The 101409-nt window shown below is 39.2% G+C and overlaps 1 protein-coding gene across 1 annotated transcript; it reads left to right on the forward strand.

The window, feature by feature from the left end:
• The first annotated feature begins 1121 nt into the window (after positions 1-1121).
• On the forward strand, positions 1122-82774 carry DNAI3 (dynein axonemal intermediate chain 3). Its single transcript, XM_059899816.1, has 21 exons — positions 1122-1133; positions 13065-13246; positions 13843-13947; positions 16509-16658; positions 17712-17911; positions 23007-23123; positions 31509-31699; positions 32456-32580; positions 34989-35078; positions 36948-37034; positions 37911-38039; positions 40501-40574; positions 45457-45601; positions 46973-47060; positions 54470-54600; positions 63118-63181; positions 70691-70821; positions 72503-72707; positions 74202-74293; positions 75531-75653; positions 82631-82774. Exons 1-21 carry the CDS (start codon positions 1130-1132, stop codon positions 82772-82774), a joined length of 2577 nt encoding a protein of 858 aa, XP_059755799.1. The 5' UTR covers positions 1122-1129.
• The last annotated feature ends 18635 nt before the right edge of the window (positions 82775-101409 follow it).

The raw sequence follows: 101409 nt of genomic DNA on the forward strand, positions 1-101409 counted from the left end.
GACAAGGATTTAGTGTCACAGCAGTGATCTTGGCCATACTATGTCCTGTCAGAATTGATGAGTAATTCCATAGCAAACCTTTGGAGGTATTCTCTGACAGTGCAAATAAGGACACAGTGGTTACATGTACATATGCTAGGACAAAAGTACTATTTAAATTATGTTATTTAAAAATTATGTATATGTGCACATTGTGAGTCTGTGTCTGCCCATGGACTTTAAGCCTGTGTTTTTAGCTGGGGCACCTGCCAGGGAGCTGGGCACAGGGCAGCGCAAAACAGCTCCCTGGAATGGAAACAGGAGCAGGAGGCAAGGGATCCAGTGTCCTCTCTTGTGGTTCCATGGCAGGGCCTGTGGCGGAAACCTTGAAGTGTTGGCAGGTCACCTCCTTGTGCTTCAGTTGAATGGCTCTGCTGGAATGGCAAGATCTCATTAGGAAGACTGTTGTTGCAATAAACCGGTGGTCACAGAACACCCATTCTGTGAAGATACATGTTGATTTAGCTGAGGGCAAAACTTAGAAAACATATTCTTATGTTTACTAAATGATAATGCTTACTATTTGAAACTGTAAACCAGAATTTACTAATGATTTTCTCTCTTTATGCAGCCTAAGTTAGCGCCATGGCTCCAAAACGTCAAAAACAAAAGAGCTCAAAACGTGGCAAAACTAAAATAACATTACCTGGTAGGATTGTTTTTTCATTAATGAGACTTTTATGGATTTAGTATTCGTACATATATTAGCAGCCAAAACGATCACGGTTTTATGTCTCAAATAAATGTTTTTGCTGTCATAAAGTCAAACACAAGTGGAATTCAAAACACGGGGATTTATTATTATTTTTATTCATTTCATTACAATATCAATTAAATGTCATATAATAAATGTCATAGCAAATATATCACTATGAAATAATTCTGTAAGAAAGACAATTATTCAGTTTCTATTTAATTATTCATAAAATAGCTTAAGTCCTCACTGTGTATTTGCCTTATGTTTTGTGTTTTAAGCCTTGGTAGAAGATAGTAGTAAACTAAGATACATATTTGACTCAAAAATGTAAATTTGACATCATTTTATTATATTCTAGTTAGTGAAGAAGCAGAACCTGTGAATATGGAGAGCATGGGTAAGTGGAAATACAATTTAAAATTTACGTCCCCAGTTCTACAACAATTTAACATGCAATAAGCAAGTGAGAATATTACAGATTGAAATGATTGATCAAAATGTGCATGGACTAAAGTTACATCATGTCATTTGGAATATAAAATAAAATTTTTAAAGAAAAAATAAAAAGTAAGAGTGGAAGAGAGAATTTCAAACTGAGAAATAGACTTGGACCAAGAAGTCCCTTAAAAATCCAACACTGTATGATTATTGAGAGACCTTTTATAACTGTAAAGTGTGTTGTCTGCAAGTCATTACTTTTATTATAATAGTATTTTTCAAACTCTGATCATGGGCAATATTTATCTGTACGCTACGGTGGGGTTCCGCTATTTCAAGGAAAGAGGCTGATTTTTAAGCAAATAAACTAGAACTTAAACAACCGAACTAATATGGTTCCTACTTTTAGAGGCTAAATAATCTTATTCCAACAACTTCTATTTTTGTTGTTGTTGTTGAAACGTTTTCTCAGAGTTGCATTAGATGATGCACTTCATGTTTAGAAACAGAGGGGAAACAGTGAAGGTGGGGAGGAGGAATCTCTAAAAGCCTTGCTGGTCATTGTAAAGATTTTGGCTTTTAGGATGGGGAGCTGTTGGCGGTATTTAAGCAGAGAGGTAACATGATCTGACTTTTTTTTTTTTTTCTTAACATCTTTCTTGGAGTATAATTGCTTTACAATGGTGTGTTAGTTTCTGCTTTATAACAAAGTGAATCAGTTATACATATACATATATCCCCATATCCCCTCCCTCTTGCGTCTCCCTCCCTCCCACCCTCCCTATCCCACCCCTCTAGGTGGTCACAAAGCACCGAGCTGAACTCCCTGTGCTATGCGGCTGCTTCCCACTAGCTATCTATTTTACGTTTGGTAGTGTATATATGTCTATGCCACTCTCTCACTTTGTCCCAGCGTACCCTTCCCCCTCCCCGTATCCTCAAGTCCATTCTCTAGTAGGCCTGTGTCTTTATTCCTGTCTTGCCCCTAGGTTCTTCATGACCTTTTTTTTTTTAGATTCCATATATATGTGTTAGCATATAGTATTTGTTTTTCTCTTTCTGACTTACTTAACTCTGTATGACTGACTCTAGGTCCATCCACCTCACTAAAAATAACTCAATTTCGTTTCTTTTTATGGCTGAGTAATATTTCATTATATATATGTGCCACATCTTCTTTATCCATTCATCTGTCAATGGACACTTAGGTTACTTCCATGTCCTGGCTATTGCAAATAGAGCTGCAATGAATATTGTGGTACATGAATCTTTTTGAATTATGGTTTTCTCAGGGTATATGCCCAGTAGTGGGATTGCTGGGTCGTATGGTAGTTCTATTTTTAGTTTTTTAAGGAACCTCCATACTGTTCTCCATAGTGGCTGTATCAATTTACATTCCCACCAACAGTGCAAGAGGGTTCTCTTTCCTCCACACCCTCTCCAGTGTTTATTGTTTCTGGATTTTTTGATGATGGCCATTCTGATTGGTGTGAGGTGATACCTCATTGCAGTTTTGATTTGCATTTCTCTAATGATCAGTGATGTTGAGCATGCTTTCACCTGTTTGTTGGCAATCTGTATATCTTCTTTGGAGAAATGTCTACTTAGGTCTTCTGCCCATTTTTGGATTGGGTTGTTTGTTTTTTTGATGTTGCATGAGCTGCATGAGCTGCCTGTAAATTTTGGAGATTAATACTTTGTCAGTTGCTTCATTTGCAAATATTTTCTCCCATTCTGAGGGCTGTCTTTTCGTCTTATTTATGGTTTCCTTTGCTGTGAAAAAGCTTTTAAGTTTCATTAGGTCCCATTTGTTTATTTTTGTTTTTATTTCCATTTCTCTAGGAGGTGGGTCAAAAAGGATCTTGCTGTGATTTATGTCATAAAGTGTTCTGCCTGTGTTTTCCTCTAAGAGTTTTATAGTGTCTGGCTTTACATTTAGGTCTTTAATCCATTTTGAGTTTATTTTTGTGTATGGTGTTAGGGAGTGTTCTAATTTCATTCTTTTACATGTAGCTGTCCAGTTTTCCCAGCACCACTTATTGAAGAGGCTGTCTTTTCTCCACTGTATATATTCCTGCCTCCTTTATCAAAGATAAGGTGACCATAAATGCATGGGTTTATCTCTGGGCTTTCTATCCTGTTCCATTGATCTATATTTGTTTCTGTGCCAGTACCATACTGTCTTGATTGCTGTAGCTTTGTAGTATAGTCCGAAGTCAGGGAGCCTGATTCCTCCAGCTCCGTTTTTCTTTCTCAAGTTTGCTTTGGCTATTCGGGATCCTTTGTGTTTCCATACAAACTGTGAATTTTTTTGTTCTAGTTCTGTGAAAAATGCCAGTGGTAGTTTGAAAGGGATTGCATTGAATCTGTAGATTGCTTTGGGTAGTATAGTCATTTGCACAATGTTGATTCTTCCAATCCAAGAACATGGTATATCTCTCCATCTATTTGTATCGTCTTTAATTTCTTTCAAGGATCTCATTCAGATTTGACAGAGAAATTAAAACCTTTACAGACAAGCAAAAGCTAAGAGAATTCAGCACCACCAAACCAGCTTTACAACAAATGCTAAAGGAACTTCTCTAGGCAAGAAACAAAAGAGAAGGAAAAGACCTACAATAACAAACCCAAAACAACTAAGAAAATGGTAATAGAAACATACATATCGATAATTACCTTAAATGTAAATGGATTAAACGCTCCAACCAAAAGACGTAGACTGGCTGAATGGATACATAAACAAGACCCATATATATGCTGTCTACAAGAGACCCACTTCAGACCTAGGGACACACACAGACTGAAACTGAGGGGATGGAAAAAGATACTCCATGCAAATGGAAATCAAAAGAAAGCTGGAGTAGCAATTCTCATGTCAGACAAAATAGACTTTAAAACAAAGACTATTGCTAGAGACAAAGAAGGACACTAGATAATGATCAAGGGATCAATCCAAGAAGAAGATATAACAATTGTAAATATTTATGCACCCAACATAGGAGCACCTCAATACATAAGGCAAATACTAACAGCTGTAAAAGGGGAAATCGACAGTAACACAATCATAGTAGGGGACTTTAACACCCCACTTTCACCAATGGACAGATCATCCAAAAGGAAAATAAATAAGGAAACACAAGCTTTACATGATACATTAAACAAGATGGACTTAATTGATATTTATAGGACATTCCATCCAAAAACAACTGACTTATGTTTTTAAAGGGCCACCCTGGCTACTCTTTTGGGAATTGCAGGGGCAAAGACAGAGGCAGAGACTAGTTAGGAAGCTACTGCAACGATCTAGGAAAGAGATGATGGTGGCCAGGCCAAGGGAGCAAAGGGGTTGCAGGTGTGGAGTGTGAAGGCAGGGAGGTGGTGGGAGGATGTTAGCTCACAGTGAATGGCATTGGAGCCGGGTGTGCTGCCCAACAAATGTTTACTGAATTAATGAATGCACCACCCAGAATCTTGGGAGTTATCTTTGACTCCTTTCTCCCCGTCAACACCTCCTCACTTGCATCTAAACCATACCAAGTCCTGTCAATTCCACATCTAAAACATATCTCAAACCCATTCAATTCACATAATCTCCACATCTGCAACCTTAACCTCCACATCCCTCATTTAGATTAGATCCTTAACCCCTAACTGGTATCCCTGCTTCCACTCAGCCTCCTTCAATGCATTCTGCACACAGAAACCCTTCTGACTTGGCTCTTTCCTGCTTAAACTCTCCCATGGCTTTTCTTTGTCCTTATAGTGGTCCTGGCTCCACCTTCCTTTCTGACCTTGTCTCTCTGTCCTTCACCTCCATCTACAGCTCATCAGCCTTACTTAGCACAAAACATACTGAATTTGTTCCTGCCTCTGGACCTTTGCTCTTGCTGTTCCCAATGCCTGGATAAGCCTCCCATGCAACTACCTCCTTCTCATCATTCAGATCCAGACTCCAATCTAATCTCTGCAAGAGGCCTTTCTTGAAGGCCTCTCTTTCACCTAGTACCCTATTTTATTGCCTTTATAGCACTTATCATAATTCTGAAGTTAAAGTACAGTCAATTCTCATTATTCATGGAAGTTCTATACAGTTGCTGCAAACGCTGAATTAGCAGATACTGAACCATTGCTCCTAGGGAAAATACAGGATTAGGTTCCTCCAAGCCTCTGGTCACAACATTTCATTAACCAATTAATACATAACCTTGTTTTATGTGTGTTTCTCTTTAAAGATGACTTATTTAATATATATTGCTGATTCATTGACATTGAACTCATAGCCAACAGCACTATAATTCATGCCTGACTGATGCTTATCTAATACACATGTTTTCTTGTAAAACATATCAGAGCTTTCTTGCACTTAGGAACACTAGACAGTACTTTACCAGTAAGCTTGGGGACCATTTTAAATAGGCAAATCACCAATACAAAGCACAAAAATGTGAAAAATGTGGTACTACATAGACAGTGGAAGGACACTGTTTGCAGTATGAGAGCACATGGAAGATGGTAGAGCGTCATCTTGTTTGACCTTACCTGGCAATGTGCACATCAGGCAATTCACATTTTTTGTCACTTTAAGCATGCCCACTAATGAACGTGAAAGTGCCACAATTATTGATCTTGGGATTACAAATGCATTTTAGCAAGTGAATTTGCAAATATAAAATTTATGAATGAGGATGAAGCATATTTATTTGTTTATGCATTTATAACACCTACCTATTTATATACATACCCACCCATGCTGGCCCTCCCTTGTGTGCGCTCTCTCTCTCTCTTTCTCTCTCTCTTTCTTTCACACACACAAGCTTCAGGAGAACAGAAACTCTTTCACCCCTCTACCCCAATGCCTATCTTGATACAGAATAAGCATTCAATAAATATTTGTTGATTGATTGATTGAATAAATTGCTTTCCCTGTTCTTCCTGTTTAGACAGACAACCAACACTACCACCCTCCTTAGTTCTATGTTCTATCTCTCACCCTGTTTTCTCCTAGATAGCACTTGTCACCATTTGTCCTTATGTATTTCTGAGTGTATTTATCTATGTAATGTCCGTCTCCCCCTCTAGATTGAATACCCTGCCACTAGCACCATGCTTTTCACGTAGTAGCTGCGTAGTAAATATTTCCTGACTAAATAATTAACTGGTAAGCAAATCCATGGACCTGAGAATGGGGCATGGTGGAGAGGTTTCAGCTGAAAGTAAATGGACTGAAAAATAGATATGAGTATGTTTCTTTAAGGAGAAAAAAAAAGAAAAAGAACTCTCAGCACTTTGTAGTGAGACTTGAGGGTAGGTTTTGACTTAGCATCCCCTTATTTTACAGCCTCTCTCTCTACCCTCAGACTCCCCTCAGGCAACACCAGGACCCTCTGACTTCCTTGCTGTGGGGTCCTGACATTGTCAGCTGTCACTCAGGACTCGTGGCTGTCATGCTGCAGGGGACTAGGTTTCCTTTTCCTACCAAGGAACCAAGGGAGCAATAGACTAGCTAAAAGCTGTCTGCTAATTAAGGCAACGTCTGGAGGGTTCTAGAGAAGAGGTACGATTTTTACATGTAGTTAACATTTATGGAGCAACAGCTTTCTGCCAGGCCTACCCCTCTCATCCCTTTAGCTCTAGGAAGTAACATTACTGTGGCCATTACAAGATGGAGGTGCTGTGACTCCCAAAAGTTAAATAATTTACCCAAATTATAAGTCACACTTTAATACAGGTGAGAGTATCTGTGGTGTGTATTAATGGTCTATTGCTGCTATAACAAATTACCACAAATTTATTATCATACAATTTTAGAAATCAGGAGTCTGAAATTACTTTCACTGGGGTAAAGTCAAGGTGTTGGCAGTGCTGGTTCCTTCTGGAGGCTCTGAAGGGATAATCTGTTTTTTTACCTTTTTCACCTAATGGCTCCCTGTGTTCATTGACTCTTGGCCCCTTCCTCTGTCTTCAAAGCCAGCAGCATAGCATCTTCTAATCTTTCTCTGGCGTAGACCTCTGCCTCCCTCTCACATGTCCTTCCTTTGCATTGACCCTCCTGCCTTCCTCTTATAAGGACCCTTGTGATTACATTGGACCCACCTCAGGAGCCCAGTAATCTTTCCATCTCAAGATCCTGAACTTAATCACACCTGCAAGTCCCTTTTGGCATGTAAGGCAACATATTCACAGGTTTCAGAAATTAGGACATGGATATCTCTGGGGGGACATTATTCTGTTTACCACAAGTGATTAATAGCACAGTTTTTGGAATTAAACAGATGTGGTTTGAATCATAATTCTGCCACTTAATGACTGTGTGGCCACAAACAGCTTCACCTCTCTGGGCCTCTGCTTCCTCATCTGAAGAATGAGGTAGTGATACCTACCTCATGAGCTTGTTGCAGAAGTTAAATTAGGTAGTACATGCACATTTCCTTACAGAGGACTGTCTCAAAGAAGGTTTGCATTTTACTGTTGTTACTATAAAAACAAAATACTATAAAGATAGAGAAATAGGGAATTCCCTGGCGGTCCAGTGGTTAGGACTCTGCACTTTCACTGCCAAGGGCCCTTGTTCATTCCCTGGTCAGGGAACTAAGATCCCACAAGCTGCACGGCGCGGCCAAAAAAAAAGAGAAATAGATCAGTGAATGAGCATAAGGAGTCCAAAACTATAATCACATATATATATGGTCGATTGATTTTCAACAAAAGTAAGTACAAAGGCAGTTCAGTGGAGAAGAGATAGTCTTTTCAACAAATGATGCTGGAACAGTTGGATATTTACATGCAAAAAAGTGAACCTCAGTCCATATTGCACATCGTATACAAAAATTGTCTCAAAATGGATCATAGACCTAAATATAAAACCAAATATTATAAAACTTCTAGAAGAAAACATAGGAGAAAAATCTTTGTGACCTTGGATTAGCAAAGATTTCCAATATACAACACCCCAAACTGTAACTCTTAAGAAATCTTTGCCTAATTGATTTTTCTTTTATGAAGTACTAGTCAGAAATATAAAGGAATGAGCTACTGCTACGTGCAGCAACATGAGTGAGTCTCAAAATAATTGTGCTGAGCAAAAGAAGACAAACAAACAAAAAGTATATGTTGTGCAATTTTTAAGGAAATGTGCATGGACTGCCTAATTTAACTTCTGCAACAAGCTCATGAGGTAGGTATCACTACCTCATTCCTCAGATGAGGAAGCAGACGCCCAGAGAGGTGAGTTTTATAACTATTCTATAAAAAACAAACTACTAATCTATAGTAATAGAAAGCAGAGCAGTGGTTGCCTGGGAGTGAGGAGAGGTGCTGGGAGAAGTGGCAGGAGGAAACTTTTGGGGATTATGGATGTGTTCTTTATCTCCATTGTGATGATGGTTTCATGGGTAAATGCATATGTTTATCAAATTGTACACTTTAAATATATACAGTTTATTATTTATCAATTATATCTCAATAAAACTGTGTTTTTTTTTAAGTAAACAACAACCAAAATGCTAAAAAAAAGATATGGATGAAATGCATGGGGCTTATTTACATACTCTGTTTCAATATGCAGGACAACTGATGTGTGACCTATGATTTGTATTGCACCGGCCTCTTCCTTGGGCACACAGCAAGATTCCGAGCTAGTTAGTTGTGTGGAGCTTGAGTCTGTCTTTGGCTCCTGCTCTACCAGGCTACTAGGTGAATAACTGCCATTCACTACATCCTATACAGTGTATCTCTCTTACCTCCCTGACTATCTGTGAAGGAGGAGGAGGACCATCTCCCGTGCTCTGCTGTGTTCACACTTTTGAGAGAAAGTATGGCCTGCTAGTTACAATGCAGGGACCTTGGTTTGGATCCTAGCTCCCCTATTTCTAACTCCCAGCCCCCAACCTTGGATACCTTACTTGGACTCTGTTTTCTCAGCTAAAAAATGGAGACAATTATAGGAGCGGCCTCTGAATGTTGTTATGAAGAGTAAATGAATTAATAATCCATGTAATGTGCTTAGAATAGTGTCTGGCAGTAGGTGCTTCACAGAAGCTACTATAATTAACATGCTGTTATTTACTCACGCGGTTATTCACTCACTGCACTGGCCTGGCCCCCTATCCAGTGGGTCTTGCCCTCATGGCAGGCACTCCTGACCTTTGTAAGCAGGAGGCCCTGCAGCCCTTCTCCTCTGCTCCAACATCTTTCTCACCCTCCTGGACCACTCTGCTGGAGGCACAACTGAGCCCAGAGCCCATCTCATCGCTAATCACCAGAGCCTCATTGTTATATACCTACAGTGCTGTCTTCAGTGCAGGCCTCAAAGCCTAAATGACAACAATTCTTACACTGAATTTAGCCAGAGACCCTTGGGGTGGCCAGTAGCGTCAGGCCTTGCTCTGTTTAGTTTGGCCATTGTTCAGGTAGGGCACGGAGGTACTGGACTCTAGGAGTTCTGTGTAGTCTATTGTCTACTAGTTGCCTGCAGTTATTACTGATTCCCGACCCCAGCCAGAAACAGGCTACTACTACTGCTAACTTCTAGATAAAGGAATGTTAGATCCTCTATTAAAGTTGCCTTGAAAAAGCCCAATTAGTGTAAAAGGATTATTTTTATGACAGATATCCAGCCAGTAGGATTTGCAGTATGTTTAGCGGGAGTGGGTGACATAGAACACCGTCTTTGTCAGTGTCCTTCCAGTTCCTTGGCGGGTAGGAAGCTTCCTGGTCTCTGTGAGCACGTCTGTTTATGAAGGGCAGCCGCCTCCGTTTCGGCTCCAGCTCCGTGTGGGTCTCACAGTTCCACCTAGTGGTTTTCCAAGACAAAACGCCAAGGGCTCTTATGCATCGGACACTCTACAAATTACGGCTGGCAGTATGATTTTAAAGGATAACTTGCATGTGAATCAAGTCAGCAGTTGTTTTGGGGCAGACCCCGAGGCTGTGGCTGCCCTGTGTCACCTCCGCCTCACCACCAACCAGGATCTGGGCCCTGAGGTCCCCCCCGAGGGCGTGCTGGGGGCCCTGCTCTGCGTGAGGCTCTGGAGACCCCCCCCCCCCCGCATCCCAGGCGCCAGAACACTGCTTACTGTCATAAGCACCCCGGGATCCTGCGTGCCCTCTGGCCCTGGACCGTCCCGTCCCTGACACCCGGACAGCTCCCGCAGGCGCGTGGAGAGCGGCTCATCCTGCCAGCCACACTTGCTGCCGCCCTCTAACCCCAAGATCCCCACCCCTAACCCCCCAATAAATATGATCTGAAGCAAACAAACAAACAACAAAAAAAAAACCAGTTGCCTTTGAGCATCCCCTACATGCAGGTGTTAGGGTTAGTATTTTAAGGGGAGATAAAAATGGGCAATTTGTCCCTAATTTACGAACCACTTGTATTCCAAATGTTTGTTTATTATGCCAACTGATTGCAATTTGGAATATATTTCCATATATAATCAGTGTTTATGCATAGAGTCACTAATAATCACCTGAATAATCGTATCATAGAGCTTCCAGGGCGAGGGGTCAATGTTTCTGTGGGAAAATAAGCTCAAAATTCCTACTTGAGAGGCTGCATGCACTTTTCCCCTCGATGACGCACCTGTTGAGCAGTGGGAGGGAGGATGTTGGGACATCCAGGTGTGGGGGGCCTGCAGAGGATGGGAGTGGGTTCTGGGGCCCCCGGAGCATAGAGTTGGGGGAGGGAGTCTGGGGATAAATGCAGAACTGAACCTGCGGTGGTAGAAGCTGATGGTGATAAAAAGGATAAGAAAAGTGAGAAGTAGGATTGAGAGAGAAGATTGAGGCAAAAACGATACCTTGTCTTCTTCCATCCGCTGTCCCAGGGCTTGCTGCTGCTGCCCAGGACTGACCTGGGGTGAGGGGCAAAGGGACAGGAAGAACAGGAGTGGAAGCCTGTTGAACCTCCCCTCCCTCCTATTTTGAGGGCAATTCTGGGACTGGGGAGCCAGAGGAGGGAAGAGGGATTCCCTACCTCACCTTCCTCCCCAGTTCCAGCTTTACTAATACAGCCTAATTGGAAAGTCAGTAGCTTTAAAGTGTGAAGAACTAGGGCTTCCCTGGTGGCGCAGTGGTTAAGAATCCGCCTGACAATGCAGGGGACACGGGTTCGAGCCCTGGTCCAGAATGATCCCACGTGCCGCGGAGCAACTAAGCTCGTGCACCACAACTACTGAAGCCCGCTCGCCTAGAGCCCATGCTCCGCAGCAAGAGAAGCCACCACAATGAGAAGTCCACGCACCACAACGAAGAGTAGCCCCCGCTCGCCGCAACTACAGAAAGCCTGTACGCAGCAACGAAGACCCAACGCAGGCAAAAATAAAATAAATTTACTTTTTAAAAAAAGTATGAAGAACTGAATGACAAGTTTGACTGAAAAAGAGCCCTAGGGAGCAGAGGTTCCTATCTAGGGTCAAGGGAAGGTTTCTTTAAAATGGGAGACCATTGAGCAAATCAGCATGCTGAGGGCAAACAGCACAGAGGTAGGAAAGGTTGATGGGAGAGGAAGAGTTGATGGGCTGAGAAGGGTGGAGAGGGGCAGGCAGGTCTTCGAACTGGAGGGAAAGGCAGAAAGGCGCGGCCTGTGCTGATGAGCTGGTGGGCAGGGCTGCGGGACATCACAGGATTCTTTGCTGTACAGACACAGAATTTTCTCTGTGAGAGGAAGCAGGGTCACCTGGTGAGAGAGAGCAACAGGTGAAGGGGTGAGGGAGGAGGTGTTTTAGGAGAGCAGTACAGGTTTGATAGAGCCTAAAATGGTGATAATATCTTTGAACCAATAATTTCACTTTTAAAACCTATCCTGGGAAAATAATTTGAAAAAGAACAGTTACAGGTATATGTATAACTGAAAAAAAAATATGAACTGCTATTTTCAACTGTGATTCAGGCCATTTCTGTACATTCTCATCATATATAACTGTCTTCATTAGATCTTAAGTATTAGTTTTGAGAATTTGACCTTTGTCTTCTTTCAGATTTAAAATATAATGTTAAACCACACACAAAATATATTTTTTTAAAACCTATCCTAAGAAAATAATTTGAAATGTGATAAAAGTTTATAAACTATATATTTGTTTGTAGAGTTATTTATAATCACTAGAAACAAATGAGAAAAAATATAATGCTTACCAACAATAGAATGGTTAAAAATTATGCTATAGAATTACATTAATTTAAAATGATGCGTTAGAAAAATTATATAATGTCATAGTAAAATTCTAGTGACATAATGGTAAGTATGAAAGGCAGGATTTAGAATTTCATTTAAGATACTATATATGGAGTGACTGGAAGGAAATAGAGCAAACGATTAATAGAGGTTCTCTCTTGAGAGATACAATTATGGGTAATTGTTATTTTCATCTTTTTATCTTTTTGACATTTAAAAAAATTTTTTTATTTTATATTGGAGTATAATTGATTTACAATGCTGTGTTAGTTTCAGGTGTACAGCAAAGTGATTCAGTTATACATATACATACATCTATTCTTTTTCAGATTTTTTTCCCATTGAGGTTATTATAGAATATTGAATACAGTTCCCTGTGCTATGCAGTAGGTCCTTGTTGGTTATCTATTTTAAGTATAGTAGTGTATATATGTTAATTCCAAATTCCCAGTTTATCCCTCCCTGCCGCCACATTTCCCCTTTTGTAACCATAAGTTTGTTTTCTAAGTCTGTGAGTCTGTTTCTGTTTTGTAAATAAGTTCATTTGTTGACATTTTTTATAATGGATAAACTTACTTTAAAAATATGAACAATGATTTTAAAATCTTTTAAAATTTTAACCAAGGCAATTATTTAAAGCAAACAATTGCATGTTGCCTAGTGTTAATATTTTAAATGGTTATATTTAATGTCCAAATTCCACTTTGCCTTTCCCAGGTCATCCAGAAATTTATCCTTTAGTGTTAACTAACAAGACGCAGGAGATATTTAACTGCAGAATAGATGAAGATGTCACAGATGAACAGCCTTATAAACTTATCAAAAAAGAAGATATTTTTGCGGACTTTGAAAACAGAGCTGCAGTATCTGATTTCTACCCAGTCAAAAAAACTATTCAGGTAAGTACAGTATCCCTCTTTATTTTTCAGTCCTACCTCAAGAGGTTCCTGATACATAATCACAAAAGTTGGAGAGATTTCTGAGTTCAAATCTGGCATTTCCCATTACTTTGGGCAAATGCTAGCTTGCCCATGCCTCCTTGGGAATCCTTCTTGATGACCCTTTGTGAAAAGCAAACTCCTATCTGTGACATTTTGTCTTATTCCACACCCAGAAAAGCTCATCCTTGCCCAATTTTAACTAGAAAGGGAACCTACACTTATTTTCCCATACTGCTTTAATTATTTAATTCACAATTTTAGTCCTGATTTGTCTGCAAACATGCTACAGAGCACAATACCAAATAAAAGGAATGCTTCCTTTTTTTCCTGTTAGAAATAAAATTGCATGGTAAATTTCCCTGGACGCATTGTGTTTTAAGAGCTTTTGTAAGTTAATAAAATAACTTTGCAATTTGGGGTTATTAACCATAGGTTAGCACTGTGGTTATCTTCTATGATTGATTGATTAAAGAAATATTAATTTTGTGTCGGTATCTGTATAAACTGAATGACTACTGAACATTAACCTTCTTTTTTTTATTATATTTTTGTAGGAATATCCTGGAGATGAGCTTCTCCTTGTTTATGACAAAGACTTCAAATATGGACTTAACTTTTATCTTATTGGAACTGAAGAGGGCAAGGAAAACTATTTAAATGTAAGCACACCCTAAGCAATCTGTTGATTGTCAGAAGGAAGCGGTACCTCTGGGGGAACCCCAGACATGGTCATGATTATTCTTGTTCAGCTCTGATTCCCTGGGGCCTAGAGTAGGTGGGCTAAGGGTGAGCTAACTCAGACATCTCAGGGTAGCAGATACTCTACTTATTTGCCCTTCATTTACCCAGTGGGACTGGAAACAACAAATCTGGAGTACCACTGCTCTCGGCCATCCCTTGGCCCATATTCCTGCTTCTCCTCTTGCCATCACCATGACTTTGGGTAAGCTACTTAACCTCTCATCTGCAAAACGGTGGCACCAGTAGGGCTGTTGTGAGGATTAAATGGGCCGACGCAGGTAAAGCCCTTTGTATAGTGCCTGGCACAAAGCTAAGTGCTCCATAAATTTTTGCTATGATTATTTAAAAGCAAAATTTTTAAAGGACAACTTGGTCATTGGGCAATTGAGGGGAACAGGGTGTCAAAGATAAGCAGAAAATAAAAGAATGGTAGTTTCCAAGGAAAGGAAGTCAGTTCACCTTCAGGGTGTTGCGTTCAAAGTGGTCATGAAAGGCAACAGGTTTCTGACACTTGCCTTCCGGTCTGGCATCCTCATGGGGAGGTTTGGTCAAACTGAGGGAGACAGAGGGGTTTGTATGGTTGTCCAATAAGCAAGAAAAATAAAGGAAAGCCATAGAATTTTAAAATATCTAACACTTTTTACATTTGAAATAATTTCTCAGTTAGCCTTAACATTTTCAGTTTTATTTTTATGATTGCTTTTTTCTGTGTTTTAATTTTTTTATTATGGTGAAATATTTCAAGTGTATAGAAAAGCACAGATGATAAAACAAATATCTCTACTGTCACCACTCAGAATTAACAAATGTTAATATTTTATCATATTTACTTCAAATTCTTTTGAAAGGAAATAAAATATAAGAGATAATGTTTCACTCCCTCTTATATCCTCCTTAATTCAATTTTTCTAACTCCTCTCTATAAGGAACTATTATTCTAAGGTTGTCATATAGTCTTCTGTCCATGGTTTCATACTGTTACCATGCATGTATGCTCCACAAATAATACATTTTATTGTTTTATTCATTTAAAATTTACATAAAATTATATTATACAACTTGTTTTGCAACTTTGTTTTCCACCAAATTGTAAAATTCTAGGATCTGTTCATGTTAATACATTTAGAATCATATACATGTAGATTGAGTTTGTTCATTGCAACTGTTTTATGAGATTTTATCTTCTGACTATACCACAATGTATCAACCCTTTTCCCTATTGATATTCATTTGGTTGCCCATTTTTTCACTATTATGAATCAAGTAGCAGTGAACATCTATATATCTTTATCTGTATCTGTATCTATATCTTCATCTGTCTGTATATCTTCTTGTAGACATCTTGGTTTAAAAAACATTTGGTCTTTATAATTTAATGGATATCATATTTATTCATACATATAATCGTCTCATCAGAAAAACATTTCATTAAATCAGAGAAAATTAGCTTTGTATTTTATCAAGCTTTAGCATTCCATATTCTTAAAGGCATACAGTAAATGCTTTTTGCTTATCACACATCTTTTCCTTTTTTTCCTCTCCCCTCTTGATTCTTTCATCTTCTTTCTATATCCTTGATCTCTTTCTTTTTTGTCATTCTTCCTTTTTTTTTTGCATAGTTTCCTTCTCATAGTTGAAAAGCATGAACCAACAAAGAAGAAAAATAATAAGGAAGAGCTTAATGAATTTATATAAAAGCAAAGTTTATTGCAAAATATACATGTGTAATTATAACCTAAGTTTGGTAATATGTTTATATATTTTGCTGAATTTAGCTCTTTTTTTTTAATTGAAATATGGTTGATTTACAGTGCTGTGTTAGTTTCAGGTGTACAGCAACGTGATTCAGTTTTATATACATATGTGTATATATATATATATATATTCTTTTTCAGATTCTTTTCACTTATAGGTTATTACAAAATACTGAGTAGAGTTCCCTGTGCTGTACAGTAGGTCCTTGTTGGTTATCTATTTTATATACATTAGTGTGTATATGTTAATCCCACCTCCTAATTTATTCCTCCCCCCCTTTCCCTTTGGTAACCATAGGTGTTTTTTCTGGTAATATATTTTATTTTATTTTATTTTTTAATATATTATTTTTTAAAATTTTATTATTATTTATTTTATTTATTTATTTTTGGCTGCGTTGGGTCTTTATTGCTGCACGCAGGCTTTCTCTAGTTGCGATGAGCAAGGGCTACTCTTCGTTGCGGCGCGCGGGCTTCTCATTGCGGTGGCTTCTCTTGTTGCAGAGCATGGGCTCTAGGCGTGCGGGCTTCAGTTGTGGCTCACAGGCTCTAGAGCGCAGGCTCAGTAGTTGTGGCGCACAGGCTTAGTTGCTCCACGGCATGTGAGATCTTCCCAGCCCAGGGCTCGAACCTGTGTCCCCTGCATTGGCAGGCGGATTCTTCACCACTGCGCCACCAGGGAAGCCCTGGTAATATATTTTAGAATCCTATTTATTTTACTGCAGCCTCCAGAAGTTCCAGAAGAACAAGAAGAATATAAAGAGCATATTCCTGAAGATATATATATTTATAAGCCACCTATCTGTAAACCATGGGTTTCTTTGGGCAGTGAAAAAGAAATTGAGGAAGAATCGGTTAAAGAATCCACAAAAGAGGTCAGCAGCTTGAATATGATGTCTAACCGTCACCTCCCTATAGCTGAGCAACACGTATCCCCGAGGGATCAGTGTGGTTTGCTGGGTTTGCTGCGGGGATATGGCTTTTTTTGATAGAAGAATGGTCACTGTCTTGGGGGTGTTATGGGCTGGACTGTGTCTCCCTCCAAAAGATAAGCTGAAGTCCTAAACCCCAGTACCTCAGAAAGGAAATAAGGGGAGTTTTATCCAATACGGCAGGCGTCATTATAAGAAGACGCTCTTGTGAAAACATAGAGACACAGGGAGAACACCATGGAAGACGGAGGCAGAAATTGGAGTGATGTATCACAAGCCAAGCAACACCTAGGATTGCTGGCCGTCACATCAGAAGCTGGGAGCAGGCAGGGAACAGATTCCGCCTCAGAAGGAACCAAACCTCCAACACCTTAGTTCAGACTTCCAGCCTCCACAACCAAGAGAGAATAAATTCCTGTTGTTTTAAGCTAACCTAGTCTGTGGTATGTGGGTACAGCAGCCCTAGGAAACTAACCAAGTGGCATTCCCAGACCACCCCCTGAGAGGAGCAATCGTGTACAAGTGATTTGTTATGAAAGGGCCCCATAAGAGAATAGGAAAGCAGCAGGACCGAGACAGAAGCCCTGCAAGGGTGCACTCTCAGACAAAATTCTGGCAGAGTGAAGGCTTCAGCCTCTGTGCTCTAGCCTATGAGCTAGGTAAATTATACCTCAGAGCTGTCCCAAACAGAAGCAAAAGAGATGGGCTTACATATGTCTCCCACCAGTCCATTGCTGGCCTGGATATAAACTGCCAGTCACTTCCTGTTCTTTGTACCTTCAGGCAAAGTGGTCCTGGTAGCTCTAGAGCATCCTCCACAGAATAGCTGTAGGTAGCTGGTGGCTGTGGGAACAGAGAGCAAAGGGACCTGGAAAGGTGCACAGAAAGTACACAAAGGGGTCCAAGAGGATGTGGGCAGAGCACCAGTGTTGTCGGCCACACATCATTTTTCTCCAAAGACTCGATTGTTTCCTGTACTGCTTACATGTGTTGCAGATTACATATATGATTTCTCGAAAACGAAGTGAATTTGGTGCCCCAGTTAAGTTCAGTGACCAGAATGCTTCCAGTGTAAAACATGCCTATATTGAATGTAGAGCCTACCCAGATAAAAATTTTACCCTTAAGCAACTTGAGAGAGATGTTGGCATGCAAGTAGTCCCCAAAATCAAGGACACAAGTACTCAGACAAGATGGTAAGTATGCGATGAATTTATATGTATTTTCAAAGGCAGTTATGGTAAAATCCAGCAACATCCATGATTACTTTGAGAGATCTGTATAATAGAAACGCATTGACAGTGATGCCAGATCTCCACAGAGTAATTCAGCTCAAGAAGATCTAATTATAAGCAACAATGCCTTTTAACAATCTTACTAGGAAAATGAAATACAAGTATATAAGACTGTAAAGATTATGAAGTGGGAAAATGAGCAATGCTGTTAATAACTATAGTACTGCTCTCAGAGAAGGGGACCTGGTCATCTCATCTGAAATATTACCGTCACCTTCTAACTTGTCTATTCTACTGCCTAAGTGATCATTCTTACGAACCAAATCAGATTGTTTTACTTCATTACTGCCCAAATCTCTTCCATGTCTCCCCAACTCATCCAGAGCCGTTAGGATGACATATAAGGTCCCCCTTCCTTCATGACAAGGCACTGTCTGCCTGTCCAGCCCTGTTCCCAAACAAGCCCTCTGTGCTCTAGCCTATGAGCTACTTCCAGCTCCCAGAATACCTGCTCTTGCAACGTTTTCCTGCCTTTGCCCTTGCTATTCCTCTGCATAAAATGCGCTTCATTACCTTATCCACCCCTCCTCATCCTTTAAGTTCCAGTTCAGTACCCCCTCCTCTGTGACTTCCTGGAAACTCCAGGTAGGGCTGATCACTCTCTCCTCTGGGTTCCCACTAGAGCTTAGAGGTATCTTTATTGTAGCACTGATGACCCATATTGTATTCATCTGCTCACCTGTCTGCCTTAGATCCCGAGCACTTTGAGGCTACAAATGATTAATTAAATTTGTAATTTAATTGAAATTGATCCAGTGAATGAATTGATGTAAAATTGATTGCTGAGGGAATGCTTTGGGGACTTGAGCTCGGCTTTGAATGTTGTATAAATCTGAAGACATATTTAGCTAATCTATGCATATTTTTTAGGATTAAAAAAAGTTATTTTGAAATAATTTTAGATCTATAAAAGATAGCTACAAATGTTGAATATGATTTGGAGACATAGAGAAAGGGAAAACATCCCAGATTTTTTTAAATGACCTGAACATCTAGGGGGTGGGATGAACAGGGTCTGCATGGGACCACAAGGAGACCAGCCTGGGTAGCGTGGAGGGAGCAGCAGAGACAAGCAGACTCTCTGTGGCAGACGATAGGGAATTTTGGCAAGGTTTGAAGCAAGGGAGAGGCAAGATTAAAGCTATTAAAGTAAGATGAGCCAGGCAGTATGTATTGGAATGCAGAGGGAAAAAAAAACCCTGGAGTTGAGGACATTGGCCAAATGGGAATCTACTGTAATTAAACCAGATAAAGTAAGGTGGTGTCAGCAAACCAAGAAGAGAGGGTGGAGAGGAGACATGTATAAATACAAAATGCTGTAACTCCCATCATTAAAGCCAACAAACAAAAAACTGTTTCAACCTTTCTGGCTATTAGCTACTTTCTCTGCTTTTTTTTCCTTTTTCTTTTTTTTTTTTAACAACAAAACTCCTCACAGCAGTTTTCCACATTCTCTAGTTGCACCTTCTCTTCCATTCTGCCCACTCTAGTCTTAACAAGGTCACCAAAGACCTGCAGTGGTCTGATTGCCTAATCCCATTTTCAGACACTCTCTTTCTCCACTTCTCAGCAGTATTTAACATGGTTGACTATCTCTCCTTCTTGGCTTATGGACAATAGTCAGTGTACCTCTCCTAACTCACTGGCAGCTCCTTCTCAGTCTCTTTTACTGGATCCTTCTCCTTCCAATTTCTAAATATTAAAGGACCCCAAAGCTAACTCCTTTTGATGTTTTCTCTAACTGTGCGTAATCCCTGGGTGAATTTATTCATTCCTGTGGTGTTACCTATTATCTGTTTGCTGGTGGCTCCCGAATCTATACCTTCAACCTCAATCTCTCCCCTGAACCCTACACTCATTTATTCATCTGCTTCCTTAAGTATCTAATAGGTGTCTCAAAGTTAACATGCCCCACAACAAACTTTTGATTTTCTATTTTCAAACCTGAAACTCCCTGAATCTTCCTCATCTCAGTAAATGGCACTGATCTTCTTGTAACTACTCAGACCCCAAACCTTGAATTTTCTTGGGTCTATCTTCAAAACATATTCACTGCTATCACCTTGGATCAAGCCATGATCATCTCTTGCCTGGATTACTGGAATGCACCCTAACTGGGCTTTCTCCATCCATCCTTTCCCTCCTACATTCTGTTCTTCATAGAAGAGCCAGACTAATCCTGTTAAAATGCAAGTCATATCATGTCCCTGACAAAAACCCTCCTATGGCTTCCCATCCTGAAGGAACCTACAAGGCTTCATGTGATCTAAATTCCATCTGCCCCTCTACCCTCATTTCCCACAACTCCCCTGGTTCATCCATTCCAGCCCCACTGGCTTCCTTGTTCCTTGAATTCACCAAGCATTGTCTCTCTTCTCTCACCTTCGCCTCACCACCACTTAGAACTGAAGCTCCATGAGATTGGAACTTTGTCTATTTTGTTTACTTCTATATCCCCAACTCCTAGGACAGTTCCTGGCACATACTTACTGAATGGAGGGGGAAAAAGAACCAAGGAAGGGAAGGAGGAGGAGAAGGATCAAGTGAAGGAAGAATGTGCAAAGTCACTGACTTGAGTTCAATGTTCAGAGAAGAGCCATGAAATATACAGCGAGAGAGGCTGTGACCAGGAGAATCGTGGGTCCTCAGTGTGGACCATAGTACAAAACATGCTTTTCAGATCTCTGTGAACCAAAGGATCAGGAACCATGAAAATGTAATGTTAAAGTTAGAGCACATGTACATAGGTACAAGGGGTCAGGACAAGACATGGGTCAGAAACCAGGGAGGCAGATAGACAGGCCAAACCAAAAGAGATGAAGAGAAAGACAAGGATTGGTGGTCAAGTCTCAGCAGAGAATTAGGACATCATTGATCATTAAACACCAAGAAGTGAGGGTAAGACAGGAAAGAGAGAGGTGATTCATTAGTACAAAAGAAACTTAGATTTTGAGAAAAATTTCTTAGTCAAGACAACTAGAGATTTCTATTTTTCTACCAGAGTGCAGAAAAGTGAAAAGAATGAGTCAGCCAGGGTAGACTCAGGAGGTAGACTCAGAATGGGAGAGTGAACTTCTAACAACAGGGACCCTAACCACAGGACTTTAGATTTATTAGGCTCTCAAATGAATGTTGACTGATAATGATGAACAGTTGTTTCTATGTAGACGGAGGGAATAGATGAGAAATAGCGGCAGGTCTTGACCCACAAAGTGGGGTGGTGGGGGGAGTAAATCAAAGGGTATTCAAATGGTTCAAATCCAGGTGACTTGGGAGAATGCTGGTACCACTTACTAAGATCAGAAATTAGGTGGAAAAGATGGGATATATGATTGTGATGGAAGAAGTAAAAAAACAAAATCAAAGACGAGGTTCAAAGAGTAATGACAATGAAAGCAAATGTTTACAGTGTCCTTACCACATACCAGGCATTCTTCTAAGTATCAATACTTTGCACACATCAACTCAATTAATCCTCACAACTGCCCTCTGAGGTAGGCACCATCTCCATTTTACAAACAAAGAAACTAAGACAAAAAGAGGTTAAAAATGAAAGCTCAATGTTTAGAACATAATTTAAATTTAAAGCAATAATGACTAGATCTGCTGAGAAACAACAAAGCAAATCACATTTTAAAAAATAAGTGACTCAGTCATATTGCTACTTTGATGAAACCACCAGGCACCATATAATTTCTTACTTAATCCTACCTGGAGGGTACTAGTGTGGGATAGAAAATAAAAGGTGACGCTAAGATCTGAACCCAAGTCTCTGGTTCCAGCACCAACATTCTTTCTTTCCATCACTCTGTCTTCTGCTATGGATACTGATCTAGGCAGGGAAAAAAAGAATGAATTGTTCAATTAAATATAAACAAAACTCTGTTTACCACTCTGTTTGATTACTCTCCATTAATATACTTGCCTCTCAGAGACATTTTCCTGACATTTGTTCAACAACACAGGTTAAATACAACCTAATTTTTTTGAGCACTTAAAATGTCCTAGGCACTGTTTTAAAAGCTTTGCATCTATTAACACATTCAATCCTTACAATGACACTGTGAGCTAAGGACTTTCAGAATTTCTTTTAGGGATGAAAAAACAGGCACAGAGAGGTTAAATAATTAGCTCAGGGTCACATAGATAGTAAGTGATAGAACCAGGCTTCAAAGCCAGGCAGCCTGTCACCAGAGTGCACTCTCTTAAGGACTTGCCATATGATCTTTCTACAGCCCCACACCCTAAGATCAAGGGGCTCACTCAGTCTAGTGGGTGAGACTGACAAAGCCCAGAGGTACAATACAATGTGTTGTGTTCAAGGGTGGAGGTGAACACTGAGAGCAGACTGGATGGAATAAACTTTCTCCCAGAGATGGTGCTGCCATTACTGCCAAAATGTAACTTGTTCCAGGTTTTGTATATTTAGAGCAGAGTTTCTCAACCTCAACACTACCGGCTGGATAATTCTCTGTTGTGGGAGAGCTGCCTTATGCACTCTAGCATCCCTGGGCTCTACCCTCTAGATGCCAGGAGCTCTTCCCAGTTGTGACAGCCAACATTGTTTACAGACATTACCAAATATTCCTGGATTGAGAAGATGGAACAGGATCGCACTGGTTGAGAAACACTGATTTAATGAAATGAAGAAAGAATGATACACAAATGTGACAAAATGTTAATAATTAATGAATCTGGGTAAAGAATGTATGGGAATTTCTTATACCCTTCTTACAACTTTTCTGTACATTTAAAATGATAACTAAATATTTTTTTTACAATAAAGAGCTTGTTGATTATGTCGAAGAGAAATTCACAAATACTTCGAATGGCAGCCAACATCAATTGTCTAGGATAAAGAAAAAATTCAATATGTAGAATTTAAGTATAAACTAATATCCTAATATTGTCACAGAGAAAAATCTTTGCCCTGTTATGACCATATTTGCTTGTCTTTGATCTAACTTTTGGTATTCGATTTCTTTCAATATATTAGGACATATCCCAAAAATGCTACTACGCAATATTATCCAAGAGAACTTTCGGAAGAAGAAAAAGAGGCACTGGGACAATCAAAGACTTTGACTGAGTTTCTTAACAATGTGTCTATAAGGTAAAAATTGTATATTAAATTTAAAAAAACATAAAATGTATATGTTTACTTATAATAATAGGTCTTAAAAAACAACTCTATACCTGGTGTACAGATAGAAAGTATGAAGACAGTTATCAGATACTCATGAGCATGTGACACATTCTACAGATTCTCAGTCTTTTCTTTCCCTTCTATTGCTAAGCAACATGCTAGACCTTCTAAGCTAGGGCCATACCAAACAGTGTCAGCCTGGAAGGTGTATATAGTTGAACATGTGAGGATGTTTTCCTAACGGCAAATTAACATTTATTTACCATGGTTTCCTCTAAGTCTTTTTTTTCACCCCTCAGTCCCCTTCTTAGCTTCATTGATTTTTACAGGATTACAAAGGTGAGGATGTTGTGGATGTTGAGGATGGTCATTACCATGATGATAGGAATTTACAAAAATACCTTTTAAATGAGAATCTGAAGTCAGTTCAGATGTAATTTTTGGATATGTCACCCTTATCTCTAATTCCTGTGTTGCTGCCACTCTTACTGGCTCTGAAAGAGAGGTGTCTTTAAAATGCCCCCTACACTCATATTCAGGCCCTAGGCAGACCCTGGGGACTTCTAAACCAGAGTAAGAGTTTGAAGGTCTCATCAAGTTGATATCAGGGTTCAGATAAGTGGAGCCAATGGTGGACATGTCTACCAGTTGTACCAATAGGTTGGTTACCATTTCCTCCCAAAATTAAAGATTTGGTAGACAAGTTCATATATAGCCCAAGTTAAGCTCTTTTATTTTTATTTTTAAGAAAACATTTTAAGATTAAATGTCTTGAAAATTCCTTGTGATGACCTAGAGGGGTGGGATGGGGAGGATGGGAGGAAGGCCCAAGAGGGAGGGGGATATAGGTATACATATAGCTGATTCACTTTGTTGTACAGCAGAAACTAACACAACATTGTAGAGCAATTATAATCTAATAAAGATGTTAATAAAAAAAGAAAAGAAAATTCCAACAACTCTCAGAAGTTGTTACCTAAGCCTAGAGAGAATCTGGTTCAAAAATTCACTAATTATTCAAAGAGAGCTTATTAACTATTTGCCACTCACTTACAGCAAGTGTGCTATAGTTTTTCCTATGTAGACAATTAGAAAGAAACCAGAAAACCTGAGGTTTCTTTTCCTCATATCAAAATTAAGTAATTATTAAAATTTTTCCTAAGGACATTAAAAATGAGAAGTCTGTCTATGTACAATCAATTTCAGGGGAATAAATGGTCTATAGCCAATTCTCAATTATCTACATTGTGTATTATCTTTTTTTTTTAATATTTATTTATTTGGCTTCATTGAGTCTTAGTTGTGGCAAGCCGGATCTTTGTTGCAGCACGCGGGCATGCGGGATCCTTAGTTGCAGCATGCATGTGGGATCTAGTTCCCTGACCAGGGATCCAACCCAGACCCCCTGCATTGGGAGCATGGACTGATAGCCAATGGACCACCAGGGAAGTCCCTGTATTATCTTTAGACGTGGGCTTTTATTCTTCCCTTTCAGTTGCCAAGCTTATAAGGAGAGGGATGGTGAACAGCTTCATAATTCCCTCCTTGAGATGTGGGAGGGAGGAGCCAGAACTATAAGAAGAAAGAGGAAAATTGGTACAGGAATTTTAACAGCATTGGCCAAGAATAAATAAGAAACCACATTTACATCACAGCCATGCTTCCCACTCTAGAACTGTTTAAGGTTTACTTAATTTTTTAAGATTAAAATAAGCCTTGTTTTGTTCTGGAAGAGAGCTCTTTTAGAAATGAGTTCTTTCCTTCTCATAGAATTTTGTCCAGAACAAACCTAAGGCAAGCATTATTTGCAAAAGAAGAAAATGATCTGAGAGGAGAGAGAGAAACTTCAAGGGGATTCTCAAAGCAACTAAGAAACGTTCGTTTTGGGGTTAAAAAAACAGCGATACCCATGGGCTTTCACTCAGACAACAAGCTTTGCCAGCCTCCAGTTCATCACTTTCAGGAACCACATGGTAGAGTACACCAAAATCAAGAAACAGGAAACCAGAGAAAAGGTGCTGTCTTCACTTCTCCTTTGTGAATTACTCCCTTGTGAAGACAGTTGAGGCTGAAACAGAAAGAAATGATTTTGAAAATGCTAACAAATGCTTCTGCTTGAAACTGGGCTTAAACCTTGAAGCTCCGGGTTGTTCATAGGGTTGTTCATATGGTTGTTCAAACACAGAGTTGTTCAAACTTTAATGTGTATATGGACCACCTGGGCATCTTGTTAAAATGCAGGTTCTGACTAAGTAGGTCTGGGGTGGAGCCTGCCGCTTTGCATTTCTAACAGCTCCAGGTCATGCTGATGCTGCCGTCCTAGGAAATGCATCCAGTTTGAAAGATGAAGTACGAGAAGAATTTAGCCCGAAGAGTATTCAATTACACAGTGAATGGTAGTGTAATGATTAATGACACAGGTATTAAATGGTACCCTTATTTAATATGTTAGGAATATCTATTAGGATACTTACTGCTTATATTTAATTATCTAAATAAAGGGTTTTTTTCTTATTTTAGGAAATTCATAATTGAAAACCACTTTCAACTTACTACATTTATTAAAAAAAAACAACTTGTTTGGACTTTCAGTCATTAGGGTGAAACCTTGGGTGGCATTCTAATTTTGGGAAAGCTCCTAGAGGCCTTGGGAGGAGGCTGAGCTTTCAAGCCTAAACATATAAAGGGACAATAAACATTATAGTAACTTGTAAAACAGGAACCTGTCAAGCCAAGTTCCCTGGACTAAGAAGAGCACCAAGACTGTTTTTTAAAGGAGCAACGTTAGTATTTTTAGCAGGATAATTCTTCATTTTAGGGACTGTCTTATGCATTGTGGGAGGTTTAGTAACAGAATTAAACACATTAGCACCTCCCAGACACTCTGACAGCTAAAACCACCCCCCCCACCACACACACACACACACACACACACACACACACACTTCTAAATTCCAAATCTCCCCTTGAGAATATCTTATTTGTTGTTTTAAATTGTATATAGTATAATTATTATATATATTAATATAATAATTATATATATGTAAATACAATAATTAGTATACATGATCATTTGGTACTGAATATGGCTAAGAAAAATTGCCTTTTCTATCAGTTTGGAGTTTTCAAAAAGCAAATGAGATCAAGTTCAAAGTAGAAGTTTACTGAGAAGTTCACTGTAAAAAATAAAGGGAAGGGAAGCAGGATTGAACAGGCAGAGCTTCAGACAAACTCTCAGCCAACCCAACAGGAAGCTGCAGAGGAAGACAACCTGTTGGAGGTGTCCTGCCAGGCACAGAACTGGCAGGCCCTTGTGCCCACAGCTGCCATGCTCAGTCTTTTTTTTTTTTTAAGTTTTTTTTTTTAACATCTTCCTTGGAGTATAATTGCTTTACAATGTTATGTTAATTTCTGCTTTATAACAAAGTGAATCAGCTATACATATACATACATCCCCATATCTCCTCCCTCTTGTGTCTCCCTCCCACCCTCCCTATCCCACCCCTCTAGGTGGACACAAAGCACTGAGCTGATCCCCCTGAGCTATGCGGCTGCTTCCCACTAGCTATCTATTTTACATTTGGTAGTGTGTATATGTCAATACCACTCTCTCACTTCGTCCCAGCTTACCCTTCCCCCTCCCCACATCCTGAAGTCCATTCTCTACATCTGCATCTTTATTCCTGTCCTGCCACTAGGTTCTTCAGAACCATTTTTTTTTTTTAGATTCCATATATATGGGTTAGCATACAGTATTTGTTTATCTCTTTCTGACCTACTTCACTCTGTATGACCAACTCTAGGTCCATACACCTCACTACAAATAACTCAATTTTGTTTCTTTTTATGGCTGAGTAATACTCCATTGTATATATGTGCCACATCTTCTTTATCCATTCATCTGTCAATGGACACTTGGGTTGCTTCCAAGTCCTGGCTATTGCAAATAGTGCTGCAATGAACATTGCGGTACATGTATCTTTTTGAATTATGTCTTTCTCAGGGTATATGCCCAGTAGTGGGATTGCTGGGTAATATGGTAGTTCTATTTTTAGGTTTTGAAGGAACCTCCATACTGTTCTCCATAGGGGCTGTTATCAATTTACATTCCCACCAACACTGCAAGAGGTTTCCCTTTTCTCCACACCCTCTCCAGCATTTATTGTTTGTAGATTTCTTGATGATGGCCATTCTGACTGGTGTGAGGTGAGACCTCATTGTAGTTTTGATTTGCATTTCTCCAATGGTTAGTGATGTTGAGCGTCCTTTCTTGTGTTTGTTAGCAATCTGTATATCTTCTTTGGAGAAATGTCGATTTAGGTCTTCTGTCCATTTTTGGATTGGGTTGTTTGTTTTTTCGATATTGAGCTGCATGAGCTGCTTGTATATTTTGGAGATTAATCCTTTTTCAGTTGCTTTCTTTGCAAATACATTCTCCCATTCTGAGGGTTGTCTTTTCATCTAGTTTATGGTTTCCTTTGCTGTGCAAAAGCTTTTAAGTTTCATTAGGTCCCATTTGTTTATTTTTGGTTTTATTTCCATTTCTCTAGGAGGTGGGTCAAAAAGGATCTTGCTGTGATTTATGTCATAGAGTGTTCTGCCTATGTTTTCCTCTAAGGGTTTTATAGTGTCTGGCCTTACATTTAGGTCTCTAATCCATTTAGAGATTATTTTTGTGTATAGTGTTAGGGAGTGTTCTAATTTCATTCTTTTACATGTAGCTGTCCAGTTTTCCCAGCACCAGTTATTGAAGAGGCTGTCTTTTCTACATTGTATATCCTTGCCTCCTTTGTCATAGATTAGTTGACCCTAGGTGCATGGGTTTTTCTCTGGGCTTTCTATCCTGTTCCATTGGTCTATATTTCTTTTCCTGTGCCAGTACCATACTGTCTTGATTACTTGTAGCTTTGTAGTATAGTCTGAAGTCAGGGAGCCTGATTCCTCCAGCTCTGTTTTTCTTTTTCAAGATTGCTTTGGCTATTCAGGGTCTTTTGTGTTTCCACACAAATTGTGAAATTTTTTGTTCTAGTTCTGTGAAAAATGCCATTGGTAGTTTGATAGGGATTGCACTGAATCTGTAGATTGCTTTGGGTAGTATAGTCATTTTCACAATGTTGATTCTTCCAATCCAAGAACATGGTATATCTCTCCATCTGTTTGTATCACCTTTAATTTCTTTCATCAGTGTCTTATAGTTTTCTGCATACAGGTCTTTTGTCTCCTTAAGTACGTTTCTTCCTAGGTATTTATTCATTTTGTTGCAGTGGTAAATGGGGTGTTTCCTTAATTTCTCTTTCAGATTTTTCATCATTAGTGTATAGGAATGCAAGAGATTTCTATGCATTAATTTTGTATCTTGCTACTTTACCAAATTCATTGATTAGCTCTAGTAGTTTTCTGGTAGCATCTTTAGGATTCTCTGTGTATAGTATCATGTCATCTGCAAACAGTGACAGCTTAACTTCTTCTTTTCCAATTTGGATTCCTTTTATTTCTTTTTCTTCTCTGATTGCTGAGACTAAAACTTCCAAAGCTATGTTGAATAACAGTGGTGAGAGTGGGCAGCCTTGTCTTGTTCCTGATCTTAGTGGAAATGGTTTCAGCTTTTCACCATTGAGAACGATGTTGGCTGTGGATTTATCATGTATGGCCTTTATTATGTTGAGGTAAGTTCCCTCTATGCCTACTTTCTGGAGGGTCTTTATCATAAATCGGAATTGAATTCTGTCAAAAGCTTTTTCTGCATCTATTGAGATGATCATATGGTTTTTCTCCTTCAATTTGTTAATATGGTGTATCACATTGATTGATTTGCATATATTGAAGAATTCTTGTATTCCTGGGATAAACCCCACTTGATCATGGTGTATGATCCTTTTAATGTGCTGTTGGATTCTGTTTACTAGTATTTTGTTGAGGATTTTTGCATCTATGTTCATCAGTGATATTGGCCTGTAGTTTTCTTTTTTTGGGACATCTTTGTCTGGTTTTGGCATCAGGGTGATGGTGGCCTCATAGAATGAGTTTGGGAGTGTTCCTCCCTCTGCTATATTTTGGAAGAGTTTGAGAAGGATCGGTGTTAGCTCTTCTCTAAATGTTTGATAGAATTCACCTGTGAAGCCATCTGGTCCTGGGCTTTTGTTTGTTGGAAGATTTTTAATCACAGTTTCAATTTCAGTGCTTGTGATTGGTCTGTTTATATTTTCTATTTCTTCCTGGTTCAGTCTCGGGAGGTTGTGCTTTTCTAAGAATTTGTCCATTTCTTCCAGGTTGTCCATTTTATTGGCATATAGTTGCTTATAGTAATCTCTCATGATCCTTTGTTTTTTCTGCAGTGTCAGTTGTTACTTCTTCTTTTTCATTTCTAATTCTGTTGATTTGAGTCTTCTCCCTTTTTTTCTTGATGAGTCTGGCTAATGTTTTATCAATTTTGTTTATCTTCTCAAAGATGTTCCTATTACCATTTTCTTAATTGTTTTGGGTTTGTTATTGCAGATCTTTTCCTTCTCTTGTGTTTCCTGCCTAGAGAAGTTCCTTTAGCATTTATTGTAAAGTTGGTTTGGTGGTGCTGAATTCTCTTAGCTTTTGCTTGTCTGTAAAGGTTTTAATTTCTCAGTTGAATCTGAATGAGATTCTTGCTGGGTAGAGTAATCTTGGTTGTAGATTTTTCCCTTTCATCACTTTATATATGTCCTGCCACACCCTTCTTATGGGGATTCCCTTGTATGTTATTTGTTGCTTTTCCCTTGCTGCTTTTAATATTTTTTCTTTGTATTTAATTTTTGATACTTTGATTAATATGTGTCTTGGCATGTTTCTCCTTGGATTTATCCTGTATGGGATTCTCTGTGCTTCCTGGACTTGATTGACTATTTCCTTTCCCATATTAGGGAAGTTTTCAACTATAATCTCTTCAAATATTTTCTCAGTCCCTTTCTTTTTCTCTTCTTCTTCTGAGACTCGTATAATTCGAATGTTGATGCGTTTAATGTTGTTCCAGAGGTCTCTGAGAGTGTCCTCAATTCTTTTCATTCTTTTTTCTTTATTGTGCTGTGCAGTAGTTATTTCCACTATTTTATCTTCCAGGTCACGTATCCGTTCTTCTGCCTCAATTATTCTGCTATTGATTCCTTCTAGAGAATTTTTAATTTCATTCATTGTGTTGTTCATCATTGTTTGTTTGCTCTTTAATTCTTCTAGGTCCTTGTTAAACGTTTCTTGTATTTTCTCCATTCGATTTCCAAGATTTTGGATCATCTTTACTATCATTACTCTGAATTCTTTTTCAGGTAGACTGCCTATTTCCTCTTCGTTTGTTTGGTCTGGTGGGTTTTTACCTTGCCCCTTCATCTGCTGCGTATTTCTCTGTCTTCTCATTTTGCTTAACTTACTGTGTTTGGGGTCTCCTTTTAGCAGGCTGCTTGTTCGTAGTTCCCATTGTTTTTGGTGTCTGTCCCCAGTGGGTGAGGTTGGTTCAGTGGGTTGTGTAGGCTTCCTGGTGGAGGGGACTGGTGCCTGTGTTCTGGTGGGTGAGACTGGATCTTCTCTTTCTGGTGGGCAGGACCACGTCTGGTGGTGTGTTTTGGGGTGTCTGTGAACTTAGTATTATTTTAGGCAGCCTCTCAGCTAATGGATGGGGTTGTGTTCCTGTCTTGCTAGTTGTTTGACATGGGGTGTCCAACACTGGAGCTTGCTGGTTGTTGAGTGGAGCTGGGTCTTAGCATTGAGACGGAGATCTCTAGGAGAGCTCTTGCTGATTGATATTATGTGGGGCTGGGAGGTCTCTGGTGCACCAATGTCCTGAACTTGGCTCTCCCATCTCAGAGGCTCAGGCCTGACACCCAGCCAGAGCACCAAGACGCTGTTGGCCACACGGCCAGGTACATCGTGGGGAGCTTCTAGCCTTTTGGGAAGTCTGAGGTCTTCTGCCGGCATTCAGTAGGTGTTCTGTAGGAGTTGTTCCACATTTAAATGTATTTTTGATGTATTTGTGGTGAGGAAGGTGATCTCCACGACTTACTCCTCCGCCATTTTGAAGGTACCCCCACCATGCTCAGTCATTGACTGGGAGAAAGCATGACCTTGGCTGGGAAACTGAGGCGAGTTGTGATGATGCTAGAGGCTGTCAACTAACAGCTTCCTGGCACTAGAAGCAGTTCTGAGTAGCACACTATCTTGAATTATTTTTCTCTTAAGTCATTTATTTCACACAGGATTACTCATTAGTTACCAAATACAATTGAGAATACTTTTTCTTTCAGTATAAATGAAGCAGGAGGAGCTGCTGAAAGACGTATCACTGAATACTAAAATCCAACATCTTGATTCCTTTTTTTTTCTTTTACAAAATAGTGTTGAAATAGCCCTGCAGCAAAATGAAATCATGAATACATTTATTAATGACTGGAAAAGCCTGGCAGAAGAAGAAGGTACCTTTGGGGACAAGACTGATACCCACCTGAAAGAGTACCAGTCCTTTACTGACCTGCATAACCTAATGGAGAAGATGATCACCTGTGTCTCCTGGCATCCGATCATCTATGGTGAGGCAGAATCATGACTGGGATTCCCTTCTGGGATGACATTAAAATAATCTGTTACTTTTATATGTAGAATTGCAAACTAGCTCACTTTCCATGAGACAACTTCCATTCCTGAGTGCAGGCACCTGCCAAGCACTTTCTTCACCTTCTCTCCATCATGTGTCCTCCCAGCTACCTTGTGGGACCACATTGTGGTCTCTACTTTATAAGGAGAGGACCAGAGCTCTCAGGAAAGTGACTGGCTCAGGTCACCCAGCTGGTGCAATGCCAAATCTGGAACTTCATTCCCCCTGACTCTCAGCTTACTGGGCAGGATAGGAGATACACCTCCTTTAAAGAGCTCAGCAGCCAAGGGGATAGGAATGTGTGAGGGTGGAACCATGGACAGAGCCATCTGTGCCCTCTTTCTTCCTCCTTTCCTGCCCAACATTGGCCCTCTCCTCACAAAAAAGAACAAAAAAAGAAACACAACACATCTTTTTTTCTTACTAAGTCTTCAAAGTTCACTGTTTATTTTGTGAACATCTCAATTTGGTCCAGCCAGAGTTCAAGTGCTAAATAAGTGACACATGGCTACTGGCAACCAATGTATTAGACAGTAGAGCTCTAAAAACACTCTTGGTCTCCTGTAGAATATTTTTACACAAGTTTCATCAAAATGGAAATGAACAGTGACTGTGTAGGAAAACAAAACCTAAAAACACTTCTCCATGCACAGTTGCTGCAGATTTTAATTTCTAGTTGTGTTTCTATCAGGGCTAATAGCTGTGTCGGTGGCTGTACGACTCTCCTTTGAAGAGAGGGTCCACTTTTCTGGTAAACTATTGCTGCAACCATCACTGATTCTTTTCTGGAGTTTCTCCGATCCCATACATCCTCAGGTAATGAAGGAGAGTCATCCACATGTTCTAAAAATTTTAACTACTACTTTCACATATCTTTAGCAGTTTTTTTTTTTTTTTTTTTTGTAATTGACGTTTGTTGGTGTTAATGTCTATATTCGTAGTTGACCACAATATAACATGTAATACAAAATTACATAAATATAAAGGACTGATTATTAACTGAATTTATTTAACAACATGGTCACTAAACACTAATATGAAAACTATGTCTGTGGCTCACGTATTCATACTCCTTACATTATCAGAAAGGTTTTTGTGATAATCCATTCCACTATCTGATAAATTTTGTAAATGGCCATATCTGTTTGTTTATCTATATCTCCCTATCTATCTATCACCTATATCTGTCTTTAGCAGTTTTAATTGCAAAATACTTTATAATCACTTAATGTTGTAAACCCCTATAAAGCTAGGCTTTCTTCAATTCAGAATTTGTCATCATTCAATTTGAGCAAAATTTAAGTTTACACTTAGTTTATTGAAAAGATATATTGAACAAATCAACATGTTATTTTAAAAAAAAAACATTGTAAGAGGAATGTTCAATTGATTTTAAAGAGCAAACTGTTTTATGGACTTTATTTAGGTACTAATTGTTCAAATGCAAAGAGATTTTAGTTTCACATGGATTTCCTTAATTCCAAGGATCACCAGTAGGAGATGGTAATGAGTAAAGATGACTGTGTGGGAGACAGTGGGGAATGGTGGGGACTGTGGCCCTAGAGGGTACCCAGCCCATCCATGGGAACAGCTACTCTTCTGCTTTCCTTGCCAGGTGGTCCCACTTGTCAAGAGAATCCAGCAATTTTGTGTGTGATCTCCCAATGTTTAAACAGCTCAACTAAAACCAAACCAAAACACACAGCAGTCCAAATAAAATAAGGCTAAAGGCTGGGTTTGCCCCCGCAGTGTTCAATTTCCAGTACCTGCTCAAGATGAGTTCTGCTTAGGGGGAAGGTGCTTTATAGTGTTAGATTAAGTTTTTTCAACATACTTAAATATAATATTTTGTTTTTATAAAGCATTATATAATTAAGGCTTTCCCTAATAAACCCTAGTGTCCCCTTATTCCTTCTTCCCTAATTCATCTGAATTAAGGCAGTTTTACTGTTATAGGATCTAGATGCTTTTTCATAGATACAGAGATCAAAATGACAGATCTGTCATTCTTCCTTGTCAGCCTACTTACCACAAGTATGGTGCCATTCTCTCACTGGTGTTTTCTATCATTTTCCAGCAGTGTAGAACTACTCTTCACTCCATGCCATGGAAGTGTGGCTGAACCTCCAGGCAAATAGGAAGAGGAAAGAAAGACTCTCCTTTCCTCTATTTTTTTTTAATAGAAATGTTATTTATATATTTTAGTTTCTTAAGGAAATCAGTAATCAGTTTATTAAGATAGAAATTCCATATAAAATTTATAGTTTTGTTAAATATACTTATAAAGTTAATTATATTCTATTTATTTATTTTTATTAAAAATTTTTTTAACCTTTCCTCTATTTTGAAGAATAGCTTTAAAAAGACACGCAAATAATTTCTTAAAGATATGATGCAAATGATTAATTTTGTCTTTGTTCTAATCAAAACTATAGGAAAGTATTAAAAGATTTCATTTTCAAAAGTAGAGGTTTCTCTAGAATCCACAAAGTACCTAATAAACCAACATAATTCACCTCAATTCCAATTTGAAATCTTTAGCTCAGTGGTGGCAAACCAGTGGCCTCTGGGGCCTGTATTTTTGGCTGTTATGTTTAAAGAACGGTAACCATGCAAGTGTTTAGCTTGGTGGTAACACAGTAGCTCAGGTGCTAACTATGGTTAGTATATCTATTTCCTCACACTGGTGTATTCCTTGCAGGACTTCCTCCCTACCCTCCAGGCACTTGGCTTTGTTTACCTTATGGGTTCTGCATTATTTTAAAATTTGTAATATTATCACTGGCAACGCCACCGTCTTCTCTTTTTCAATGCATTTTATTTTTGAGTGCTCACCTCTGTGCCAGGCTAGGTATATACAGCAGGGAAAAAAATCATCCAAATATCCTGGCCCCCAGAGTTTGCTCTCCACACTTTTCAGAAACACTGATTTCATAGTCTTTTTATTAATAAAAAATTATAACATGCCCCAGCAATGATGCACAGAGGGGAGGGGAGGGGAGATTGGGTCCCCTTGAGAAACTACCTGCTCTCATATGCATGATCAATGTCCAGAATAAAATTCAGCAAAAGCAGCTTCCAATCCAGAGGTAGAATTCTGGGAATGGAATTAATGTGCATGTTTCTTATAAATAGCTATAAAATTAGACTTTTGACTTTATTATTTCTAGCCATGATCTTAATAGATTTTCTCATTCTCTCTTGAATTTGGGGGTTTACCTTAGTTAATGCTGGAAAGCCCAGATGACATCTTCTGCTTCCAGTTCTGTCCAAGCGACCCTAATATCATTGCTGGAGGGTGCATAAACGGGCAGGTACATATGGCTTTTTTTTTCAGTTCTTTATTAATTTAGACAGCATTCTGTAACACATTTTGACTGGTAGTTTTTTTAACTTAAGGGTTCAACTCAGCAGAGGGAAGGCATGTCAATTGTATACCAGTCACCATGCCAGGAACTGGGGTATGAAGATGTGTTAGACATGGTATCTGGGCTCAAGATGTCCACAGGGTAACCCAGTTATGATCTGACCCTGGAAGAAAACCGGGTCAGATCTATTTGTGTTGCTGGGATAGAACCACGCATTGTACAAGATTCCAGGGAAGAACAAAAACCATAAGCATAATACCTCTTGGTCAAGAGCCCTCTTCTGAAATTTCCCTAGAGGTAGGAGTTAGGGAATGATCCAGAATTTAAACAGAATTCTCTGGAAAACATACCTATATCACTGAATTTATGTGTGTATAATTTGATATCCTATTTGATTTTTTCTTTTTTCTCTTTTAAGTTATCTAATTTATATAAAATTTAGATTCTATCTTCCAATTGCCTGTTTCTCCAAGAGAGCAAAACAAAAATCTTATAGCTATTATATGATCAAAGTTTAAATTCATTGTGATACAGTGAGTTTGACCATTACAAGGATATAATGATTTTTTATCGTGTGGCTAGGAAAACTTTTAGGTAGTTGAAATGTAAATGTCTGCATCATCCATGCCCATTTATCCAGAACCAAAAACATCTAAGAAAACTAATTTTTTTCCTCGGTTTTATTCAACAATAACTGGTGATCTAGTGAGGACCCAGAACACATCCTCCAAGCCCTGCAAATATTGCCGTTTTTACTCATTGAGAAGGTGACACAACTTTGTTTTAGAATATTTTAGAAAAGCAAATGCTGAAAATAAAACTATTCACAATTCTGTGATCCTGACATTTTGTTTACATTTTAGTGTACTGAAAATTATTAGTCATTGAAAATTATTCTAATTTTAGTCATTGAAAATTATTCTAATTTAGTGTTGCATATTCTGCTTTGTTCTGATTTTTCAAAAAATGACCATCTGTGTATATGCAAATTCAGAGTTGGCCATAATATTCAATTAAATAGAAATCATCATTTCCTAGCCTTTTGAACAATTTTGGGTGTTTGTACTTAATTCTGGAGAACAGACTGCTTTCTCCTGCGTCTAAAGCAGCTGTCCCCACATTCCCTAAAACAGAGGAAGAACTCTTCCCAAATCAGAGAGAATTGCATTATGCCTATCTTGGATTTAATAAAACAAAACAAAAAAAAACCCCACTAGCATTTATTAACACAGCACAAAAATCAAAGTGCTGAAAATTCTTTTAAAGAGAAGAAAACATTATTAAGAAGAAGGGGAAAATCCTGAATAACAGGATGGAGAAGTAGGAAAAAATTAAGAGTAACAAAATTAATAAAGGTATGTGTAGCGCAAAATAAATAAAAAATATATAAAGCCAAAAAAATAAATAAAGAGAAGAAAACATTTTTTATATAAGCTTTAAATTTGCTGACTCACAGGGAGATCAGCTCGGTGCTTTGTGACCACCTAGAGCGGTGGGATAGGGAGGGTGGAAGGGAGGGAGATGCAAGAGGGAAGAGATATGGGGTATATGTATATGTATAGCTGATTCACTTTGTTATAAAGCAGAAACTAACACACCATTGTGAAGCAATTATACTCCAATAAAGTTGTTAAAATAAATAAATAAAGATAAAAAATAAGAGTTGCTGACTTACGATGTAGGCTAAATTTGATTATCCTCCCAAGGTGGTTGATTTATCAGAGTGCATGCACTACCAATAGGTTTTTAAAATGTTCAAGATGCAATTTGCTGGTTCCTGAAAGTATGTTGTAATAACATTTATTTCTGTTTTAGATTGTCATGTGGGATATTACCGCACATGCAGATCGAATAGAAAACATCAAGGCAGATGGTAGTAGAAGTAAAAACGTCACACTCAAGGTTAGCTTTTTATAACTTTTCACTTGCAAATTTTTTCCGTTCAGGAGTTTATCAAAAAGTACACAACAGGGTTGCCAAGCTAAACAGAGACTCACTAGAAAAAAAAAAAAAGTGTTATTTCCTAAGTCTTCACAACTGCTGTGGATGTGTTTTGAATCACTTTTATGTAGGCCCTTGATTAAAAACACCACTAAATAGGTTGTACTGTCTGTCCCAGGGGTTCTTTTTTGTTGTTACTGTTGTTAAATAAAATGAAGGGACCAAGGGACTGCCTAAAGTGATGTAGTTGAAAGAGCACTGGATAGAAGGTCCATGCATCCAGCCTTTAGATCACAGTCTTGTGAGTTTGGATATGTCCCCCACCCCCTCAGCAAGCATCAGTTTTCTCGTGTATAAAACGAAGGGGTTACAAGCCTTCCGGGTAATAATGCGCCATGATTTGTGAAGCTGTGGATTCTGCCAAGACGTCTGGGAAGAGATTCCTCAGCTCCCAACTCACTACTCACCCACCATTTGCACATTTTCACCCCCAGTCCTTCAACCTAAGCATCACAGGTCTCTGACCAAGAAACCATGGGATGTGCTTTTCTGTGCACTCACAGAAATACTCCTTCAAAAATGGGATCTCATTGGTTCTTTAGGGAATGGGTCAGTCATTCTTGTTAAAAGTTTAGAGATAAAATCTTAGACTAAACTGAAGTAGAAAGAAGATAATCTTATTATCTAACTATATAATACATAGAAACACTAATTTGTGTTTTTCCTTGATCTGGTATTTCTCCAAATTATTGATTTTAATTGGAATGATAAGTAAAGTATGAGTTGCTTCATCAGCTCTCTGAAATTAGCACATAACTTTCTCGTAACATTTTACAGCCTATGTTTCTCCTTGAACCAGAGAGTAATAAAGAAGCAATGTATATCAGACACTGTGCAGTCTCCTCAATAGAAAATGGACATAGGAAAGTTATTACAGATATACATTGGCTGCCTGACACATTTGAGGTGAGTCTTGATGGCTTCATACTTTTCTCCTTCTGGCTTGTAAGTTTTTCGAAAATTTTATTCAAAGAGGATGTTTCAAGTCAACAATTCATTTGTATTTTAATTGTGAAATAACCAGAAACCACACATCACACAGTTGTGTCACTGTTGACAGACCAAGATCAGACTTAGGGATGAGAATAAGGCCAATGTGTCAACTTCAGTGCTTTATAAAAATAAAAAATGTAGGTGGTATTAACACTGATATAATACAACAGTGGAGAAAATGAAGGTTGTAAAAATAGAGTGCAAATATTTTACACCCTTAGCCTTTGCAAATTTAAAGTTTATGATTTCAACTATTTAGAGCATACAACCTTGAAGATCTGCGACATGTAGTAATGCGTCATTTTGCAAGGCAGTCTTGAATTGAGTGCGTCATGAGGCTGGTAGGTGAAAACTATTTGTGCAGTGAGTGAGCCCAGCTGACTGCCTACCGTCTGCGCTGCAGTATGGCTTTGTGGTTCTTTACTTGACCCACAACGGCTGGTGTTTGTGAATTTGAAAACTAGTAAGCTTCCCAAATGTTTCCCTCAAGGAACTAAGAGTCTACTATGTACTTTGAAAAATTAAAAGGTCAGAATATCAAAGAATATTCTGAAAACTTAGAGTTATGAAGGGTGATTAGCCCTTCAAGGTATTCAAATGGATTATGCAAAAGCACAATTACTTTTCAAAGTTATAATGGACCAAAATAAATACAACATATCAAAATAGAATATCGTATTTCTGGATTCTATAGTTTTCTAAGCTAATTAATACTGAAAGAAATTCAAAACATACACATGTAAATTTTTAAATTAAAAAATAAAGAGCAAGTAGCAAAATGAAGAAAAATATTTGCCTCAAATATGGTGAATACAAATTTTCCAGTAAATAAGCTAAGGACATATACTGAAAAACAATTAGTAGATAAACAGGAAAATTATTCAGACTTTCTAATATCAAAGAAATTAATAATAAAGGAACAATAATGTACTATTTTGGACCTATTTGATTTTTTTCTTTTCCATTGGACCTATTTAATTTTTAAATGAAATTTTCTAGTAATTTTCCATGTTAGAAAGGATGAAATGGTGAAATCAATAAACTCCAACATTACTGGTTCCAACATAAAAGTTTTAGAATACAATTTAGTCAATGTGGTTCTTAAATCATCCAAATTTTCAAAGTTTTTGACCAGTAATTCAAATTTGGGAGATTTATGCAAAGAAATAATCCAATTTGTGTCCTAAGACATACAATCACATGCATACCTTGACAAATCATGTCAAAGTGTATCCATGAAAAAGATTGGAAAAGAATGTAAGGTAGAATTATATTTGATTTTAAAACCTTCTATTTTCCGAACTCTATAATATGATTGTAGGTTTTTTTTAAATCATTAAAACATAAAACTCCAGAGCAAGCGCAACTCTGGAGTCTTGAACTTGCTACAACAGGGAAGCCTTATTAGAGGGAGAGGAAAGATGGGTTCTGGATTGTTGATCAATCACAGTGGAAGCTGGCAGCTGTTAAGTGATCCTGACTGGGCTCAGGCCACAGCAGTGTCAGACAGGTTTCTAGGATCCTAGCTCCCGTGATGCCAACAGGCCTTGCCAACAGGCCTTACCACTGCTGCGCCTGTATTCTTCCTTCCACTCCTACTTTTACTGTTTATCTGCTGCTGGAACCCCCACCTTTGTTTGACCTTTTGCTCATCAATTCTACCAAGTAGGGAGGGTATGGGGGAAAGTCATGTTTCCCTATTGATTTGAGAGTAGCACCTTCATAGGTCGCCACAAAACCTTCCACCTCCTTTGAGAGCTAGCTGGTTGGAATCTTGGACCTTCTAGGACTCTAAGGAGCCACTAACCCTCCTTGGACTCCTCTGTGTGCTAGCAGAGTTGTGCCACTAATTACTAAAAGAATGCAGGCACCCCAGCATTCACTGCATGCTGTAGGTATCTAATTTAACACCAAGTCTCTTTTCTATTGATCTTACCTGCTTAACAATCTCATGAAAGCTCCCATGTTCAGCTCCACAATTCATAGTGAAAAACAAAGTGCCTACATTTCTAATAATAATGGTAATGAAATTATGATACATCATCTATATATTAAAAAACAGAATGATTTATGACTACATAGGTAAATGTTCAAACTATATTAACTGAAAGATCTTAGGATGGAAATTTATATGCATACTAACTAAAACTAATTTTAAAGTGTAAAAATGTTTCTGTGAAAAAAAGGCTGGAAAATATGTATAGCAGAATTATATTTGATTTTGAAACTTTCCAGTTTCCTAATTCTGTTTGTGTTGTTCTTTTAATAAAAATTAAAGCAAAGGAGAAAAAAATTTTTAGCGTAAAAAGCTTTGAGAAAAAAGTCATTACTATCCTAGGTACACAGAACTTACTTCCAGCATTTTTAAAAATAGATTAACAGATTGGGATCTGTCTTTGAAAATCGAAGTGGAATATCCTGTCAACTTGTCACTTGTTCGGCAGACTGGTATGTCTTATTTTAATCATTACCGAATATGTTTTCAAACAATATATTGTTTTTTTAGATGCTTATAAAATCATTGTCCTCTTCTGTTCCTTAAATAATCTTTGTTGTAGCAATTAAACCTAATATAACTAAAGGACAGAATGTTAGAGTGCTGCTGGTTTTAAAAAAATCTTTTTGTGGATACGAATATGTTGTAAAAAGAAGAATTAACTACGTTTCATGGTTGGTAATGTCATATAACATTATCTATAGTTATTCTGTTTCTTCATATTCACATATTTGTAAATTTGTAATATGTGTTGTTTACATTCAATTTTATCTCACAATTACGAAGATGACAACGTTTAATTGGGAAAGTTTCTTTTAAAAAGTGGAAGAGTTTTACATTTTTTATTGCATATTTATTACAAGTATTTTTATAAGTAATTCAGTAACTATGTTGAAGAATGTTTATTTTTAAAAATTGTATCCCCCAATTTATAGAACTGAAAATTCAGAGTGAAGTAGGACATAAGAAGGGCAATACTATTATCTAGCATCCAAATACTGGCAAAACTTTACCACTCCAAGTAGCTTTGACCCCAATAGATATCATGACACTGTAAGTTTTAGACACTGATTGCAGCAGAAGCAGCTGTGAAGTGGCAGGTGAAGGCATAAGTAACATTAGCAGCAGCCATGGGCAGGGGGTTGGGGAGACATGATTAATCCTGTGGGCACGTATTAGGTAAGGTTCTGTGAGTGCAAGCAACAGAAATTAACTATAGTTAACTTAAGGGGATAAAATAAATTTATTGGAAGTTTATGCCAATACTGTACTACGTACTATAGCAGGTTAACTATTTTTATATTCTCAACCCTGAAAAATACGTATGGATAGAGCAAATGAGGCTTTGAAGGCAAATACATTGTCACCTGTGGCTCACTGTATACCTAGTGAATGGCCAGAATGAATGGCCAGCCCCTTCCATCTGAATGGATCGGTTCCAACCATTGTGTCACTGTTCAAGATTCAGAGTGACAGAAGAGAATCTGACTGGCTTCTGTTACATCATGTCCTTTGGCCAGGGAAGGAATGGCAGAGCACCTTGAATGACAGTTCCAACCTGACTGCATGCAACAGGGAAGGGGCAGTTCTCAAAAAACCAATTAGAAGGCTCTTGCTAAAAAAGGAGGGGGGAATTGCTGCCCAGGCAAAAACAACACATAGCACCTACACAGTCATATGAAATATTATGCAACAATTAAGATTGTATTATTATTTCATGGAAAGATGCTTATGATATAGTGTTGACTATAAACAACAGAATGGAAAGCTATACTATTCTTCAGTGGCCTTGGAGAACATTTAGAAGCTCTGAACAGACTTAAAATATTACATGTTATATGTTGAAGATACAGGTCCTTGATTGTTGTTTATAATGATGGCCCTTGAATTTGGAAATATTCTGGAAATAGTTCCTTCAAAAGTTGTTAAAGTAAAAAGAAAAAGTTTATGCATTTAGAAAGCCCAATTTTTAGCTATCCAGAAAATTCATCAGTTCTAGTCTTTATACTTTAGCCATACTAAGGGTCTTATAATACAGAATAAGATAAAATAGGATTCTGCTAATTAAGGATGTGTGATTGATTGATGCAGAAAATTCAACTGAAGCTATCTGTATTTAGCAAAATCATTTTACAAATAATGCAAATTAATGCTGTAAATGAGATTCAAGAAGAGCTATGTAATTTGGAAAAACAGGTTTAAACCAACTATAATTATATTTTAAAACATATTTTATTATGTCATCTGTGTTATTCTACCAAGGGTTTATGTTTTGACCATTAATATGATTAATATTTTTATTAATTTTAATTATTTATCCATTATTAAATGAATAAATAATATTAACTAATTCACATAAATGAATAAAAGTTTTGTTAGTCTCGAGTTACCATCTGTTTATCTAAATACTTTAACTTACACATCTAAATTCTTTAATAATATCTTAAATTTATTAATCTGTTTACTCATAACCTAAGTGATAGAAATTATGGAGCTAATGTGGCATATTCTTTGCTGTTCTTATTATGTTTTCACATAATTACTACAAAGACATTATATACTGAAGTACTGAACAAGTATCATTATAAATTTTTACCAAGTTTATTGCGTTAAAAATAACACTCTAGATATACATTATCTCATTTGATTTTCATAATCAACCTGTGAGGAAGGAGAAATAAGAGGAGAAATGACACTTACTGTATGCCTACTATGTACAAAACACATTAAATCCAACTCTGTGTATGTGTTTTTTATATATATATATATATATATATATATATATATATATATACATATAAAACATGTATATAGACTATTGTATGACACTAAAACAAGCAATAAAAGAAAAAAAGATAAATTGAACTTCATCAAAATTCAAAAGTTGATAGTGCCTTTGAAGCACTATCAAGAAATTTAAAAGACAGCCCATACAATGGGAGAAAATATTTGCAAATCATATATCTGATAGGAGATTTTTATTAAGAATATATAGGGCTTCCCTGGTGGCGCAGTGGTTGAGAATCTGCCTGCCAATGCAGGGGACACGGGTTTGAGCCCTGGTCTGGGAAGATCCCACATGCCGCGGAGTAACTAGGCCCGTGAGCCACAATTACTGAGCCTGCGCGTCTGAAGCCTGTGCTCCGCAACAAGAGAGGCCGTGATAATGAGAGGCCCGCGCACCGCGATGAAGAGTGGCCCCCACTTGCCACAACTAGAGAAAGCCCTCGCACAGAAATGAAGACCCAACACACAGCCATAAATAAATAAATAAATAAAATAAATAAACCCAAAAAGTTAAAAAAAAAAAAAGGATATATAAAGAACTCTTACAACTCAACAATAAAAAGACAAATAATCTAATTTAAAAATGAGCAAAGATTATCAATAGACATTTCTTCAAAAAACATAGACAAATGTCCAATAAGCACAAGAAAAGATGTTCAAAATCATTAGCTGTCAACTCAAAACCACAATGACACAAAATAAGCAAAAGTCTTGACAGAAAAGAACAAAGTTGGAAGACTCACACTTCTTAATCTCTAAACTTTCTGCACAGTTACAGTTGTGAGACAGATGTACTGAGAATGGCTTAAGGATAGACATATAGATCAATGGAATAGAATTGAGAGTCCAGAAATAAACCCATATATCTGTGGTCAACTGATTTTCAACAGGGGTACCAAGACAATTTAATGGAGAAAGAATAGTCTTTTCAACGAATGGTGCTAGGACAAATGGGTATTCACCTGCAAAATAATTACCTCACACTCTATACAAAAATTAATTGAAAATGAAATAAAGACCTAAATATAAGAGCTAAAACTGTAAAACTCTTAGAAGAAAACATAGGCAAACATGAATGTAAATGTTTATGACCTTGGATTAGGTACTGATTTCCTAGATATTACCCCAAAAGCACAAGGAAATGCAAATCAGAATCACTTTTTTTTTTTTAATAAATTTATTTATTTTTATTTATGTATTTTTGGCTGCATTGGGTCTTCGTTTCTGTGCGAGGGCTTTCTCTAGTTGTGGCGAGCGGGGGCCACTCTTCATTGCGGTGCGCGGGCCTCTCACTGTCGCGGCCTCTCTTGTTGAGGAGCACAGGCTCCAGACGCGCAGGCTCAGTAGTTGTGGCTCACGGGCCCAGTTGCTCCGCGGCACGTGGGATCCTCCCAGACCAGGGCCCTAACCTGCGTCCCCTGCATTGGCAGGCAGACCCTCAACCACTGCGCCACCAGGGAAGCCCCAGAATCACTTTTGATGAGATACCACTTCACACCCACTAGGATAGCTAAAGTTTAAAAAAGACAAAAAATAGTAAATGTTGGTGAGAATGTAGAGAAATTGGAATCCTCAAGACAAAAAAAAATAATACATTTGGTGAGGGTGTAGAGAAATTGGAATCCTCAAAAATGATCCAGTTGCTTTGGAAAACAATCTAGCAGTTCCTCAAAAGATTAAACATAGGTGTTACCATATAACCCAGCAATTCCACTCCTAAATATATATCCAAGAGAAATGAAAACCTACATCCACACAAAACTTACCAACAAATGTTCATAACAGCATTATTCATAATAGCAAAAAAGGGAAATAACCCAAATTTATTCATTCGTCAGTCCATCAAATGATGAATGGATAAATAAAGTGTAGTATAGTCCATACAATGGAATATTATTTGGCAATAAAAAGGAATGATGTACTGATATATACTACATCATGAATGACCTTTGAAAACATGCTAAATGAAAGAAGCCAGTCACAAAAGACCACATACTATATGATTCCATTTATATGAAATGTCCAGAATAGACAAATCTGTAGAGACAGGAAGTAGGTTAGTGGTTGCCCAGGGCTAGTCGGAGGGATTGAGGGAAATGGGGACTGACTGGTAATATGTACACGTTTTCTTCTGGGAGGTGATGAAAATCTTCTAAAATCAATTGTGGTAATGCCTTGCACAACTCAGTGAATGTATTAAAAACCACTGAATTGAGTACTTTAAATGGGTGAATTTTGTGATATATGGGTTATATTTCAATAAAACTGTTATGTTTTAAAAAAAGATTGTGTCAATCTCCAAACTCAGCTCTCATGTATGATAATATTAGTCTCAGTACTAGCAAAGTCATTAAATAACCCTATAAACGGTATAATTCCCCAAAATATTCAATGCAAAACAGTCCTATTTCATAAAAATCTTAAATTCAGAGATATTAAATATAGCCAAGATCACATTGGTAATGTGTAGCAGCAAGAATGGTAGTCCTGAGGTTACACCTTTTCTTTGTACTTAGTTAAAAAATAAACTGTAAACTTTTTTTAAAGCACAATATGTTTTTGGGATATCAGACCACAGAAAGCCTTAACCCCTCAACCACCAACAGAGAAAAAGAAAGAAAGTATTGAAGTTCCTTTTGATGTACCAGCCACTTTTTTGCATCTAAATCTCTCCTGGAAACCTCTTTCTAAGGTAAGTAACATGGGATTTAGTCCATTTTATTTGCTTATATACACTATATGGCTTATACGCATAGACATACATACATATACACACACTATAAAAGTAGAGTAGCTCAGATTAACACAGGACATTACAATCCATGTATTCATTCAACCAATCAGTTCTTCGTTAAGAGTTAAGATAAGGTCTGCCTAGGTCAAGGCAGAAATCACAGTTATTGTGAACTCAAGATTGATATTTGTTCATGTATAAGCAAGCCACAACTTACCAATGGCTTGTGTAATAATTATTCATTTGCATAGCAGTTGCTTAAAAATTGGTAGGCTCTTAGGTTAGCCTGGGAAAGCTAATTTTACCCCTCCTGTAGCCAAAATTCTATGTATTTTGCATATCAATAGTAGAATTGTATTGTAATACCTATGAACAAATAAAACTGAAAGTAATTGAAAGAGAAATTATTTGTAGTTATCTTCAGTGACAGAGCTTGAAGAAAAGTAGTTTTAATTTAAGAAAGATAAGGCTGTGGATGGGAAGTATGTGAAAAGTATGAATGAACTTCTGACATTGATGGCTCTTTTTCTTTGGAATGTTTAATTCTAATTCCAAACTTAATATTTTTCTTTTCCTCTGATTTACAAGTATCACTAGAATTACATTATCATGTATTTGCTCCCGGTGGAAGAGAGAGCACAGAGGGGTGAGAATATTCCTGAAGTAACTAGGATTAGAAATTAAATAGAGAGGATTAGAAATTTTCTAGGGTAGGATTTACTGAGCTGTAGATAGTTTTAAAAGAAACAAGCAAACAAAAATTCACCTGAGAATAATTGTATAGCATGTGGACAAACATCCTGTTGGAGAAAAGTGGGGAGGGAGACATGAGGGGAAAATGTAAAGTGTGACAGTTTCCCATTCTGGAGCAGACTCAGGGCCATCCTGGAACTCAGGGGCATGTGTGTCCCTGAAGGGACTTGACAGTTCCAGGGGAATGCAAGGTCCCTGCACAACAGTTTGGAGCTTTGTTTAACTAAAAGATTTAGGGAACAGGGGAATAGGCCATTATTTTATATTAAAACCAACAATGAGATTTTATGGAAGAGAAGACAAAACATTTTCAGAAGCTTAACAACACATGAGACTTTGGGATTTGGAAATGAGCCCCCAGACAAGCTCCCCTCAGTAGCCTGGTTTTAGAAACTGTGGTTTAGGTGCCTGCCATTGGGGAAAAGTAACCAGAATCTGAGGGAGAATGAAGAAGGGAGAAGGAGAGGGAAGTAGGGACATAGAGATCTGGGGGCAGAAGGGAGAAGCAAGAATAAACCAGCCATGGATAATTTAAGGATATATGGAAATAATCTTTCTTGTATGTTCTCTCAAAAGATAAGGCTGTCTAAAGGTGAAACAACTTTAGACCACTGCCCAACCAAGTTAAGCCTGAGTGAAGACAGTCTTCTTTACAAAGCAGAAGGTAACTGCCTTTGCTTATTAAAAAGGCATTTAATGAAGTTCGGGTGTTAGTAGTTCCTTATGTCTAAGGTGAGTACTTGCTAGGATAGTCTAATTAAAAAAAAAAAAAAATACAGAAAAGCAAACCCTCCAATATGGAACTTTACAAAGGCTGTAATCGCTATAGCCAACACACTAAAACTGCCTATACACACCAAAAGACTTGACAGAACTCAATTCAATTCAGTTTCACAGTTATTGAGCACATTCATATATTTTTGAAAATTCATTACACTAAAAAATTTAACTAACGAAGCTCACTTAATGAATATGTATGTGGTCAAGAATAATTCTACAGAATGGAATGCATCTCAAATCTAGCAAACTAAGTTATGAAGTGCTCAGAAACAAATTACCATTCTCAATCAGAATAGAATAGAAAAATTAATATTTGTACAGCACCATGAGAAAACTGAGGAAAGAAAGAACAATTGACTTTTTTTTTTTTTGGCTGTGTTGGGTCTTCGTTGCTGCACGCGGGCTTTCTTTAGTTGCAACGAGCAGGGGCTACTCAGGGGCTACTCTTCGTTGCAGTGCGCGGGCTTCTCATTGCCATGGCTTCTCTTGTTGTGGAGCACAGGCTCTAAGAGCACAGGCTTCAGTAGTTGCGGCTCGCGGGCTCTAAAGCAGAGGCTCAGTAGTTGTGGCACACGGGCTTAGCTGCTCCGCGGCATGTGGGATCTTCCTGGACCAGGGCTCAAACCCATGTCCCCTGCATTGGCAGGCGGATTCTTAACCACTGCGCCACCAGGGAAGCCCCTTGACTTTTAAATATATCTCAACCTATACACCTTTGTTGAAGTAATTGAAGGGTATGCATATGAGCTGTCAAAATTGTTCGAATAAAAAAAAAAGAATAAAAAAAAAAAAATTGTTCGAATAAAGTTGTGGATTAATATCCCACCTGGAGAGCAATGCATAATGAAAATGTACAAGAATCACTAGCAACTGAAGTATTTTCCAAACATTTGCCTTATCAAAAGGATTTACATTTATAAATTGTTCAATGTTCAGTTAAATAATAGGACATCTAAGAAAAACATATTATATAACTAATACCCAGCTTGGGCAAAATTCACTTTGAAGCTGTGTGTTTCATAGATACAACCCAAGACCTCATGCTAAAAAAATGGAATCACTGAATTTTTATAGACATTTTCAAAGCAATATTAAAACATTCCATGTGTTTTATGTATTCGGGCCCCCTTCATTCTAGAGAGTGAGTAAGGAGAGTTTCCTCCTTCTCCTACTCCTCCTCTTGTATTCGATTATTGGTTACCATGTATTGAATTCCAACCAAGGGTCAAGTAGTGCTCTAATATTGCACATGCTTTTATTCATTTAACAAATATTTATGAAGTGTTTATTTTATGCTAGGCACTGGGGGTGCAATGGTGAGTAAAATAGACGTTGGTAATCAGAACAGTCCTGCAAGCTGGGAATTTTCATTATCAATTTATAATCTAGGAAATCAAGACTGTAACTTGTAAAAAGTTATCAATGTCCTTTTTTAACCTAATGAAAAAAGGTGATCATGAGGGTGTCAGTGCTTTTATCCAATTTATAGTAAGGATACCATTAAATCTTTTAAAGTGTGGGGTTTTTTCCTTACTTTTAACAACTTTATTGAGGTGTAATCGACATACCATAAAATGCACATGTTAAAATGTTCAATTTGATAAGTTCTTACATATTAAAAACCCATGAAACCATCACTATAATCAAGATAATGAACATAGCCATCACTCCCAAAAGTTAACTCTTATAGGGATTCCCTTTGCAGTCCCTTCCTCCAGGACCTCCCCTACCTCCACCCTCAAGCCAACACTGATTCTGTCACTATATAACAGTTTGCATTTGCTAGAATTTTATGTAAATCACACAGTTACACTTTTTTGTCTGTCTTTCTTTCAATCAACTAATTATTTTGGGATTCATCCATGTTGTTGTGTGTATCAATAGTTTATTCCTTTTTATTCCAGAGTAGTATTTCATTGTATGGATATACCACAGATGTTTATCCGTTCCCCTGTTGATGGACATTTGGGTTGTTTTCAGCTTAGGGCTGTTATAAATAAAGCTTCTATGAGTGTTCATATACAAGTCTTTGTATGGACATATGCTTTCATTTGTCTTGGGTAAATACCTAGGAAGGGACTGATTAGATCATATGGCAGGTGTATGTTTAACTTTTTAAAGAAACTGTCAGTGTTTTCCAAAGTGGTTGTACCATTTTACATTCCCCTGGCAGTATATGAGAGTTCCTGTTTTTCCACATCCTCACAAGCAATTGGTGTGACTAGCCCTTTTAATTTAACCATTCTAAAATGTGTGTACTGGGACTTCCCTGGCGGTCCAGTGGTTAAGACTCCGTGCTTCCACTGCAGGGGGCACAGGTTCAATCCCTGGTCGGGGAACTAAGATCTCGTATGCCACGTGGCGCAGCCAAATAAATAAATTAATTAAATAAAATAAAATGTGTGTACTGATTATCTTATTCGTGTTTACCTAATGGCTAAAGATGTTGAACATATTTTCATGTATTTGGTTGCCACCTGTATATCTTCCTTGTTGAAGTGTCCACATCTTTTGTCCATTTTTTACTTATGTTGTTTGTTTTCTTATTGTTACATCTTAAGAGTTCTTAATATAATCTACATACTAGTTCTTTATCAAATATATGATTTGCAAATATTTTCTCCCAGTCTGTGATTTACACTCTTTTAAGTTGTTGTGTTATTCTCTTAACATTTCCTTTGAAATGTTAGATCCATAAAAATCAGTGCCTGTGTAAGTAGTCACTTTAAGAAGTTCTATACTTACTCTTTTTTTTTTTTTAACATCTTTATTGGCGTATAATTGCTTTACAATGGTGTATTAGTTTCTGCTTTATAACAAAGTGAATCAGCTATACATATACATATATCCCCATATCTCCTCCCTTTTGGGTCTCCCTCCCATCCTTTCTATCCCACCCCTCTAGGTGGTCACAAAGCCCTGAGCTGATCTCCCTGTGCTATGCGGCTGCTTCCCACTAGATATCTAGTTTACGTTTGGTAGTGTATATATGTCCATGCCACTCTCTCACTTCGTCCCAGCTTACCCTTCCCCCTCCCCGTGTCCTCAACTCCATTCTCTATGTCTGCGTCTTTATTCCTGCCCCTAGTTTCTTCAGAACCTTTTTTTTAAAAATTCCATATATATGTGTTAGCATACGGTATTTGTTTTTCTCTTTCTGACTTACTTCACTCTGTATGACAGACTCTAGGTCCATCCACCTCACTACAAATAACTCAGTTTCGTTTCTTTTTATGGCTAAGTAATATTCCATTGTTTGTATGTGTCACATCTTCTTTATCCATTCATCTGTCGATGGACACTTAGGTTGCTTCCATGTCCTGGCTATTGTAAATAGAGCCTCAATGAACATTGTGGTACATTTCTCTTTTTGAATTATGGTTTTCTCAGGGTATATGCCCAGTAGTGGGATTTCTGGGTCGTATGGTAGTTCTATTTTTAGTTTTTTAAGGAACCTCCATACTGTTCTCCATAGTGGGTGTATCAATTTACATTCCCACAACAGTGCAAGAGGGTTCCCTTTCCTTCACACCCTCTCCAGCATTTATTGTTTCTAGATTTTTTGATGATGGCCATTCTGACTGGTGTGAGGTGATACCTCATTGTAGTTTTGATTTGCATTTCTCTAATGATCAGTGATGTTGAGCATCCTTTCACCTGTTTGTTGGCAATCTGTATATCTCCTTTGGAGAAATGTCGATTTAGGTCTTCTGCCCATTTGTGGATTGGGTTGTTTGTTTTTATGATATTGAGCTGCATGAGCTGCTTGTATATTTTGGAGATTCGTCCTTTGTCAGTTGCTTCGTTTGCAAATATTTTCTCCCATTCTGAGGGTTGTCTTTTTGTCTTGTTTATGGTTTCCTTTGCTGTGCAAAAGCTTTGAAGTTTCATTAGGTCCCATTTGTTTATTTTTGTTTTTATTTCCATTTCTCTAGGAGATGGGTCAAAAAGGATCTTGCTGTGATTTATGTCATAGAGTGTTCTGCCTATGTTTTCCTCTAAGAGTTTTATAGTGTCTGGCCTTACATTTAGGTCTTTAATCCATTTTGAGTTTATTTTCGTGTATGGTGTTAGGGAGTGTTCTAATTTCATTCTTTTACATGTAGCTGGCCAGTTTTCCCAGCACCACTTATTGAAGAGGCTGCCTTTTTTCCATTATATATTCTTGCCTCCTTTATCAAAAATAAGGTGACCATATGTGTGTGGTTTTATCACTGGGCTTTCTATCCTGTAACATTGATCTATATTTCTGTTTTTGTGCCAGTACCATACTGTCTTGATTACTGTAGCTTTGTTGTGTAGTCGGAAGTCTGGGAGCCTGATACCTCCAGCTCCATGTTTCTTTCTCAAGATTGCTTTGGCTATTCGGGGTCTTTTGTGTTTCCATACAAACCTTTGCTCTAAATGGTTCTGGAATGCCTCTTTGGGAATTTTCTTCAAAGCCTCCATTATATTCTTCTAAGCAATGTGTCAGAATACTTTAGGATGTGGATTCTGGAGTCTGGGTTTAAATCACAAAGCCACAATTTATTATTTGAACAGATCGAATGGCTTTATCTCTCTGTGCCTTACTTTTTTTTTCCCCACCTGTTTGAAAAGGGAGAGATGAAGACAAGGGGAGTAAATAATAAAGATAACTACCTCTTAGAGTGTTGTGAAGATAAAATGAGTTAATACATGTAAAGCTCTAAGAACAGCCCATCATCAACCCACAATAAATGTTAGCTACCATGCGTGAGCCCTTGGGCAAGCTACTGAATCTCTCTGAGGCTCAGTTTAATCACCCAGGGAGGAGGATTAATGCTTTACCACCTCAGGAGTTATTGTGAGAACTGAATGAAATGGTTTAGCCCACACAGTTTAGTGTCTGACATGTAGTAAGCACTCAATAAATGTTAGCTGCTATTATTATTACTATTCCTGGTGATGGAAAATCCATGACCCATGAGGATGACATTGAATTGAATAAATATCCAAGTTATTCTGGTCAAGTCTGAGTAAATGCAGTTGATGATAACATTTTTCTCTGGCTTCATCCTCTTTGACCATCACATTAAACTCTATCAACTAAGCCCCTTTTCTTGGAGCTCCCACCTTGGCTTTTGTGATTTTCCTGATCCTCCTACAGTTTCTTTCCTCTTTCCTGGCTCCGTTTTACCTTACTGCCCTCTCATCATGAATATACCTCAAACTCTAACTTCAGCTGTGTGCTTTCCTTGTTACACACTCTCCCTTTGGTAACACAGTGTATTCTGTCACCTCTGCTGAGAATCCTTAAATCTCGCCTCTCACCATCTCTTGGGATTGAACCCAACCTAATCCTACAACATCAATGTGTCTGGAACAGAACTCATAACGTGAGTCATCCCTGCCTCTCTCCTGAGGCCGCCATGCCCAGTCTCTCACACAGGGTAATTAAGTCTTTGTTTATAATGCATTGCACATTTGCCTTTTCCTTTTCATTATCAGTAGTGACCCCTGGATCAGACTCTTGGCTCCCCTTGTTAGACCAGAGGGTTCCAAATTTCTCTATCTTGCACCCCCTCAGGAAACATTTTTCAGCACATATCCCCAGTGAACATGTATTTATTTAGAAACTATACATATGTTCTACTCTACTAATATATTTATGTACATGATTTTAAAAAGAGAAAAACAGACATAAAAATGAGAGTGAAGAATTTGAAATAAATATTTTAATGATTTTAATTTTATGTATTAAATGGGTACAAAATGCCTTTTTGCTCTTGCTAAATGTATTATGAATAATATCTTTTAGTAAGAACAATGTGATTGAATGTGCTTAGTTATTTCTTGAAATATTGATGATACTTCATAATACAGCTATTTAAAGCTTCCATGTTTGGCTTACTTTGGTACTTGTTTTTAATGTCTTACCCAATATGAAAGGGACTGCTCAGAACGTGTAGATCCCAAACAAAGGAAGTGTTGGTTGACTGTACCTACTAAATCATGATGATTATCTTTTACTTTTGCCTGGAATTACTTTCAAAAGTTTTTTGAAATGCAATGTGTATTTTTAGTATAGCTGGAGTTTTCTTCTCCTATTTTAGTTTTCATGTATATGTTTGTTAGTTGATTTTCCCATGATTGATACAACCCAGAGGATGCATTAAGGAGGTGTTATGAGTTAAGTATTGCGAGCTTATATTTCTTTATGATCTTTCCCAGAAATTTAATATCACATTTAAAAAAAAATAAGTGATTTGGGAAAATGCCCCAGACATATCTTTAAGAGAATAGAAAAGCAGGATAAAAAGCTAGAATACTCACTTAAAAAATAGTCTATATATATTCACCAAAAAGTAATAGAGGGAAAAATATACCAATATTTTAATAGTGGTTACCTCTGGGAAACATGATAATGAAGGATTTTTGTTATTTCATTAATGCTTTTCTCTCTTTTCCAAAGCTTCAAATAACATTTATTAATTTTAGATGTCAACAAATAACATTTATTAATTTTAGATAACAAAAGTATCTGACTGACATCAGATACTTTTAAAAAGAAAGAAGTTCCAGATAACATTTGAGTTTCAGCCCCCAGATTAGCTGTGCTCTTACTGTTTGCATGGATAGCTGTAATATAGCACAATCATTGATGTTCATAAATAATAAACCTGAACTAATCAGCAAACATTAAATTGTGTTCCGTGTGCTGTGTTTATAACAAACAAGTAACACATTTTAGATGGATTTATTTTTTAGAAGTTAAAAAATTTTTGGTACTTGAAAGGCTAACCTTGAATTATTTGAAAAATTGCTATATGATGCCAACTGAATAAAAATGACATGAGTTTCTCATTAGATAATATCAAGGGTGATAACAAGTCAAGAGAAATACCAATGACTTATTAAGAAAATCAAGGGTGTTATTTAACGCAGAGGAAGTATTTTGTGTCCAATATACTGTAAATAATTCTGAAATGGTGTAAATGATGTAAAAGTGGTTTTCAAACTGTGCCATGGAAACTTTTAGAGCCCCTGAAAAGTGGGCAGAGGAATCTTCCCTTTCCCACCTGTGAAACACTTCAACCAGAGCAGTGCAGCTTTGATCAGTTTTACAGGCAGGGGAGTCTGCACAAACTTTGGTTTGAAAAAGGCATCCTACTGCTAAATTAGAAGTTTAAAAACGCTTGGACTTATGCCCACCACACTGGGGAGGAAATGAGGTGGATATGTGTGACAAAGGACAGAGAATACAAACTAACTATATTTTAGAAGATCTTTCAGTGTAAATATGTGTTTCTTCTATCCATACACCTCCAAAAGACAAAATGTTAGCCCAAAGCAAAGCAACGAAGGCAGGAGAAATGAACCCATACCAGAATCTGGAAGGTGGGTTGGGCAATCATCTCAAGCCAATAGATGACTTCTGCACCAAGTTCTTTGTGGGAACAGAGGTGAGTTGGAATTATCTGCTTCTAAATTACATTGAAATATGTGATTATGACCTCTACAGTATGTTTGCCTTTTGAGGACTTAACAATATTTTTTTAGTCTTCTGTCTTTTGGTTTACAATATTTATACTGTTTCATATTTTTATACGCTTGCTTGCATTTAAAAGTTTTAACCTCAGTGCCTCATAGCATCATATTTGAGATGTTCCTGAACAAAAGTGGAAAAGTCTATAAAATTAGGTATGACTCTTTTTACTAATAATTTTTTGATCAGCCTGCAAATATTTATCAAACACCTATACCATATGGAAGAAACCATGCTAAGTGTTAGAGATTCACTAAGAAAATATATTGCTTTGTTAGGCCAGAACAATCTAGTAGGAAAGAGAGTGAAAAACTCACTCAATTCAAATGATAAATAACAACCGAATGTAATAGCAATAATGACAAAATATGCATAAACATGAAATTTACCATCTTAACCATGTTTTTTTTCTGGCTGCATAATCCATAAGTTTTCTTTCTTATTTTTTTTTAACATCTTTATTGGAGTATAATTGCTTTGCATGGCTGTGTTAGTTGCTGCCGTATAACAAAGTGAATCAGCTATACATATATATATATCCCCATATCCCCTCCCTCTTGCGTCTCCCTCCCACCCTCCCCATCCCACCCCTCTAGGTGGTCAAAAAGCACCAAGCTGATCTCCCTGTGCTATGCAACTGCTTCCCACTAGATATCTAGTTTACATTTGGTAGTGTATATATGTCCATGCCACTCTGTCACTTCGTCCCAGCTTGCCCTTCCCCCTTCCTGTGTCTGCAACTCCTTTCTTTATGTCTATGTCTTTATTCCTGTCCTGCCCCTAGATTCTTCAGAACCTTTTTTTTTTTTTGATTGCATATATATGTGTTACCATACGGTATTTGTTTCTCTCTTACTTACTTCACTTTGTATGACAGTCTCTAGGTCCATCCACCTCACTACAAATAACTGAATTTCGTTTCTTTTTATGGCTGAGTAATATTCCATTGTATATATGTGCCACATCTTCTTTATCCATTCATCTGTTGATGGACACTTAGGTTGGTTCCATGTCCTGGCTATTGCAAATAGAGCTTCAGTGAATATTGTGGTACATGTCTCTTTTAGAATTATGGTTTTCTCAGGGTATATGCCCAGTAGTGGGATTTCTGGGTCGTATGGTAGTTCTATTTTTAGTTTTTTAAGAAACCTCCATACTGTTCTCCATAGTAGCTGTATCAATTTACATTCCCACAACAGTGCAAGAGGGTTCCCTTTCCTCCACACTCTCTCCAGCATTCATTGTTTCTAGATTTTTTGATGATGGCCATTCTGACCGGTGTGAGGTGATAACCTCATTGTAGTTTTGATTTGCATTTCTCTAATGATCAGTGATGTTGAGCATCCTTTCACCTGTTTGTGGGCAATCTGTACATCTTCTTTGGAGAAATGTCGATTTAGGTCTTCTGCCCATTTTTGGATTGGGTTGTTTGTTTTTTTGATATTGAGCTGCATGAGCTGCTTGTATATTTGGGAGATTCGTCCTTTGTCAGTTGCTTTGTTTGCAAATATTTTCTCCCATTCTGAGGGTTGTCTTTTCGTCTTGTTTATGGTTTCCTTTGCTGTGCAAAAGCTTTGAAGTTTCATTAGGTCCCATTTGTTTATTTTTGTTTTTATTTCCATTTCTCTAGGAGGTGGGTCAAAAAGGATCTTGCTGTGATTTATGTCATAGAATGTTCTGCCTATGTTTTCCTCTAAGAGTTTTATAGTGTCTGGCCTTACATTTAGGTCTTTAATCCATTTTGAGTTTATTTTTGTGTATGGTGTTAGGGAGTGTTCTAATTTCATTCTTTTATATGTAGCTGTCCAGTTTTCCCAGCACCACTTAGTGAAGAGGCTGGCTTTTCTACATTCCTGCCTCCTTTATCAAAGATAAGGTGACCATATGTGCGTGGGTTTATCTCTGGGTTTTCTATCCTGTTCCATTGACCTATATATCTGTTTTTGTGCCAGTACCATGCTGTCCTGATTACTGCAGCTTTCTAGTATAGTCTGAAGTCCGGGAGCCTGATTCCTCCAGCTCCGGTTTTCTTTCTCAAGATTGCTTTGGCTATTCAGGGTCTTTTGTGTTTCCATACAAATTGTGACATTTTTAGTTCTAGTCCTGTGAAAAATGCCAGTGGTAGTTTGATAGGGATTGCATTGAACCTGTAGATTGCTTTGGGTAGTATAGTCATTTTCACAATGTTGATTCTTCCAATCCAAGAACATGGTATATCTCTCCATCTGTTGGTATCACCTTTAATTTCTTTCATCAGTGTCTTATCATTTTCTGCATACAGGTCTTTTGTCTCCTTAGGTAGGTTTATTCCTAGGTATTTATTCATTTTGTTGCAGTGGTAAATGGGAGTGTTTCCTTAATTTCTCTTTCAGATTTTTCATCATTAGTGTATAGGAATGCAAGAGATTTCTGTGCATTAATTTTGTATCCTTCTACTTTACCAAATTCATTGATTAGCTCTAGTAGTTTTCTGGTAGCATCTTTAGGATTCTCTATGTATAGTATCATGTCATCTGCAAGTAGTGACAGCTTTACTTCTTCTTTTCCGATTTGGATTCCTTTTATTTCTTTTTCTTCTCTGATTGCTGAGACTAAAACTTCCAAAATTATGTTAAATAATAGTGGTGAGAGTGGGCAGCCTTGTCTTGTTCCTGATCTTAGTGGAAATGGTTTCAGCTTTTCACCATTGAGAACGATGTTGGCTGTGGATTTGTCATATATGGCCTTTATTATGTTGAGGTAAGTTCCCTCTATGCCTACTTTCTGGAGGGTTTTTATCATAAATGGGAGTTGAATTCTGTCGAAAGCTTTTTCTGCATCTATTGAGATGATCATATGGTTTTTCTCCTTCAATTTGTTAATATGGTGTATCACATTGATTGATTTGCATATATTGAAGAATCCTTGTATTCCTGGGATAAACCCCACTTGATCATGGTGTATGATCCTTTTAATGTGCTGTTGGATTCTGTTTGCTAGTATTTTGTTGAGGATTTTTGCATCTATGTTCATCAGTGATATTGGCCTGTAGTTTTCTTTCTTTGTGACATCTTTGCCTGGTTTTGGTATCAGGGTGATGGTGGCCTCATAGAATGTGTTTGGGAGGATTCTTCCCTCTGCTATATGTTGGAAGAGTTTGAGAAGGATAGGTGTTAGCTCTTCTCTAAATGTTTGATAGAATTCGCCTGTGAAGCCATCTGGTCCTGGGCTTTTGTTTGTTGGAAGACTTTTAATCACAGTTTCAATTTCAGTGCTTGTGATTGGTCTGTTTATATTTTCTATTTCTTCCTGGTTCAGTCTCGGGAGGTTGTGCTTTTCTAAGAATTTGTCCATTTCTTCCAGGTTGTCCATTTTTTGGGCATATAGTTGCTTGTAGTAATCTCTCATGATCCTTTGTATTTCTGCAGTGTCAGTTGATACTTCTCCTTTTTCATTTCTAGTTCTATTGATTTGAGTCTTCTCCCTTATTTTCTTGATGAGTCTGGCTAATGTGTTATCAATTTTGTTTATCTTCTCAAAGAACCAGCTTTTAGTTTTATTGATCTTTGCTATCATTTCCTTCATTCCTTTTTCATTTATTTCTGATCTGATCTTTATGATTTCTTTCCTTCTGCTAACTTTGGGATCTTTTTTTTCTGCTTTCTCTAATTGCTTTAGGTGTCAGTTTGCGTTGTTCATTTGAGATGTTTCTTGTTTCTTGAGGTAGGATTGTATTGCTATAAACTTCCCTCTTAGAACTGCTCTTGCTGCATCCCATAGGTTTTGGGTCGTCATGTTTTCATTGTCATTTGTTTCTAGGTATGTTTTGATTTCCTGTTTGATTTCTTCAGTGATGTCTTGGTTATTTAGTAGTGTATTGTTTAGCCTCCATATGTTTGTATTTTTTACAGATTTTTTTTTGTAATTGATATCTATTCTCATAGCGTTGTGGTTGGAAAAGATACTTGATACAATTTCAATTTTCTTAGATTTGCCAAGGCTTGATCTGTGACCTAAGATATGATCTATCCTGGAGAATGTTCCATGAGCACTTGAGAAGAAAGTGTATTCTGTTGTTTTTGGATGGAATATCCTATAAATATCAATTAAGTACCTCTTGTTTAATGTATCATTTAAAGCTTGAGTTTCCTTATTTATTTTCATTTTGGATGATCTGTCCATTGGTGACAGATGGGGTGTTAAAGTCCCCTACTATGATTGTGTTACTGTTGATCTCCCCTTTTGTGGCTGTTAGCATTTGCCTTATGTATTGAGGTGCTCCTATGTTGGGTGCATAAATATTTACAATTGTTATATCTTCTTCTTGGATTGATCCCTTGATCATTATATAGCGTCCTTCTTTGTCTCTTGTAATAGTCTTTATTTTAAAGTCTATTTTGTCTGATATGGGAATTGCTCCTCCAGCTTTCTTTTTATTTCCATTTGCATGGAATATCTTTTTCCATCCCCTCACTTTCAGTCTGTATGTGTCCCTAGGTCTGAAGTGCATCTCTTGTAGACAGCATATATATGGGTCTTATTTTTGTATCCATTCAGCCAGTCTGTATCTTTTGGTTGGAGCATTTAATCCATTTACATTTAAGGTTGTTATCGATATGTATGTTTCTATTACCATTTTCTTAATTGTTTTGGGTTTTTTATTGTAGGTCTTTTCCTTCTCTTGTGTTTCCTGCCTAGAGAAGTTCCTTTAGCATTTGTTGTAAAGCTGGTTTGGTGGTGCTGAATTCTCTTAGCTTTTGCTTGTCTGTAAAGGTTTTAATTTCTCAGTTGAATCTGAATGAGATCCTTGCTAGGTAGAGTAATCTTGGTTGTAGGTTTTTCCCTTTCATCACTTTAAATATGTCCTGCCTCTCCCTTCTGTCTTGCAGAGTTTCTGCTGAAAGATCAGCTGTTAACCTTGTGGGGATTCCCTTGTATGTTATTTGTTGCTTTTCCCTTGCTGCTTTTAATATTTTTTCTTTGTATTTAATTTTTGATAGTTTGATTAATATGTGTCTTGACGTGTTTCTCCTTGGAGTTATCCTGTATGTTACTCTCTGCGCTTCCTGGACTTGATTGACTTTTTCCTTTCTCATATTAGGGAAGTTTTCAACTATAATCTCTTCGAATATTTTCTGACTCTTTTTTCTCTCTTCTTCTTCTGGGACCCCTATAATTCAAATGTTGGTGCATTTAATGTTGTCCTAGTGGTCGCTGGGACTGTCCTCAATTCTTTTCATGCTTTTTTCTTTATTCTGCTCTGTGGTAGTTATTTCCACTATTTTATCTTCCAGGTCACGTATCCATTCTTCTGCTTCAGTTATTCTGCTATTGTTTCCTTCTAGAGAATTTTAAATTTCATTTATTGTGTTGTTCATTGTTGTTTGTTTGCTCTTTAGTTCTTCTAGGTCCTTGTTAAACATTTCTTTTATTTTCTCCATTCTATTTCCAAGATTTTGGATCATCTTTACTATCATTTCTGATTTCTTTTTCAGGTAGACTGCCTATTTCCTCTTCATTTGTTTGGTCTGGTGGGTTTTTACCTTGCTCCTTCATCTGCTGTGTATTTTTCTGTCTTCTCATTTTGCTTAGCTTACTGTGTTCGAGGTCTCCTTTTCACAGGCTGCAGGTATGTATTTCCTGTTATTTTTGGTGTCTGCCCCCAGTGGGTAAGGTTGGTTCATTGGGTTGTGTAGGCTTCCTGGTGGAGGGGACTGGTGCCTGTGCTCTGCTGGATGAGGCTGGATCTTGTCTTTCTGGTGGGCAGTACCGCATCTGGTGGTGTGTTTTGGGGTGTCTGTGACCTTATTATGATTTTAGGCAGCCTCTCTGCTAATGGGTGGGGTTGTGTTCCTGTCTTGCTAGTTGTTTGGCATAGGGTTTCCAGCACTGGAGCTTGCTGGTCGTTGAGTGGAGCTGGGTCTTAATGTTGAGGTGGAGATCTCTGGGAGAGCTTTTGCCATTTAATATTATGTGGGGCCAGGAGGTCTCTGGTGGTCCAGTGTCCTGAACTCAGCTCTCCCACCTCAGAGGCTCAGGCTTGACACCTGGCTGGAGCACCAAGACCCTTTTGGGAAGTCTGAGGTCTTCTGCCAGCATTCAGTAGGTGTTCTGTAGGAGTTGTTCCCCATGTAGAAGTATTTTTGATGTATTTGTAGGGAGGAAGGTGATCTCCACGTCTTACTCCTCTGCCACCTTGAAGGTCCCCCTAACCATTTTTAAGTGTACAATTCAGTGGTATTAAGTACATTCATATCGTTGAGTAACTATCACCACCATCCGTCTTGAGAACTATTTCATTTTCCCAAATTAAACTTCTATAGCAATTAAAGCAGTAACTCCCCATTCCCTACTTCCTCCCACTCCTGGCACCACCATTCTACTTTCTGTCTCAATGAATTTCACTGTTCTAGGTACCTCATGTAAGTGGATTCATATAATATTTGTCTCTGTGCACACCAAAGTTTTGTAAGCCAAGAATGATAGCTTTAGAAAGAGAAATGACCACAAAATCTTAAAGCAGAAATTAAAGCATGACACCCTCTGCTTAAACTCCTCTTTAGTGACTACTTTAGTGACACATGAAAAATCCAAACTCCTTATACCAAATGACGTAAGATTCTGCATCATTTGGCCCCTTTCTCTCTCTCCACCCCATCTGCACCAGTCTACTCACTCTCTCTGTCTGCTCTGATTTTTTCTCTCATTCTTTTTACCAAACTCTTTCCTGCCTTTCAAGTCCTTGCACTCCTTGGAGTGAATGTCATTCATTACTCAGCAGATATTTATTGAACATTTAATATATACCAAGCACTGTTCTTGGCCCAGGGAATATAGCAGAGAACAGACATCCAAAATTCCCTGCCCTCGCAGGGCTGACCATCCAGTGGGACACTCTCCTACCAACCCCTGGCATGGCTGACTGATCCTTGTGCTTTGGATAGAGAGTTTAAGGGATGCCTCTCTGGGATCTAGGTTGGCTGGCTCAGGGATGAAGCAGGAAGGAGTGGAGCCCTGGAGGCAGAGAGGCCTGATAGACAGTGATCTCAGGTGGGCCCACCCAGCGGTGAAGAGGGCCTGAGCAGTGGGGCCGAGAATGTCACACAGGCATGGGGACAGTGGAATTGTCAGAACTAGGTAACCAGATGGAGAGGGATGTGAAGGTTTCTAGCCAAGTGGCTGGTGATGTAATCACCACTCAACACATATTTATTAACTTGGTGCAAATTATTCCCGTGACTCGATTCAGTTTCAGAGTTCCACATACCAGCTGTGAGAGCCAGGAGATATTAACTCTCTTACAGGACTTTGGTGAGGGCTGGGGTCATGTACATAAAGCTCATAACAACTCCAGCGGCACTGAGTGCTCAGGAAATGGTAACTCCGAGGGTGATGTGCCACAGGCGATGGGCTAGAGGTGTACAGTAGACGCATCCCAGGCTGTCTGCTCCCTTAGACTGTGTACCAAGAGGGGAGGGAGGGCTTGTCCTCAGACTCTGAATTTCCAGCGCCACACACAGTCCTTTTTTGTTAAATGAGTTGACATGGATGAATGAAAGCACAGATGAGTGAATGAATGAGTGGCCCTGGTCCCATGAGATTGTCCTTCACTTTGCATAAATCAAATGTTTTCCCATCTCCTCTCTCTCACCTATGCATCCCAATCCATCCCTTCCTCTGAGTCCTCTTGACTCATCTTAATATATATCCTTCTCTGTGTTTTCCTCTTATTATTTAGTGAAAAAAACATTGGGATTAGGAGATTGCATATGGGTTTTACATTTATAAGATGGTGGCCTGGGACTAAATTTTTTCTGAACCTCTCCCACCTCTTCATTCACTGGTTCTGTCTGTCTTTCCCCTTTGTGTGGCAATTTCTGCCTCTTGTTTACACCAGGTCCCTCTTCTTTCTCTTCTCCTTAAAATGGCCATAAGTAGAACTGGAATACATATTACTTGTTATGTCATTTGGCTAGAACTCTATGTTTCCTCTTCTCAACTTTCAAAGATGATGAGTACCATACATATTCCCTCTTTCTCTCTTATTCCATGAATATTTATTAAGTACTGACTTTGTAACATGCTGAGAACAAACCACTGAATAAGCCAGACTAGATCCCTCCCCTTCTGGAGCTTTCAGTCTATTGGGACAATTTTTTGTTAACAGCGACTTTGGGAACCCAGCAGTTGGAACTTGTGTACCTAGAATAGCTTCATAATTGCCTGTGTTCTCCCCATCAATGTGTGTAGATAAAAACTCAACAAATTCATTTTTTTGTTTAATATAAAATCACGTAATCATTTTGAGCCTTCCCTCCTCACACTGCACCAAATTATCATTTGATTAAATTGACCTGTTACTTTGCATTTGTTTGGGTCATGGTCAGTCTTAGCACATGAATAAGAGGACTTTTGTTTTTTAAGTTGTCTCATCAAGAATCTGTAATATTTTTAGGAAGGTGAAGTGATATACACAGATTGGAAAATGGAGAGAGACCCTGAAACTGGCCGATTTATGAGTAAGTTTTAATGATTGCTCTGTTATTAATAATTTATTTCTTTTTTACGAAGTACGAGTAACCCTGTCCTTGCTAATGGGAGAGAGGGCACCTGAGGTTCTGACTCTACACTTGTTACTCAAAGTGAGGGCTTCGGACAAGCAGCACAGTTGTCACCTGGGAGCTTGTTAGAAAAACAAAATCTTGGATCCTACCCCAGGCCTACTGAATCTGAATACAGATTTTAATAAAATTCTCCAGGTGATTTGTTTTCACACCAAAATTTGAGGATCACTGATGTATTGATACTTAAATTATGGAGACCCTTGGACAATTCAATTTTAAAATAACAATGCTATTTCAATAATTCAACAACCCAGTAGCTCAGCTATGTGGAAAATCTGAGTCAACATGAAATTATAAGCTAAATTTACCATGATCTTGAAGACCTCAGCCCTGTATGGGAGAAGTTAACTCTAGGGCCCTCCTTTGGGGCTGCGACTGGTGGTGCCCACGTGTTCCCCTGCTCCCGGGGCCCAGACTCTGGGCAGATGAACAGAGGTGTGAAGGACACACCCAGGTGTGAGCAAGGATCAGTGTTGCTCCCCAGCAAGCAAAGTTCTCTGTCAAAGCTCAGAGCCTTGGGGTGCACTACAATTACAACAACTTACTTTAAAGCTTTGGATTTTATCATGGCATGAAAAAACTGGACAGCTACATGTAAAAGAATGAAATTAGAACACTCCCTAACACCATACACAAAAATAAACTCAAAATGGATTAAAGACCTAAATGTAAGGCCAGACACTATCAAACTCTTAGAGGGAAACATAGGCAGAACAGTCTATGACATAAATCACAGCAAGATCCTTTTTGACCCACCTCCTAGAGAAACGGAAATAAAAACAAAAATAAACAAATGGGACCTAATGAAACTTCAAAGCTTTTGCACAGCAAAGGAAACCATAAACAAGACAAAAAGACAACCCTCTGAATGGGAGAAAATATTTGCAAACAAGGCAACTGACAAAGGATTAATCTCCCAAATATACAAGCAGCTCATGCAGCTCAATATCAAAAAAAACAAACAACCCAATCCAAAAATGGGCAGAAGACCTAAATCGACATTTCTCCAAAGAAGATGTACAGATTGCCAACAAACACATGAAAGGATGCTCAACATCACTAATCATTAGAGAAATGCAAATCAAAACTACAATGAGGTATCATCTCACACCGGTCAGAATGGCCATCATCAAAAAATCTAGAAACAATAAATGCTGGAGAGGGTGTGGAGAAAAGGGAACCCTCTTGCACTGTTGGTGGGAATGTAAATTGATACAGCCACTATGGAGAACAGTAAGGAGGTTCCTTAAAAAACTAAAAATAGAACTACCATACACTACTGGGCATATACCCTGAGAAAACCATAATTCAAAAAGAGACATGTACCACAATGTTCATTGCAGCACTATTTACAATAGCCAGGACATGAAAGCAACCTAAGTGTCTATCGACAGCTGAATGGATAAAGATGTGGCACATATATACAATGGAATATTACTCAGCCATAAAAAGAAATGAAATTGAGTTATTTTTAGTGAGGTGGATGGACCTAGAGTCTGTCATACAGAGTGAAGTAAGTCAGAAAGAGAAAAACAAATACCTTATGCTAACACATATATATGGAATCTAAAAAAAAAAAAAATGGTTCTGAAGAACCTAGGGGCAGGACAGGAATAAAGACGCAGACTAGAGAATGGAGTTGAGGACATGGGGAGGGGGAAGGATAAGCTGGAATGAAGTGAGAGAGTGGCATGGACATATATACAGTACCAAATGTAAAATAGATAGCTAGTGGGAAGCAGCCGTATAGCACAGGGACGTCAGCTTGGTGCTTTGTGACCATCTGGAGGTGGGATAGGGAGGGTGGGAGGCAGACGCAAGAGGGAGGGGATATGGGGATATATGTATACGTATAGCTGATTCATTTTGTTATACAGCAGCAACTAACACAACCATGTAAAGCAATTATACTCCAATAAAGATGTTAAAAAAAAAAGAAGGAATATAATTCTCTAAAAACAAAAGAAAATGTATTTGAACCACTTATCAAAGTGTAGACTAACCATGAGATAAGGAAGAGGCAGCTCCTGGGACCGCTAGAACACCATGGAGCAGTGAGGTGGAGCAGCTAGGCTAGGTTTGCAGAAGGGGATCTGGTCAATCCTGTGGGTGGCTGAGACAAGTGGACGTGTGAGTGACTGACAGAAGTCCTGAGGTCAGAGCCACCGCTTGCAGGGGACAGCTGTTGGGGCTCAGATCTCTGCCTTAAACTTCATCTTCTTCACTTCTATCTACTGAGGCTGGTTCTGCAGGCTAGAGTTTGCCTTAGACCTTGGAAGTCTTGTTTTGTCAGCCTTGCCTCCAGGGTGGCCATTTCCATCTGGAAACAGAAGCACTCTTACTTTTCTTACATAGGTCTCCGGCCTAGAGACCCAAATGTATGTTATTAATAAGAGTGAGGTATTGAGAGAAGATTTAATGTGACCCAAAAAGAGGATCAAGTGCATGTAGAACTGAGACCGATTTTCCATTTTCCAGTCATTTCCAATTCCATAATTTAAAATTGAACTCAAAATTATATATTGGATGCAAAGAATTACATTCAACTACTTTTATGCTTATTCATGTTTCTATTTATTCAATCATTCAATAATGTTAATTGTGCACGTGCTGCATTCCAGGCACTATAATACAAGACAGCAGTCTCCACTACACCCCTGGGACACAAGCTGAGACCATGACTCAGCTCGTGATGCCATGACTTGGTTATGCACAGAGGGACACTGTCTGGTTCCTCCTGGTCTCAGATTTTCTTAGAGCCTTACCCTGGTGCCAGCTTCCTAAACTGCTTTTGAGGCAGCCCATGACAAACAGGTTGAGTTATTTATTTTAAATGGATTTTATTCCATCTATAGTACCAATGACAATAAACTTAAAAACCAAGAGCTTTACATTTGTAGCTCATTGATGTTTGTTTGTTCTTTCTTTCATTCACTCATCAAATCATTATTGAGAATCTACTATGTGCCAGGCACTGGGAATACAAAGATGAATAAGATATTATCTCCCCCAAAGGGGTTCCATGATCTATTGGAAAAGCCAACCACATAAACAAATGATGACATTGCACTGTCATTAGTGCTATGGTTGGGAAAAAAAGACAAACACAAAATGACATGGAAACCAGGGAGGGACCAACTCTTTTGGGCTGTTAAGAAAAGGCCCCACTGAAGAGAGATATGGTTGAGCTGGATCTTGAAGGGTGGTTTGCAGGTTTCCAGCTGGAGAAAGGCATTCCAGGTAGAAAGACAAACAAGTGCAAAAACATGGAAGCTCAGAAGAGTAGTGGACAATTAGGAAACAGGGAGATCTTCTGGCCAAAGCATGGTAATAGAGAGGGCAACAGCAGCAGGAGAGGTGCCAGGAAGGACATCTGAGTCCAGATGGCAAAAAGCCTTGAGTGCTTTACTAACCTGTGGACCTTATCCTAGTACCACCAGTATAAGCAGAAAATCACTCTGTCAGGAGAGCAGGGGTTAATTAATTGGTGGGAAGTAGGATGAGCCGTAGGATGACCAGTTGCAACAGCGTAGATGAGAGATGGAGAGGACTGATGTCCAGGCAGGGTGACAAGGATGTCCAGCAGAGGAAATGCAAGAGGGAGAGAGAGACATACGAGTCATCATGCCAGGACTTTGTGACCAGTGGGATGTGAGTGGGAAAGAAAAAGAGAAGTTGCTGTTAATTTCTTGACATTTAATTCATTCCAAAAAAATGAGAAATAACTCTAACCACCTACTTAAAGGCTATTTTTAAATCATCTTAATACTTTAATACTTTAAAATTACCAATCAAGTATTTTGTAACATGGAAAGCCAAATGACACTGTTACTTCCATTGGATAATGGTTGAAGTTCAGGGAAAGTCAATGTGTAGACATGCTGAACTGTAAATTGCATGCCCTACTGAACATTCTGTGAACTGGCACTGTTTTCCTTGGAAGCTAGCAGCCCGATGTCTTTCATAAACACCATGGAGGTTTCCTGGGTAAAGATGAGGCAAATACTGGGACCCATTTTCTCTTGATCTGCTGGGAGCCCCATGTTCTTATCTCAAATATATAACAAGGCAGAAAGGAGAATTTCCTTTTCTAAGAAGAAACTTCTGAAAGACAGATTACCCTGACTGAGCTGTGTGTGATGAAGAAGTCCAAATCAAACAGATGATCTAAGTGACAAGTCAAGAAATACAGGCTTATGTATTTGATGATGATGACAGTTAACATAATCATCTCATGTACTCAACTCACAAATTGGCACATGTCATGTGTTAGGCGCTCAGTACTCTCCATGGATTAATCCTCACAGCAACACTGCGGCTTTGAACCCAGGCGGTCTGTGCTCTTAACCACATCAGTATACTAAATCCTTCATTAGATAATGACTCTGGAAAACTACTGTTTTGTTTATTGTAAGCTTCATATAATAACCTGGCTGGGGGCTCTGGCATTTCATTTAATAACTTAAGGACAGCTCCATTTACTGCTGAATGGCTCTAAGTTCTTCCAAAGGACAAAAGGAAGAAAAAGTTATATGGGCTGAGAAACTCTAACATGTTAAAAGTACAAATCTTGATTGTTATCTATATTCCTATCACTGGTGGTCATTACATTTTGCAGAGAGCTTCTAGACTCCTGGATAGCCCTGCTCACCAGAGTGAGGTGGTGTAGGAAAGCCCGGCTCACCAAGGACAAAACCAGGATCTGAGGGACACAAGCAGCAGCAAGAAGAAAGCTGCTGGCTTCCAGGGGTCTCCTGCCTTCCCAGAAATCCTCCAGATCACTTAAAGGTGGCCTTAGAAATAAGGCTTCTGTGCTGTCTTCAAGATGGAGCTTTGGTTAGAGGAAAATTGGTCTTTTTTAATCTAGAAGAGCTATATTTAAATTATTTATTTTTACTGTATACACTTTTTTCAAATAATTTTTACATTGAGATAAAAATATACATAAACAAGAAATTTAACATCTTAACCATTTTTAAGTACAGTTCAGGGGAATTAAGTGCATTCACATTGTTGTGCAACCAATCTCCAGAACTCTTTTCATCCTGTGAAACTGAAACTCTGTACCTGTTAAACACTAGCTCCCCACTCCTCTTTCCCCTCAGCTCCTGGCCACCACCATTCTACTTTCTATCTCTATGAATGTACCTGTTGTAAGTACCTCATGTAAGTGGAGTCATACAGTAATTGCCTTTTTTCTTAAGTTTTTGGCCACACCACACGGCATGTGGGATCTTAGTTCCCCAACCAGGGATCAAACACGTGCCTCCTGCATTGGAAGGTAGAGTCTTAACCACTGGACTGCCAGGGAAGTCCCAGTATTTGCCTTTTTGTGACTGGCTTATTTCCCTTAAAATAATATGCTCAATTTTCATTCCTGTTGTAGTGTATGTCAGAATTCCCTTCCTTTTGAAGGATGCATAATATTCCATTGTATGGATATACCACATTTTGTTTATCCATTCATCTATTGATGGACACTTGGGTTGCTTCTGTCTTTTGGGTATTGCAAATAATGCTGCTATGAACATGGGTGGACAAATATCTCTCTGACACTGTATCAGCTTTTTACAGGATTATGGTAGCTTTTTTTTCTGCTTAATGTTACATTGTTGTTCTGAGAAAAAAAATCCAACCTTCACATAGCTGTTAATATGATAAGTTTCAGAGTAAGTTCGTGGTTTTAGTATAAAATAGCCACACATTGTGGTTTGGCCTGGACAGGCACATATTTTTATGGCCATCCCTGGGGCTTGTGGGTATGGGCAGCAAGGAATAAGGAGCAGCCAGCTCCAAAGCCAGGACCGGGGAGAGGAAACCCAAGCCATGGCGGAGTAGACAGACCAGGGGAGCAGAAGGACCCTGGTGCCTGGGGCAGAGGCAGCGGGGAAGCCTTCATCTTAATATCCAAATCGGCTTGTCCTCTAGTCTTCCCAGTTGCAATAAAAGGAAAGTACAGCGAGCCTGTTGCTCTTACCAGAAACCTGGCTGTCATTCTCAGCACTCATCTCTCTCACCCCTCCTGTCAACTCTAGCTTGCAAATGTTTCTTGATTATCCACTCTTCCATTGCACCTTCATCCAAGTCACCATCCTGTCTCACTAGAACTACAGCAACAACCTCCCATGGTTGGGGCTTCCCTGGTGGAGCAGTGGTTAAGAATCCGCCTGCCAATGCAGGGGACACGGGTTCAAGCCCTGGTCCGGGAAGATCCCACATGCCACGGAACAACTAAGCCCGTGCGCCACAACTACTGAAGCCCGTGCTCCTAGAGCCCCTGCTCCGCAACAAGAGAATCCACCGCAATGAGAAGCCCGCGCACCGCAACAAAGAGTAGCCGCAACTAGAGAAAGCCTGCACATGGCAACGAAGACCCAATGAAGCCAAAAATAAATTAATTAAATAAATTAATTTAAAAAAAAAAAGAAAGGAACAAACTACTGATACGTGCTGTAGTGTGGATAAACCTCCAAAAAAAAAAAAAAACCTCCCATGGTGTCCCCTCTTTGCTTTTACCTGCCTCTGATCCATTCTCCCCACAGCAACCAGAGAATCCTTTCATATGTCAATCGGATAGTCTTCTAGGCCTAAAGGGCTCATTAAAAAACATTACACTTAGAATGTAATCTAAACGTTTTTCCTAACAAGGCTCCGCAAGGTCTGGACTCTCCTGGTCTCCATTTGTTTCCTGTGTCTCACCCTGGGATTATCAGACTCCAGTCCTATTGCCTTCCTCAAAATAATAAATGCACTAAACCCTTCTCAGGACTTCGGTGTGTATTACTCCTCCTGTCTGGAATGCTACTCCACACCACAATCTTCCCGTGCCGAACTCAAGCCTAAATGACTCATCTTCAGAGAAGCCTGTTCTAACCATTCAACCTAAATTATGAATGTCCCTTGTTTTTCTTTCTTGTGATATTTTTTACTTCATAATACTTTTCACATTTTTTTTATTATATACCTTGGGATTTGTTTGTTGAGTATCTGTCTTTCCACTGGACTGTAAGGTAAGGTCCGAGAGGACAGATCATGTTTGTTTATTAACCATTGTTTACCCATCCATCTACAGTACCTGGTACATACAAACAATCCACAATTATTTATTGACTAACAATATATACTATTGACTAACTGATAGACTAATAAATGAGTGAATGAATAAGAACAGGAAGTGTTCCTTTGAGCCTGAAAAGTAGCCTTGATGGGAATTTCCCTGGACTTTCCATAAAAAAGAGGAGGAGTTGTGCCTTGACAGATTCATTCACCCCAGCTGACCTCTGGTTCTCCACTCTTGGACCTCATTGATCGGGACCTATCTGTCCATCGGAGGTCTGCCCATTCTTCATTGCAGGAATGTAAACAGTGTTATAAAAGGTGAAATGGCCTTTTCCACTCCAACAGCAAAGAAGCCCGTGAGCCTCTACACGGTCCATGATGGAGGTGTCCACACCGTTCAGAGATCACCTTTTTACAAGGACATTATCCTCACTGTTGGGGGTTGGAACGTGGCTATCTGGAAAGAAGGTATTACGGTAAGTTGCCTGCAAAATGGAGGAGTGGGTGTGTGGTCCTTTGTTATTGAGAAAAACAATAGGAATAACAGACCATTCTGACATAACAATGCCTTTGGGACACTTTTTAGAGAAATTGGAACAGATGCCCTGGGCCCCAGCCTGTCAGCAGAACCACTCCAAGCCTTTGGAAAACACAACCATTTGCTTTTCTTTCCTGAGGGAAGGAAACATTTACAAGTCTTTTGTTCTCTGAAACCAAACAGTCTTTTCTTCAAAATATCGTGTATATCATGGGCAGTTCCCTTGATTTATGTTTTTCCCTCTGCTTAAAATACAAGATGGGATGCTGATTATGGCACGAAGTCCAAGGAGAAGCAATGGGTCTGTCACCGCTCTTGCACCGGGCAATTTGTCAGCAGGTTCAGAAAGTGGGACTAGGAAAACTAAGGGGTCCGTCACCAGGCAGGCAGAGACGTGCATGGGTCAAGGTGAGGCAGTGCCAAGAATCCAGTGGTCCGGATTAGGACAGGGCCTGGGTCCAGGCAGACAGAAGCTAAGCTGCCAAAAACTAGAAAGACTGGTAAAATCTAGTGAAGCAAGGGCATGGGAAAATCAGTATGATATGTCCCTCTCATGAGCTACTTAAGAAAATTACCAAAATCTGTAAAAAAGTATGTATATATATATATATATATGTATGTGTGTATATATATATATATATATTTCAGAGCTGTAATATATGTATTCTTCGACCTAACACTTTTTTTTCCTTTTATTTCTGGGACTCTAACTTACAGGAATACTCAAAAAAATAATGTGTGTGAATATATGTACAAGTTTGTCATTGAAAAAAGTTGAAAACTCCTTAAGTGTCCATCCACAAAAGGACTTCTATTTTATAACAATGTACTTTTGTATGATCTTTTTTTTTTTTTTTTTTTTACAACAAGCAAGCATTAGTTTTGCAGTTAAAGAGAAAGACAAAAGAAATTTTGGCAAGATTGTCCAAAGACCATGCAGGGGTCAGGAACCTGGTTATCCACCAAAACTGAAGGAGCTGAGCAAGAACAGGTTTGGCCTGTTGCCTCTAAGGAGTCTGTGAATTGGTGATCTTCTTGGTTCCCTGTAGGAAGGTTTTGTTTGCATGTATGGAAGGGTGGAAGGCAGCTCCATGGCTTAGTTTAGTCCAGATGTAAGTAGGTGAATGAGGCCAGGTGTAGCATGACGGTAGGAAGAGAGCACATTCTGATCTTCAGTCTCTATGAAAACCTCCCAAAGAAGGCAAATTACCCCAAAATAGAGAAGAGATAAGATGATCTTATGTTGCTTTGGTGGTCCAGAATCTCTCCCAAATAATATTAATAAGCCATTGGATGCAGCTCACAGATAGAATTGACTTTTCATTCCCTTTTCCTGCCCACCAGAGCTATTTCCATGGTGAGCAGGCACCTGACAGGAAAATAAAGATATAGGCAAAATTTGCTTATAATCTTTACTTATCCGGTGTCCATCAATCTCCATAGAAATAGCAATGGGATTTAGCAGCAGTTGGATTATTAGAACCATAAATAGCTCGATTGGAAGGTTTGATCTTTTATATGATCATAGCCATCTGAGTTTTACTTTTAAAAAATCATTGTGAATATCCCTCAGATAATAACAAAAGCTTTTAATTTGGTTTTTTTTAATTTATTTTTAGACTGGACCCCTCCTTCAGTCATCCTGTGCACCAAAAAGGTACACCTCAGGGCACTGGTCCCTGACAAGGCCTGGAGTCTTTTACATTGGCCGAGAAGATGGATACATCGATATCTGGGACCTTCTGGAGAAAACCCACGAACCAGCCCAGTCACAAAACATCTGTATAACTATGATCACGTATATCAAACCCTGGACCTTTTCTGGTATGTTAATTCTGATTGAATGAGCTAAGTCATTTTGCCTTTTGGGGCTAGCTTAGGAACATTTTGACATTCAACTGGAAAGCCTCTGATGTTTCTTCTCAAGATCTTTCTTCCCATTCCATCTCTTCCCTTCCTTTCTCTTTCCTTCCCATCATTCCCCTTCCTTTCCCTTTTCAAATTTTGGATACAACCTGAGTTTCTCTCACTATTTTCTTCATCAACAGTTATTTCTGAGACACATTTTAGTATGTCAAGCAGAGGCTGATTTTGAACCACACAATAAAAAGCATCCTTCTCACCCTCTCCAGGTCCCTAAATCACAGGGTGAACCCTAAGTCTTTGCTACTTTTTGCTGCTTCTTTTCCAAATAGAATAAGTTCTGTACCTTTAATTTTTCATTACGTCACAAATTTTCAATATTTTGTCACTTTATGGCCCTCCACTGGACAATATCAAGCAGTTTCCTTCTTGAGATCAAATGACTCTGTGGGGTCATATATCTCTTTAAACTATAACTTTTAAACTAATTAAGAGGAAAAAGATAATGTATAACAGAGCAAGCAGAAATTTAAGAATGTGTCGATGGAAAAGTAATTTATATCCTTTGTCCCAATTTCTCTGTTTCACCCAAGTAATACTTTCTACCCAAATTCAGTGTATATTTGCTTCATTTCAAAGAAGTTTCCCTTTGTTTCCAAAGCTGTGCAGGCATAAAATTGTCTTTCTATTCATTTCTTTCTCAGAAGAAACATTACATTTAGAAACACAGTCTTCAGAATCTCTAAGAGTGTCAGAGTTTGACTACTACTACTTGGCCGTATGTGTCACCAAAGTGTGTTTTCCCGTCTTCGCTACAAAACATTGCTTTTGTATACCTCCAGGGATTACAAGTCTAGGATTTAGCAATTTGAACCAGACCTGCTGAAAATGAGAAGACAAAAGTTGATGAGAGAGAAAATTAAAATTTTCAAACACATTTGTGTTTTATATCCATTTTAAATGATCAAAGGAAGCAATTTGTTTTTATAATAAGAAAACTGGTTCTGGCTGTGTCTTTGAAATTCATCTAGATAATGGCATCCTTTAGCCCTTAGTATGTCTTTGGTGAAAATTGGCATCATGATTTTTCTTTGAAAATCTTCCATGTATTGTCCCTGCTTTCTTTTCACATGTGCCCAGTGGATCCAGTCAGAGAGGGTCAATCTCAGCTAGGAGCCACACTCCTTATATAGAGGCTAAGAAAACATGATTGGGGGTGAGCAGGGTGGCTGACAAAGACTCAGGGTCTCAGTCTTCATTTCACCAACTGGAAAAATGGCTTTTACGTGTGAATATGGTCTCCAGTCATGAAGGTCTGATGAAGATGCCAAGATCATTGTAACCACAACAGGTCCTTTGGGAAATCACAAAACAAAAACACAGTACATGTTTAACCTCTAAAATGGCTTTCTGATTGCAGAGTTGTTTTTCTCCCCCATTTTTTTAATCTTTCAGCTAAGCAGCAATTTATAGCCATAGCTGATTATTATGGAACATTGCATATATTGGAAATTCCTTGGACACTAAGTCGCCCTTCCACCAGTGAGGTTAGTAACTTTTGGCTTTGAGGATTTACGTGATCAGATACTGCTGAGGCATGTTTTAGAAGTATGTTCAGAAATGACAGCATTTTTGCTCTATGAGAGAACAAAAGAATCATGCAGTCAAAAATAAGGGGATGTTAACCTAAATGGGAAAAGAATTTGAAAAAAAAATAGATTAAAGTATATGTATAACTGAATCACTTTGCTGTACCCCTGAAACTAACACAACATTGTTAATCAAATATGCTCCAATATAAAATAAAAATTAAAAAAAATAAGGGGATGTATTTCTGTTTTATGAGATAAATGGCCTAAAGCTAGGGAAAAAGAACAAGCATGCAGCAAAAGAAAAGCCAAGTAAATGAAGCCCAGATTCAGAGAGGAATTGATTTGGGGATTCATAATCATAAGATGTTATTTTCACGTTGTAACCTGAGCGTGGGACCCTTATTTCAGTGCTATCCTTCCCAGAGGGCCCAGCTGACATTTTTATGCATCTCTTCATTGCCAGCCTCCACCCGTCCTTCCCCAGCTTGGTGTGCTGCAGGCAGCAGGTCTGAAGTGGCAGTATTCTGCGCCTCCATGCACACCACCCAAGGGTTTCAAGCAGTGTTAATAATTAGGTTACAAAAAGAAGATCAATATGTAGAAATACATAAATATGTATACAACCAACATTAAACATATAGATTGCAATCTGTTGCAAGTCCCAACAACATCACCCTAGTTACTGGTAGGCAAAAAACTTTCCTTCCCTTGGTGGCCTTGCCCAAGGTCTCTGCTGACTTCCCTGCTTCTATTCTTACGTCCACACGCTAAACTCTCCAGGGGACCAGGAACTCAGCTCTGAGTCCAGTCCCTTTAGGGTTTCCATTGACATCCTCATCTGGGTTTTCCAAGTTTGTTTGATGATGTGAAACTTCCCTCAGTCTTAAAAGTGAGAAGGAAAGAAGGGGGGTGGGAGCAATCCCTGAATATTTCTCCTACAAAATTGCAATTTTTTGCAGCTCTCTCCTTCCAATCCCACTCCTTTCCTGCCATCCCCCAATTCGCAGGCCCCTAAACCTTAGCCCAGTAGCCCCCAAATTAGCTAGTTCCTCTGATAGTGGGCCTGTGGGCATTATCCCAAAGCAGGTAATCTAGCTAATAACTTACAAGCAGCAGAAATTCTTCAGAGCCTCATGAAGAACATGGGGGCTTCCATGTAGGTCCCCCTCTCATGGGCCTGTGTTTCTAACAGGTATCGAGTATAAGCCACTACTTTGAAAGAGAAGTCAAGCATCTGGAATATGTAGAACAGCGCAAAAAAATTCGGGAAGAAGAAAAGAAAGAAATGGAGCTGGAAATGGAGAAGAAAAGAGTTGTAAGTTAAATTTCAGAAACAAAAATTGCTTTCCTCTAATGCCATTGAAAACATATTTGTTTGGCTTATTCCACAATTTTAATAGAAAAATTATGCCTTTTTACATTCTTCTCTTGTTCGGATGGGAGTCAAGGGGGCATTTCTCTGATTTTCTAGCTTACTATGAGTCAGAGCAACCAGTTGGACACACCTAGTGAGATTCTACCCAATTTAAGTTTCTGAAATTTTCTCTGTTTCAAAGGCCTTTAGATACAGTGGTATCTAAATACCAATTATAGATACAAAGATTCAAATTTGAATGCTTTCATTTCATAGAATTTTAACATCTAGTGAATAATGCATTAAAACAGTGCAAAAGAGAGAGGACTATGAATTGACGCGTGGGCGCTCGTCCCGTCTCTACCGCTTACGAGCTATGAAATCTACAGCAAGGTTTGTGTCTTTGCTGAGCTTTGGTTCTCTTGCTTTTAAAATGGGAATACTAATAACAACCTTTTAGGATTATTGTAAAGATTTCAGTTAGGTAACTTGACAAATAGTAAACTGTCATTAAGTGGGAGCTAGTGTGTAGAGACAGACAAATAGATGTAAATTTTACGGTAATAAACTAGAACTGTGAAATTTGCAATAGAGGAGTATTTGGTACAGGACACATCCATCTTAAAATCTACCAGAAAGGAACCTAAATCTCTGAAGCCCCCATCCTCTTCCTCAGCCTCTCTGTTTGATGTGAATTCCATCACTCTGTTGGTCTTCCCTTGACCACTGGCATTTGGGGCCTTGAAATATTCTGTGAATTCAGCTCTTCTTTCTTTCTCACTTGAGGTCATCTCAGTCCATATTTCTGCTTGTCTCTTGCTCATTCCCTTCCTTGCCCTTTTGTCACCAACAATTTCATCACCACCTGTTGTTTCCTTATAGCCAAATATATAGCCTCCTCCAACGTAATTGCTCATGTAAGACCCTAGGTCTCAATTAAAAGCACAAGCATGTGGAAATATTTTAATGTACTGCTTTAGCAAATAGATTAACATTATCACATTGATATATACGAATTAGTGGAACAAAAACAGAGGGAGCATCATTTCAAAACATTGTTTAGTGGTGACAAGGTATAAAAGAACACCAATTAATTAACTTTTCTTTGTTTTCTTTTGCTACAAAAAAAAAAAAAATTGATCTTGGTCTGTTCTTTTGCACAACCACAAACACTGGGTGAAATTCTGCCATGGGAGATAATCTGCCACCCTTTCCTACACCAGCAATCATCGATTACTAGGAGTGTTTAAATAACATAGTGACAGCTAATTATCCACATAGAATTGTGGATAATCCAAAAATAATTTACAATGTGAAGTACTTTTAAAAAACTTGAATATTATAATAACCATATCTTGGAATTGTATGATGCTTTTGAGTTTCCAAAACTTTTCCACCTTCTTGTAACTTCATTTCCATTTGACATAGTACCCTCCTTAAAGTAGAGCTACCACTTGTCAAGTTTTCTCTGGAACTAGACTGCAGATAAGTGAATACATTTAAAAGGGCTCCTCTGTTACATTTAGAAAATGAAAAGGGTCACCAAGGAAAAATAACTAATGTTAGTCAGAAGTATCTCCTTACAAGCAACTGCTGATAATAGGGGAAATGGGAACAAACTAACAACCTCAGAGGATTGCAGTGGGGATTAAATGAGTTGAAATATTTACGGCACTTAGCCAGTAACTGGCAGATAGGAAGTGTCCACTATTAATATTATTACCGAGGGCAGGGGACGATTACACAACCGTCCAGCAAGGCTGGTTTTCATGAGCGCCCCCCGACTGGCAGGGATTAGGCTGTGCACTTCAACCCACACATCTGAAGGAAATCATATACCCATCTCTTTGCAAACATTGTATCTGGATACCACTCACTTACTGAAAAATAATAGTAATCATAGCTCTAACAGCACACAAAATGGGAATTTTCCTAACTGGAATTTCAGCTGGAGACCCGAAGCTGAGAAAAGTAGCAGTTTCCATATGATTCATTATGTCATCTCTATGGGACAGAGAAGAGGGAAGAATTCAAAAGAATTCTGCAACCCCTAGTCAATGACCCACACTCCAGGCTACACAAGGGAGGCAAGACTTATGGGGAAGAAGGTTGGAAAAGGGGATTTTTGTTTGGAGAGACGTGTTGGAGCGCTGTGTATTCCCCATTCCCACTTCTGCAACACCACCCAGACTCTGGGAGGAGACCTTCAAGAGAAGCACTGCTAGAGATAGGTTGTTGGCCAGGATGGACCATTGGCCTCATACACCTGGCAGGAGGCTTCCTGAGCCACAGAAACCAAGGGCTAGGAGTTACCAAGGGACCAGAGCAGAATGTCCAGGGAGAATTTAGGAAACTCAGGGACAGGGACCTGACTCCTATGGCTGGAAAGTCTGCAGGCAAAAGATTGGCTTAAACTGCTCTGACAGACGGGTGGAGAGAGGACCAGGGGCAATGAACTTGTACTGATGGCAGAGTGAGGGTGGTGAGTTTTCCTGGGGCCAGGTGGAAACTTGAAAGTAGCTAGGCTCAAATCAGGTGCCCCAAAGGATTTTCTAAGTGGGGTGAGGCAACCTCTACAGAAAGAGCCTGGAGGTGCACAGGGGAGCATTGCAGTGGGGGCCACAAGGGGCAGCCTTCACTTGGATATTGGACTGGCCTGGATCTTCAAACACCTGAAAACGACACTATTTCTAATACCTAAAAATGATAGGAAATGCTACGGAATCTGTCACATATATTGTAAAGGACAAAGGTTAGAAGAATAACATTTTTCTACTCTCACTTTATCAAGTGGTGCTCTTTTTGTGAATTGGTTATTGTAGCTAACAAGTGCTTACTGGGTGCATGCACCATTCTGAGGACCTGCCATATTTAATAATTCATTTAATCCTCACAGTGCTATGAAGCAGTCATAATGATTAGACATGAGGAATTTGAAAAAGCAGAGATATTAAGAGAGGGGGAAAAGCAAACATGTGGAAAGAATATGGCAGAGGAAGGGGAAGAGAACATCAGTCATTGTGAATATTCAAAAGAGGAAAATACCTCTTGCAAATTATTCTCTAAAGAAACTAGAATAAAATACAGTTCTGGGGCTTCCCTGGTGGCGCAGTGGATAAGAATCTGCCTGCCAGTGCAGGGGACACAGGTTCGATCCCTGGTCCGGGAACATCCCACATGCCGCAGAGCAACTAAGCCCATGCGCCACAACTACTGAAGCCCGAGCCTGTGCTCCACAACAAGAGAAGCCACTGCAATGAGCCACTGCAATGAGAAGCCCGCTCACAGCAACAAATAGCCCCCACTCGCTGCAACTAGAGAAAGCCTGCGCGCATCAACGAAGACCCAACACAGCCAAAAATAAATAAATAAATAAATAAATTTATTTTTTTAAAAAAAACTTTAAAAAAAAGGAACCTAAATCTCTGAAGCCCCATCCTCTTCCTCAGCCTCTCTGTTTGATGTGAATTCCATCGCTCTGTTGGTCTTCCCTTGACCACTGGAATTTGGGACCTTGAAATATTCTGTGAATTCAGCTCTTCTTTCTTTCTCATTTGAGGTCATCTCAGTCCATATTTCTGCTTGTATCTTGCTCATTCTCTTCCTTGCCCTTTTGTCACCAACAATTTCATCACTGCCTGTTGTTTCCTTATAGCCAAATATATAGCCTCCTCCAATGTAATTACTCATGTAAGACCCTAGGTCTCAATTAAAAGCACAAGCATGTGGAAATATTTTAATGTACTGCTTTAGCAAATAGATTAACATTATCACATTGATATATACGAATTAGTGGAACAAAAACAGAGGGAGCATCATTTCAAAACATTGTTTAGTGGTGACAAGGTATAAAAGAACACCAATTAATTAACTTTTCTTTGTTTTCTTTTGCTACAAAAAAAAAAAATTGATCTTGGTCTGTTCTTTTGCACAACCACAAACACTGGGTGAAATTCTGCCATGGGAGATAATCTGCCACCCTTTCCTACACCAGCAATCATCGATTACTAGGAGTGTTTAAATAACATAGTGACAGCTAATTATCCACATAGAATTGTGGATAATCCAAAAATAATTTACAATGTGAAGTACTTTTAAAAAACTTGAATATTATAATAATCATATCTTGGAATTGTATGATGCTTTTGAGTTTCCAAAACTTTTCCACCTTCTTGTAACTTCATTTCCATTTGACATAGTACCCTCCTTAAAGTAGAGCTACCACTTGTCAAGTTTTCTCTGGAACTAGACTGCGGATAAGTGAATACATTTAAAAGGGCTCCTCTGTTACATTTAGAAAATGAAAAGGGTCACCAAGGAAAAATAACTAATGTTAGTCAGAAGTATCTCCTTACAAGCAACTGCTGATAATAGGGGAAATGGGAACAAACTAACAACCTCAGAGGATTGCAGTGGGGATTAAATGAGTTGAAATATTTACAGCACTTAGCCAGTAACTGGCAGATAGGAAGTGTCCACTATTAGTATTATTACCGAGGGCAGGGGATGATCACACATCCGTCCAGCAAGGCTGGTTTTCATGAGCGCTCCCCGACTGGCAAGAATTAGGCTGTGCACTTCAACCCACACATCTGAAGGAAATCATATACCCATCTCTTTGCAAACATTGAATCTGGATACCACTCACTTATTGAAAAATAATAGTAATTACAGCTCTAACAGCACACAAAATGGGAATTTTCCTAACTGGAATTTCAGCTGGAGACCCGAAGCTGAGAAAAGTAGCAGTTTCCATATGATTCATTATGTCATCTCTATGGGACAGAGAAGAGGGAAGAATTCAAAAGAACTCTGCAACCCCTAGTCAATGGCCCACACTCCAGGCTACACAAGGGAGGCAAGAATTACGGGGAAGAAGGTTGGAAAAGGGGAATTTTTTTTTTTGGAGAGAGGTGTTGGAGGGCTGTGTATTCCCCATTCCCACTTCTGCAACACCGCCCAGACTCTGGGAGGAGACCTTCAAGAGAAGCACTGCTAGAGATAGGTTGCTGGCCAGGATGGACCATTGGCCTCATACACCTGGCAGGAGGCTTCCTGAGCCACAGAAACCAAGGGCTAGGAGTTACCAAGGGACCAGAGCAGAATGTCCAGGGAGAATTTAGGAAACTCAGGGACAGGGACCTGACTCCTATGGCTGGAAAGTCTGCAGGCAAAAGATTGGCTTAAACTGCTCTGACAGACAGGTGGAGAGAGGACCAGGGACAATGAACTTGTACTGATGGCAGAGTGAGGGTGGTGAGTTTTCCTGGGGCCAGGTGGAAACTTGAAAGTAGCTAGGCTCAAATCAGGTGCCCCAAAGGACTTTCTAAGTGGGGTGAGGCAACAAATACAGAAAGAGCCTGGAGGTGCACAGGGGAGCATTGCAGTGGGGGCCACAAGGGGCAGCCTTCACTTGGATATTGGACTGGCCTGGATCTTCAAACACCTGAAAACGACACTATTTCTAATACCTAAAAGTGATAGGAAATGCTACGGAATCTGTCACATATATTGTAAAGGACAAAGGTTAGAAGAATAACATTTTTCTACTCTCACCTTATCAAGTGGTGCTCTTTTTGTGAATTGGTTATTGTAGCTAACAAGTGCTTACTGGGTGCATGCACCATTCTGAGGACCTGCCATATTTAATAATTCATTTAATCCTCACAGTGCTATGGAGCAGTCATAATGATTAGACATGAGGAATCTGAGAAAGCAGAGATATTAAGAGAGGGGGAAAAGCAAACATGCGGAAAGAATATGGCAGAGGAAGGGGAAGAGAACATCAGTCATTGTGAATATTCAAAAGAGGAAAATACCTCTTGCAAATTATTCTCTAAAGAAACTAGAATAAAATACAGTTCTGGGGCTTCCCTGGTGGTGCAGTGGATAAGAATCTGCCTGCCAATGCTGGGGACACAGGTTTGATCCCTGGTCCGGGAAGATCCCACATGCCACGGAGCAACTAAGCCCATGCGCCACAACTACTGAGCCTGAGCTCTAGAGCCCACGTGCCACAACTACTGAAGCCTTTGCACCACAACTACTGAAGCCCGAGCACCTAGAGCCTGTGCTCCACAACAAGAGAAGCCACTGCAATAAGAAGCCCGTGCACCGCAACGAATAGTCCCTGCTCGCTGCAACTAGAGAAAGCCTGCGCACATCAACGAAGACCCAACACAGCCAAAAATAAATAAATAAATAAAAATTAAAAAAAAAAAATACAGTTCTGGTCCCTTTGATGGAATCCACAGAGGCAGGGCTTTGTGACAAGGGATCAGAAGGCACGGGAAGACATTAGGATGGGGACAGGACAAGAGGAGAAAGAACAAAAGCCACACAGGATGACACACCAAGATGAAGTGACCCTAAAGTTCATCTGAAAGAAGACACAGATGAGAAAAAACAAAATCTTAAAAATCGTAATGACTGCCCTAGCAGATATTACAATCAATTAAAATGTCACAATAATTAAACCAGAGCAGTACTCAGGCGAACACTGAGAGATCAAAGAACAAAACAGATGACTCAGATTATTCAGCAAGTGGTGTTGGGTAAATTAGCTGAGTAAATGCCCTTCATTGTTATTCTCTCCCCTCTCAATGTGCTCCTCCCTCCATCAGTGGCAGGAGCTTGTAGGCCAGCCTGGATTGCCCCTGCCCCCGAGAGCCCACATCCAGTCCATCAGGGGCTGACCCACCCCACCGCCAGGAGACGCCTTGAGTCCGCACACACCGCTCCGCTCATCTCTGCCCCTCCCCTTCCGAGCCCGCAGCCCCTCCCCGCGACTGTGCAAGAGACGCCCTCCTGCCCCGCCCCTCCCGGCCCTTCCGGAGATCGGCAGCCGGGCCAGCCTTTCAAAAAGAGCCCCTTCCCAGCCTTTGGTCTCTCTAGCTGCCAGAGTTTTATACAAATGACTTGCTTTTTTCCCCCCCTAGAAAACGTATCAGAAGTCAAAAGAACAACTGGAAGCCGAATTGAAAATGGACTACGAGAGTTATTTGGAACTGGAAAAGGACATCCTCATCCATCTTGGTCTAATCAAAGTGAAAGAGACAATGTCGTACATGGAAATGATATAGAAAAGCTTTCTCTAGGGATGTTTTGAGGGCTTTGTGGGACTTTACTCATCATTTTTTATGTAAGGTGAACTAGCAAAACTAAACATGAAAAAGGTTTACTTACGCATGTCAAGCTTTTATTTCACTGCTATTAAAACTTTTGAATTAAACAATAAGATCTGTTTCCATTTTTTGGACTGAATATGTACTAAGCTTTGTACTGAATATAAAAGCTATTGATAATGAAATTTTCATTTTCCTATAATAATACAGAGCTTCAGACATCCACCCTCAGTCCTCAACTGACATCCATTCAGAGCCCCTAATCCCAGACAGAAGTAGAGCTCAAACTTTGCTCCTAATTAGCAGGTTGCTTTTGGTCACCTCACCAAAAAGTGCTCCCACTGGGCCACTGCACAGATCGTCAGGCCATGTGCTCAACAAAATATTAGCAGATGGAATCCAGAAATATACGCATAGAAAAGGATAACACGTGAAGATCATGTTGGATTTATCCAGGAAATATAAGGTAAATTTAACAGTAGAAAATAAATCGATATTTGATTAAAGGAGGGAATTTATGATACCAAAAAAATGCAGAAAAACATTCCCTAAAATTCAACATCCACTCATGATAAAACAATAAATTCTTTGCAATTACAAAAAGAAGGAAACTTCCTTAATCGGATGCAGGGTAGCTAAAACAATCCTACAACAAACGTTATACTTAACGGTGAAAAGCTGAAGGTTTTCCTCAGACGTGTGGAACGAGATGGTGCCCACTGTCGTGTCTTCTAGTCAATATTGTACTGAAGGTTTACCCAGTGTGGGCACAAAAAGGAAAGAGTGTATGAAACTGAGTTGTGAAAGAGCTTGATGTATCTCAATAACAGATTCAACGTCACAGGAAAGTGACTAGCGTGAGAGGTGGGTTGCGGGGAGAGTGGCAGGAGATGAGACTGGAGAAGCAGCTTGGAGCCAGGTGGTGAAGGCTCCCGTAAACCAAACTAAAGAAGCTGGATTAGAGCTTGCAGATAATGGGGAATTAATGGAAGGGCTAAGCAGGAAGGTGACACGATCAGCTTTATACTCAGGAAGATAAGGAATGGATTAGAGTGGGAGAGTCTCAAGGCGGGAAATCCTATTAGGAGACAGTTGTAATAGTTCAAGGTGAAAGATTAGGGCACCCTGTCCTGAAGCTTAATGTGAAAATAAAAATGAAAGGCTGATTGGGTGGGGAAGGGAAGACAAAGGATGATGCCAAGGTTTATAAGTTAAGTTGCTACAGGAGGTAAAATGTGGTCCAGTGGCTAAGACTCCACGCTCCCAGTGGAGGGGGCCCGGGTTCGATCCCTGGTCAGGGAACTAGAGCCCACATGCCGCAACTAAGACTTCACATGCTGTAACTGAAGATCCTGCACGCAGCAAAGAAGATCCCGCGTGCTGCAACTAAGACCCGGCGCAGCCAAATAAATAAGTAAATATTAAAAAAAACAACAACTATGTACACAAAAGTCAGTTAGGTAGTAGCACTTAACCATCTGTGTGCCTTTGGACAGATGACGTATAGCTGTGAAACATTCCCTGTCTATGGAGGCAGGTTGAGAGTGTTTACCTTGTAACATTTTATAAGGGCAAATGAGCACCTGCATGTAAGGTGGTGGTGCCCCGCACATGTCACTGTCATTACTGGAATGTCCCAGGGCTCATCCTTGTATTTGAACTTTTTTTTTCTTCCCTTTTTTTTTTTTTAAATCCACACCCATGGCTTAGGTGAATCCATCCAGTCTCATAGCTTTATATACTACCTCTATCCCTGGCCTGGACTTTTCCCGTAAAATCAAGCACTGTATATTCATATGAGTACTTAATGTCTCTCCTTGGGTGTATAATATGCATCTCATATTTAAACACGTCCAAAACTGAGTGCCTGAATTTCCCTCCAAAACCCATGCTTCCAGCAGTCCTCCCAATCACCTTGCTTCTAGTTGCTTGGGCAAAAACCTTGATGTCATCCTTCATTTCTCTCTTTCTCTCACAATCCATGCCCAAACTGTGAGCAAATTCTGTTGACTACACCTTCAAAATACACCCAGAACCTGATCATGTCTCTCCTTCCTTACTGTTACCACCGTGGTCCAAGCCGCCATCATCGCCAGCTGGGATTTTCACAGTGGCCTGACGGTTCGCCCTTCAGTCTCTCTCAACAGCAGCCAGGTGGTGGTTTTAAATGGAAGCCAGAGGCTGTGATTCTGCTCAGAGCTCCTCCTCGGCTTCCCAGCTCACTAGGAGTAGGAGTAGAAGCCAAAAGCTTTTCTGGACCTGCAAGCCCTCGTGTGGTCAGGCCCTCCGCTGTCACCCTGGTTTCATCTCTCCTTCTCCTCCGCTCATCACACCATCCATCATGCCAGACTCCTATGCACCCAATATGCCAGGCATGTTCCTATCCCAGGGCATTTGTGCTTGCTGGTCTGTGCTTTCTCCAGCAATTTTCCCTGTTTTATTTTCACGTGTTCCCTCAAAGGTAAAGAGAAAAAATGTTTTGAGTACCTGCTATGTACCAAGCTCTATAATTTTTTTGATTTATTTATTTTTATTGAAGTATATAGTTGAACAGAGTGTTCAGGGTAGGTCATACTGGGAAGGTGACATTGGAGCAAAGACCTGAAGAAGGTGAGGGGTTTTGCCCTATCGTCTTCTAGGGGAAGCATGTTTCCTAACCCAGCCCCCCACCTCCCAACCCCAGCCGACTTCTGCTTCGGTCTCCTGGACAGAGGTGTGGCCACCTCTTAGTGCAAAAGAAGGTGGGACTACAGAGAACAGGAGTTACCTGGGGCTGGTGCATTGTTGTCTCAAACAAAAGCAAGGTTTTCTTAGCACAGAAGATATTGAATAAGCGTCTCCCTTAGGGTTATCAAGTAAAGAGCTTAGCATGGTCTGGCATATAGCAAGCAGTAAATATGTTTTATTACTATTTTATATAATTTATAAATACAATATTATTATAATATTCTTGCTATAGAAACTAAACGTAGGGTTCATCTTGCCTATGATAGCAGTTATTATCAGTTGAGTGTGATATTTTTATTGTGTGTTTATAACCTCAGTTTTTCCAGGTCTCGTCATCTCACCAGCCTATGGCTCCCAATGGGGTCACATAGCCATAGCCCACGTTTCATGGGATCTTGCCCCACCTGCTTAACAGGTATCTCATCCTTCTGCAAAGCCCCTCCAGGTGTGTCCTGTAGTCCCAGGCATGAAGGTACAGTCATATGTTTAAAAACAAGCCCACAACCACAAGGCACTCAAGACTCCCTTTTCCCAACGTGCTAGAGATGCTAATGACCTGTGACATGGAGGAAGGTTCTGGGTCAGTGCCTCTGTGTTAGTTAAGTTCCAGCAAGAAGCGAACACCAAGGCAGGACTAGATGTGCAAGAGATTTACTGGGAGACCGAGCAGGAGATGCCAGGGAGAGCCCTCAGACCTCGATGCAGGTCTGGTACCCATGGAAGGAGAGAGGGGAGGAAAGAGAACCGGGTAGGGTGCGTCTCAGACCACCCAGCACGCTCACTGAGGCTTTGGAATTTGGGCACACTCACTGTGCTGCCTCCTCCTTCCCTGGGATGAGTTCTCTCCAAGGCTCTTCAGCTCCTCCAACAAATGCCTTTTTCTCTGGCTCGGATCCTCCATTTGGCAGGCAAGGTCTGCTGAATCCCAGCAGAGAACACAGTTGAGACTCAAGCTGGGAAGCTCTGGTTGAAAGTGTAGGAATATTGGGTGTGAATGAAAACAGAGTTTGGTGTTGTGTCTTCTTTCAATTCCCACGGCTCTAGCCCTTTCCCCTACTGCTCTGTGGGTCAACCCAGTCTTCTTTGTCTGCACTTAGGTCTTTTGGTCTGGTGTACAGTATAGTGAAAAGAAAAGGCTCTTCAGATCCTAGCAGAACTGAGTGCTAATCCCAGCTTCTTCACCCTAAGCGAACTGTTCTATCCCCCAAGTCTTTGTTACATTATCTGTAAAATGGGGATAATAATCATACCTACTTCCTACAACAAAAATGTATGTAAAACATCTGGCATATAGTTGGTGCTCAATAAATGGTGCCTCTTTTTCTTGCTTGGTCTCAGGTGTACACACTCACACACCAGAGAAACCATAGTGTTTCCTCTTTGTCCTATGTAATAATCTCTCATTTTCACATTTTTGTTATTATTATCATTATTATTATTATTTTACTTTTTGGCCGCACAGTGCAGCATGTGGGATCTTAGTTCCCCTACCAGGGAACGATCCCTTGCCCCCTGCAGTGGAAGTGCAGAGTCTTAACCACTGGACCACAGGGAAGTCCCCATTTTTGTTATTATTAACCATAATGAGAATGTCTCTCACTCCCAAATATGACCTAAGCGGGGGCTCTGCACACCTCGTTTAATATTAACCTATGATCATTTTGGCACGAGACATGTTAGACATAGTATTTAAAATCTGAATGGTAGCTTTCTTTTTTGTAGAACTAAAATGCTTATGGCTATTCTGAAAATTAATCATTCTAATAAGACTTGATTTATTTAGCCTAAATTTAATTATCATTCAGCTGTACAAACTGCTTTTTACCCACCAAGAAACGTTGCATAATTAAACCAGTGTATTTTCAGGCCCTCAGATAAACACATTGTGTGTGTGTGCTTTGGAGGAAAAGGCCATTGACTCTAGCACACGTTGGCCCCGGCACACTTCCACAGCCTCACTAATCCACCACTGTAAATAATTAACATCTCCCTGTGCCCTGCACCCCAGAGCCTGCTTGGGGTAGCTTCTCTGCACCCAGTTGCTAGGCTGCCATTGCCAGGTCAGATACTATGTGATTGAGCAAGGCCCCTGCAACGGAAATTAAATATCTCAGTGAAGGGCAAATTAAACCCTGTGTGATGAACTCACTCCTTCCATGGCTGGTGAGCTGTTTGAGGGTCACAGGCTCATGTAAAACAACTTTGCACCATCAGAGTAGAATCCCAAACATCAAAGAAACGAGCCATGGAAATCTACTGGGCAATTGATGGTTTAAAAAAATTGTGTAATTGCTTCCAAATGCTTTCTTGTTCACAAATATGACACTAAAACTATATGCAGCGAGTATGGTAAGTAATATAGGTTGTGTTTCTCTGCAATAATGCCAACATTCTAAACTTAAAAGGACAGAAAATAAGGTTTCTCTAAGTCACCTGTACATGTGATATTTTAGACTGTTTTTATACTTTTATTAAAGAGGAGAAGGAAAGAAGATATGAAATAGATTTCATATTCTTCCCTGTCAACTAAAGATACATCTTCCAGTGCTTTTTAGAAGCCATATTTTTAAGAAGAATAATTCTCTTTTAAAAAACCACTCTAAAAAAAGAAAACAACTCTAAATCGAATCTAATATATGGCAGGTGTCTGCTTTATTTCAGCCTGAATAAACAAGCTAAATTAACCACTGAAACTGATAATAATTTTTCACTTTTAATGAAGTTTCCTGACTGTATGGATCTAAATATAACAAATTAAAAAAAAAAAAACAAAAAAACAGAATACATTATCTCAATTATCCAGAAACCTAACCAATAACTAGAACTTCAATGTGTTCTAGTTTGGCAATGAACACTTTTGACAACAAAACACAAAAAAATGTCTTATTATTAGGGATTTTTTATTAGTGACCAATTTCAAGGTCCATCCAAATATCAGTAGGATTCAGACAGTCATGTCTGCTGGGTGGAACAATAATTTCTTTTTTTTTATATATATTTTTAAAATTTATTCTATTTTTTTGGCTTCATCGGGTCTTAGCTGTGGCATGTGGGATCATCGTTGAGGCATGCGGGATCTTCCGTTGCGGTGCACCGGCTCTTCGCGCGGGCTTGTCCCTAGCTGTGGCGTGCCGGTTTTCTCTCTCTAGTTGTGGCACGCAGGCTCCAGAGTGCGTGATATCTGTAGTTTGCGGCACGCGGGCTCTCTAGTTGAGGTGCGTGAGATCAGTTGTTGTGGCGTGCGGACTTAGCTGCCTGCCCCTCCACCCCCATGTGGGAACCTAGTTCCCTGACCAGGGATTAAACCCACATCTCCTGCATTGGAAGGCGGATTCTTTACCACTGGACCACCAGGGAAGTCCCCTGAACAATCATTTCTGATGGTCATTAGTATAGAGACAGCCAAGTAGAGTTTAAGCTCAGCCGCTCTCAACCTTTGTAATGTTGGGCAAATAAGCTTTCTGATCCTCCATTTCTTCATCTAGTAAATAAGGATAATAATTCCCACTGCACAGAATTATCATGAAGATTATAGTCAAATAAAACATATGAAAGTTCCTTGTAAAATCTAATTGCTTTAAACATAAATATGTACAATAATAATAATAATAATGGTGAACTATTTCAGAATTGTAAGGTGATTTTTTGAATCATCAAAACAAGTTTACTTATGTTTACTGTAATATATTTTTATTACATTATAATTCCTGATAGTGTTTAATTAATATTCAGCTAACCAAGATGTTCCATTCTCTTACCCCACCAAATATAAACAACTAGTAGCCAATTGATTTGGTTTAAAAATTAAATGGGTCTTAAAGTCTGAAACTTAGGGGGAAATTAGACATCATCTTAGGAAAGAGAGCTACCTGTTTAAGAGGTCAGAAGGCATTTTGTATGTCCCTCTCAACCCCATCCACGTCAACCAGAGAACCATGTCGCCAATCACTCAACTGCATGGGTTTTATTTTTTGAGACTATCAGAATTTTCTTTGTCTGCCCTTCTCCAGCCTCAGGAGTGAGCAAACCCCAGAAAAACACCTGGGCTCTAACTAGGGAGCCCTGGTGATGCGGCTGTGCATCCAGAGGGGTCTAGTCCCCGGAAATGACACACTGTAGACAGGGTTTGAAGCAAATAGATTCTGCACCAGTTCATTATGAGAATCTTAATTTTAATTGATTCATAGTCATCTGTGCAGGGATGGGGTGACAGACACCACCAGTGCTTGTCAAACATCCACATGCACCTTTGTATTTTCCAGCTTCCTTTGCAGTTAGGTTGGGGCTATGACTGAATTCTGGGCAACAGGATGTGGGTAGAAATGGTAGAAGCCACTTCCAGGCTTTGCTTTAACTCATCTCATGAAATCCTCTGACTGTACCTTCCCCTGTTACGTGTTTCAGATGCCATATTTATAAAACAGAGAAAAGTCTCTCAACCTGTTTAGGACTTCCCACAGACAGGAAATAAACCTTTATTGTATTAAACCACCAAGACATCAGGGTTTATTTGTTACCCCTTCATAGCTTAGCCCATCCTGATGAAGTCAGATGAATGAGAGGACAGTCTCATTAGAACACATGTGCATAACTGTTAGTTGGAAATCAGGAATTGGGCTTAAATCTGTGCACATTTAATAAGACACTAGGAAAATTTTAAAAGCCATAACTAAAGATATCAAAAGAAAAAAAACTTTCTTAAATTGGAAATTACCTGTGTCTATGGGTTGAAAGAGTACACTATATTCCAAGCAAAGTCCAACTTATTCAGTAAGTGGGTGAATTGGGATTTACATATTACTCCAAATCTCATGTTTTAAATACTCAACACTAAAGCCAAAGTGGTCATTTAAAAATCAAATCTGAACCCCATCACTTCCCCACTTAAAACCTTTCAATGGCTGGCCCTCATTGGCTTCAGTATAGGGTCTAAGTTCTTTCCCTGCTTATGACACAGCCTGCTTGCTTTTTAAATCTTACAGATTTTCCTTCCCTCACTTCCCCTCCAGACATTGCAATCCATGCTGTTCTCCACAAGTGCTGTGCTCTCTCTTACCTCTGCTTCCTGGAAAATGCTATTCCCCTTCCATGGGTAAAAGGCTGCCAAGAATTCAAAAATGCTCTAAAATGAATTAGTATCTAATGCAGCAGAATAGTACCTACACACCTGTTAAAAATAATAATTCATGTGTAGTCCTTCTATGGAAAAATGAACAGTGCTCACAAGAACTTGTTTTAGAGACTAAAAAAGGAATTGACAATGTGATATTAATAGTTTTCAAAGTTACAAACTAAGAGAAGTATCTGGATCAGAATCAGGGCTTTGGAGTCAGAGAGAATTCTGAGCCACTTAGAAGCTTTAGAGATTTAACCATGACAAGCTTCTGCTGTGGCTGAATGAATTCTCAAAAATGGCTGCAGCAATATTTCCGGTCCCACAAGCTCTTTAAAACCCTTGCCAAAAAAAAAAATAAAAATAAAACCCTTGCCACACCCCCATCAAAAGATAGACTCTATTTCCCCTCCCCTTGAAATTGGGTGGGGCTTTGTAGTTGCCTCAAAGAATAGAGTGCAGCAGAAATGATACTGCATGACTTATGAGGCCAGGTCAAACAGGGGAACACGGATATAGCTTCCATCTGGCCCACTCTCACTGGACACTCGCTCTTAGAACCCAGCCGCCATGTTGTGAGGAAGTCCAGGCTACGTGGAGAAGGCACATGTAGGTGTTCTAGTCAACAACCCCAGGTAAAGTTTCACCCAAAGGCCAGCGTCAACCACCATGCATGTGAATGAATGAGACTTCAGATGATTCCAGCCCTGAGTCAACGAGCTACCCCAGCTGATGCTGCATGGAAGAGAGAGGAGTTATCCCTGCCAAGATCTGCCAGAGACCAGATTTTTGAGCAAAGTAAACGCTGTCATTATGTTAAGCTGTTAAGTTTTGGTGTGGTTTGTTACGTAGCTACAGATAACTGGAAAAACCACCTTATATGGCTCTTGTGATGATTAAATGAGATAGAACATAAAAAATTCCTAGTACAGTGTCCAAAACATAGTAGATCCTCATAATGTTAGTTTCCTATAATGTGTCAATAATTATGGAAATTATTCCAAAATAGTATATTTATTTATTTATTTCTATCCCTACTTTGTTCAAGGAAGGGTTATAAGAAGCATAGTATATAGTGTCTCTGCTTTTAATACATAAATCTAGTGAGACTATTAACTATATACTCAAATGACTACAATAGAAAACAGAATGAAATAAGTGCTATGCACCTTAAAATTTGGTAAAGGTCCTTAATAAATATCAAACTATAAGTAGTGCAAACCTCTGGTGAGTAGGATTACTTTGAAGCAAGTAAAGAGGGGAAAGAGGTGCATAAAAGAATATTCTTTCAACGGCATACTCCTCTGTATTGTTGGAATTACTACAGAAAACATGCATTTCTTTACTTATTATCCTCCTTTTACTGAAGTGTTACAAACAGTAGCGTGCACAAATTGTAAGCATGCAGCTGACTTAGTTTTTAGTTGTGTATACTCCCGTGTAAGCATGTAACAATTACCCAAGCATGCATTAGTTCAATAAGAATTTTTTAATTTGAAAAATTATTTACAACACAAACTAGACAGTGGATCAGTACCTCTAAAACACAAATAACTTATAAATTCATAAGAAAACAATGTCTAAGTAGAAAATTGGCAATTTATAAATGTAGAAATACAAATGGCCCAAAAACAAATAAAAGAAGTACATTTTTTAAAAATTTTGTTTTTAAATGTACTTCTTTGCCTGTACATTGGTTACGAAAGAAAGATTAATAATTCCCAGTATTGGTGAAGTTTTAGAGAAAGCAGCACAGCAGAAGAGTGGAAAGCAGTTTGACAGGATGTATTTTTAAATGACTTCCATTTACAATTGCTCTCTAATGTGGAGATCTCTATGCTGAAAATTACAAAGTACTGATTAAATAAATCAAAGAAGACAAATAGAGACTTACGTTTATAAATTGGAAGACCCTGCATAGTAAAGATGTCAGTTCTCCCCCAAATGATATACAGATTTAATGCAATTCCTATCAAAATTCTAGCTAACTTCTTTGTAAACATAGACAAGCTTATTCTAAAGTTTATATCATAAGGGAAAGACTCTGGGATAGTGTATTAATTACACTTTTAACTTCTGTAAATTGATGCTTTGACATCTACAAAATGGCTACCAGTTGTTCCCAGGTAAACCCTGGTCCACCCCAAAATATCCAGAGATTTGAGATAGCTCCCAACAATAGGCTCTAACAGTCACAGTGAACACAAATTTTGCAGGGTGCCACTTTCAAAAGAACCTAGCCAGTCCTAAGCCAGCCTACCCCATCTCACCCACTCCTCCAGCAGGAATCACAATAAAGGCTCTTGCCCACGGGTCTCTCCCCACCTCACAACCTACCCCAGTGCTTCCCCTGAGCGGCCTTGCGTGGTAGCTGCATCCCCCAGCCTCGCCCCTCACCCCCCGGAACTGTGAGCATAACAGCCGTGAAACTCTCTGCTTTTTCTCTCTTGATCTGTGTCTGCCCTCACCGTACCTCACCCAAGCTAATATGGTTAAAACAGCTAGCCCAGACAATTTTTTTTTTTTAAAGTTCTTTGCTGTTTATCTGAAATTCAAATTTTACTAGGTATCCTCTATTTTTTTTTTTTTTAATTTATTTATGGCTGTGTTGGGTCTTCGTTTCTGTGCGAGGGCTTTCTCTAGTGGCGAGCGGGGGCCACTCTTCATCGCGGTGCACAGGCCTCTCACTATCACAGCCTCTCTTGTTGCGGAGCACAGGCTCCAGACGCGCAGGCTCAGCAATTGTGGCTCACGGGCCTAGTTGCTCCACGGCATGTGGGATCTTCCCAGACCAGGGCTCGAACCCGTGTCCCCTGCATTGGCAGGCAGACTCTCAACCACTGCGCCACCAGGGAAGCCCAAGCCCAGACAATTTTGTAAAAGAAGAAGAAAGTGGAGGAACCACTCTTCTCGGTGTTGAGATGATGTATAACTATATTTATCTACCAGGAAAGATACACAGAATATGATACTGAGTTAAAAAATACGTTATAGAACAGTACATACATGGTCCCATTTTTGTAAGATGTCATATATGTCACTACATAAATATTACATGGGCTCTGAGTTGTCTGAAAGTATAGTCACCAACGTGTAACCAATCCATTTTTTGGATGTTCAGAGTTCTGATGATTTTTACTTTCGTCTTTGTACTTTTCATATTGTCTGAATTTTTTTTTTTTTTTTTTTTTTTATTCATTTATTTATGGCTGTGTTGGGTCTTTGTTTCTGTGCGAGGGCTTTCTCTAGTTGCGGCAAGTGGGGGCCACTCTTCATCGCGGTGCGCGGGCCTCTCACCATCGCGGCCTCTCTTGTTGCGGAGCACAGGCTCCAGACGCGCAGGCTCAGCAATTGTGGCTCACGGGCCTAGTCGCTCCGCGGCATGTGGGATCTTCCCAGACCAGGGCTCGAACCCGTGTCCCCTGCATTGGCAGGCAGATTCTCAACCACTGCGCCACCAGGGAAGCCCTGTCTGAATTTTTAAAAACAAACTGTTCTTATAAAAAAGAAACACAACCAGCTTTTAAAAAATCTATTAGCTTTAAACAAATATCATGCAAGAATAAAAGATATTAGACTTTTCTGATGACTTTGAATATTTTATTTTGTAGTATCAAAACTCTTGCTCAAGCAAATGTGCCTTAGAAAGGAATGAAGACCTGCAAGCATTTGCAAAACAGCATTCTAAGCTTGGACATGCCCAGGTTGCTTTATTTTTGCTACCAACTAGCCCGAAGAACCCAAGCCTAGAGCAGGGGTTCTCAGCCTGGCTTGCATGTGAAAATGACCTGCGGTGACTATAAAAGGACAGATGCTCAGGCAGGGTTAAGAATCACTGGTCAAAAGCAGCAGACATAGGAGAACAAGCAATCACAGGAAGGCATCTATTCTAGCTGCTTCTGAGGAAGCTCCTTCTGACTTTAGGCCTGAAGAGTTAGGCAGGTGAAGGTGAGCTGGGATGGAGGAGCTAAACAGGGTTTCTCAACCTTGGCACTGTTGTCATTTGGGGTTGAATAATTCCTTGCTGTGAGGGGCTGTCATCTGTATTATGGGAGGTTTGGCAGTATCCCTGGCCTCTACTCACTAGATGCAAATAACATTTCTTCAGTTGTGACAACAAAAATGTCTCCAGTTACTGCAACTGTCCCTGTGGGGGAAGTGCGGGCAAAACTGGCACCTCTCACCCCAAGAACCATTGGGCTAGAAGGGAAGCAGGGAGTTCTCTGGAGCAGGAACTTCACTGCAGAGATGTAAGACCGCAGTCAAGCAACGCCCCAGCAGCTTGGTGCAGGGAGCGTGGGGACGGGGAAGGCAAGAAGCAGGTGAGTTTAGGAGGTAAGGGACCCACTACCTGTGTCATAAAACGCCATGATAAACTCATATTTTCATCACATTTTCAACATACAATTTTGCTCTGAAGTCTGCAAAACATTCATTGAAAGAAAAACAGCTAACCGAAACAACTAACAAGTAACAAATTTAAAAAATAGCAAAAATTAATCTCAAAAGACTGTGAAGTAGACTTCTGTGTTAGTTTCCTAACAAATTACCACAAACTTAGCAGCTTAAAGCAATAGAAATTTGTTCTTTTACAGTTCTAGAGGCCAGAAGTCCGAACTGGGTCTCGCAGGACAACTTTCTTCTGGAGGCAGTGGAGACCCTGCTCCTTGCTCCTCCTCCTCCTGGCATCCCTCCTTCACAGCTCGTCACTCGTCTCCGCTTCCACCTTCACTGCCTTTCGCCTCTTCTGTGGTCAGACCTCCCTTGGCCTTTTATAAGGACACTTGTGTTTAGATTTAGGGCGCATCTGGATAATCCAGGGACATCTCCCCATCCCAAATCTTTCTCAGGGGTGGAACAGGAGACGAGGAGAAGGGGGTGAGCATTCCGCTTTAATGAAGACAGCTAATCTTCATTAATGGCTACATGGCTAATCTCCTTGAATCCATTATACCCGTCACTCGAGATTTTTTGAAGCAAAGGGACATTTTTTAAGAGGTCTGTATCCCTTGAGTATTTTATAACGGGCCTTTATGATTTGACAGTGGTTGTCTTTACTGCTGAAAACTGTTAATTGACGCCACCCTACTAATAACGATAGCTAACATCTCATGAACCCTTACTAAACGTTCCTAAATGCTTTTTTTTTAATAAACACCATTGAATTGTACACTTTTTTAAAATTTTTTTATTTTTTATTTATTTATGGCTGCATTGGGTCATCACTGCTGTGCGCGGGCCCCCTCTAGTTGCCGCGAGCAGGGGGCCACTGTTCGCTGCGGCGTGCGGGCCCCTCATCGCCGTGGCCTCTCTTGTTGTGGAGCACGGGCTCCAGGCGCGCAGGCTCAGTAATTGTGGCGCACGGGCTTAGTTGCTCCGCGGCATGTGGGATCCCCCCGGACCAGGGCTCGAACCCATGTCCCCTGCATAGGCAGGCGGACTCCCAACCACTGAGCCACCCGGGAAGCCCCTAAATGCTTTAATATATTTTAATCCCCTCAACGATTCTGTGAGGTAGTGGGTACCATCCCCATTTTACAGTCAAGAAAACTGAGACATAGAAAAATCAAGTTACTGTTCCAAGATATATGAGACACAAACCAAGACTGGCTCCGGAGTTCCTGCTCTCACAGGCCATATTATGCTATGAATCTCAGAATATTGTGCTACTTGAATCTCATATGTACAATACACAAATATACCCACATATACACTTTTAACAGTGTTACTAAGGTATAATTTACATGAAACACACTGTATATATTTAAAATATACAACTGGTTAGGTTTTGACGTATGTATACATGCATGAAATTATCACCAAAATCAAGAAATAAACATTCCATCAGCCCAAAAGTTTCCTCATGCTCCTTTTTAATAGCTCCCTCTAGCATCTTCCCCTCAGTTCCCAGGTAATTGCTGATCTGCTATTTCTATTACTGTAGGTTAACTTGTATTTTTCTAGAATTTTATATAAATGGAATTGTGTGGTATATACTTATTTTGTCTTATTCTTTCACTTTTGAGATTCATCCGTGTTCTGTGTATCAATAGTTCATTACTTTTCATTGCTGAACTGTATTCCATTATATGGATATACCACAATTTGTTCGATGAACATTTGGATTGGTTGCTTCCTCTTTGGGTTCATTACAAATTATTCTCCTACAATCATTCTTGTCCAAGCCTTTTTATGGACATATGCTTTTTTTTTCTCTTAGATAAATATCCAGCAGTAGAATGTCTGGATCATATGGTGTGGATAGATATAACTTTTTAAGATATTGCCAAATGTTTCCAAACAATTTTACACTGCCACCGGCAGTGATGGGAGTTCTAGTTCCTGTACATTCTCACCAGTGTGGTCAGTCTTTTAAAAGTAGCCATTCTAATTAGGATGTAGTGGTATCTTACTGTAGTTTTAATTTGCATTTCCCTAATGACTAATGCTGTTGAGCTTATTTTCATGTGTTTGTTTTCCGTCCACATATCTTCTTTCATGAAATGTTTGTTCACATAGTTTGCTCATTCTTTTCTTTTACTATTCAGGTTTGGGAGTTTTCTGTATACAAGTCCTTTACCAAAAACATGCAAACATTTACTCCCACTCTGGTTTATCTTATCATTCTAACAGTGTTTTTCAAAGGGCAGAAGTTTTCAATTTTGATGAATTTCAGTTGAGCAATTTGTTTTTTTTAATGGATCATGTTTTTGGTGACCTGAGAAATTTTTGCATAACCCAAGATTTTTTTCTAGAAGTTTTATACTTTTAGGCTTTACATTTAGATATATGATACTTTTCTAGCTGATTTTTATATATGGTATAAGATATATTATTGAAGGTGGGATTTTTTTTTTGCATATGAATATCCAATTGTTTCAACAACACTTGTTGAAAAACCTATCCTTTCTCCCCTGGATTGCCTTTGCCAAAAATCTGTCGTCCATATACGTATGAGTCTGTTTCTGAACTCTCTATTATGTTTCATGGATTTATTCATCTATCCTGATGCCAATACCATACTGTCTTGATTACTATCACTTTATAAGTCATCTTAAAATCAGGTAATATTGGTTCTCCAACATTGTTCTTTTTTTCAGTGTTGTTTGGGCTAGCCTAGGCCTTCATATGTTAATTTACATATGCAATTCTGACTTTCATAAAATTTCCATTAAGTGATTTGCTAGAAGCCCAAGCCCTTTGTGACTTGGGCCCTATATAAATGTATTAAGGATAGAGCTGATAACGGCTTAAGTACTGTTCTGTGATGGCTGAGGATATAAGTAGATATGGGAAAGGGAGAAGGCTCATACAAAAGCTGACAATCTTCCAGAAGTGAACATGACATTGGAAGGGTAACAGCAGCAGCAAGGGAGCCCACAGTCAACAGAAAGAACTGAGAGAAACTAAAAGAGTTCCTCTGATATTTTCTTATACATATTCTTTAAAAAGGGGCTTAGTAAGCTCTCATTTTACAGTCAGTTGTGTCTTTTTTTTTTTTTTTTTTTGGCTGCACCCCCATGGTTTGCAGGATCTTAGTTCCCTGACCAGGGATTGAACCCTCGCCCTCAGCAGTGAAAGTGCCAAGTTCTAACCACCGGACCACCAGGGAATTCCCCGCTGTCATTTTAAGATAAAGTACAGATTAAACCCTGTCATCAACACCCTAGTGTTTTACTCAGTCCAGGAGACTGCATACTTCCAGGTGAGCCTGTAGGACCAGATGGAAGGTGACTTTTCCCTGGAGGCAGAGGAGGAGGGGGGGCCAGATTCTTTTGGGCACAGGGGGGAAGGGCAAGACTGCTTGGGCCCCTGGGGCTCGAGGCTCCAGAGCTGGCACACAGCCTCAGGGCCTTGAGGAGAAAAGGACTGATCAAGAGAGGCGAGAATATGCCGAATTTTGGCCACTGTGCAGATTAACCAGGGTGCCGAATGGCAGCAATTTCCTAGCGATTACCTGGAAAATCTTTACATGTTGTTTTTGGCTGCCAACATGCAGTTTGGCGTTTCTATTTCCTGCTCCATTTGACCAAGGGTCCCCAAGTTCATCCTGTGACATTTGGTCACTAGAGGAAGAAGCAATAGGAGGTAATTGTTGGGCGATAACATCCTGTTCTTCTCCTGTTTCCATAAAAGGGAGGGAACTGCCCCACCTCTCAAGGGGAAAGAGTATGGGAGGAACTCTTCAGCTTCTCTCTGCCCCTCATTTACTGTTCCCCAAGTCACAAGATGGACTTATCTGAGTGCGGAGGAGCAGGACTTGAGCCTGCTTGGCTGGGTGCTTCTCTGTTCCCTCATGCTCAGAGCCAGCCTGTCGGGAATATGCACTTGTTTTTATATCCCTGACAGGCTCTACCTCTGCCAGGGGAGGCTTGATTTTAACCAATGCTGCCAGTGACTGGTGGGGACAATCAAATCACAGGGATGTAGAAAGAAGCCCAGTTCACCATAGACCCAAGTCACATTCTCCAGCTTACCTTTATCAGTAGTGAATCTGATTGGCTCTAATTTCAGGAGGGAAAGATAGGCGTGTTGTCAGTCTCCTACCTCACCTATATTAGCAGAGGTAGTTGAGAGGAAGATGTGCTGGCAGGAGAGGGCCAAAAGTGTAAGAGGAAACAAAATGGAAAATGTGGTCAGGGCCACAGTGCTGAGAAGTTCCCAAAGTAGGAACTCAGGCTGCAAGGATTGGGCTTTGGCTCTGTTGCTGCTGGTGCGGGGACTGTCGGACCACTGGGGTTGACAGCACAGGGCTCATGAAGAATGGACCCTGCTTTGGACATATGTCAGAGAGGCTGCAGACAGATCCTTCCTAGCCCTGCTAGGAAACACTTCACCTCTCTCCATTGCCAGCTCAAGGTGAGATTCGGGCAAATCTGCATGTGGTGTTTTTGTCCCTCAAAAAGAGAACAGCCTGGTGTCATCTGTGTGTCCAACTTCCAATGCAGCTTTGACTTTTCTCATGTCCCAATATTTGTGGTAGGAAAATTGGATAGAGCAGAGACTATAATTCAGTATTGCCCTAAGTGTGGTATGCATGCCAAGGTGTACATTATGAATTTGTTTTAGTGTATTGAAAAAATATATGTAGTTAACTTGTTTATGACAAATGATACTGGTTTTTCATTTATGGTAGCAATATGAAGTTTTACTTTAATAATAAATTTAATTGAAAAAAATTTTAGAGAAAATTAGAAAATAATATTACACATGGTACTTGAATATGGCAGAAATTGTAGAGGTTGTCTGTGAATGATGGAAGTCTGGGATAGCTAAAAGCAATGTGGAAAGGAACACAAAATATCCAAAATACGTATTACTTTTTTAGAGGATTTTCATAGAAATTGATCTTTCTAACGATGATGAAACCTAGGATTTGCGGTGAATTCACATATTCCATGACTCTTTTAGAGGTTAATTATAATCACACAAAGTTGATCTCCGATTCAATTTTTTGTGGTGTCCAAAATGACACATGGCGACATGTACAGGAATTCTGTGACTTACTTTAAAATGTACCAAAAATTAAGAGAGATAATGGTGGATACATGGATACTTGATCAAGCAAATACATCAAAATGCTTACAATTATAGACTCTAGATGATAGATATGTGAGCGTTCACTGTATAATTTTTAACTTTTCTTTATACTTTAAATGTTCATAATAAAATGTTGATGGAAAAAGACATTAACGTGCCTTCTTTTATGTATAGATTGATTGACTTTACAGGTGACTTTTGACATCATGTACAGATCAAACACAGATTCATAACCTAGGACAGATGGCACTTTATGCTCTGACATTTCTCATCTACCAGGTTTAGACAAGCTGTTTTCACTTACCTAATGATTCAAACTTGCTCTTGGGTTAAAATGTGGGCTTTACACTGGCGACAGGGGGGAAAGTCAGGCAAGAAGAGATGCAGAGAGATCCCTTTTCTTGAACAAAGGTCAGGAACAAGGGGTCACTGTTCAGTATCTTGTTGCTGTGAAAAAATGTGAGCTGCAGGCCCATCACTTTCACATAAACACCTTGAATGCAAAGAACTTTCCCTTTTCTTGATTTAATACCCATTGTACTTTTCTAAAGTTGGAATTTTAAACTCTCCTTGGAAGAGTTTGTTTTGAAGAGTAGAATTTCCAGTCAAGGAAATATGTAGAATATTGAGGCCAACACCAAGTTTTCACTACATAATACTTCCATTAAGCCAAAAAAGAAAGATTAACTCAACTGACTTAAAAGCATGCCAATGGCCTTATCAAACAAATAAGGATTAGGTTAACCCAACTCAGAGGCAATATTTAGGCATTTTTTCACTTAGTTAAAACAAACACTTGTTTGAGAAAAATAAAAACATTAAATGTAGTGCCTGACTCCCACAGTGGTCTCTGCTATTCTCTCTAATTAAAAAAAAGGAATTCTAAATATTTATAGGGTTCATTCAACTTTATGAAAATATTTTTTAATAAAATGAAGAATAGGTTTTTCTAGATCTAGTAATAAGTGCACAAAAATTAAGAGGATATTTTTCATCACGATTTCTGTAAAGAAATAAATGATGCATTTTAACAAAAGCTTTCTTAGAAACCTTCCTTTCTTATGGTGAGATGTACTTTTTCACACGTTAAATAATTGGTTCTACTGAGCTCTGTAGCAAAAAATTACTACAAAAAATTACCCCAAATTACCAATCCACTAACGTTTTGTCACTAATTTTCCCAATGACACTCTAGTTCCAAAAGAAACATAAA

The sequence above is a fragment of the Balaenoptera ricei genome, chromosome 1 (genome assembly GCF_028023285.1).
Source record: "Balaenoptera ricei isolate mBalRic1 chromosome 1, mBalRic1.hap2, whole genome shotgun sequence".
Lineage (NCBI taxonomy): Eukaryota > Metazoa > Chordata > Mammalia > Artiodactyla > Balaenopteridae > Balaenoptera > Balaenoptera ricei.

Excerpts from the sequence above, each read along its gene's own strand:
- DNAI3 (XM_059899816.1), top strand. Across the intron at positions 17,912-23,006 it reads ACAAGTACTCAGACAAGATG|GACATATCCCAAAAATGCTA; the intron begins GTAAGTATGCGA and ends TCAATATATTAG. Across the intron at positions 75,654-82,630 it reads AAATGGAGAAGAAAAGAGTT|AAAACGTATCAGAAGTCAAA; the intron begins GTAAGTTAAATT and ends TTCCCCCCCTAG.